Source organism: Podarcis cretensis, assembly GCF_951804945.1.
Source record: "Podarcis cretensis genome assembly, chromosome: 6".
NCBI lineage: Eukaryota > Metazoa > Chordata > Lepidosauria > Squamata > Lacertidae > Podarcis > Podarcis cretensis.
This window is the reverse complement of record NC_137175.1, coordinates 61,816,798-61,960,976: the sequence shown is the minus strand read 5'-3', so window position 1 is coordinate 61,960,976 and position 144,179 is coordinate 61,816,798. Positions and strand designations below refer to the sequence as shown.

The window sequence follows — 144,179 nt, the reverse complement described above, 5'->3', positions numbered from 1 at the left end:
CCAAATGAGCATAAATCTCAAATAAATGCAGTGTAAGACTTTGTCATATGACAAATGAGTCTGCAGCATTCAAGAATTGAAAATGGTAATCTGATGGAGGCACAGGTACAGTGGTACCTCGGGTTACAGACGTTTCAGGTTACAGACACTTCAGGTTACAGACTCCGCTAACCCAGAAATAGTACCTTGGGTTAAGAACTTTGCTTCAGGATGAGAACAGAAATCGTGCAGCGGCAACGGGAGGCCCCATTAGCTAAAGTGGTACCTCAGGTTAAGAACAGTTTCAGGTTAAGAACGGACCTCCAGAAGGAATGAAGTTCTTAACCCGAGGTACCACTGTATAATGTTCCAAATTAGTTATACAATTGGGAGCAGGCCACAAAACTGCACTAGCCTTCATCCCCCGCCCCACAAGTCCATTAGGAGGTGTTGTGGTTAATGTTGTTAGCTTGGATCCCGACAAAGTTAACTGAATCTTGGCCAATGGGATTGAAGTTGAACTAATTCTGTCGGGGTCCAACCCAAAATGAATAACCACAATTAAACTCAATGACATGGGAATTGGAAGGAATTGGAGAAGTGATGGGGGGGGGCAGCACCCACTCACAGTTGCTTACCCATGATTAAGCAATCAAGAATGTTTTATCTGCATCAGCCCTGTAGACACCACATTTCTTGAAATGCCTAATGGAATTCAAGGCTCATAAACAGGATGCATTTCAAACAATGCCACAGATTGTATCATGGTAGCTGTGGAAATCCCAGGATCTCAGTACCAAGTTAAAGGGTTCACTTTGAGGAAATAAAAGCTTAATTTCATTATCATAAGGATGATTATATGCAGCTTTGAACTGCACTGTTTCCTGTTTATCTTACTCACGGCCTTGATCTAAGCTGTGTTTACTATTTAGAGATAATTACTTATTTTTATTTTTATTTTTTTTCACAGTTAAGTGGAGCATTTTAGCACAGCTGAATTGCTGTGAGCCTTGGTGGAACAAATCTATTAGCGGTATGGCTTGAAACAATACACAAAAGAGCCCTGTGTGTGGTCTGCTCAACATGCTTTTCACTTCCTTATGTTAAACAATAAATCTCTGAGTCAGCTAGAAGTTGGGAGCCCAGCATCCAAGGAGAGCTGCATTTTATCTTTTATTCATTGGCAGGAGCATAGCTGTAGGAGGTATTCAAATCACACTTTTATTTAAACAAACACAGCTGGATCACATCCTCTTAATATAGCAATTCTCTAATGAAAAATAACAACATAGTAGTTATCTCCTTTCTTTTGTGCAGCTCTCAATTTGCTAAAATTAGGCAGGCTTCAATCCCATATAAAAATTGGCATGTTTTCATGACCAGAGCTCATAGCAACTAACTGCAAAATTAGAATGGGGATGCAATTATAATGAAGCATGTGCAATGCATGTCCTTGTGCTGCTGTATGCTATGCAAGGTTATATGATTATGTTGTAATAATAACCCTTCCTATAAGACTTCTTTGTCAGACAGCTCATTCCATTTACTTAATGCTGAGTTCTCCAGTTATATGCGAAATTGATTTAATATTAACTATGAGCATGATGTAATCCAGTGCTAGAAATCTGGAGCTGCCCTAGTTGAAACACTCCTATATGCTACGAAAGCTGTACACTCTGCTGGCTAAATCTTTGAGCAGCATTTGATTAGCACAGTTATTAAGTAATTGCAGATTACTGTGTGTAGTTGGAGACTTGGACTCAGTGAGCTCATTCAGTGCATCAACTCCCTGGAAGGCTGCCTTTCCCACACCAGGAATGAGGAATGTATGGCTTCCAGATGTTGTTAGACTCCAAGTCTCATCAGCCAATGTTCAGGGATTGTGGACATTGTAGTCCAGCTATATCAGCATGGCCACAGACTCCCCATCCCCGCTAAGAGGTTGACACTGGTTCTCTGCCTTCATGACAAAAATGGATTAGCTTGTGTGGTGTGCATTTTTCCCAGCAATCCAGTGTGTGGTGTATAGAAATTTAATAAATAATAATAATAACAACACAAAAATACATAACATAGTTAGAAACAAAAACAACACCCCCACAGTTCAAAAGACCATAGATTGTATTATTATAGAAGACATAGATATAGATATAGATATCTATGGTAAGATAAAGGACCCCTGGGCAGTTAAGTCCAGTCAAAGGTGACTATGGGGTTGTGGTGCTCATCTCACTTTCAGGCTGAAGGAGCCGGTGTTTGTCCACAGACAGCTTTCTGGGTCATGTGGCTAGCATGACTAAACTGCTTCTGGTGCAACAGAACGCCATGACAGAAGCCAGAGCACACGGAAACACAGTTTACCTTCCTCCCACAGCGATACCTATTTGTCTACTTGCACTGGTGTTTTTGAACTGCTAGGTTGGCAGGAGCTGGGGCAGAGCAACGGGAGTTCACTCCGCCATGGGGATTTGAACTGCGGACCTTCTGATGGGCAAGCCCAAGAGGCTCAGTGGTTTAGACCACAGAGCCACCAGCGTCCCTATTGTTATAGAAGATATATTGTTAGGTCAACCACACTTTCCTGAACTGTGAGAAGTCCATGGGAACAGCTTTAGGGTTCGTATGATAGAAGGAGAAACCAAGAGGCTTTATGTTAGAAGCAAAACATATTGGAAGCAAGGAAACTCCTAAAAACAAGTAGCAGATCTGCCAGTCCCACTTCACATTCCGAAAAAAGGAACTACGCCCAAGAATGCTTCAGGTTTTAGACAACTCCAGCTAAAAACTCTCAGTTCTGTCTCAATTTGTGTCCAAATCCAACTTGCTTTAGCTGCTTCTCTGTCTCTCCTGCTAGCTGAAGGGTGTCCTCTCCAAATAAGGGGAGAGAGTTTGCCATCCATCAATGAGCATTAATATTATTTTACTCAATCCATGACCATCAATTAGTTGTCCACTGATATGCATGTTCACAGTAATCAATACAGTCAAATTTATAGCAGCAATACCAAAACCTATCAAAGCGAGATGAATCATTGTGAGAACCATATTCAATCATTTTGTATCCTGTTCAATACCTTTAGTGCCCTGTGGAGATATAATGCCTATGTAAATGCAGAATTTGAATAACAGCAATCTAGGATAGCAAACACATATAAGGGTTACTTTGATTGGTTGTTTTAAACAATGTGCACACTATTTAACAATTTATATACCACTTAACTATATTAGTCTCTTGCAAGGATAGAACACAAAAATAAAAATCAATTAAGCCTTAAAAAAAACCACATCAGTTAAAATGTCTGCTAGAAGTTAAGTACTTTAGTAGGTATTGGAAGTTCAGTAGGAAGAAGGGCCTATCAGACCTCAAGTGGGCCTAGAATACTAAACACATGGCTCCTGGTGGATGCAAGCCACTGGAGAAACCTATTACTAAAAGATCTCAGTGATCAGGCAGGAATATAATACATTTGGGTTCAAGCTCAGTTTATTAGATCTCATTCAGTCTACCACTGCACCCAGACAACAGTCCAGCTCATGCACAGTCTTCCCTGACTCAGGTATTATGGGTAAGTAGAGCTGTGGTCAGACATGGTCTCAACCCCTAGGAACAGATGTCCTAGAATTACCACCTCCTCTGCAATCAGGTACAATTTGGAAAGTTTGCTTTTCTTTGGAAGCTATCTGTACCCCATGCATGCATTTTAGTCTAAAGAACCACAGTGTCCAGGACTGAGACACTGATGCAAATTGGCAAGACACAGCGAAGGGCATGGTGGAACTGATAAGAAAAAGAGTTAGAACTTAGCAAGGTTCTTTGAAAGAATGGACAGACTCCGTGTGGCTCAGAGGCCACCCATTGAAGAATAGGAATGTGCAGGATGGCACCATGCAGAAGATATTTGGCAAAGAAGACAAGTCTTCCAGCAATTGTCCACCCACGACTGATGGCGTAAAAACAAATAAGTAACCTTGGCATTGACCTTCAGGAATACAGCCCAGTCAAAATAATTTCCTTACAATGACAAGTAAAAAGTCTGGGCACAGTGACAACTTGTAGATTTTGCCTATTGATGTGCATCTTCTTTGGAGACAACACTCATGTCTGCCAGTATAGCCTGTCAGTAAGATCTGTGTCTAAAATTATCATGATTCTCGCCAGTGGTATGCAAACAAAGAGGAAGCGATTTAAACAAAGATTAGCACCCAACAATTGTCATCTTTAAGCTCAAAAATCTTTTAAATTAACAATTCCACCGTTTAATTTTTTTACAAAATTTTTGTCAGCTCTATATTCTTGCTTAACTTCACAAGAATTCTGTGATGTGGGTTAGTAAGATTTTTATTTTACAGGTAAGCATAAAAGCCAAGAAATAATGACCACCCCAAGTTTACACAATGAGGCTGCTACAGAGGTGTGACATCAATTCATCTTTTCAGCAGTTGAGCCACATTATTTACCGTAGTTAACCCCATAGCACTGGCCATGTTAACTTGATCCTTGGAAAATCCCCAAGATTCTCATAAACTCATGCGGTATTCCAACATAATCCAATGTTATAGGGCTTGATGGAGGGGCACCATAATTGGACTTTGTGCGTCCTATTGGTGGCCAAAATGCTGGTGTTCTCGATATGGAAGGAATATACTCCTTAGTACATACTCACAGTAGGCTCTGCTGGAGCCTATTCTTCTCCCTTCCTCTCTCCCTCCCTCACCAAATGCCTTCCCCACTTTAGTTTTGTTCTTTCATTGAACTGTATGAAACTGCTAATTTCCCCTTTTCCCTTTATTATTCTGATTCATTGATTGTATAGCTGAGGGAAAACCAAAAATAAAAAGCATGTCAAAAATGCATTGCAGGAACTGATTTTTCATGTAATCTAAATTCATGGTAATCTGTCGCTTTGAAATTCCCAAACAGGAACCTCGCAAGCAGGTCACTGATTTGCAAGCTGTGCAAGAGATCAGCCCTTTGAAAACCTTACATGTGAAAATGTGCAACTTTTGGCCAATAGATAGGACCAAGCAGTATATCTGGCATAAAAATGGTGTCCTTTAGATGGGGCTATGTAGCAAATACTTTGGGACCATTCCATTGGATCAGAATTATTTTTTAAAAGAAGAATGATATTATTAGGCAGGAAAGTGAAAATGTTGTAATGGACTCCCGAAGTGTGGATGACCACGGCAATTCTTGGGAAAGTCACCTAAGGTCTGTGTTTATGTGAGGGAGGCCAGACACCAGCGACACCAGCGACTTGTTAAACTCACTGGCAGGCCAATGTTGTCTTGGCTGATCTGCTTTCCAATGTCAGACAAAGAGGAAAAGCAATTGGCATTGCTTCTGCTGCAGTAAACACTCAGTGGAGCTTTGCCTGTAGATTTAGGTCATGCTTGGCCAGCTTCAAAACCGCTGGAAGAATTTCTGATGTTGTTTTGCTGCGTGGATCTGAGAAATTAGATGTAGGCAAAAAGCCCTGCCGTGTGTGTTCCCGGTTTTCAATGTTAACCTACCTTACTGCTAAGGCACAGAGGTGGATACAGTCATTCAGAAATGGTTCACTGACAGAAGAGTTTATTTTGTATGGATTGTTGAAACTCCACAAGAAAAAGAGCATAGAAGAACCCCTAGACAGAAACACAACAACCTTAAGAGTGTGTAAGTGAAAGTGTGCAGCTGAAACCGTCTTCCATTCCCCATTGACTCAGACAAAGCTGGCTTCACTTCATCCTCTTTGTATACAGAGCTCTCTGTTCTCGTGCACCTTTGGAAAAATATGTAGCTGTGTTACATTTTAAAATTATGAAGTCATCATGCACGTCCTCCTCTATGGTTTTGGCATGTTGACCAATTCTGCGCTAGCTTCAAATGCCCTAAAATCCACTGAAAAAAAATGCCCGTGGATACGAAGAGCGAATATGAAGCATTCTTAAGGCAAATTCAACACACCTAATCCCACAGCCTTGTGAATTTATGGCTGCTTAACAGATACTGCACCCAGTTGCATCTATTTTTTTCAGATTGCATGCCAAAAAGCAACGAGTACAAAGAATAAGAAAGAAATGCTTTTTTAAAATTGGGCTTCAGCAAGGCTAAGGGGGTCAGCTTTGACCAACTCACCATTATGTTTTATATTTCAAGGGCATACTTCAAAACATGGTGCCGTACATTAAAAAAAGAGCATCAAAATTTATTGCAGAGCCCAGTGTAAGAATAAGGTTCAGTTCTGACCTGGAGGGTTGTGCTCAAACTCTGGAATGGTATGGGAGGTGGTACTGGGGGCTGCAGGGGAAAGGAGAAATTGGCCAAAATCACATCCTTCCCTTTCTACTTCTGGCAGCATGCTGAGCTGAGCTGCATTCAGAGCATTCTACCACAGGCAGGAGCAAATTCTGGATCCAGTTCTATATAAGCTGATACTTTGGTTAGAAGTAGCTTAATTTTTGTCGCCAGCTCCTATCAAGACTGGGCATACATAGACCATTGAAATGAATATCCATGAATTCTGCATTATGCTCTGTAGGTGTTTCCAAAGACTTCTATAGGGCTACAACCCAAGTGATATCGAAATTCTTTTAAACAAAATTCTTTTAAACAAATCTTTATAGTAATAATAATAATAATAATAATAATAATAATAATAATAATAATTTATTATTTGTACCCTGCCCATCTGGCTGGATTTCCCCAGCCACTCTGGGCGGCTTCCAACAGAGATGAAAAATGTCACATATTAAAAACTTCCCTGAACAGGGCTGCCTTCAGATGTTTTCTGGATGTCAGGTAGTTATAGTAGGAGAAAGGGGCTCCAAATTTGATCAGACTGGTGATATTAGGGGAGGGGTGTTCAACCATTTCAGAGCTATGTGGATGGATTTTGATCAGTAAAATGGAAATGAAATGAACAGTCCCTCTGCTACCACTATTGCTCCAGTTAAATTCAGAGTCCCCTGTACTTGCTTAGCACTTAAAACACACACACACACACACACACACACACACACACACACACGTGTGCCTACCGAGAGATTTAATAATAGTTCTCTTGGATCTTATGTGGTTTGGCCCCCAGTCAGGCTTCCATTTTTGATCTACATCATTCAGGCATTCCCTTCTGCTTCAGGGTTGCATGTGGCACAGTGATATATCAGGTTTTTGAGGCTGCCAATCTAATATTTTGTCATAATTGAATAATACTTGCAATTTTGTTAAACACTCAGTTCATTCTGTTTTTGTTATGCTTTCAGAATTAATAGCCAATTCAGTTTGGGACATGATAAATGACCATGTCAAACACTAATCACTTCTAGTTTTTGTTCCAACATATTCTGGGGGCAGGTGGGCGAGCATTCTCACAGTCTACACATTTTTCAAAATTCAGGAATGAAAATGGCACTTACCCAGTCCGTAGAATGATATTCGTGGTTTTTTTTTTTTTTTTTATAATCACCAGTACTGTTGGTTCTCATATTACTCCACAGTTCCTACTGTTCCTTTTCATGATAAAAATGGAGACACTGGCCTTAGTTAATAAAAGTTAGTCATACTTAAGTCCCATTGAGAGGTGGTAAATAACTTGTTTTAGCTGGGTTGGTACATTAGAATGATTCCAGCCATTTCAATTTAGACATAATGGGCTGCATCCAAAGTTCTTTGCCCATCAACTCAAGAGCCTTTGGTGAGTTTTAATGTTGCACAGCAAAAGTGTTCCAATGTAACAGTTGTAATAGCAGAAACTTATAATATGCAACAGATTGCACAGACTAGAGTCTAGACTCTATTGTTTAACAAAGTTACCAGTAGAACAAGCATACCCTGAAGTTACTTTAACATAGTGTTACATTGAATACAGCCATATATCTCTATATACTGTATACACTTTCTTCCTAATTCAGGAATTTCATAAAATGTGGAACTGAATGCCTGTGTTATCTCTGGAGGATTAAAACTGTACATTTCACACCATGTTACACAAGCATGAATAGATCCTTTTAATTTCCCCTTCATGACTATGGCCTATAACTATTCAAATAATCAATTATCTACAAATTCTAGTGCAAAATAAACTGATCCACATTTTCTGGACTACTGGGTTAATGGGAACTTCATTAGCCACTAGCTCTCACATTTTCTGCATCTTCCAGTGCAGAACTTGGTAAAAAAAAAAAAAAAAGGTATCAAAAAGCATCTACTTCAAATGCATCCACTTCAAAGGACGGAATCGGGCGTGTGCTCCTGGTTCTTCCCTTTCTTCCTTTGCAGTTGTAGATTGGAATGAGCTGTGTCCTCAAAGGAAGAGTACAAGACCCGCGTATGGAAGGGATCAGCTCCACTTAGCAGCTCCAATTGGGAGCTCCCAAATGGAGTCAACCCCGTTTGGCTTGCAATCAATTCTGAATTTAAATCCCATGCTGAATGCAAGGCCCAGATGCAGCAGGGATTGGGAGTTATGGTTGAGAGCTCCCGAGTGGAGCTGAGCCAAGCTAAATTTAAAAGGTGCTTAATGCAAGCCCTGCTTGCAGAGGAACAATATTTTTGATCGCATTTTTGCAGCCATTACTTTACCTGTCCCACAGCTGAAATCAGTTGTGGGGCAGGTGAACATGGCTGAAGTAAAAGATCCCTGACCCAATTAGGACCCCTGGATGGCCTAATGTGGCCCATGAATCAGAGGTTCCCCATGTCTGATCTATTATGTGACTGCCAATTGATCCTAATTAATGGATCAACAAACTTCTACTATTGGGTGGCGGTGGGGCATCACAATGAGTGCCTGCGCTTCAAAATGTACTGCTGCACTGCTGACTACATGAAGAGTAGTTTATCAGTTTGTTTTCATGTATAGCCATGGATATAATTCAATGGAAGTCAACTAAGCATAATTCTCAGATAATGCAAAGATTAATTCAGTTAAAAACAGGTTGAAGAAGTTGCTTTACAACCTACCAGGTACTAACTGTTTGGGTTGGTGATGTTATATTTTCTGTACTTTGGTTATAGAAAATAGAACCAAACTCTATACTTATTTGGTCATTGAAACACTTATATAATGACAATATAGGTGTAACTTTTACAAACAACAACAGCCAGGTACTGGTATATTCTAGCATTCTAACTCTATACATCTCCAGCATTCTAACCCTATACTTTAGTTACTACTGACAGGTAGAGGGCAAATTTGCATAATGAACTGTTTAAATATTCAGTTTTATCAGGGCTTCAAGGCACTATTTGTCCTCAGCCTCTTCAATAGCTAGTGACCCTAATGAAATCAACATCATTGTCAAATCAAATTAGTCTTCTTGTTAATTTCAGACAGTGATGTTCATCTTTTTGATGCTTTCAAACAACTCTTTGGTAAATTCTTGTGACATCATGCTACTTAAATATGCTAAATGAGTCACTTGTTCAACGCTGCAATTGTCAGAAAAATATGAAACTTTGCTCTAAGGTAAATATTGTTGGGTCACTTGAAATATATGCAAATTTGACATTTCTTAACTGATTAGCATATCCACACATCAAAGATTCCTATATATCACATCAGATATGTTTGATTCAGGAGAGTTAAGGTCAGTGACACTTGGCATACTCTTTCTTTTCCATCAGGCAAGATAGAAGATGAAAGGCATTTTGAAGGAAATGTGAGGAATGAAATTGTTTTGCTTAGGAGGAGAACATTTTGTTGCAAGAGGATGAAAATATGGTACGTAGCAGAGGAAGGCTAAACCATGGTTTACAGTACTTAGTCATAAAGAAGGAAAAGGAACATTGTCCACTGGGCTTTGAAAATGTTCACACACATAAAGGGAGAAATTCCAAGTGAATGCAGGCAGAGCAATCCTTTGGTCCCGTTACGCTAGAGCAGTGTTTTCCAACCTTGGGTCCCCAGCTGGTTTTGGACTACAACTCCCATCATCCCTAGCTAGCAATACCATTGGTCAGGGATGATGGGAATTGTAGTCCAAAAACAGCTGGGGACCCAAGGTTGGGAAACACTGCGCTAGAGCAAATGGTGATGGAATCGAGTCACAATCTGATGAACGTCAGCATCGCAACAATAACTATAGAAACAAAATAGAACAAACACACCAACATCATCTTTAAAAACTGCCACACATACCAGTCTTGATAGCAAGGTGATGTTTCCATCTTGGCCACAAAGAGAAGGGACTAATCAGCATGCAGCACCATGAGGACCTCATTCCCCTACCCATTCTACACCTTCTCACACAATGCACACACAAGCAAAGACATGCAGAGCTCTTCATGCAAAGGAACACAGGAAGCTGCCTTCTACTAAGTAAGATCACTGGTCAGTTTCATCTGCTGTTGACTCTGGTTGCAAATGCTGGGCTCCACTCAGGTGGGATTCAGCTAGTGTGCAAGCCAACTCTTTCCTGCTCAGCCAGTGGTTTACTTCCAGTGTTTTCCTCTCTCTTCCTGAGCCATGACCTTCACAGAAAGGAGTGAAGAAAAAGCCACCTGTGCCCCAAGGCCCTTCAGCTTCCTATCCAGAGTATCATAGTCCCTCACTATATGTTGAAAGCTGTGTGTGGCAGTATTATTTGTACCCACATGCATAAGAAGGAAGGGGTTGTGGTCAGTGGGTTTTGGCAACTTCTCTGTCACATCTTGAATCTTTGCACCTGGAAGACAACAAACCTCCTGTTTTCTCTGCATACTACTGCGGGACAGAGTTCAAGCAGCTGTCCCTCTCCTGCTGGGATGTCCAGCACTGTTGGGGCAGGGCTGTTTTCTGTCAGATTACTCAACCCTTTCCTAATGTTCAACACTCTCATCCCCTCTCTCTGACCAACCCAGCCAAGAGGTCTCCATGTGCTCATGGTACCCATGGGTCATACTCATGACCCCTGGCTTGTCCTATCCCCATGCATGGGATAATTCAAGAACTGCAACATGGTCAAATATAAATTTTCTAAGAAATGCTTTAGATATTTAAGAGAGTAACTACAGTAACTTCAAATGTCTCCAATAGAGATTTTAAAAAAAGAATATGTCACATGACCAGTGGCTTGGGTTTATTTTAGTTTATGTCTTGCTAGATTGTCATTCTGTTCCAAAGTTGTGTCAATCTTTTTCTTCCTGAAACTAGGAGTGGGTGTACTGGGCGGTGGAACAAAACTTATATATATATATATATATAATTATTAGCTTGGGTGGGTGGGGGTATGCTGTATGCCTAAGACCCCTTCTAATGCCTGGATCCAGCAAGGTTAAAATCTAAGCCAGGATTCAAATTATTGAAATAGCCAGACAAGTTTATTGGTAATGGCCCTCTAAGTATGGTTCATTAACATAACAAAGGATGTGGCTCTGTGCCAGGCAGTCAGTGCATGGGTCCTCTCCCTCAACTTGCTGGTAGTTAGAAATGCAAAAGTCAGAGTTGAGGTGTGTGCAAAGCAGAAGCTAGAACAGGGGTCAGCAACCTTTTTCAGCCGTGGGCTGGTCCACCGTCCCTCAGATGATGCAGTGGGCCAGATGGAAATACCATATTTTTTGCTCTATAAGACTCACTTTTTCCCTCCTAAAAAGTAAGGGGAAATGTGTGTGCGTCTTATGGAGAGAATGCAGGATGCGCAGCTATCCCAGAAGCCAGAACAGCAAGAAGGATCACTGCTCTTGCTGCTCAGCGATCCCTCTTGTTGTTCTGGCTTCTGAGATTCAGAATATTTTTTTCCTTGTTTTCCTCCTCCAAAAACTAGGTGCGTCTTATGGTCTGGTGAGTCTTATAGAGTGAAAAATATGGTATTTTTTTTTTTGGGGGGGGAATGAATTCCTATGCCCCACAAATAACCCAAAGATGCATTTTAAATAAAAGGACACATTCTATTCATTGTAAAAACATGCTGATTCCCAGACAGTCCATGGGCCAGACTGAGAAGGCGATTGGGCCGCATCTGGCCCATGGACCTTAGGTTGCCTACCCCTGAGCTAGAAGCAAGGCTGGGGACCTCGGAGACAGAACCATGCCTGATTTTTGCTGGGATCCAAGGCTGTGGCTATGGAAGAAGCAAGACCTTCTTGGGGTGTTAATGCTGTGAGCCCCTCTATCATAGGCTCAGGTTGTATTTATATGCAAATAAACCATATATCATGAAGACACCACAGTCTCTGCTGCCCCTCATTCTGAGGAAACTGAACTGGAATCCATGGAATCTTGCATTGCTCAGAGGCTGAAGTGGTGGAAGTGGGGAAAGCAGGAGCAAACCATTGATTGTTTTGGAATTGATCTGATTGCTTGAAGCACAGTAGTTACACATACCCAACACTTCTGTACCCAAAAATGCTCCATTCGGTGGGGATGAATCCAATCAAAATGAAACTCAAAACAATGGATTTTAATCAGGTGTGAATATATTAAGGAAATTAAAGAATACAATAAATGATCTATTTAATTATCAATACTTTCAAATCCGAATTTTTATCATGGTGAAATAACTGCCACACTAGCCATTTTAGTTTGAAAGTCAGGGTGTGCATGGACTTTACAAGATGTTCCAAATGAAAATAACATTTTTTTTTGTTTAAATGAAAAACATACATTTTTAGAAATTATTGGAGCAGAAAGAGTGTCAGACACCACTAACATATGTTTATTTCCCCTCTTGTAACTGAAATATAGGCAAACATTTCTCTACACGCTCTGCTCTCTCCCTGCTCCCCACAATCTACATTTTGTATAGATATATTTACTCACACCCTGTGACCTCGCATACTAAGTTCTAAGGTGAATTGAATGGTTGACTTACTAGACCCCAGAAAATTAAGGACAAGAATGCTGATGGATCCATTTTTACTGCAGGGCAAACAGAACCACTATAATAAATTAGTTGTTGATGTTTGACAATAAATCAATAACCAGTTTTATCTTCCAAGTAAAATATATTTTATTTTTGCCTCCTCTCGCCCCAGACTTGGAGCACTGTATAAAATAAAGATATTGAATGCATATTCTTAAGGCAAGATTTCCAAATGGCATCGGTGCAAGATTCACATTTGCAAGCTGCCCATGCTTTCCCCATATTGGCAATGAGTTTGACAAATGAAAAAAGTCACTAATATTTTGACACCTTCACTGCCCAAGCATGATACCAGCTGGCTGTGAATTCGGGTGCTCATTGTTCTGCTGTATTTTAAAGACTGGTCTACAGCCAATGTACTGGACCAGCTCCATTCATTCATTTTGAAGAGTGGGGTTTCAGTAACGGCCATTAAAAAAAAAAAGGTTTGGAAACTGCTTCAAATTTAACAGCATCCTACAGATTACTGGAACTCAAGTGTGTTTTCCGACTCAAAGCCACTTCCTCCAACGCGAAATATTATTTTTCCATCCAATATATCACTAGCTGAAGGATTTATGAATTCAGAGTTATTTAGGTTGTTTTTTTGGTTGCTTTGAAACATTCTGCCCAATAAGCACAAGAAATAAATAGTTCTTTATGTTGATTAGTTGCCTGTCATGTGAATTCAGTCCGGGTTTTTTTGTTTTGTTTTGTTTTACTTTAAAGATGGTTGGGGTGGGTTATGCAAATAAACTAAACATATATTGCACATGTGGCTTCGGGAAAGAAACTGTAAGTTTGAATGGAAGAGTTGAATTACCATCAATCCATATTGCAGTTCAGTTGGAACAAATTCTTTTTCAGAACTGTGCTTTTCTGCTTACCATGTACTGGAGAAAGGTGAAAGCGCCTTACAGAAGGAACATTTTTTTCTTTTTTTGAATCACTTTCCAGAATTTAAAAGAAAATGATGCTTACCTTGCAAAGTCTTCCTTTACTGTGCCTGCAAAGAGTTTTATATAACCCCCCCCCCAAGTCAATAACCATATTTAAACCCTCTGGCTTGCAAACTCGCTGATTAAAAAACAGATTGCCAGCAGTCATCTGCTATTGTCTGTCTTCTTAAATTCTGTTTCTGGTTTAATTTACTTGATTGTCCCATACACTATTCATGAGTTCTATAATATTCCAAACTTTAATTTCAACAGATTAATTCTTGCTAATTATTCAACATATGAACCTGCACACGAGAATTCTACTGTATGTACCATCCTGAGGCTCAGGCTGCAATGTCGAATCGTTTTCTGATTTCAAGTGGAAAACAAACTAATTATGTGGAAATATGATAATATATTGTGCTGCAGGGACCAGCCCTTTGTCTGTTTAGAAATGTTTGCTTATGATCTGCTCCCTGTGTTATTTCTTCCAGGAGGAGATGCCCTTTCTTAATGCATAAACATTATTGACTGGTCCATGATTCTTTACTTCATGTAAAGCTGATTTACATAATTTTATATTACTTCCATCTGATGGAAGCAAGCAAGACATCTAAGAAATCTAATAGTTGAGCTAGCCCCAAGCACTGAAGTGCAGAGATAAGGGTGAAGCCAGTCCTCTTCTAAATCCGGTATATTTTCTCTCTTGTTTCATGTCTTTCCCCTCCTTTTATGTCAATTTGCTAAGTAGCAAATTCTAGCACCTCATCACAATACTCTGATAAATCAAAATCAGCTATCAAAAATGAAGTAATTTGTCCCACAATGATAGCAATCACTCTAGTGAAATAAAATGCTGAGTTTGAGTCAGAGGGCCAAGGATTCCAATGTCAATTAGACTAGAAAACTGATGTTAATTGAACTTTGATGGTTTATACCATCGGAAGGTCTGAGACATTATGAGTACTGTAGTTCACAGATATATAATGAACTAGTTTTAGAAAGGCAGTCAATTCAGAAAAAACCAACAATATTACAGTGGTACCTCGGGTTACATACGCTTCAGGTTACATACGCTTCAGGTTACTGACTCCGCTAACCCAGAAATAGTGCTTCAGGTTAAGAACTTTGCTTCAGGATAAGAACAGAAATAGTGCTCTGGCGGTGCGGTGGCAGCGGGAGGTCCCATTAGCTAAAGTGGTGCTTCAGGTTAAGAATAGTTTCAGGTTAAGAACGGACCTCCGGAACGAATTAAGTACTCAACCCAAGGTACCACTGTATATTGAAGTTCAGCAAAGCAGAAAAAAGCAGAATTCAGGATACGAATGTTTTAGACCATACATACCACAGGAAGAGCTAAATCTTAAAATGGAGAGAGTAAAGGGCTTCCTCATGCAAAAAAAGTTCTTTAAAATTGGTGATTAGATGATATAATAATTTTATTATTATTATTATCCTGCCTTTTTCTTAGACCCAGGACTCAAGTTGGCTCACAAAAATTAAAACACAAACAAAACACATATAACTAAAACCAATAGGTTATTGTTAAAAAGTAACTATCCATAAACAATGTAAAAAATGAATCTATTAAATTAGTACAGCACACTATTAAGAGCTCTTTCCCTAAAAGAAGTTTGTTCCCCAAAAACTACAGAAATTAAAAAAAGTCTTCAACTGCCAGCAGAAAGACAAGGAGGGAGACTTTAACCCACTGAAATTGCAGACATTTTTCTAATTAAAAATGAATTTCATTATGGATTAATTTCTCTCTTCTGTGCCTATGCAGTTTAAGCAGTTGGCATGATGAACTCAGACAACTCAGGGAAACTGGGGCAATGTTGCTGCTGCTACCAGCTCTGACTGGGTTCTTCATGCTGATCTACTCAGTTTGTAAATAAAGCCTATCTGATAACTACATGAAATGCAGGGATAGAAAAAGATCATCACACCAAGCACACCACATTCCCCATATGCATTTTGGTAATTTTATCTTCAAGGAACTGGCCTTACTCATTATATTTGAATGTTACAGATGTGTGCTTGTTTTTAGTTGTAAAAACACGTTTTAAGAATTGTATCAACCAATTACTGTGCCCTTTGCTTTAGAAAACTAGTGGTTTAATTTGGTGTTTTCCCTTGCTGATTTACAACAGTGATTTATATGGCCTTAATTTAAAACCAATCAAGCTTGCTGCGAGGAAAGAAAAATATGGTTGTGCTGCATTGAGGCCCACAAACAGCAAACCACCTCATTTAATGCTAAGGAATATTACCTCCTCTCTTGAGAAGAGAAAGCTTGGTCAACCATCTTCAATCCACATACTACTTTATTATTATTATTATTATTATTATTATTATTATTATTTTAAAGCTAGCAGAGGAAAATCACAGAAATAACTTGCTTTTCCTTACAGTCCTTGATTCACTATTGTAGATATAAAGGCCCAGGTCAGATGTAATAAAAAATGATGGTTCCTTGCTACAAGAGTGGACTGGCACACTCCCCCTCCCCTTCATGCATGAGGGAGATCTGATTGGGGTTCAATAACTTGGTTTGTTATCTTTGGTACAGACCAATGTTTCCTCAGCTTGGACAAAACTGGAAACTTTGATTTAAAACAAACAAGGTGTTTCCCTCAAGAGAGGGTGAAATGGGGTATAGCTTAATAAGGTGGCTTGGCCTGCTAAAAGACCTGGTGACCTGATAAATGTCTTGGAGGGCTACATTCAGCCTTCAGGCCTGATGTTCCTGACATGTTTTAGATGTGTGCGGTCTTTTTAAATGTAATTGTTCAGAAGCCAAACTCATAATGGCTGTTGCAGTGATGCTTTTCATAGCATTTAAATAATTGAAGTTTATATATCACTTCAACTTGAAAAAAACTGTGTTTTCCCCCCTCTCTCTGCATCGATGGTTAGCATGTTTAGAAATGCACTAAAAACGCAGGGAAAGGAAACCATGTTTGTGGTCCCAGGACACTCCACTGATTCTGCTATGGCCTAAAGCCATACAGTTCATGGCATACTGAGATGTCTGCTGATTTTAATCCACATGTTGCTAAATTAGAATCCGATCTGAATCCAAGATTTCCAAGGAAAATGTGGGTGTTGCTGAAAGCAGTATTGGAAAGTGTAAGCAATGCTGTCCACACATCTCTGGAAGAGCCCCAGATAACAGCCCTGGTGACCCCCTGCAGCTGCGTAACACTAGTGTCTATGATTTTGTTGTTCCAAGTCCCAGAAATAATCTCAAAGGCCCAGGTGTACTGGGGAAAGTTTTTACTCAAAGCCTTGTGAAGACTCCCATTAGATTGGCCAGATATCAGAACTTGACCCAGACAATTTAGACTCTTAACACATTGCCCAGGTCCCCAAGCCATGGTCCCCAAGCCATCCCCTAAATAAATTACAATTCACACAGAATTTTTGTTTAAGGTTTTTGGCATAATTTTGGCCACAACTTTATTAAAATACATAATGTGAGTGGTTGCTTAGGCAATGGTTACAACTATGTGTTCCCACCCCAGGACAGAACTGACTACCAGATTCCAGCGAAAGCCAGTAAGGGAAAACAATATTGGGGAGAGAATGGGGCTGGGCACCATACCCTCCCCCCTCCCCGAATGCTTGTGCGGCCAGGGATTCTGACAAAAGCATGGCAAACCCCTGGATTCCTTTAACGGAATTCCCTTGCAGCAGCAGCATTGGAGGGGCAGGCACAGCCAACCCTTACCCCTCCACCAACCAAATTTTAACCAGTGCCTAACCACAACCTTACAAGTTGTGACAGTTTGCTACACAGCAGGCAAAAACCAAATGGCACCAGCCAATCTGCCAAATGGACAAAATTCCTACCAGGCCCCTGCCCCAAAATGAGATGACCCCATGACAGGCATAGCAATATCAAACACAACAGCCGTAAAATTAGGGTGGGCGGGTGATCCAATGCATGCAGCAAAAGAGACTGCACCAAGCTGCATGCCAAGAATATATAACCTTCGGGCCAACCCTCTAAATGGTAACATCAAAATCTCCCCAACAACCCAAATTAACCCAATCACAGTCATGGCCATCCAAACGGTCCCGCCCAGCAACCAAGAGGGGGTGTCCTGCTGGACCCCACCGCAACACATGCGCTCCATGAAGGAGAACACGTTTTCCCAGATCATGTGAACTAAAAGCTACTGTCCTGGTTTGTGTCTAGTGACACCTAGTGAGTCTATTCTCCATTGTGATTTGCAACAAGCCATTTAGTTGTTGTTTGCACAGAACACAGCAAGGCAACGTCCAGTGTTGGGGTTTGGAAAGGGAGGGGGCATAGAGCGCAAATACATTATCCACATGCTGAAAGAATCTGAAATGAAAATACATTAAAAATTTAACAGGCTGCTGAAAATGGTCTCGTGGCAGGGGAAAGAGGTAAGGGGGGAAAGTGTATTATTTTAATATGCACCAGACAAAGGCAGCCCAATGTCACATCAGCAAAGTATGCTGCGATCTTGGCTCAGAACCATGTTTGGTTGTTGTTTTTCTCCCTCTGAACAAATATCATGGCTTTAAGTAGGCCAAGGAAGCCAAAGGAGATCTGCTTAGAGTCAGTGGGCACGTGTAATGCCAGCATACAGCGACTGTTCGTGACCTGAGTTTATGCAGCTGCTTGAAATAAGCAAGAATAACAAGTGAGAGACCACAAACATTGATGGAAAGGTTCATTCAAAATGCGGGCCTCTTCTCATTTCTTCCCACCTACAGATGCATGTGCTCCTGTAAGACTCTTCTACAGAATTAGAAGGCGCATAGGGGCTATCAGGGTGCGAAACGAAATTCGCTACAGTGAATACTGGGTGCAATTCAGGTATAACAACCAGTGTCCCCCAAGCATCTGGAATGCTATTGGAGATGATGCTGGAATGTGTACAAGGCAGGGGAACACCAAAAGTTGGAGCATCCCCTGATATAACCTATATATTTGCATGGTTCAAAAAGCTTTGAACTGTGCATTCATTTTGTATTTTCTTTAAAGGTTTTTCCTGTATTGTGTTGCCTTGCTTTTTCAATTCCCAGACCTCATACTCATCATATTCTCAGGAGCAATTTACAGAAGTCTCATCATCACAGTCTCTTAGCTCCTTCTACAACTGAGAATGGGTTCAGCCAGCTGACATTCTTAATATGGCTTTCCCTGCTAACACCTGTTATGCAATCAAGTGATGTGTAATGCTAATAGATAAAAGTTGCAAGTTGCTATAAATATGAAATACGTATTCCATGCTGGGATGAAAAAGCCTCTCTCACACGCACAACAAAGCCCAAGCTCATTTTCCTAATGGAAGGTATGCGAGGAAGAGAATCCCCAGTCCATCAAAGACATCTATTTGCACAGGGTTTCATGCACCTGTTTTTAAGGCAACAGCAAATGCTTCCCACAGTGGAAGCTGCATCACACAGTACATATGCTACTCCTGACATTCATAACACCTCTTTAAGGAAACACATGGCCCCATATGTCCCAGGAACTTGTTTGCATTTTGTAATGCTGGAAAAGGAAATATGTTCCATGATAAATGTTTTCCTCCTTTTTGTATGTGCAGAGAATTTGGTCTGCTTTATCCATACAGTGGCACCTCGGTTTAAGAACAGTCCGGTTTAAGAATGATTGTGTCAATTCTTGTATAAATGTTTGCTTATTCATTCATTTTCATTTGCTCCAGTGGCATCATTAATATGTGATGAACTATACTGAACACTGATGTCATCCTGTTCTCCAAAAGGAGAAAGAAACAACCAGCACAGGAGAATGGGATTGTTACTAAAGTAGTAGCAACCACCAGGGAACCAATGATGCCAAACAAGGCAAATATTACTGTTGTTATTATTCTATTCTGGCCTTCCCCCCAAAGGAACCCAGTGCGTGTTATGCATGTGTTGGTTCTCTAACTGAGTTCTGGTGTGAGAAGTTGGCTGTTGGCTTGTGAGATGTCAAAGGCAGAAAGGGAGGTGGGCTCAGGTACCCTAGCTGGATCCTGCCCAAAGATGGTGCAAAGAAAGAGGGAGGGAGCAGAGAGAAGGAAGGAGATGGGAGAGAAGCCAACCCTGTGGGGAATGTTTCCCATTCAGAGAAAATATGTCAAGTGGCAGAGGGAACTTGGTAGAGGGAAAAGGCATCTAGAAGACCCAGAGTCTGTTTTTTCAATAAATCATAGATGGAAGAGCCTAGAATCAGGAGAAGGACTGAACTAGGGAGCAAGAAAGAGAGAACATCTGGAGACTGAAGAACTGAGAAGCAGCTGTCAGGCACCTTCTTCCTTGGACTAATACTAGCATGCCCTGCCATAAGTTGGTCTCTGATCTCCAGAATTGTCATACACCCACCCACCCACTTATTTCTAGTTACAGGTAGGTAGCTGTGTTGGTCTGCCGTAGTTGAAACAAAATTTTAAAAATCCTTCTAGTAGCACCTTAGAGACCAACTAAGTTTGTTATTGCTATGAGCTTTTGTGTGCATGGTATCTGAAGAAGTGTGCATGCACATGAAAGCTCATACCAATAACAAACTTAGGTGGTCTCTAAGGTGCTACTGGAAGGATTTTTTTTATTTTGTTTCGACAGACTTATTTGTTACATTACAGTGGTACCTCGGGTTACAGATGCTTCAGGTTACATGCACTTCAGGTTACAGACTCCGCTAACCCAGAAATAGTGCCTCAAGTTAAGAAATTTGCTTCATGATGCGAACAGAAATCGTGCTCTGGCGGCGCGGCGGCAGCAGGAGGCCCCATTAGCTAAAGTGGTGCTTCAGGTTAAGAACAGTTTCAGGTTAAGAACGGACCTCCGGATCAAATTAAGTACTTAAGTACTTAACCCGAGGTACCACTGTACTATCTCATCTTTCCACCTAAGAGCTCAAGGTGGTTTACATGGTTCTCTGTGACCCTGGTTTATCTTCTCAAGAAGCATTCTGAGAGGCAGTGACTGGCCTAAGGTCACCCAGTGAGCTTCATGGCTGAGTGAGGATTTGGACCTGGGTCGCTCAGGTCCTAGTTCAGCGCTCTGACTATTGCACCACAGTATACTTCCCCCAAGAGAGGGAGAGGCCATCAATGAGATCCTCTAATCTTCCTGGAAATTGAGGCCAGACTAGGGGCATGCTTTCTTCCATCCTGAGATCCAGAAGGGGATTTCTGCCTTAATGCTCACTGAAAGGAGGATCTCTCCTTTATGTTAAATTCATTGGTGAGTAGAATTTTTAACTGGGACTTCCCACTCCTAACACAAATATGCAATCCACTAATGGGTCCAAATCGTGGGTGCATTTTCCCTAGAACCAATGCATCTAGTAAAACAGCTAGTATCTTTCCGAATGACCACTTCATAGATAAATGCAATTTATTTAACTTTCTTCATTTCAGTATTTTTGAGCACAATAAAGAAATGGACAAACCCAAAATGATGGGAACTAGTATTGATTGGGAAATCTCCAAAGCCATGCCTGAGAAATGTCTCACTAAGATTCTTTTTCATTGCCCAAAATGATACTCCAAGGAAGAGATTCAGTCTTAAAACATGCCAGAAATATGTTGTTGACGTTTAGTCGTTTAGTTGTGCCCGACTCTTCGTGACCCCATGGACCAGAGCACGCCAGGCACTTCTGTCTTCCACTGCCTCCCGCAGTTTGGTCAGACTCATGTTTGTAGCTTTGAGAACACTGTCTAACCATCTCATCCTCTGTCGTCCCCTTCTTTTGTGCCCTCAATCTTTCCCAACATCAGGGTCTTTTCCAGGGAGTCTTCTCTTCTCATGACGTGGCGAAAGTATTGGAGCCTCAGCTTCACAATCTGTCCTTCCAGTGAGCACTCAGGGCTGATTTCCTTAAGAATGGATAAGTTTGATCTTCTTGCAGTCCATGGGACTCTCAAGAGTCTTCTCCAGCACCATAATTCAAAAGCATCAATTCTTCGGCGATCAGCCTTCTTTATGGTCCAGCTCTCGCTTCCATACATCACTACTGGGAAAACCATGGCTTTTACAATATGGACCTTTGTTGGCAAGGTGATGTCTCTGCTTTTTAAGATGTTGTCTAGGTTTGCCATCGCCTTTCTCCCAAGGAGCAGGCGTCTTTTAATTTCGTGGCTGCTGTCACCATCTGCAGTGATCATGGAGCCCAAGAAAGTAAAATCTCTCACTGCCTCCATTTCTTCCCCTTCTATTTGCCAGGAGGTGATGGGCCCAGTGGCCATGATCTTCGTTTTTTTGATGTTGAGCTTCAGACCATATTTTGCGCTCTCCTCTTTCACCCTCATTAAAAGGTTCTTTAATTCCTCCTCACTTTCTGCCATCAAGGTTGTGTCATCTGCATATCTGAGGTTGTTGATATTTCTTCCAGCGATCTTAATTCTGGCTTGGGATTCATCCAGCCCAGCGTTTCGCATGATGAATTCTGCATATAAGTTAAATAAGCAGGGAGACAATATACAGCCTTGCCGTACTCCTTTCCCAATTTTGAACCAATCAGTTGTTCCATATCCAGTTCTAACTGTAGCTTCTTGTCCCACATAGAGATTTCTCAGGAGACTTCTCACAAGAGAAATATGTACATTTTCTAATAAATATTGGTTTGTAGAATTCTGGGATCCTCTCACCTTGGCAGTGTTGACATCATCCTCCCATGTTATCTAAACAATATCATTTTTAACACCATGAGATCATTTTCTTTGAGCAGAGAAAAACCATGAACATATTTCTTTTCATTAAATATCCTCTATGTTCATAAACTATCCTGATATAGGTTCTCCTTATCCCTGCCCCACCCCTATAATAGGTTTGCTTGTGTTGAAAAGACCTGGCCCTAGGGTACCATTTATTTTTAATTTAAAAAAAAAGTATGAGAAAAACACAGTTCCCACATTTCATTTGGGATTGTGATTCATGAGCAGACATCTTTTAGTTTAACCGCACACTTGACATGATTGTATTATTCATTAAGGGTCCTTGAATAGAGGCCTTTATGTCTTATTTTATTGTCAGTGGGACAAATATTTTATTACATAATAGGCTAGTGTATCTCATTTCCTTTGAAAACTGGGTGAAGTTTTCAGTGCCTTCAACTACAAAAGGAAAAGAAGGTGTGGGGGGTATTCCACCAGGTGCCATTTAAAATAGTATTTATCGTTACTACATCATGACTATTAAATGTGCTACTGAAAGTAAAATGAAGTCACATATTAATTTCTTCTACGAACTGTATAAACAGAACTAATGGCAAATTACTTAGTCTTTGCTTTGAACAGTGGGGTTTATGAGTGGGAGAATGGCATAATTTGAAAAGAAAAGAGCCCACCAAAACCAAGGTTTACTCTCTAAGGAAGAGGAACATTGCAACTTGGCCAGAGGAGCATACATTGTTCCTTCATTCTGAAGCCAACTTTGCTTGATTTATGCCTTTCCTAAAGGGAAAAATCAGGAACAATATGGTAAACACTTATGGAGACCTGGCACGGTATGAAGATAATCGTTTGTCCAGCAACATCTGAACAGGTCATATAACACAAATCAAATGAAAGGATTAAAAATAATAAGAAGAAAGACAGGAGTATTTTAGTTTTCCTTTTCAGGTGCTGGAAGGGATTTCTGGGAAATATTGTTTCTTCGCTGCCTTGAAGTTCTTAATACCAAAGCCAAGTAAAAATTTAAAAAATTGTTTTTGTAATGTTTACTCAGTGAGATCATTTTTTTTTGTCCTGATGAAATACAGGTGCAAAGACTAAACACAATGGTCCCAGTAGTCCTATTTCTCAACCATTTCCCTTCCCAGCAGATTTAGCAGCAATAGCAAACTCAGCCAGACAAGCATTTAAAAAAGAAAAAAGAAAAAAAGGAGGAGGGGAGAGCTGCAAAAATAGAGAAATCTTCCTGTTCTTTATAATTTAAAACAAAATAAAAACAAAACTGGTCATATTTTATTTTCAAAGTCCACTTTCAGCCACCATGCAGGCATCATCTGGGTCCTAAGTGAGGCAGCAGACTCGAAGAGCGATTGTCAGTGTATGTGCCTATGTCAGCTTGCAGACCAGATGGTAAAAATGCCTGATTTTCATAGGGCTAGGAGGAGCTTCTCTTGTGCTCAAAAGAAAGGAGGCAGCACCCTCTAGCACTGAGACTTTGCTACCACTCTGGTGTCAGCAACTGCCAAGCACAAATCAAGAGCGGCAAAAGCCCTTGCTGAGGATTTTCAGACCCTACTTCTTCCCCCACCCCTCCAGCCCTGAAAAGGAAATCTTTCCCAGTTTCTTAATTCAATCACACATCCAACTGGCAACCTGACGTATCAAAATAGGAATCCAGGGAAGCTGCTCAAGGATGCAGATCAACAGAAGCTAATTAGCATTTAGTCACAGCCATCCTTAACTGATTGGCAGAACAGCTGTGGGGACCAAACAAAACATGCTGAGTTGCATATTTCTGAGGCCACCTGCCACTTGGCAGAAGCCAAAATAGGGTAAACTACCATTTCATAGTAGCTCAGCGCCGACCTTAGTTTTGAAGCAATTCTGAACAGACGTATTTGGATAAGTGTATAATTAGTACTTGTTTCACCTGACACACAGTTCAACAATAGACCGTACAGCCTGCCGTACCTGTTAGTTTGACATGCTGATGTCTTAATTGAGATTGACAACTTGCTAAAGTGAGCATTTTTTTCTAGCCGTACAGGCAGGATCAGCCCCTTTTGAAATAAGGCACATTTATGCTGCATTCAAAATTAAGCAAGTATATGTTAACGGGTTCCTTTTGATGCAGAGTAAAAAAACTCGTTCTCAGAAAATACTGTTGGGGGCTCATGTGGATAAATTGGGTAGAAATCAAAAAAATTATCAAAAAGTGTGAAGAAGCAAGGACTGCAAATAAAGAACAGAGATATGGCGGGATGTATTTGGGAAAGCAGCTATAGGGGAAAAAATGCCACCATTTTAGATACTGTAGGGATATGGTGGCATAGCAAAATTTAATAATCATGATTTACAGTTCAAGAGAGAGAAAATATGTCTGCGTTCCAAATCTCTAAACCAGGGATCTGGTTCACACATGTGCATAAATTATCAGGGTGCACACCAGCCACAAGATTTGATTAATATTTGCATCTGTAGCTTTGGGATTCAATTCAGTCCGTTTTGGAACCACTCTGTATTGTTCCAATTCAGCTCATTATGTCAGACCAAATTAGCTCTGTTAAAAACTTAGCACTGTTTTCTCCCCATTAACTATGAAGAGGGAACTAAAATTGATGTATTTACCCCCCTTTTTTACAGAAGTGAATGGAATTTGCAGACATAAGAGCTTCTTCAGAATGGATTAATCCTAGAAAATTGTAGGCAGATACATTAAGGGATTTTCATAAAGGGCATATTTAAAATCTGATGTCTTCGTCACTCCATCTGAGGGTTTGAAGCCTGTTCAATTTCATAATGATAACTGTTGTGGCTCACCCACAAGGGCAGATGTTACTGTTTAGTGTGGGTAGGAATCATAAGGGGGCAGGAAGTGGAGGTTGATGGGAGAGACACATGGAAAGACTGGGGTAGGGAGAAATGTCAGCACCTAGCAACAATGCTGTTACACCAAGGGTCACTAATGGAGGGTGGGCTTCTTCTTCCCCCTTATATTTGGGGGGATATCATCTATACTCCCCAAGGAAGAAAGACTTGCATAGAGAAATGGTTGGTAGAGGAAAAATAGTTTAGATTCCAGGAAAGACTAGGGGTAGGAAATGGACTTCCACAGATCCATGTGAGAAACAATCATATTTCAACATTCCTCCCCCAGATCAGTGTGTTTGGAGTTCATTGTAATGCCTGAGTCAATTTGGAGTTACAGCTGATTGTCCATTAAACCTCTTTATTTATTCCAACATCTGTTTTGTTCCTATACCATGAAATCTGAAATGGTGCCCCTTGGACTGAGCTTTTGCATAAGTTTTATTTACTTTCTCACATTTATACCCCACTTTAATCCAATCTGGAACCCAAGGCAGTATGCATGTGGCTCCCATATAGGCACTGATGAAATCCAGACCTGCTTAGCTTCAGCAAGGCAATGGCTTCATATGCCATCAGATCATATAAAATCATAGAATCATAGAATCATAGAGTTGGAAGAGACCACAAGGGCCATCGAGTCCAACCCCCTGCCAAGCAGGAAACACCATCAGAGCACTCCTGACATATGGTTGTCAAGCCTCTGCTTAAAGACCTCTAAAGAAGGAGACTCCATCACACTCCTTGGCAGCAAATTCCACTGTCAAACAGCTCTTACTGTCAGGAAGTTCTTCCTAATGTTTAGGTAGAATCTTCTTTCTTGTAGTTTGGATCCATTGCTCCGTGTCCGCTTCTCTGGAGCAGCAGAAAACAACCTTTCTCCCTCCTCTATGTGACATCCTTTTATATATTTGAACATGGCTATCATATCACCCCTTAACCTCCTCTTCTCCAGGCTAAACATGCCCAGCTCCCTTAGCCGTTCCTCATAAGGCATCGTTTCCAGGCCTTTGACCATTTTGGTTGCCCTCCTCTGGACACGTTCCAGTTTGTCAGTGTCCTTCTTGAACTGTGGTGCCCAGAACTGGACACAGTACTCCAGGTGAGGTCTGACCAGAGCAGAATACAGTGGCACTGTTACTTCCCTTGATCTAGATGCTATACTCCTATTGATGCAGCCCAGAATTGCATTGGCTTTTTTAGCTGCCGCGTCACACTGTTGGCTCATGTCAAGTTTGTGGTCAACCAAGACTCCTAGATCCTTTTCACATGTACTGCTCTCAAGCCAGGTGTCACCCATCTTGTATTTGTGCCTCTCATTTTTTTTGCCCAAGTGCAATACTTTACATTTCTCCCTGTTAAAATTCATCTTGTTTTGGCCCAGTTCTCTAATCTGTCAAGGTCGTTTTGAAGTGTGATCCTGTCCTCTGGGGTGTTAGCCACCCCTCCCAGTTTGGTGTCATCTGCAAATTTGATCAGGATGCCCTTGAGTCCATCATCCAAGTCGTTGATAAAGATGTTGAATAAGACCGGGGCCAAGACAGAACCCTGTGGCACCCCACTAGTCACTCTTTTCCAGGATGAAGAGGAACCATTGATGAGCACCCTTTGGGTTCGGTCAGTCAGCCAGTTACAAATCCACTGAGTGGTAGCATAGTCAAGACCGCATTTTACCAGCTTCTTTACAAGAATATCATGGGGCACCTTGTCAAATGCCTTGCTGAAATCAAGGTAGGCTACATCCACTGCGTTCCCTTCATCTACCAGGCTTGTAATTCTGTCAAAAAACGAGATCAGGTTAGTCTGACATGACTTATTTTTCAGAAATCCATGCTGACTATTGGTGATCACAGCATTCCTTTCTAGGTGCTCACAGACTGTTTGCTTAATGATCTGCTCCAGAATCTTCCCTGGTATTGATGTCAGACTGACTGGGCGGTAATTATTTGGGTCCTCTCTTTCCCCCTTTTTGAAAATCCCATGAGAAAGTTTCGTTTTTCATTCAGAATGAATATAATGCATCATTTGGTTTTAAATATCATTGCATCGACACTCATGTTTGCTTCTGTCCATGTTACAAAGTATATGCAATTGTGAGATCACAAGATACTGAAATTTACAAAGGTATGGACTTTCAGGGTGGCATGCAATGTGCTTGTTCTGTTAGCGCAAGGATTTATGTTTGCTCAATGGAAGTTTTCCCCTCTCTCCTCCCCACTGGTGGAAGAAGAGAGGGGCGGGGGGAGCGCACCGCCCCTGGCAGCGTGATCCCGATGGGGTTCCATCAGAGCACCCCGCCCCCTCAGGTGGCATGCCCCACCCCCAGGATGTGACCACGCCCCTGCGGGCAGTGCACCCTGCACCCGGGATGCGCGCCAGCCCCGTCCTTGCCTGCTCTCTGCCCCCGGTGCCAGAGCACGAAGCTCCGCCACTGCTCCTCCCCGTGTGTGTGCCCCTTGCCTGCTCCCAATCTGCTCTGGAGGTGGTGGGAGCCCCCAGATCAAATGTAGTGGGCAAGTGAGGGAAGGGGAGGGGAAAGTCCCATTGCATAAGCAGAAATCCTTGCTCAGACAGAATGAGTCACTTAGCGCTACATTGGATGCAACCCATTTGGTTAACAATAACTGTGGGCTTCTCTGGCCTTAAAGATGCTTAGTTCACAAAACCAAAACAGCTCACACAGGCAGCGGATTTTCTGTTACTGGCACATATTTCCCTATTGTATAATACAGTTCAAATATGAATCCCATTATCAGCAGCTTCTTCATTATGATTCAGTCTGAGCTTTGTTGAGGCTGTGACTTGGCAGTGCAAGGGCTCCCTTGGAATGGATGGCACTCTAGCAATTAACCTAAGTGGGTCCACCATATAGAATTTTATTTAACCACTTAAAAAGCGTTGGTCTTATTATTGTAGCCTGCAAAATGAAAAGGCTAATCTTTGGAATGATCTTAATGAATGTAAACCTAGTTATTAGCAGCGGTAAACAAGAATCCATTTACTCATAACTTGTCATATCAGTGTAATAAATTAGCCAGGAACACATTACCATTTGACAGTTTAAACAATGCAGGAGAACAGAAAAATCCAACCCTCTCAGGGCCCAAGTGAAGCCTGCTGGCAGTTTAACAGACATTTGGAGATGGAAAGACATAGATCAACCTTCCTCAGTACAGTCTTGATAACTCTTTTTCCAGCATGCACCAAAACATGGCTTCCCGAAGGCTAATGAGTTCCAGATTTGTTTATCTTTGGTGGCTCAGGCAGATTCACAAGCCCCCTGACCCCACTTTGCAGAGGTCATGTGATACCATTGTAAAACAGCAGAGGCAGGAATTTATCTCTTAAGTTGATGAATAAATATATGAGGTTATTTTAGAAAGTAACTAAAGGGTCTTCAACCAATATTTGCTCCTGCAAATTCCCTTTCCCCAACTACTGAATAAGTGTACTACAGGAAAGAATTTCTCTCCTTCCATGTTTGAAGTAGACGTCACCCATCTCTTCTTCTCCATTCCAGTTGCCATGGCTGTCACTGAGGATGCTGTGGTCCTGCCTTCATTCTGCTTCTACTTTGGTTTTGGCGTGTTTGCTTTCATATTCTTCCTAAGTAAGTATTGGATTACTCCTCTCTGCCTCAGTCATAAGACCTGACGTAGCGGCGGCCATTTCACCCCAACCATAGAATCAGTCAATAGATTAGAATGTCCTTCTTTCCCACTTCAGTTTTGCCGGAAAAGAATAGACACGGGGCTGTGTTTCAAAGCTGTTTAATTTTGGTTATATCTCTTCCGTATTCCTGTCCCACACAGCACTTTTGCACAGCAGTAAAAACAACTGCCACCGCCATCTCCAATTACCACTACCCATAAACATTTAATTCCTAAACACGGCCTTGTGTTTCTTTAACAGCCCTCACTGCATCCTATGCATTTGAATGTCTTTCCTTTGCTGCCCTGACTCAATGGAGATTGATGATTTATATTCAGCGTTGCCCCAGTTCCACTACAGTGTGCCTTTCCCTCCTCATTGCTTCAACAAAGCCCCCTTTATAAAAGTTAATCACTTTCTGTATAAGCAATTCCATACTAGTTTATATTCTGTTGTTAATGGGGAGTGATGCTCTGAAAGTTGGTATCCATTGCAACAGCAGGTGTTAAGACAGAGGAGTAGGAAACAAAAGCATTTACTGCATGGAAAAGCCTAATAATAGACAATTTATTCACCTGGCTCAGGCTGCATTTGCATTTGAGATGAGTTCATTGTTATTTGGCAATCAGCTTATTGTGGGTCCCAGAGGAAGTACATGGAAAAATCCAAGTTGAGGCAATAAGGTTTTGCTGATATTAGAGTTACATTATACGGAATAGAAACGAAAAGCTCTGTTCTGGATTAAATACTTGATTTGCTGGTAAAACTTTCAATGGTTTTGAAAGAGGCTTTAGGACTCACCCATTGCCTTTTGAAAAAAGTAGAAATATTCCAAGGTGGTAGTTAGGGGAGTAATCAGGGAAGACTGAATCATATCATCATTTCTTGCAAGAGTGCGCACAAAGTACATCTGAGATCTCACTTTAGAGTTTGGGAAGCCCTCCAGTGCAGTTCTGCAGTGTGCAGCAAAATATGAGTTGGTTAAGTGTGTGGTGATTAGACAAGTAAACTCCATACAAAAAAGCAAAAGAAATCAATGAATTCTAAATGGAATCATTAAGCATGGTGGTCCACACTCTTCTAAGCATGAGAACTACCAGATGAATGCAGGCACCATATTTATTTCATTTCATATTTTTATCCTTTCTTTCCAAAAGGAGAGCCAGTCTAGCTGATAAAAGCCATGAAATCAGCATACAGCTGTTATCACAGATAACAATCAGCATACAGTTGGTTATCACAGATAACCAACATAAAGAGAGTCTGGATCAGGCCAATGACCCTCCCAAATCAGCATCCTGTTCTCACGGAGACCAACCAGATACCAGTGAGACACCCACAAGCGGGAGCCAAGCACAAGAGCACTTGTCAACCTCTCCTGCAGTTTACAGCAGCTGATATTCAGGAGCACTGTAGCCTCTGATCATGGAGACAGTGCAAAGCTAGGACCACGGATAGCCTTATCCTCCATGAATTTGTCCAATCCTCTTCCAAAGTTGGTGGCCATCACTGTCTCCAGTGGGAGGGAGTTCCATAGCTTAACTGTGCTAAGTGATACTAACCAGTATCAGAGCAACAAGTCATAGTCCTAGAACCATAAGTATCTGGGAATTTATTTATTTAATGTTTTTAATCAAGTAGGAGAGCCAACATTTAATGTTCATCATGTCTTCCATTCTTCTTTGACATCCGCACTTTGCTAACACCAACAGTGCTGCTGCCTGAATCATTGTGGTATTGAATTGAATTCAATATTTTAATACTGGAAGCTAGCTTTCTAGTCCTCTCCTGGCTATTTAATAGAGTCTCTAGCTGCATTATTCCTGCATGGCAGGGGGCTGGACTAGATGACCCTTGGGGTCACTTCCAGCTTCTACAATTCTATGTTTCTACCTCTAAACAAGTTCTAATATCAAAGAGTGCATTTTCTTTTTGCTTTTTTTGCATATTTGTACTTCTGTTATGTTTATTGTTCTGATTTGTTTGATTTCCTTTAATAAAAAAAACCACCCCTAGTGGATTAAATGTCTACCCTTCTCTTCATAGTTGCACAAAACGTGTTACATCTATGCAATTTGACCTGCTTTGGAAACACTAGTTTTATTAAACGATGCCTACCTACTTGAATACTGTCCTTATTCCATGGTTATTGCTATGATTTATGAGAGAAATTCAGCATTGCACTGTTATGATCCTTCTGTCAGTGCAAGCATTTCTGCCAGACAGAATAATCTCCCCTCCCCGCTGTGTTGTTCTGTTTCCCCCCCCCCCAACCCTCACCCCAAGCTGACTTGGGGGGGCATGGGGGGAGGAGAAAAGGGAAGGCCCTGTTGCACTAGCAGGACTTCTTGTGCTGGCTTCTGCTAGCACAACTGTTGGAGTTTAACCCAGCCCGGGAAGTATTGATCTGTCTTTCCTTTCCAAGAAGTTCCGTTTGCACCGCTTAAAGAAACTTTTACAAAAGTATTTTCCAGCGTATATATATATTCCTTCAATTCATTAAGGATCAGCCTCCAAACAATACATTCTTTAAGCCCTTTGGGTTCTTACCTTTGAAACTTGATATTGGAATCCCTAACGCTTACGGCTTTCTCGCCATGTACAGAAATGCATTCCCATTAATCAAAAGAAAAGCTGAGTAAAGCGGTACAAGCGGTAGTCTCATTCAAGCAAATTAAAAGGCAGAATCATTATTAAATGGCAGTTCTGCTAAACATCTTCTGATGGAAGGAGTAATGGGGCACACTACACAGCATTGGGTGACTTTGCCAAAAATGTGACACCGAGCGACACAGTAAATGAATGCATAAATAGTTATTGTTCAGAAGGGATAGTCATAAATCACCAAGCGAGCCACAGGACGTTTCCCCCCCACCCTTTTTTCAGTCAGGCTTCAAATGTGATCAACCTTCAGCTATAATATTAGTAAGAGCAACACCCGCCTTTCTTGTTGCATTAAAAATGAGGCAGCCATGGAGAACATGCCATCTTTCCACAGTAGTATATGATATGTGAAACCTGAAGCTCAGCAGTAAACTTTAGACCAGCCAACAGAATCTGCAGACAGGAGAGAATTTTTGAGGAATACAAGCAAGTATTTGGTTGTTCTAAGAGGCTATTAATCATAAAATATTTAACAACCCGTGAGATGGCAGTGTCACCATTGTGAAATTAGCTGAGCATTGTGATAAATAGGTATGTATGGACAAAATAAGTTGATCAATATAACTTTTCTGCAAACCCTTCATATCTTCAGTACATGAGCTCCTCGCAGTTGATCCTACTGATTTATATTGAAATCCTGTTCATGTATACTCAGAAATAAGCCCCACTGAGTACGACTTACTCCCCCCCCCCCCCAGTAATCATGTATAGGATTGTAGAATTAAAGAACATTCAGCCTGCATCCATTGTACTATACTTAGGCAAAGTGTTTGAGCATATTTTGGCAGCCCAACTCTAGGTATCTCTGGACAAACCTGATTGCTTGCATGCTTTCTACTTGGGTTTCTGTCCTGTTTTGGGGGCCAAGTGCCTCAGGTGTTGTGTTCATAGGTGCCAACTCTGAGGGGCCCTGGGTTCTTTGCCACCCACAAAATTTCCACTGTAGGTGCCTAAGCGCGTCCACAGCTGCAGTGGGCCCCAACAGAGGCCCCACCGGGGAGGGGGAGGCCCTGGCCCAGTTGCTGCTACCGGAGAGCCACCGGAGACAAGGTAGCGGGTGGGAGGCAGAACATGCATGCACATGATGGCGTGAGTGATGTCATGACATCACATCGTGCGCGTGCACCATTGGGCACCCACAATCTGGGGCCCAGGTCGGCGCCACTGGTCCTGTTGATGGCTACAAGGCTCCCACAATGTTCACGTAACCCCCTATCATGGTCTGTTTAGGTCATGCTGGCTGGAGCTGATAGGAGTTGGAGTCCAATAAGTCTTGAAGGCCACAGGTTCCCCACTTTTGCATAAGCAGTATAGTGGGAGACAAACATGATACATTCGAGGACTGTTTGGAGCTAAAGCCGAGAGGTATGGAGAGATCACTCAGCAAAGCACATTTCACAATGCACCCTAAGCTCCCACCAATACAAAAAGAAATACTTGTTTTGTAATGGTATTGCGTGTATATGATAGTGGCTGTGGGTCGTCCAGCTTGGCTTGCCTCAGTCTGACTCCTGAATTGTTCTTAACTAATAGGATTCAAACCAATTATTTTGGCAGCTGTTGCTTACTCAGAAAGCAGAGTCCCTCCTTTGTGTAGTTCTTTCGGAGAGAGGCTGTTTTTAATCCTCCAGACATGGATCCACTCCACTGCATCAACAGATGAAAGTAGCGATTCAGCTTTCACAAGAATGCCACTGCCTTGGAGTTCAAGGGACCAAAGGTGACTGGCGGTCTTTGTTTGAGAGCAATGACAGGAAGCCACCTGAAAAAATAATGGCATAGTGCTCTTTGTTCTAAGAGAGATTTTAAGGAAATGACTTTTTTCTCTCAGGATAGCGTTTATATTTTCCCCAAATGTATATTTCTTCCTCAGTTACTCTAAACTAAAATTTAGTCATGTAGAAATTATATATGTGCTCTGCTTCATAATTTAGAATAAAAAAAGGGTGGGGGAGAATGACCTATGGATTTTGTGCATTCAAAGTTGAGTACTTTATGTCCCCTTTGTTTTCAGTGGAAAGGTTAAGAGCATGCTTAACTTTGACTTCAAAAAAGTTTCACTTTAACTGTGATGTGCATTCTGTCTGTTTTAGGATTTGCTTTCTTGCTGCTGAAAATTTGGTATGATGATGAAAGATTCTCCTGCTTTCACTGCTGTTCTAAAGACTGCATAGCATGTTAAGGTACTCCCTGATGGAGGTTTTTCTTGTGGCACCCACTGCCTCAAATCTGCCTTTGAGATGCCCACCACTCCTAGTTCAAATGGTAAACTTGGGACAAGCAGGTCAGTGAAGATCAGCTGGCTCAGGCCCTTAAAGCAAGTGGTACAAAACCCCCAGATGCTTTATATCTTGCATGCAATTCTTTTTCTGGGAGAGCACTTGCGTTTTTAATAGCAGAACGACAAAAGACATTCTGCAAGTGACATTTCTATGCAATGTGGGTGCATTGATAGAAAAGCTGCCACCTGCCCGTACACATTAGAAATTGCCCAGGCTTGTGAAAGAGTGTTTTTTTTAAAAAGCATGCCCTGATAATTTCAAATGCATAAATTCATATTTAAATATGTATAGGCTAAAATTCAGAACTGGAAGGCTAGGGCAAAATGTCTTACTCATCTACTACATGAAACATTTGAAGCATGGAGTTTTAAAAAATTTGACTAAGAGTGCTTTGTTGTTTATTTCCATGTTTAATGGTTTTAAAAATGCACGTTAAGCTCAGTTACTAAGTTGCCGCTGCACTTCTTCAGGTAGTTAGCCTGAAACTAGGTAGTTTAGCTTGGATCATTCTCCGTGATACAGCTGGTCCCCCACCTCAGCTGCCTTGCGTGCTCCCTCAGGCAAAGTTAATTCTTTATCTGCCATGGGAATTGTCTGTGGTAGGGGGAGTGTCAGCCTTACTGAAGTTTTTTATGATGAGTCATGACATGCTGACACTCCAGTTCAGTACACAACAGTCAGAGAAGTGTATAAATTAGCTGTTGCCTTCTGGAGAGTAGCTTCTGGTACACAATTCTTTGAAGACTGTTCACTTCATCCTTTAATATTAACTCTCTCTATGTAAGTATCATGATTAGCTCGCTGGTGTATTATGTGTATCATGCCACCTACTTACACATTGGTTGATAACTATTGTACATGTTTTTGGAGCGTCATTCAGTCACGTGGGTTGTTCTGTTTTATCAAGTTCCACCACTTTGCTTCTGATAAGGTTTCTAATAAGGACTCATCCCATTAGTCCCTCTGTGTCTATGACCTAGAGGTAGCTCTTTTTGACAAACTGGTTTTTTTAAAAAATGGACCAAGAAATTAGCAGAATTGCACCTCGTCCAAGCTGGGTGCATTTTTAAAAACAGGTATAAAGTTCTAAAATAAACAATCCTAGCGAAAATCTACATGTGTGTTTAGAGAGACACTGCATTGTACTACTGCCTGTGAAAATACTGGTTGAGTGTGCAAAGCCGCTATGTGTGAACAGGCATTTCATAAGTCAGCAGACAAGAATATTATTGGATGCTTTGTATAACTTGTTCTGAGCTCTTTATTGCACTGCAATGTAACTTTCTGCACTCGTTATGAACTAATTATTAAACACATATCCAGTGTGTTCCTAGTGAACTTTTTTTTCCAAATGTGAAATCCTATGTGACCAAAATGGCTATATCTACACACAAGAGGGAGGGATCAACAGGCTTGGGAAAATCTCAAGTTTGATAAAGTAGGAAAAGTTTTTAGGGAGAGAAAACCACCACCACCACCAGAGGGGGGGAAAGTCATCTCTCCAAACATCCCAAGGAAGAGTGATCATACTCAAGAGTGTAAAGAATGTCAACTGACCATGGTGGAGGGGAGAACATAAAACGTGGGAGACAGTAGAATGGAATATTCTAAGAAAGGCTTTGGGTGGTTGGTTGGAGACCTGAACCAGAGCTCCTCACATTTTGTTGCAGAACTCCCTCCCTCCCTCTCATCTATAATAGCCTGGTGCTATTTGGACTGATAGTGACTAGTCCTCCTTGCAACAGTGGGGGATCAATTACAACGTTCAGCCCTTGAGGAAATGTGGAACCTGAATGAATTCTGACAGCTGTGATGGGGCAATCAGCCTGCTCAATTGTTTGGGCCACCAGAAGCAAAATGGCTAAGCTGTGCTAGGCAGGGAACAAAGAGAGGCAGGAGTGCAGTGATAGAAACCACCTACCAAAATGTCAGCACGCAAGCAAACAAGCACTTATGACTTGTAGTGATGGTTAGGTGTTTTTGAATGGATTTTCCAGAGTGAGGTGATTAAATGCTTTTAAAAGTACAGGATGGAATTCTGAAATCATCCTTGTCGAGTAGATGCTGTGAAAAACCTGTGTGTGAGAGCAGCACTGATTCCACAACAAGCTCCCACATGGAAGCAACCTTGCAGAATTAGGCTCAGATCCAGAGTGACTTCAGTGGACCCAGCAGTGCTTTCAGAAGTAGGCTCTCCTCTCATGGCTTGACATTCTGCTTCCAAAAGGAACTTCAGAACTGGCTTCTAATACAGCTAAACTTGCTGCCAAAAGGGTAAAAATAAAAATAAAAATACCATTTGTATTCTCAAACAGGGAGTGGACTTTGGATACATCAAGATTCCTTAAATTGGGTCTCAATAAACTATCCTGGTAAGTTTAAGATCTGCTACAAAATTACAATGGAGGCAGGGGAAAGAGAACATGAAGGCAATTTAATAATATCACACTGTTTCCCTTCATGTTGGCCTTGTTTTCTTAATGGTTCAAGCCCCATTAAGCCCTCAAAAATATTCTGAAATACTTCTAACACATTCTAGGACTGAAGTTAGAATTTGTGCTGTGTGGCTCTTAATCATGTTTACTCAGAAGTTGGCCCCCCTGAGGTTAAGGTGGCTTCATGACTAGTAGGCAGGTTTTGGATTTCAGCCTTCACTTCTTGTATCTTTTCTGCAAAAGAGGTCAGCTGAATCCCTATTTGTCACGATTCCTTAATTATCATGGAGCCTCTAATCCAGGCCACAAATTCCTCACTGCCCATTCTCCCTGAGTCTGTCTGTCTCTCTCTCTTTTCCCCCCTTCAGAATGCGTATCTAATAGCAACCAATGACTTTTCCTATTTTCTCACTTGGAATCTGTTTTGGAGCTTGGAATTGCTATCTCACTTGAATCAGTAACATCTGTGAGTAGTGGGCCAGCTTGACTTAGACAGATTTCCTGCATTTTAAGGTTTTGTTTTTTTCCTTCCCCCTCTGAGGAGATTGCTCTGGGACAATTACATTTAATGCCTCTTATTTCTTTCCCTTGCTCTGGATTAGCTTGACTTGAAGGATTTGAAAGTGACTTTGAGGAACATTACCACCATTTTGAAAAAAAGTTCCACTTTCAAAGCACTTGAAAAGAAAAAGTTTGAGGGGGATTCCTAAAGCTGTATTGCAGCTTGCAGGTATGGCTTTGATTTTTCCTTTTCTTGGCAGGCTTGCTAGCTTTCCATTCCCTTTCAGAAACATTATTGGGTGACTAGAGGACAGGCATTTAAAAAAGGAAGAAAGAAAAACTGTTATATTAGACAAGAGCAGACAGAAAAGGTGCTGCAATTTCACGCTAAGAATTAAGTAGGCACTTTGACTTAAAATGCCAGTTAGAAAATATGCTTTTCAGTACAAATAGCATGATTGTGTACTTTTAAAATATATACTGTATCTGGTGTTTACAAAAGACAGAAGAGCATTATTTTATTAAATCCAAAATATGTTGAGATGTCTCCTCTCTCTGCCATAGGAATATCCTCTAGCAACACCCCCCCCCCAATTAAATGATTGTGCATTGGCAGACTAAAGGATGTGTTTGCTGCTATCCAAACTGCAGCTTTTCTGTTTTGAAGACTTCTTTGTCGTGGCAAGTGATCTTCTTGTTGCTGGTTCAGCAGACAACAAAGGTGTCACTCTCCCTTTCTAGATGGCTGTTAATAAATTATTCATGCAACTAGCTAGGAATCTGGATTTTCATGTGAATTGCAGTGGCATTTTTTTCTTCTTCTCCTGTAGACTCCCACCATTTAAATAGACTTTTTTTTTTTACACACCTGCATGCTTCAGGCAATCAGGTGTTTAAAATCACAGATGGGCTGTTCTGCTCTGTCTCTCTCCCCCTCCCCTCCAGCGAGTTGCTTATCAAAGGAGTCCTGTGGATACTTTTGTCTTTTTATCCATTCTTGTGTGGGAATTCTACCCACCCCCTAAACTAATTAGCATGAGGGGAAAGGGGACTCTAACGGGACTCTGCTAATTAGCATTGGGGATCCCGTAACTTGGCTTATTAATTTTAAACTTAAAAGATGCAGGTGCATTTTCAGCCTTGCTCTGTAGGAGAGGGAAGCTTTAGAACTCCTGTATTGCCCCTTGCAATTGAGAATAACTGGTTTGTGTGTGTAAAGTCTGTCAGCAAATTGTCTAACTGCTACTGGAACTGAGAACTGTGTACAATGAAAGGACTGATTATGTTCATACTACTCTGTTTTCCCATGGCAAAAAAAGAGTGAGCCCTGCAGCTAACAACAAAAGGTGGGTTACTAGCAGCCTCAGTGTCTCGAGGAAACAGATATTTTGCATAAGAGGATTTTTTAAAATCCAGATTTGTGAAAGGCACATAACTGCTGTTTGAGTTGTTGTTGTTTTAAGTTGGAAGGTGAAAAGTGAACATTAGAAAGCATAACCAGTTTCCTAGATGTGGTAATGAAGTAAAATAACTGTATGATAAAGGTGGATAAGATGTTGTTTTACAGCAGCAACAATATACAGCAATTAGAGATGCCCATATCAGCAGGGAGCCGCAGTGCACCTCATAAATGAGCAAGGCTTCTCTGACCGCTTTTGTACTGTAACAGGAATCATCAGTGTGTTGTACTTCCTGTTTTGGTGCTTCATCTGTAACATTCAAAAATGGAAAGTTTCCATCTTGTTCCCCCATATGAAGATACATGTAATGACTTAATGGAGGAGACTCATTGACTCTGTTTTTGAACTTTACAGAAGCAGTGGTATGCTTCCTGTTTTTAGCACTTAATGGAATGTGTGCAATCATCAGCCACACTCAGTTGATTTCCTGAAGGCACAAAGGCTTAAAGAGGTGGTGGGAATACACATGCAACTATTACCCACAACCTTCCCTTGTCTTGTGGACTGCTTTTCACACCTTCACGTGTTCAGCATTAAGATCTGCAGTGGGTTTAAAAATATGTTCAGTTCAGAAGCATCCCTGCAATTGAGAACTTTGCCTTATCAGAGTTTCCAAATGTGGGGAGGTTTCTGCATGTGTTCTGCTGAACACATGTGGAAACTCCCTTTGGGTGTGTGGAGATCTGAACAGTCAGCTGTATGTGGGGATGTTGGAACGACTACAGTTTTACTTCAACTCAAACACAGCAGGGACCTACCCATTCCTGACATCAGGCTTGGGAAAACGTAGACTTGGTTTGCCAGAAATGGCCTGGGCAGGCAAATCTCCAAGCCCTCTTGGGCCTAATTTGGCTCCTCACTGCTGACTTAGGCAATCTATGATTGTCATAGATGACAACCTGTGTGTTCTTTGCCTTTAAATGAACTTATGTGTTTTATATTTGGTCACTTTAAAAAATTGTGATACTTGGAGTTTATGCATTTGTATGTACATAATTGTGTTTTGGAGTCAAGATGCATTCATGCCAAACTCGGAGACTTATCTTCTGAAAACTAGGGGGATGGCCTAAAGGCAAAGGCCTGAAGGAAACAGATACATATATATACCAAAATTGTTTTCTCAAAATGTATTCTCAAACTCTCCCTGAAAGCCGAACAATGGGGGAAATAATTGACAAGGGATAAGTGCAAGATAGTAGGAACTCCCCACACTTATTTCTTTTAAGAAAAGATTGGGATTGGGGAGGATTTCAATTTGCTCCATAATTTGGAGTGAACTCCACTGATATAAATCTGACAGGCCATTCTTGGATCATAATATAGACATGTGCAGTGCTTTTTTTTCTAAAAAAAATGTTTAGGGGTATTCTAATTTTGACTCAAGAAAGTCACCCTTTTATAGTTCAAATTGAGAAAAATAAATACAGTAAATGGACAAAAGTACAAAGATTCACAAAATGTTTAGGGGTATGCATACCTCTGCGTGTCCCCAGAAAAAGAGCACTGGACGTGTCTATTGGATCACACCTAGCATGTTCAGGTCCTAGACAGAATTAATTTTCTCAACACTCCTAGTCCATAAAGAATAGGAGAGCAATTAAATGGTTTTCATTTTGGGGGGTCTTGGTAGCATGTAAATTAGTTCTCAGAGTGGGAGGAAATGGGAGGATTCTACAAATTAATTATACTATAAAGTAGTTACAATTTAATACTCTCTTTTACCATTAAATCTTATGGAATTGTAACAACCTGTCTGCATATTATTTATTGTGGCAGTAAAATAAATGTTGGACAAAATAATCTCTTATATTGTCTCATAAATGGTAAAAGGAGGAAGTATTTTTAAATATTACACCAATGTGTCTTGTCATTTATTTATGATAGTCGGGGAAGAATGGCTTGAGGAGCACACTACAGTGAAAACACCTCAGAAGGAGAACGGCCTTCTGGGTTTGTCTTCATTCCTGCTCTTGTTATCAAATGGCGTGATAATGGAAAGAGGAAGAAATAAAGTCACCACCTATACAGGCACATCCTGGGCTTCCAGAAATAGTTGACAATATTTAAGCACAATCAAATAAAAATAGTCAATTGATGGGTCAGTTTAGTTCAGCCTCTCATTTTTCTCACCCTTTGTTAGGACCAGATAAGCACAAGCTATATCCTGGGTGGAATATAGCGAGGAACTGTGTCAGAGACAAACTGTGGTTCTAGTTGACTCCCAAGCAATGGACACCAGCAGACTGGGATGGTTGCCAGCCTTGCTGAATGTGGAATAATATTTGAAAGGCATTTAGCTGTTTGTTTTTTACCGATAAGCAAGTGTTAAAACAGATGCAATAATAAAGCTGAAGGACATAATGGAGTTCATGTTGTCAAATAGCTTTAAACATGTTTTGTTGGAGGGCCTTTTACAGTGGCCTAGGAAAATGCATGTTGCATCTGCCTTCCAAACCTATTTCCCTCAGTATGTTCTTTCATGAAAAGAGGCAATGACATTTCCCACTAGGTGGAGTGAGGGAAAACATTGCAAGTATAATGGAAACCAACTTTCTCTGCCTTCTTGAGTGTGATTGCATCCTCATTGTAACTGAGTATTCATTTCATTATTATTATTTAAACATCCTTAATAAGATTACCTTGCTATTCACCCCACCGCAAATGACATTGTGTGTCTGCTGCATTCTGTGAGTTTTAGGGCACAATCTCAACCCACAACCCAGCAGAGGCAGGCGGGTAGAGCTGCTGTGCCCCAGAGACTTGAAGCTTTCTTCTGTGCCTCCTCTGTCCAAAGTCTATGAGAAATAAAATCCTCATTCCCCAAGTCGATAGGGAACAACAGCACGGGCAGAAGTCTTAAAAAAGGAATGATGTTGGCAGAGTGGAAGCAGAGAAACGTTGCATGGAAATTGGACCCAACTCATAGTAAACTTTCTCGTCGCATGTCTTCTAAGCTACTGTTCTGCATTTGCGTTACCTCTTCTTGTTCAAGTAGAGTAACTCTGATTTCTTTGAATAACAGGGGAGCGTTTGCTGTCCGCTGAACACTGTCAATTGGCACATGTGAATCACTCCATTGTAACATCCTAGCTCCTGAACTGCCTTAGAGAAAAGCATTACTGCTAAGTAACTTCGTTTTATTTCTTGAAGATAAAATGAGCCAAAGCACATTTAATCCAAGGGATAGCGGAAGTTCTATTTCTTGAGCAAAAGAGAACAGTAGTCCCAAAATACTATTGTAGCAATTCTTGCTTTGAATGACTTAAAGGAAGCAGCAGCACCAAGAAGATGGAAATTATGAATGCTTTCGTAGCATTGACTATTTTTATTGTCCTTGAGAATCTTGAACCTCTAAGAGGAGCCAAGCTGGTCCTGGTGAATAAAGAAATCCATGTTGAAAGAGGACGTGCTGTGTACATAACTGAAAATGAACTACAGTTCAATATTTCTAATGAGAGAGATTCTTGCAAGGTAGAGGTGGTTTTAAATGAGCCTGTGACACAAAGAGTTGGGAAACTTACACCTCAGGTAAGTATCATTAGTCCAGTTTCTTATTGGCTTAATTTCTAATTAGATATGAAATGCAAGTCAGTTTGAATGGAACAGCCATGTTAGCTTAGCCGTTCTCATGTTTATGGCTCCATTGTCTCTGTTCGAATCAAGTCATGTCACCAATCTCAGTTTGAATCAAGTCACATCCTTGCCCAACATTCACACACCATAAAATTGCCTCCTGAATATGAGCAAATTGTGAATGCCAATGTGTGGGCATGGAAAAACAGCTTGCACATGAGTGGTCTCACCCTGTTCTCCTTGGGTTGGCTCAGAAACGAGCAGAAGTCCCCCCCCCAACATCATAAATAACCCATCTCCAGTTCACAAGCCAATTCAGCATTTGCAAATAACCTACACGTTCACCCAATCTCCTCCTCTCACAACCCGCCTATTCCTTTCAACACAACTTTCCCATCTTGGACAGCAGAAGTGGTGCTCCAGGAACAGCAGAAGGTATCTCTATACCCTCCCTTCCCCTCTTCTGCTCAGCATCTTGTTTATGACCTCGGAGGGGAGGGGAAACCCCAGTTGCACTTGGGAAACCTATTATTCAAGAGTAATAGGGTTTTGTAGGGTTTGAGGAATTGAGAAGCTGGAGCCTAGGGGCACTAAGAGTAAGGGGTTTAAGGGCTGCTGGAGGGTAAGTGAATAATTTTCTGCCTTGGCTTTTCATTTGTGGTCCTGTACAGCTTGCCTCACTTTTGAATTGGGCTTTTACAAGCTTCATTCACTAGGCCTGAGCACTGAATTTTTGTGGAACAAGTCCATTTTGCTCATTATTTGTTTCTGTTTCTCCTGTTAGGTATTTGATTGCCATTTCTTACCCAATGAAGTGAAATACATCCACAATGGTTGTCCACTGCTAAATGAAGACCGTGTGATGTTGAGAGTATACAGGTTTTGCCTCATTTTCCTTGAATGCAGTTCTGCATGTATAATTATTTTAGGAGGATACATATATTTGTTAGCATTCCAGGCTCTTAAACAAGGGGGTGCATATTGCCTTGCTATAGATAGCGCCCCCCTCAGAGGGCAAAAAGCAGCTTCAGGGGGCCATTCTAGTGGAATAATTGCATTAAAGCAAAGGGTTAAGGGCAGTCTCCTTTACTAGTTTTCTGCTTTAGATTGCAACCTCCAAAGCTGCATTCTGTCTAAGATACATTTTTGTTGTTGTAAATTTTTGTCTGCAGTTCTATGTCATTTATCCATCCATAGCTTTTTCTTCTGTCATTTCAGGAGTGGCTGCTGAGCCTATAAATAATTCTGTCAAAGGGGTGGGGAGTTATTCCCCATAACAGTAATGGAGCTTTGCTTTTCTGGATTGGAATTTTGACCCAAACCAAATAAGGCAACCTCCAAAGCCAGGCATCCCCAAACTTGGCCCTCCAGCTGTTTTGGGACTACAACTCCCATCATCCCTGACCACTGGTCTTGTTAGCTAGGGATGATGGGAATTGTAGTCCCAAAACAGCTGGAGGGCTGAGTTTGGGGGTGCCTGTCCAAAGCACTTCAAGATCAAATCAGACTTGTTTCCAATATGCTGAACTGGGATCCGGACTGCAGCTTGTGTCCAATGCACACCCCTACTATCAATGGCTACTAGCTATGTTGGCTATGTGCTGTCTCTAGTACCAGAGGCTGTTATGCCTCTGGTCTGATCCAGCAGAGCTCTTTCTATATCATTATGTTTGTAATTTATTAACTGGTATTCTGTTGGAAAAATCAAAGTATATATTCTCTGTGCAGAATAATAAAAACAGCAGTCAAAAAGCTGATTCCTAGAATCAAGCAACCCTTAAAACTTTGTATATGGTACCCCTAAAATGTTAGGAGGGAAAGTTTTGTACTTACAGTCTTCTAAATTTCCATGCAAAGATTGTCACTGCTCACCAGGAAGTATTTGCCGTCTCTCTTTTACAGGTTTACAGAACTGGAGACCGCTGTAGAGACGTTTACTCTTCATATAGTGATAAGAAGCCCAAAACCAAGTCTTGTTCAGTTTGGACAAGTGTCTCTAGAAGTTCCAGAATTCTTCGGGATTTCTCAGCCAATTGACAGAAACATTTTGACTTTCAAGTATAACGGTTTAGGTAAAGCCTGCACAGTGAGGATCTTGTCGTCTGAATTACTGTTTCCTGCTGTTGGGCAAGTAGTTGTTGAGGACTCTAAAATACAAAAAAGTGAAGATGTGTCAACATACACCAAACAAAAAAAAGGTGATTTTTAATCTTATTTAACTCTCTCTCCCCTCCCCAGCTGTAAGCTCTTTCCCCAGAATTGCCTCCCTCTTTCTCACACTCAAAAATGTATTTCATCTTGAAACAGCTTGGTGTTGGCTTAGATGGAAGGCTTATTTCAAGCATCTGAGGGGACAGGGTGGCAGGATGGGACTCTACAGACACCCTGTTGGGATATGTGAGCTTGTAGACACTGAACTGGCATTACATGGCCTGCACTATGTACAGCAGATCTGGGGGGGGGGGGGAATCCCTGATCCCTCACCATTGTCCAGCATGCACGATTCAATCCTTTAGACCAACTGTCTAGTTAAAAGGGGACAGTAAGATGCTGGGAGACAACATTAATTGGGTTCTTTTTCAGTTGGAAGGAGAATGAAGAAGAATGCATTCCCACTGTCCTGGTGGGAATATCTACCCATGAATTATGAAAGTTTTGATCCAGATTAAAGCAAGGATGTATTAAATAGATAGTGTTTTATTTTATCTAGAGATCTTCTGTTAACCCAGTCATTTAGATAAAAGAGGTTCTGCTGAATATGCAAATACTGTAGGTCATCACTACTGAGCTAGAAGTTAAGTCTTGTGGCACTTCAGGGCATCAGAATTGCCACTGGATTGGCCATGGTTCTCTGGCATGCAGATCTGTGTCTTTCTTGTGCACAACCCCCTGTTTCAAAGATTGTGTAGCTTAAATTAGAAGATTGTGTAGTTTAAATTACAAGGTCATCCAAAGTTTTCATTCAATATTCAGAATATGTAAATCCCTTAAAGGTTGCTTGTGTTATTAAATAAAAGAAAGATCATTTAGAAGGTCAGAAATAGTTTGTTCTAAAGTTGTGTTTCCGCCTTAGCTGGACAATCCAAACCACCTTGTCCCAGCAATGGTGCCTGCCATTCGGGATTGAAAGAAATACACCTTCTAAAGATGAGCTGTGAAGACTTTCTGGAGATGAGACTTAGGTACCAACACCTCAGTCCCCCATCACCTGATAAGGATTATATATCCATACAAGTAGAAATCAGAGACAAAAAGAGCAGATTTCAGCTACAGGTGAGGATAATGCAGCGAATCATATTTTCCACACAACTTTCTGTTGTTGTTCCATACTCCCAACCTCCCTCCAAAAAAACTCTAGGAAAAAATTACTTGCATGTTAATTTCCCTGGCTGTGTTTCAGATTCAGTACATGCTGATTGTGTGGCAAGATGGACACTTTATTGAACCCAGGAGGAGGAGGAACTAAATATAGCATCTCTCTCTCAGCGGAGCTGATGAAGTGACCCTGCTTCCCATTCTGCCCCCTACCTCACCCACTGCTGCACCTTAATGGGATGTAATATTACTATTACAATAGTATTTGGAAATTCAGTATAGTTCGCGGATTCATTGCATTAGTCATGTATCTGTCATGAAATTTGTACTGAGAAGTGCAAATTTCAAAGGATGTCTGTTTTTTTCAGTTTGCATATTGTGAATTGGGTGTTTTTGCCTTTTAATGCCAAGCTGAATTCAATTTCTCCCCAGTCCTACTTGGAGCACATTATTCCAGACAAATGACTACCAGATACCACAAAATATATGTCTTAGCATTTGCTCCAAATGTTCTAAAACGGACCCTATTGATCATTTCCTCCTCCTCTGAAAACCAGACTTTTGAATCTGATAACTAATAGTTGTTTTCAATAGTTATCTTTTTTTTTGTAATAATACCCAGTTGAACCCAAATAAAGTTCCTTGAACTACATTTAAAAGCAATATATTAATGCCCCTCTTCTGCACTGACTGTGAAGAGACATTTGGTTTCCTTGTTTGTAGGCAGAAAATGTGTGGATTCCTGTAAGGATAAAAGGGACCATTCCAAACAGACAACCTCAAGCTGCATTCATGTCCATGTTCATCTTGGAGATAGATGAGTTCATTCTTACTCCTCTCACGACAGTGACTTTGGATGCCGAAGATGAAGAAACCCCGAGGGAAAGATTGCTATTCAACATTACTAAACCTCCTCCTCAGGGATATGTTACCCACCTGGATGACCACTCCAAGGCCATTACGTCTTTCACTTGGCAGGATTTGTATGATATAAAAGTTGCTTTTCAGCCATCTAATATCTCTCATTCTGAGAGACAGAACTATGAGGTGAGAGATGGGATGTGGCTGCTCCCCTCCCCTGGTGCTCACAAGCTAGTCTATGCCTACAGCTCAACAGTCACAAAGGGACTGAATTAATCTTTTCTCTCTCGCTCGCTAGGTTGAGTTTCAAGCAATTGATAGCCTCTTCATGAACAGCTTCCCTATCATGGTCCATTTTTCAATTCGAAGTGCAGTAACAAATGCTCCTAGAGTTGCATGGAACACAGGTAAGGAAAATCCCCTTTCAGATTTTCTTCACAGATGGGATGGTACAAATAAATTTGATTTCAAAGAGAAAAGCATTCTACAGTGGTAACTGGACATATTTATCATCCATATGAAAGATGTGCTTTATACTTACAGTATAGTGGCCCCATCTGAACTATACATCTGAACTATACCACAACTTTAGTTCATTCGGGTTGCTGAGAGTTGTTTGGCCGTCCCCTATTCCCTTCTAACAGCTACAGTTCTGACAGTGAACAATCAATTCCCCTACCCAGGGAACTCTGGGAATCTTAGCTCTCGGGAGGGGAAAAAATGTGAGTTCCCAGGAATATTTGGGTGAAGCAATGACTGTTTTAAGTGGTATGATACTGCTTGAATTGTGATGGGGCCAGTGACAGGATTACAGTAACAACCCTATTATCCAAATATGACAAACCCATGTTACTATCAGTACTTCCAGATGGGTCTTAAGTGTGGAATTGGTGTTACTCATGCATGGAAGTTTTTCCAGTGCGGACACAAAATGCCAGCCCATATTTCCCTCCCAATTTAAGCTGGATTTACCTTTTCCAGGGAATGTCTGACATGTAAAAAAAGAGAACCTACAAACCTATTGGCAGTGACCCATTTGCAATATCTCAATGACCTGCTTGCTAATTAAACATCCCTGAATAGGATCCTGCCTCTTGCTTTTGTCTCGCCATGTTTTTTAAACTGTACTCCTAAGTATCAAACCAGTTAACTTTTCTGAATTTCCCCCACAATTGCATCACTTTTCCACCTAGTGCAATTGCTTACGCTGAAAGCAAAGCTCATGGTGCCTTTAATGCTGAATTGCTCTATGAGCTCATTCAGAGCCACATGACTTCATTGTGTTTGAAATACCTGCTTATATAGGGCTTGACTTGTTGGAAGGACAGTCTCGTCCAATTACCTGGGAGTCTCTTCAGATTGTAGATAATGATAACCTTGATGCTGTTCAGCTGCTTGTGGTGGAAGGCTTATATCATGGCTGGCTCACAATCAGAGGTATGTAGCTTCTTAGTCTCAAATTTGTGGAATTTAAAATTGAAAGTTCCCATGTGTCTCTCCCCCCCCCCCCCCCCCCCCGGAATTAGAGTACAAAATAAAAATTAGAACTTTTCAACCAGACCTTTGCTTGAAGCAAAATAGATGGTTTCATTGTGGTGGAAAGTGCATCCTTTTTTTGGATGTGGAGGAAAACATTATGAAGATACTGCTAGAAACCGAGTTGAGCTTTAACTTGCCTAAGTGGCAAGACAGATGACAATATTTTCATCTGTAATAATGTTCAGTTATTGATCTATTTCCTTCATTTGTAAAGGCACTCAACGGTGTCAGTATTTTGCAGAAGGCATTTAAGAACATACCGGGAAATTTAGGTTTGTGCAATTAAAGTACTTTGTTATTCTAGCACAAAAATACCCCACTTTAAAAAGGGAACAGACTTTTTGAGTTTAGGAAAGTGACAGAGAAATGCATTGAAAAGTGTGGAGTGAGTTAATGATTCATGCAAAGATGTATAGACATCCTGCAAACAAACCAGAACAAATGCTCAATAAAGACAAGATACAAACTAACCTCTGTGTAACCTTTGTGCAAGTAAGTCAGGGCTCCTACATGTAAGTAAATGTGACCTGGATTCAATGGGTTGTCAAATCAAATTATCCCACTACTTTTTCAGCATGGATATTAATATTATGTCAGCTAATATATCCATGCTACAAGCATGTTATCCTAGGGTTATCAGATGTCCCCGTCCCCGGATTTGCAAATCTGTCCCTGGACAAACTCCATCCCTGGAATGTCCCCAGATTTGAAAATCTGTCCTTGGGAAATGAGGCAGCCTCAGCAGCCCGGTGCCAGCTCTGGCTGGCTTCAGGAGTTGCTCACTGCCTGCTGCCGTGGCGCCCGCCATTTTTTCTTGCTGGAACTTCCGGTGAGGAAAAATGGCTGGTGTCATGGCAGTGAGCAGCTCCTGAAGCCAGCCAGAGCCAACTGTGCTACCAGGTTGACTCCGGGCTGCTGACTGCCGCTGCTGCCGCCACTGCTGAAGGGGAACCGGGGACGTCTGGTGGTACAGATATCCTGTCCCCTTCCCCCTTTGTTTTGACTGATCAGGGGAAGCTCGGGAGTTGCAGGTGGGCGGCTGTTGCCCAGTTTTTTAAAAACTCTGTGCATTTATGTTTCACAGGGTGCAAAAGAAGGGCTTTGCACCTTTATATAACATGCACGTGTGCTTGGGCCCAGGGTCTTTGGCCTCACCATCCCCACTTCTGACTCCCTGTTGCTACTCAGCTTAAAAAAAAATAATTAAAAAAATGTGTCCCCGGATTCATTGAAAAAAATCTGGTAACCATATGCTATCCAATCCATCCAGTTTTGCTACATAACGACAGCATAGTACCAGGCTCCCATTCACTGGAGAATATGTGCATAGGCATCAAATTATATGTATCCAATCTATTAAATTGACTAGTCTTTAGGGAAAGAAACTATATCTAAACATAGGTAACTACAGCCATGCTGCTCCACTGTATTAAATAGATGCATGTTAACCAGTAGCGAGAAGAACTGCTGTTTTTCTTCTTTCGTCTTGTGTAGGTAACAAAGGCTTCAGGTTTGCAGTGAAAGATCTCAGGGATGGAGTTGTCCGTTACCATCATGATGACAGTGATACAACCAAGGATGACATAGTCTTCAGAATTTTTGATGAAAAGCACAGTGCTAGACACAGATTTCCTATTAACATTCTTCCAAAAGACGACACCCCACCATTCCTAGTGAACAATCTTGTCTTTGAGTTGGAAGAAGGCAGCACAGTTCTTATTGAAAACCATATGCTTATGGCTACTGATTTTGATTCGAGTGATGATTATATCCTCTACAAAATATCCAAGCCACCCAGTGCTGGAGAACTTATTAAGCAACACTTCCCAGATGGACCAGGTAGTGCTGGGGTTGGGAACCTCAGACCTGGGATCAAATGTTTCTCTTTTCAGCCCTTGAGCCCCTGACCAGGCCATATCCTCTCCCAAGACCACACCCCTCACTAGTCTTGCTCTATGCTCTCCTTGATTGCTTTTGTCTGGCTGAAAATGCACTTGGACTGTAATAAGACCTTTTCCTTATATGGATGGAGGATGAGAATATGTGGGTGGGAATCTGTAGAAATCTGTCTTTTGATTGGCTGGAATACACCCTAATATATATAGGTAAGAGTCTCATCCATTGCTCTGCCTTGAAAGTTACTGGGAATGTGACCCTCATTCTGAAAAAAGGTAGAGTAACTATGTCTATTAAAATGAACATGCCATTATTAATCAGAACAATAGCTGTTAATATATTAATCCAGATAGCTGGTTGTTGAACCAGTCATGCAATATTTCTAGGGTGAGATTAGAAGGCATGGAAGGAGGAGACCCAGCTGTTTATATTCAAAAGATGATTTTAAAAGGACAGAACATGCTTCAAACATAGAAGAGCTGCTGATAATCAGTGTAGATGGCATTAGGGATACAAGAGCCAATGGTCTGGTTCCAATATGAAACCTTAATGTGAAGGAGAAAAATGAAATGCAGTATTTTCTGAAATTGGTTTTTGTGCTTTGTTGGATTCTCAAGGTATCCCTGTGTTTAGCTTTTACCAAAGAGATCTCTTCCACGGGCTTATTTACTACCATCATTTTGGAGGGGAAATTTTTCAAGACTCGTTTGAGTTTAACTTAGCTGACAGCCAGGAACCACCGAATCTCTCAGATCCTCAGGTAATTTGTTTTACAATTTCTTGTGAAAAACCAAGTAGCAGCAGAGGAGAATCCTAGAGGAAAGATCTAAATAACTTGATTTGAGCTCCATGGGAATATCTCCATGGATGTTTCTTCTAATTCTCATCTTATTCCTTAACTTAGATGAGAAGTCAGCTCCCCACCCTGGCTCCAATTAAAAATATGGATGATACTCTCATATTATAGTGCATACATGACTATGCATAAAGTATCAATATGCATACTATTTATTTTATTTTAAAAAGAAATTTATATACTGTCCTTTGTCAAGCAAGATAATGTAAATACATATACAAAAATTAAGAAGCAGTGCTGTATAAGGTCAGAACCCAAAAAATCTCCATCCTTAGCATTGGACAAAAGTTTAGGGTTCTATGATAAATGTGTGCATCCTTTCACTACAAGAAGAGGTCCAGCCTGAAACATACACGAACTTGTGATCTTTACACCTCTAGCAGGAATAATGATTGCCTACCTTTTTAGATATTTGACATTTCTTCCATTCAGCTATTTACCTGCTGGAAAACAGAAGGAACTGTATCTTTCTCTCCTTCCCTCTCCAAAATCTCCAGAGCTCTGCAGGCAATGTGGCCAACAGCAAAAGCTCTGGTTCTGTTGCCTCTGCTTAATTCAGATACCATCTATGTCAGGGGTCAGCAATCTTTTTCAGCCGTAGGCCGGTCTACCATCCCTCAGACCATGTGGGCGGCCAGACTATATTTTTTTGGGGAAATGAACGAATTCCTATGCCCCACAAATAACTCAGAGATGCATTTTAAATAAAAGCACGCATTCTACTCATGTAAAAACACGCTGATTCCCAGACCATCTGCGGGCTGGATTGAGAAGGCGATTGGGCTGCATCTGGCCCCCGGGCCTTAGGTTGCCTACCCCTGATCTATGTTATGCACAGTCTTCCTGGTACTCCTCAGCTTGTATATCTGACACTACCCTAGAAGAAGGTTTGAACAAAGATGTTGCCTCTTTACAGGGCCGTGTGTGTGTGTGTGTGTGTGTGTCTTAGGGTGCAAACACTGTGAAGCTTATGACACACAAAGTGAAGCTTGCAGAGAAGATGATTTCTATGAGAACCATCTTTGCTCGAAGAAATGTTATAATTCATACCCTTTCTTCTCTTTTTATATTACTAACTGCAGTAGCACTGTTGGCTTCCTGAATTATTAATCAAAACAATTTGGAACTGACACTAAAGACTAAAGGTTATTTGGTTATTCTTCACGTTGGAAAAACCACAAAAACAAACTATATGAGTACCTGATGCTACACTTAGGCAATCTTTGTGATTTATATGGTGGTGCAAGATGTTCTCAAGCAGTAAATGCTGTTTTTAAGGCATATATCCATGTTCTCCCAAGCCATTTAATTACAGTCTAAGTGCTTCAGGTTTTTGCACTAAGCTCCCCTTGCTGGGTTTCATGCTGCTTTTGTTTTAATTATGTTTTTGTGCTTTTTTTCCTGACTGAGCTTTCTGCTTTGAGACATTTGTTTGTTTTACGGGTTTTTATTGCAAATTATATTTTCCATTACATTGTCTACACAAACATCCCATTACTGAATGGGTGGTATACAAGTGAAACAGATCAATAAACAGGGTTTTGCGACTGTCTTATAGATTGTGATGATTCACATCATGCCAGTGAAAGACCATTTGCCAGAAGAAGTCCCTGGGACAATAAGGCACCTTGTGGTCAAAGAAACAGAGATAGTACACATCACAAAGGACCACCTCCATTTTACAGATGCTGAATCCCCAGACAGCCAACTTATGTATACAGTTACAAAGCCATGTTTCTCTCCCGCTTCCCCTGGGTATGTAAGTCTCTATGCATCAACGAAGGAAGAAACTCTCAAAGGATGTATCTAAGCGAAAAGGCATTTGTGTGTACATTAACACTATACAGGTGTTGCTATCCTCAGGTGAATGCTAATTGTAAAACAAGTAGTCTCAGTCTCCTTCAGGACGGATACCTACGCTGGGTAAATTTCACCTCTCCTTTCGCTTAACTAACCCATTTTGTAGTAAAAGCTCACCCACTCCCAGGGAGTGGAAATAATTCTTCTGTGGAGCTGCTCCTGCCTGCAGCCACTGTTGAGGGAACTCTTGAGTACTCTGCTCTGTAAAGGAAGAATGACAAATATAGTCAATTTCGCTTCCTTTCTTCTCTCTCCCACCCCCCGCCCCCTGGGCCTCACCCCTAAATCATAGCAGAACTGATTTCAGAAGTGAATTGGGGGTGGGGGCAATATCAACTTTTCCCATCGAAAGCAGTGTCTCTCTGTGTGACATGGTGTATACTAAATGTTTTTTCTTTAGGAGAGATTTATGAACTTCCCACTTCTTAATCTCTGGAGGCTAGTTCAAGGCAAGTGACACTGGCAAAATGTGTTGTCAATGTCACTTCAGTTTGGCCTGAAGCTGTAGCAAGACTCGCTATCCTTTGTACTTAGTGCAGGGCTAGCTTTTTAGGTAAGGTAATAGGAGAGGGTCCTCAGGAAAGGGAAACTGTATTCCACCAGGCTACACCTCCAAACCAACTGGGACAGGAGGACTACATCAAGCACCTGGAAAGGCTGGCTGAACTAAAATGAGGATAGAAGCTTCAAAAATCACTACATACATATTCTTCTTTTAAAAAAAAGAAAAAAAGAGGAGACCTGGAAGATAAAAAATGCAATGGTTTAGGAGGAACAAAATTTGGATTCTGAGAAGTGAATGGGTGTCATAGGGGTTCCCATACTAGAGAAAAAGTCTAGTGTGCAAATGTCCAAGAAGTCTTGCAACATGAACTTCCATGAGATGTGAAGCCCACTTTATTAGTTACATGGTAGAATTTTAACACTTTCTGGCCCATATATTATATCTCTAGCAATTCATTTCAATTTGCTCTGAAAAACTGCTTTTCCTCTCTTGTATTTAATATACTTGCCCCAACTGTTGAGACTAATTGATACAGATGCGTCAATTGTCTTAGCCTAAAAGCTCATGTGCCAATAAGTGTGTTTTAAGATGCTGTTGCAGTCCGTGTCAATTTTAGACATGTCTACTCTTTTAAATATATATTAAAAATTGTAATTCTCCCCCTTACCTCCTGTTCTATAGAGTGTATGATGCAGGAAAGCTTATTTTCACAGACAGCATGAAAAATTTTGTGAAAAATTCTTCCATTCCTTTCCTGTCATCTTTCACACAGGTAAGTGGACCTAACAATAACTGTTGTCTTGCTTCAAGTCCCTTGCGATCTGTCATTCTCAGAGACCCCAATAGCCACAGTTATACAGAGCGTGCTTGACGAAGTGTCCTGGGTGCAATGATTCTTCAGAATTGTAATGAGGATCGAGACTTTCTTGGGAACTACGATGCAGCTGTAGGTTACAGAAGCCCCCTCACCTTTTAGGAAGCAGGGCAGGATAGCTATGAAAGGGCTGAGCCCAAGGCCAAACCAATGAGCTAAGTCCAAACTTCAGAGAGGTTTAGCCTAGAAGTTTCAGGTTGGACTTTGAACTCATCATGTCCCAACTTTGCTTAGATCATTGATCATCACCACTAGGGAAAATTAAAGAATTCTACTTCCCAAACCTAGAACATGATAAGACTACTCACCTCACAGTGGGTCTGTGTAATTAAGTAGAAGGGGAGTATCTGGAGGTGTTGCTGGACTCCAAATCCTATCAGCCCCGGAAAACAACTGAAAATCACCAGGGCAATCTGGTTTTGATACGCTATGGAACCTAATTTACTGCTGCATTGTTTAACATGCTGTTGATGACATCTCTCAGCTTATGCACTAAGGGAGTGATATATGATTAAATGACAAAATGAATTGGGTGGTTGCAGTAGCTGCAAAGTGGAGATTTAAATTTATGAGACTCACGCAATGCAATCACTTCCATTTCCTACAACCAGCATGCCATAACGCATATGAAAGTGGCATACATGCCCCCATTGATGGAGATGGGCCCTGACCCATTGTTTGTACAGTTTGAATTCTCTGTCAGTGACCAGCAGGAAGGAGTGATGACTGGTCTCCTCTTTAACATCACAGTGATGCCTGTGGATGATGAAGCACCTGAGGTATTTATCAAGAATCTTAATTAACTGCTTGCCTGTGATGCCGTCTTAATGATCATTAAGCTTGTAAAGCAGAGGTGGGGAACCTGTGACTCTCCTCAGTTTGTTATACTCCAACTGCCATCAGCCAGCAGGACTAATGGTCAGGGATAATGGGAGTTGTAATCCCATGAATATCTTGAGGAACACAGATTCCCCATCCATGCTGTAGAGCAGGGATGTCCAATAGGTCGATCACGATCTACTGGTCGATCCCTGTGAGGTTTTGGTCAATTGCGGTTGATCGCTGGCCCCCTTGCGGCCCCGGCCCCTCGCCCTGCCTTCCATTGTTGGAGAATGGAAGACAGAGTTTACAAACCGAGGCTGTCCCGCCTGCCCCCCAGCGATCCTTCGGTGAGTTGCTGTTTCTCTTTGACCCCAAAATAATGCAAAAATGGGGTTTCCCCCCTCCCTAAAAAAAGCTGAACAACTTTGACCTGAACCCTAATAAAATGGGGCCTTTCCCCTCCCTTTAAAAAACTCCTTTCATAGAACTACTAAAATGGTGTTAAAAGAATAAACACTTGAATAGACAAGAGGCTTCTCTGTTCTTGATCCTTCAGATTATTTTGAGCTAAAACCCTGTTTGGATGGCAGATTTCAAATTTCCTAATGATCGTGGTATTAGAAACTTTGCAGATCTGCTACAAGGGTACACTTAAACTATTTTAAAAAGCAACAACAATCTATTATTTCTGATAACTGGGAGACCAAAGATTGCCATCCATGCAGAAGCCAATGTAATTCCAAGTTCAAATTGTTAAAAACAACAACAACAACAACAACAACAACAACAAACAATCATACACAGATTGTGCAGAGTACTTGCCCCACGCTCATTCCTTGGTCACCCTGCTCTCCTGGTACTATCACTGCATTGTTTGCTTTCCCTATTCACAAATATTTCATTTGGAAATACATAAACAGAGCAAGAGGCTGAGTTCATTGGGTTATGTGTTGTGATTTCTTCAGGCAGCTGTAGGAAGTGGAAAGATTTATAGTGTTAAATTATTTACTCTATTCCCTGAATAATACTTAAGGGTTCGTTCAAATGGAAAACGGTGTGTTCAGCTTTCCTCCTTTTCTCCTTCCCCTTCCCCCTGCTCCTTTTTATATATATATAAAAACCCCACCACCACAACAAACCCTATAAAATGCTTTAAGTACCTCTGAAGCCATCCTGTGAGCTGGTTTTCTCAAAGTCATCCTTCTAACTGTGCCCTTTTTGGCTTCAGTCACAATAATTGCTCGTTATGTAGGTTAGCTTATTTCCACAAATCCATAAGCTTCTAGACTTTAAAAACCACCACACGGGAAGAGAGCATTTCATATGAAATAGAAAAGCTTCTTTGCTGTAGTTTTAGGACAGAGCTTAAAGCAGCTTCAGTTCTGAATTCAAGATAACTGGACCTGCGTATCTAGTGTCTCTGCTTATTTTCTTTTTTTTTCTTAATTCCTGGGAGGTAGCAATCTTTCCGTTTTTTAAAGAGAAAGCACCTTTCCACACAGTCTCCCTTGAGCATCACTGGGTAGCCCATGGCCTCTAGTTGCCTCAGTACCTGTTAGGAGACAATAATATAAAGACTGAAAGATACCAAATCTTCTGTAATGAGTAAAACAAACTAGGAAAGTGTTCTATCCTTCTGAGTTGGAGGCCAAGAGGAAGACAGGCAGCTCTGTATTTTAAATTATCAGTATATGAGATTGCTCTGTAAGAACAGCATTTCCATGAGCAGCACGACAAAAACAAGTGCATCTTAAATGGTTTTCTTCTACCTGCTGTTTGATTAATGACTCAAGGTCAGACATATTATGGCTCACCTGCCAGTGTTAAATGCCTTTCCTAAAAGGATTGTCCTCCTGAGAGAGCTAGCATCCTTTTTAGCACAGGTTTTCCAGCTACATGCTGAAGGTAATGGTTAGGCTTGCCAGCTGGCTTTTGGGAAATGCTGTAAAGTTCCAAGAAATGGACTCACAGCTTTTTGGACACAAACTATAAGCCAGCTCGAAGAATACCCCAGTTACTCAATCCTTCCTAAGTTTTCTAGAAGCCTGAGAAGTGGGTTTGGCGTAAGGTAAGGATTATGGAGGGGAGAGAAATTCACGTTGGTTCACATTTTAATGTCAACCTAGCTAATTTCCACTTCCTAAGGCAATACATGAACCCAAACACAGCTATCTTTTGAAATGTACACATTTCTGAATTTTGCAGTCCAGTTCTTCAACGGAAAAATGTGTAGAAAACGTGTAGAAAGTGCCCTTAAAAATACATATCAGTTGATATAACATGCAAAAATGTAGTATATTAGGAAAATTGCCTGCAATGTGTATATTAGGCAAAAGAGCATACAAGGCTTGCTATTCACTCACAATGTGTTCTTAAGAAATCATCTGTCAGGCAAGTGTTCACATAACGAATCAACACTTTCTATTGATTCCTATGGGAGAATTTATAATGCATTCCCAAACATGGAATTTTGACCCCAAACGATGATAAAACAAGGGGAAACCCAGTAAAACTCTCTGAAACCTCGCAAAAGGCAAACAAAGGAGGAGATAATGCTATATTTGTCCAATCTTTGTGCCTCCCTCCATGGTTTCTGGCAAAATGGCTGCTATGGACCAGTAACACTGAAACAAGTAAGACTTGTTTAAGACTGCTTATTTACAGTACTACATGCAGGTCTGGCTGAATCTGAATCTGTGATGTGTATAGCAAGGTTTGGGTACTACTTCCTCTTGTTTGGATAAAAGGATTTATAATATAACGGCTAGAAATAACTCAGAAGTCCTTGCAGTCTCTGGAGAGACTGCCAGCTATAGTAGGCTGTAGCAGCACCAGGTTAGATGGTCCAATAGTCTGACTTAATATTACAACTCCAGATTCTCATTGTTCTATAGTTGTATTGTGGTTTTATCCCATGTATATTGGCATGCTGTGTCTTGAAGTACTTGAGTGCATTTTGTGAACTTATGACTGTTTTAGATTTTCACCAATCATCTGAAAATAGAGGAAGGTACAAGCACATTCATCACTGAAGAACATCTAATGGTAACGGATGTGGACACTAAGAACAGTGATATCCAAATTGAATTGAAGAAATTGCCTTTACATGGACACATTGAACTACATGGACTTGTTATGTCAGAAGGGGATAAATTTACCCTTTGGGATTTACACTCTTCCAAAGTTCGGTAATTTTAATCTTTTTATGTATTGTATATAATGGCTCGAGCCAGTAACATGATCCACTCTTCTTTTAGCTGTTGTTTTTTTAAGGATTACAACAAAGATGGGGAAATTATGGTCCATGGGCTTCCCCATTTGATCTACAAGGCCATTTTGGGCAAGCCACACACACCAACCTACATGTGATGTCATACATGATGTCATCTGTGAGGCTGGTAAGGGTGTAGCTTCAGAGGAACAATTGGGAGATTAAAGTGAGCTCACGATGGCTCCTTTGCTCCTGGAGGGAAGAGTATTTTCAATAGAAATCTTTTTTAAATGAAGGAAAATCTCCATTCTAGCAGCAATTTCAGTGGAAACCTCTCCTCCCTCCCAGTGCTGCTCCTTGAAGCTCTGAAGTTTATAGTGCAGGGCAGCTTTCAAACTGCCCCACATTGCTTACAAAAAAGGCTTTCGAATAGTGCAGTGGTGCTCTTTGACGTTCTATCAGTCGGGGCTTCAAAGCACAGCATCACCTAGCATTGTGGTGATGTCAGGTGATTGGCAGGTAGGTGGTGCTGCTCACCTGTGAAATTTGCCCCAGCATGGGTGAAGAGATAAGGATCTAGCCCAGAGCTGGCCCACCAATGTGGCGGGGTGAAGCAGCTGCCTTGGGTGGCGGAAGCCCATGAGTCTGCATCTCCTTGGGCACCCCACCCACCACATCACCCCACCCACCACATCACCACATCACCGGCAGCATTGGTACCAATTTCCAGTGAGATCTCAATGGAATCTGCTGCCGTCCTTGCCAAGTCATGCTACCACAGTGCAAACTAGGTAAGGGATGCTTCAGCAGGGGCAGGGCAGGAATGCAGCATTTTGGTTTTAGAACTTAGCTTAAATGTAGAGGGTTTTTAAAGGGATGCTTACCTGCCACGACTGATCTTCCCACTGAGGAAGGAATCTCAAGGCTGCCCAGAATATAGTTTGAACACTGCCACTCTGGTCCTCAGTAATCAAATTAAAGAAGGCAAAGTCCTCTAACTCAGTGGCAGAACATCTGCTTAGCATGCCAAAAGTCCAAAATTCAATCCCCAGAATCTCCAGGTAAGGCTAGAAATGTCTGAAATCCTGGAAAGCCCATGTCAGCCAGAGCATACCAGGTATAAGAAACCTTTTCAAGAAAAGGTTTTCTTTTCTAGCCCCATTCTCCTCTGGGCAACCTCTGGGGTGGGGTGGTGATGGTCACATGCCAGGGGAGGGGGACAGATGCAAAACTTAATAGAGTAATGTCAACTCTGTGCAGTAGGTTGGCTTCTGCACACTCTTGTGATCTGAGTTGAAAGGCAAATGCCAGCCAGGTGCAAAAGCAGAGCTGGGGGGAGATGTGGCCTGGGGGTGGGGGTGGGATATCTGTGGGGGTAATCTGGGGAGAAATTCACACCCCTGTTGTAGACAATGGACCAATGGTCTGGCTCAGCATAGAGCAGATTCCTATGTCCCAAATCTTTCCTGTTACCTGGGTTTGTTTATATAGCTCCCATGTAGATGCATGTCAGAGTAAGCCAACAGCTGTTCCTTATCTCTGACTTCTCTCCAAGAAAAAAAAATGCACTGTGGTCATTGCCATATTCCCATATCGCCAGCTGATGTAACTCATTTAGCATCACTGAATCCTGCTAGAGCCGAGCAGATTCTCTCAAGTGGAGATGTGGCCAAGACCCAAGAGTGTCAAGGCTATGAGCTGTAAATATGGAAGTTGATGGCCCTTGTTCTTTCCCAGCTTGCTTGTTCCAGCCTTTAATGAATGAATGCCCAACTCCTCTGTAATTGTGTTTAAAAGGTATCAGCATGACAGTTCGGAAACCCTTGAAGACAGAATAATATTTTCAGCAACAGATGGATTTAACACTGCAGATGGAACACTGAGAGTACAGGTAATAACCAACTCAGCAATGAACTTTACCAGCGTATAATTGAAAGGTATTAATCACGTACTGGCTTATTCAGCTTCACCAAGTAGGTTTTTAACTTTCATTAATCTTCCCTTTAGATTCACACCAAGTTCTCCATTTAGATTAGGTTTTATGCCTGGATTAAATAGGTTCATGATGCCTACAGATTACCAAGTCAAGGCCAATTTAGTTGCGGTTGCAGTAGACCTACATATTTAAAACCAGGACTGTTGCCAGATATATAAAGGGGGGAGAAAGGAGAGGACAGGGAATGACTGAAGTTGCATTGCAATGGGGAGTCATGAGCTGAACACTTCTCTAATGCATGCTACCCCACCCTATGCTGAATCCCAGATGTTTGGGGTTTTTTGTCTCAGTGGGGCTCCATATCATGCACAATGCGGATGCATTTTCTTGAAATTGGCACCCATACTTTCAGACATAAGTACACTTATGTGTGTAGGGAGGCAATTTTAATGCAATTTGGGTCAATAGTTTGTGGAATTCTGGCCCCTAAAAATCACACACATGTTTACATGGTAGATAGACAGTTCCAGGGCCAGCATGAGCTATGCTATGCGTTAACCATGTTGCTTTATTTATTTAACAAATTTGTATACTGTTCAATTGAAGAAGAAGAAGAAGAAGAAGAACCAGAACCGCCTTTACATCCTTATAAATAAAACATGTTGTCAGGGACTGGACTGAACAGGAGGAATGGGAAATGTGTCCTCAGTCTGATTGGCTCCTCTCAGAAGAAGAGGGGGGTGGGAAGTTTCTCCCTGCTTGCCTTCAGCAGTTTCAGGAGGAGAGGGAGACAGGGATGATGCACAGCTGAATGAGGAAATGCCTAGTTACGAAATAGTTGAGGAAGAGAGAGAAGTGAGAGAGCAGCCAGCAGAGACCTCCCTGGAGAGTATGGGAGACCCTCCTAGTTCAAGGGTTTGCGGGTCCCTCTGCATTCAAGAACGGAGAATGCGGAGGGATGTGCCTCCTGTCACTTTCCGTAGGGTTTCAGGATGTTGCTGGGGATGGAAGAAGTAGCCAGCGTAGCCAACGTCTCGTATGCGTGGAGACATGGATCTTTTGTCTTGGAACCAGATGACTGAATAAAAAACCATGAAATACAAACTGTTTGTTCTTCTTGCCTCTGAGGCTACGGGGGAGGAGAGGATACTCAACGCCTGACACATGTACACTGACAGTTGAAAACCGTTAAAAAGATGGATAAACAGTAGCACTGAAGCGTACGCTGAAGGTGTCAGTAGGCAGGGAGTTCCAAAGTGTAGGTGCTGCCACAGTAAAAGATGGATTTCTTAAATGTGTGGAATGAGTATTAGGTGGCACCTGTAGCAGTGCCAGTTCCGCAGATCAAAGAGTCCAGGTCTCTGAGGAGGGCTGTTATATGCTGACAGGGTCTCATTCCTGTCAGTGGCTGTGCTGCAGCATTTTGCACCAATTCCATCTTCTGGATCAAGTGCAAGGGAAGCCCTGTATCGAGTGCATTGCAGTAATCCCTTCTTGAAGTCAACCATGCCTAAACTATGATGGTCAAATTCTCCTGATTGCAGCTGGCCAAAGGTGTTTCTAGCCATTGAGGTGACCTGGACCTCCAGTGACAGGGCTGGATCCAGAAGCACTTCTAAGCTACATACCTGCAACCTCATCCAGCCGGCAAGAGGCCAGTTTCTTAGGCACGAGAACCACTCGCCCAGAGTGCCTGTATCTAGTCAGGATTCAAGCTCAGTTTATTTTCCTTCTTCCTCAACTTTTGGTTTAAGACAAACTTCAGTTCCCTGCTAGGTACAAATATGGGGAATTGTGCCCCCTGCCTGTGACTACTGTGACAAACAGCGGCCAATAAAATGCTTGTTGGGGATCCATGCTACTACTGACCTGGAAGAGACTTGACTCTTCAGAATAGAATATTGATGTTGATCAAAGAACTAGTGCAGTTGTAGATCAGCTGGCCAACATGAATGATGTACCAATCTAGCAAAAGCAAGCACCTGACAGATTGCAGTTTTTGCAAAACACAACTATGGAATTTTTGGATATGCCATCCTAATTGAGGGCACTGGTTTAAGACATTCAGACAGTCTATTGGCCTTCCTTCCAGCCATGTGTTATGTCTCTTCTTTCTCCCTCATTCAAGATCATACCAGTAAATGATGAGCCACCAGAGCTGCAACCTGGTTTAAGATCAAGTCTGGAGTGCCTGGAAGGAGAGCAAGTCTTCATCACGGCTGAATACCTCTATGCAACAGATGCTGACAGTGAAGACTCCAGACTCATCTATATGATTGCCAGGGCTCCAAAGCATGGGGTTATTCAAAAGGATGGCTTTGTGGTGGAGAAGTTCTCTCAACATGACATCATTCAAGGATCCATCTCCTATGTGCACACAGGTAATTAGCAGCAGCAGCTGTGTTTACTTTCAACAGTCTCTTCCAGGTGTCCATGCACTTTACTAGGTATACCCTCTTATATTCCTTAATGAGTGCCTTTTGCAGACTAATCTTTGCTTTAAGCTTTATTATTTTGTACAGAGAGGTTTTCCATGTTGTGTTTTCATTCATGATCAATAATTTTGTTTCCCACGAGAACATGCCATACTAGAAAACTCGGGCTGCTGCTTCTGCTCCCAAGTCTCTCATACGGCTCAGCCTTCCGCTTAATCACAGTGGTATTCAGAAGACAAAGACTAAAAATGAGCTAAAACTATAAAATCAGAATTCATTGAGAAAGTCTGCTGGAATAATAAAAAAAATGTATTCAGTAGGCTCTGGAAGTTCAACAGGGTGGAGGCTTGTCTGACTTCAACTCGAAGGCAGTTTCATAAAATTGGGCCCACAATACTGAATGAAGGGGTCCTTGTGATATCATTCCATAAAACCAGTCATTGTGGATAGAAGCTGGGCATCTGAGTCACTAACAGTTATTCCCCTGAAGGTATCAGTGTTTGTGCAGGAATATAAGGGATCCCTGAGGTATCCTTGACCCAAGCTGTTAAGCGACCTGCAAATTAATGCCAGAACCTTGAACCTGGCCTACTACGCAGCTTCCCAAACACTAGCCTTATGTTTAGTGTGATGAATTTACTTATCTCTCAACTCTTTTATTCACTCTTCTATTTTGAGATTTTACATATTTGAGCATTTCCCCCCTAGTAGCGACAAGGTCTTTTTTTTTTTTAATAGATGCAAACCACAAGCAACTTTAAAGGAACCTGCCTATGAAAATGCCACCTTGGTTTTTTAAAATATCTTTTTCTTGAAAATCATCTGGTCAGCATATTTAGTTACTGATTAACTTTTTATTAAAATATTATGTGAGCAATTTAGCCAGAGGTAAGCATTTTAAATCTCATTACTTTTAGTTTCAGGAATTAAGTATGCCTTTAAATCTTTCTCAGGAAAATTAGTGGGCCATTGGAGCTCCTTCAGAATGGTTGGGATTCCTTCTTAAGTCTGCCAGCACTCCGTAATGTATGGAGTGTATTGTGACTATAAAGATGGGTTGTAGCTGAGTGTCTCAGTCTCCTTTCTTTGTTGTCTTTACCCCACCTTTCTGCCTCCTCCTCTCTTGACCTCCTTCCCCTCTTCTGCCTAGTCCTGTTGAATTTGTAGCTTGTCCCTCGGGCAAGTAGCAAGATAATCGCCACATGGTGGTTTCATATATGGAAATGCAGGCTTGAGGTGGGATATCCATGCATAATGTGCACAATTTGTTTTTGTTTTTCATTTGTCTCTCTGCAGTCAGCACAGATGTTGTGTGTGTGCTACCCTGCATTTCTATTTACAGATGCTGCATTTGTATATCATGCTGAGCCAGACCATGGCTTACAGTTGCCACACAAATGGGCTGACTCCCAGGGTGGAGCTTTCACCTTCTTAGCTCCTCCCTGATCCTTGTAGCTCAATGTGGTGCAGGTATTGCTAAACCAGGTATTGACTTAACCAAGATCCCAGCTTCAGCTGATATGCTGATTTCTGCTGCCACGCTGTGCTGAGCTAAAAGGGCCAGGGAAGAGGAATGTGAGTGCAAGGTCCTCTCTAGAAGCCAGCCAGTCATTGTTAACCATAGTTTGGCTTAATGTGATGTGCAAAGCAGGTCAGAGAATAGTTGTGCTGAAAATACATGGATTTGTCCCTCTCCCCTCAAGCCGGGATAGCCAGCAGGACTGGGATTTCTCTGCCCCCTTGCTTACTCATCTATACTTTTGATTTTTACATAAATAACTTTTGCTTTTTACATAAATATTCAGCCTGGTGATTTCTTTCTTTTCTTTTCAAGCTGCTGTAAAATAACGTATGTCTATCCTAAAAGCCACAGCCTACTGCTACAGACAACTACAAGGTCCTTAGTCTGCTCTTATGCTTTCTGAAACTGTACTGTACAAGATGCCTAGTGGTGGAGTCATTTCCTAGACTTGTTTTGTTTTTCTTAAGCAGCAACCTGTGTGAGAAGGTGGGGCATGTCTGACCACTGCTGGTTTTTTTCTTTTTTCTTTTTTTAGAAATGAGAGAAAAAATTAAATTATAAAATCTAGCACTCTGTGGAACATAATTTATAGTGAATTAGATTTTGGTTTTCTGCTTGTATTATAATGTATGCGCTATGCATGTTAAACAAAGTGATAATTCTCATTGTTCGTCTCCTGATGCGCTGTCTGCCATAAATATGATTTATTTAAAATTGTGCATTACAAGAGAAAGCTTGCTAAGTGCAACTAGGCTTTATTTACTTTGTGCTGTGTGCTGTGTGCTGTTCAGACTGTCCACCTATTTTTATAGGGTAACCTTCTGACAAGATGGGCATCTGTGTGATGTTAACCAGTGGCTGTTTTAACATAAATGGTGGCAACACATTTTATTACATATGTGAACCACTAGTTGAGGCTGCTTAAGACAATGACTCCATTTCCTGTGTGCAAATGTCTTAAACCCAAACCCATCCCCTTACTGCTCTCTTTCTGTCCGCCATGGGGTGGGGTGGGGGAAAGTTACTACCTCATGTTTATTTTAAAGCCTGGTAGCTTATTTAAAGTGCCTTAATTTGTGTCTATGTGTTTTCCAGGAGGAGAAATAGGTCATAGTTACCTGACGGACAGCGTAACTTTGATAATCTCAGATGGAGAAGCTGGAACAGTGGATGGTTGTTGTGCTGACGCAAATTTCCCGCCACCTGTACCACTTCATCCCAGTTTACCAGTGTATGATCTAAACATCTCTGTGGTGCCCATTAACAACCAGAGGCCAACCATTCAAACTGGTATGTATTTACTAAACCGCTTCTTCTCTTCAGAGCACTGAGGTTAAAATCTTGACTTTATCCTTTAGGGGTTCAGATTGCACAGTTTGCTCTTCACTGAGTAATCTAGAACTGTTGAAATCAGCGGGAAGGTTGTGGTTCGAGGACCCGACCCCGCGAAGTGAAATGAAGACACAAGGACACGTGATATAAGGTTAATGGGCTAGAAAAGGCCACAACTTTATTGATTACAGCAATGAAAAGGTATTGGCTTAGGCATTGGATCGAAACAAGTGGGTTTATTCACCAGTAGGTGGAGCCTGTTGATGCTGATCCAACTATAGGCTCACCTCCTGCTGTCACCGAGGGTCGTGCCATGGCCTCCCGCCAAGCAGGCATCGGACAGAATACACGCCCGCCAGATTCCTTTAACAGAATACCCCTAAACATTGAAGGCATAGGCGTGACTCGCAACGGGACAACAAGGAATGAGGCCAGGGAAAGGCTGGCGCTGCAGCAAAAGGCTGCTGAACACGCCCCCTCCGTGGCACCTGGTTGGATGGCCACAGGGGGGGGCGTGAGCGCCAGCCAGGTGAGCTGGGCGGTGCTCGGGCTCCCGCCCACAACCACTCCCCTCTCTTTCAGGGAGGAGAGTCTTTGCTTTACGAGTTCTGTGGAATGTGGATTGCAAGCTGAGCCTTTCCTGCGCACAGCTGCATAAGTTAAACAGAACTAGTAGCTATCTGCTATGTGTGACCTGAACCTAGGTTCAAGCATGAGATTTTACAAACCTCCTCAACTTGTAGAATCAGTTTCCAATAGGTTTATTTTTTAATAGAAAAGCAGACACAGAGACAGACAGAAATGTCAGGTATTGCTTGCCATCACCTCAAACAGAACCTGAAGGGAACAGCATTCCTTCATTCCATGCACCTAAAATCTGGTATTTAGGGAGACACTGGCTCCAAGCAGTGGTTCCTTATTCTATCATCGTTACAGCTATTGACAGATTAATCTTTGGATCTGACTTAATCTTATGGCATTAAATTGAATAAACTAATTTTAATGTCCATGTGTTGCTCACTTGTAGGGTATTATTCATGTAAGGTGTTAATCTGGTGGTGCAGGTATAGCCCCTATGTGTGAGTAGGAGCTCGTGTGTTGGACTTCTACTTCAGACAAATGCGGGAGATGCATGGTTCTTTGAGGAAGTAGATGTGGCATTGAGGATGGGGCTAAGGGCATGTGACCATGTTGATATAAATTTTTGGAGGGCCTCCCCGAATGCACAATATTCCCCATACACAATATTCCAACTTCATCTTCATCACAGATTAATGTCATTCCTGCTACACACTAAGCCAGTGATTTCAGCTTGCTGGTGTAGATTCGCCCCCCCCCCGAGTAGTTTCAATAAATTCTGAGTCATTGTAAGTATTTACAAAGTTAGAATTTTTGCCTTACTTTGCATTTAACACTTGTTCTGATTTGCTTCTTTTTATTCTCTCTCTGCTCATTCACTCAATTTGCAGTTTGGTTATTTGTTTTAGATATTTCTAGGCTACCTTTCAAGTCGATGGCCTTCCCAATGCGGCTTACATTAATAACAAATACACAGTTCCAATAAAAACAGACAGTAAAACATGCAATTTAATTTGCAATAAAACAGTCAGTTAATAAAATTAAAGGCCCACAGAAACCTCACAGCAGTTTACACAATCAAACCTTTCAATTAAAAGCCAAGGAAAACAGTTTGAGGTGTGTGTGTAACTGACTCTCAAAACCTAAACTGAAGAAATCAGCTGTACCTCTCAGCTGTACCTCTCTTAAAGGTAAATGTATAGGGAAGAAGCCACTGAGGACGCTGTTTGGAAATTAACCAGCCAAAAGAAAGAACACAAAAGAGGTATTGGGTACACCTATCTAAAAGTAAAATAAAAATTGAAACCCTTCAGGATTTCCCACCCACTCCTCGTGATGTGGACCAATCAATAATGTACAAGAGCAAGAGGCAGGCCTTGTGTAAAAGCCAGTCAGGAAGTATAAGAGGTTCCATTCCTCATGCTATGCTAATGAAGGGTTATTGGTTTCTATACAGTAACAAACTTTTAAGCAGCCCCCACAACATTCCCCATGAAGGGGCTGGGCACCCACAGTTTTTTGCTCTGGGGCCGTGCATACCCCCGCAGGGGCATGTCAGCACACCCGCCAGCATGCATGGCCCTGGGCACCCATGGTCCCAGGACCAAGCTGACGGGCCTAAGGAGCACTTTCCAAAACAATACTCAAACTGAAACACACACAAATTTCAAAATTCAGGCTTCTCCAAATTTTGCAATGCAGCTCTGCAGTCAAGTAATGTGTACACATATATGTTTATTGGACAAAATGTTATTAGTGAAAATAACATACAAAAATACATATATATATATTTACTTTGCAAGACTTGTATATTGAGCAAAACCGCATACAAAATTGCATATTGGGAGAAATTCACTATACAATGCTGGTGAATTTCCTGGATGACATCTTTTCCCCCGATGCAAATGGATATGGAATTGTGGATAATGGAAGATTAGGAAAAAGGGACATTAAGAGTAACTAAAAATGACAGATTTACCTATCTCTGTTCCCTGGTGTGTAGAACACATCATTGGGGGCTGACTAGTTTTTCTGGTTTTTGTTTCGGTGGCAATGGAATCCACAAAACTCTTGGGACTGGATTCAATGCTGCCTGCCAAAGTGAGGTTTTGCCACGTTGGGTTAACCTTAGAAAATCAGGGTAAATGCAGCCCAAGATCATCATAGTGAGAATGACTCTGAGATGGTCTCACTGCAGTCTGACTATAATACTAAGTGAAATTAATTTTCACAATTAATTTATGCCCCATGTAATATGAATGCACATTTTCCCCCCAGTGCAGGCTGGTGTGGGATTTTTGTACTTTGAATCCTAATCCATAACTAGATCTCCATCTGGATCCATTGCTAAACACAGATGTACAAAAACAAATGTTTGGCATGGGGTTTGCCTCTGAAAATCCAAGTACAAAATATTAGGGTCAGCATTTTACTGCCAAAGATGGATTTGGAGCACCCGAGTCTCTTTTGGACTACCAAAATGAAGTGTCACTGAAATTTCAGTATTTTAACCATCCATTTGAAGCTTCAGAAATCGAAACATGAAGCTGGCTAATAAATTAGCAGAAAAAGATTCTTGTTTGCAGACAGTGCTGTTTTGCTATGACTTCATTTGTTGTTCAACATCTTGGATGGTTTAGTTCCTAGTATTTGAAAACAGACAGCATCTAAACCAAGTTTTTCCAGTTAGTAGTGGATGTATTATTCACAGATAAAAAACAATATTTCATTCAACTAAGTATTTTGGCTTGCATTAAATTTAGCTTGATGTCTAGAATATCTAACTTCTTTGGGGTTGGGGAGGGAAGGGAAGGAAGGAGCAGTCTATTTCTGCTCCATTTCCCTTCTACATGTGCTCTCACATCACATTTCTGCATTATTCTGTGAATTTTTAGAAATCTGGGAAAATGCAGTTAAATGCATTTAGCTGTGCTATGATTGTGGCAGGCCTCTGGTGATGGTGATTCTGAGAAAAGTCAGTGTCTTCAGCTCTGAACTAACTCATGATTTTATGTTGCTTTGCCCACCTATATCAAATGGACAATGATCGTTAGCACAGTATCCTGGGAAACGGGTCTCAAACTCAGCTCACAAGAATCTTGGTCAGAAGCTTTCCCACCTGAGATCTCTAACTAGATCAAGCTAGGATCTTGCATGTTTGTACACTCGTACCTACACAGTATGATATCTAGGAGTAAAAAGAAAAGAAAAGAGGCATTTCTAGGTTAAGATATAGCAATGTTGTTTTTTCCTGAGCTTCACACTGGTAAGGCACAATACAACTGAGATTGGAAATTCCATAGTTCCAATAGAAGGCTAGAACTTGGAAAAATTCAACTGGTGCGGAAGAGTGAGCAAGGTCACTGGTGACACAGCTCCATTCCATCTGTGCAGGCTCCCTCTTAGCAGAAGGAATTCAGAAACATGATATTTGTAGCTTTATTCATTGGCTTATTGCTTCCCAATTTTGTAGTTCTGGGTTGTTACTAGCATTATTTTAAAAAGCAGGTTATTTACACATGCTTAGCAATGAAATAAAGCTGTTCTTTCTTAACTAATTAAGTGCAACAGTCGTTTAATAGAGAAATTAAATGCGATCCTGCCTCTATGACAGCAAGGCACGTAACTATCATGCCTGTCTCCAGGGCAAGGTATTGTTTATTGTTTATAGCAGAAGCTACTAGTGCTTGGCATGTGTCAAAAAATTAGGTATCCCAAAAGTGGGCATGCAACTATAACTATTTATTTATTTATTAGTAAATGAGCAAACTGAGGTGAGGTTGGTGTTAGTTGACAGCACTGAGGTCACATTGGTTTGTTGAATGAAATCTAGAAATGAAACCTTGCTACAATATATATAGGCAAATCCAGAGTTATGGTGTATATGGTTCACTGTGTGTATGTTGCTGCTAGGGCAGGAGGCTGGTGCAGATAAAGGCATCAAAAGGCATCAATGAACTTAACTCCTTATTCAAAGGAATAAAAGCAGATCATGCGCAATAAGCACAGCAACTCTGTTCCCAGGAGGTCTTGCCCCAATGAGGAAGTTGCAAGAACTGAAGGTTCTTGCCTTCCCACAGTTCCCAAAGTCTCCTCCTCTCCTGGGTCCTTCCCAAGCAACCTGAGGCTTCTTTGCATGGTCTGTCTTTGCTCTATCCTCTTCATACCTCTGCAAGTTCTGGGAGACCAGGGCGGAGGGGAGCTGGTCAAAGCAGGAGGGGGAGACTCCCTGGCTTCTTCAGCAGTGTGCCTCATCTCTGCCTCTTGGCCCCACTCCAGCCTCTGCTTCCGCCTCTGCCACAGCCTCTTCCTGCTTACTAAACCATGTTATCTCTTCAGCTTCCCACACCTCTTCCTCCCAGTCTGCTCCCTCTTCTCTCTGACCATGCACCATCATCCCACCACCAATCCCCTGGATTTGAGCCTTCTTCTCTTGGGGGTTCCCTTGTTTTCTGCAAGCAACTAACTTGCCTGTAGACAGTGTTGGACTCAAGAGAATTTGGTTCACTAGACCTAGAATATACATACAAGCTGCCGTCTTTAAATGTCAGTTCAATGTCTGTTAAATAGGTTTGATGCTTCCCTTTCTGACAGGGTGGTTGAGAGGGTGAATGATCTAAGAAAGTGTTATTCATCCCGAGTCTATCAGGGATTGGACAGAGGAGGAATGGTGGAGGCCGCCTCTCCAGCCTGACCCTTCCAGAGAAGAGGAAGACAGTATAGATTTACAACAGTGTTTTGTGGGAGGTCACAGTTCAGAGGCAGAAGAGGGGGGAAGCTGGGAAATGATGGGAGAGGAGCAAGAAGAAGAAGAAGCACCAGGGGAGAGACAGCTGACAGACTCCGTGTCTTTAGAAAGCCTTCTCCCAGAACCTGGCGGGCATTGAAAGTAGGAGAGCAGAGAGCTCAGAGGCAGAAGGCACAGATCAGCCACTGTAGGAATAACGTATAATGGGAGAGACGGAGGGGGTGGGGTTTCACTTGGAGCAACATCATTACTCTAGCCCCTCTCTGTGAATATTGTATAAACAATATTGGTAAGAACTTCCTTGTCTTATCCATTCCTGGCAACCTGCTGTGGGTGGGTGGGGTGGATCCTTTGAAGCCTGACAGAGTCTTACAAATACTTTGCACATTACTATACACTTAATTATTAAAGCAATATGAATTTGTAAGAAATATTCTGCTTCAAAAGGATTTATTTTGCATATCATGAATGCTTAAATTACAAAATGCTGCTAACCTCCAACTTGACATTCCCCATTCCTGGCTCTTCACAACATCTTGACCCCTCACTGCATTCCAGTATTCTATTTGTGGTTGTTCATTTTGTGCAAATTGTTTCTGTGACTTGTCCAAGACTTTTACCACTGTCTTTCTGAACTCCTTATGAGAAGCATTGTGTCTTCCTTGTGCAGAAACCCTGGACAGATGACTTGTCAGATTCTGTTCTGCCTGTGGAGCTGTGTGTGGGGTGAAGTCATGGAAATTATAACATTGCCCCATACCTCCAACCCTGTGGGATAGCCAAATTTTACAAAGGGGAGTTTAAAGCAATTTAGTTACATCATTGATTGCATCTATTTTGAACACCAAGCTATATAAACACCATAGAAATTGATTAGAGGAGAATAGTTTGGATTATGCAAATATCAATTGAACCCATGCTTTATAGCTTTCCACACCTGTCAGGCACTGTGAGAAGAATGACTGCTTAATGTTTGCTACCATCTAGAGATACACAGCAGCCCAGTACTGCTGAGTAAGTTATCTTGAGCTGAAACTAGTGCTTTTCTCAGCAGCTACTGACCGGATCAATAGCCGATTATGTTGAGGTGCTAGACAGGCAGGCTATGATGACTTAGCAGCCTCTTAGTTATGAACAAAGTAGAGTTGGGATTAGCAACATTCTTCTTCTGCCCTTTTTTAAAGGGGAGATGTTTGTGGTGGAAGAGGGGTCGTCAGCATGCATCAGTTTAAAATATCTGGATGCCTCAGATGAAGACACAACTCCAGAGAAGCTAACTTTCTTCTTGGAAACCAGTCCTCAGTATGGATACTTGGAGAACATTCTTCCTACACCTGGACATGAGAAGAGCAATGCTGGAGTTAATATAAGTGAGTTACAGACTTGTTGCTCTACTTCTGCCCCCCCCCACTGGCCTCAAAACTCACGGGCAACAATTATGAAGGAGAAACTGATAAGCAGAAGGTTAGACTCTCTCCCCAGGCCCAAACACTAATATTGGGCCAAAATATGGTTTTGGTATTTTTCATCAACCCTGTAGATACATTCCAAAGAACTAAGGTTGCTTTGAAATGATTTCTAGGCTGTCATCGCCTTTCTCTACATTTTCTTAAGCTTTTTTGGGGTGTGTGGGGTATATATTTTAAGTGACTCTGAAACTAAGGAAGGAAAAAGCTTACGTGACTCTGGATCTGGAGCCTTTCAAGAAACACACCCCACTCCCTCCCACAAAAGATTTATATTCAAATGCTTCCCACCCCCATCTGTACTACACTGATTCAGAAAGTAGACCCATGCTTAACCTCTTTGCACAAAATGCTCATATACAGGGTTAGGTAATGTATCAGAGAAGAACTTGGCACTTCCTTAGAATCTCCTATGTTTCCACAGAAAGTCGGACAAGGGATTTCCCCTGCAGTTCCCCACTTCCATGTATACGTTCCAAGTGTAAGCAGAGCAAGACACTGTAGTTGGTTCCACCTTCCCCTCTCCTCTCCCTATACTTTAGGGAAGAGGGAGATGGTAGTAGGTGGCAGAAGACTGCTACAGTGGCAGACTTGGGTGCTATGGTGCCCTGTGCAAAGCCAAAGTTTGGTGCCTTCCCAAAGGATGGGTAAGGAGGGAGCCTGCTTTGGGAAGGAGGTGTGAGGGCTCTGGCAGGGTCCTAGAGCCCCACTCACCTCCTTCCCAAAGCTGGTAAAGCTCTAACTAGGCTAACCTGGGCTTTCAGAAAACACCCCCTCAGCTCATTGCCCAATGCACAGCCCTAAATTTGCCCCTCACTGCTATCACACAGTGGAACCTTTCTGCAGGGACATTTCCTGCCCAAGATTTTGGGTTTTGATTAGCAGAAGGAAATTATGCTCTGTGCACCGTTTTCAGTTTTCACAAAACCCTTTGCTGCCTGTTTCTCATTTCTGCAAAGTAAGGCTTTTTTTTAGTTACTTATTTATAAATGCATTTATATACTGTTAAATCACAACACATTTCAAAGCAGTTTGCAACATTAAGAAGATAAAAATCATACAATAAAAGCACAAGAAGTTAGAAACAATTTTTAAAACTAATTTTAAAAATAAGCATCAATATTCTATTGTGGAGGGTGGACTCTTAATTACCTGCATAGGCCTGGCAAAATAAAAAAACCTTTCGGCAGGCTTTTAAAAACTGGAATGGAAGGAGCCTGCTGGGAAAGGCAAGGAACTGGCAAGAACAGCTGATGTGTGAGCCCCAATTTGAGTTGGGCTCTGCCTGAAGGAGATTTGTATCCAAATCAAATTTGGCATATTGTATTATTTGTTTGTTACATTTATACCCAGCTTGTCTCCAAGGACCTGAAGTTGATATGCATAGTTTTCTGCCTCCTCTCCATATTTTCCTCATAACAACCCTGTGTGGTAGGTTAGGCTAAGAGGGAAGTGAGTGGCCCAAGGCCAAGCTTCATGAGCTAGTGGGTATTTGAACACTGGTCTCCCAGGTCCTAGAGGGACACGGGTGGCGCTGTGGGTTAAACCACAGAGCTTAGGACTCGCCGATCAGAAGGTCGGCAGTTCGAATCCAAGCGACAGGGTGAGGTCCCGTTGCTTGGTCCCAGCTCCTGCCAACCAAGCAGTTCGGAAGCATGTCAAAGTGCAAGTAGATAAATTGGTACCGCTCTGGCGGGAAGGTAAACGGCGTTTCCGTGCGCTGCTCTGGTTTGCCAGAAGCGGCTTAGTCATGCTAGCCACATGACCTGGAAGCTGTACACCGGCTCCCTCGGCCAATAAAGCGAGATGAGCACCGCAACCCCAGAGTCAGCCATGACTGGACCTAACGGTCAGGGGTCCCTTTACCTTTACCTCCCACGTCCTGGTCTGACACTCTCACCACCACACTGCAGAAGAAACTTGAGAAGCCCGTTTCAAAATCCACTCCATCTGCGCATGTCTCTTCAGATGCTCCTGGGCTGTTAATATTTTGTGGGAGCAATTCAGTTGCATACCAAAATGTTAGCTTTGTGTGCGTTTGAAGTAGATTGAAGTGCTCTTTTACCCAACAAATCCACTTAGAAAACAAAAACAAAACTGGACTGAATAATCAGGTTGTCCAACGGAGCCCTCCCTTCCTCCCAGTCTTAATGGTCAGGAAGATTAGATATGGCAAAAGCTGTTTTCTTATGGACACTGGCTATATTCAGTAGAGTTCTTCGCTGTATATGCAAGATGATTTACGTGTATACTTAAAATATGAAATACAAGTTTGACAAGAAATCAAGACTGGCCTTCACTTCTGTTGCATACACTCTCAGCAGTAAATGTGAAAAATAATAGAATGGATTTAATTCTCTGCTTTTAACACTTTGACTCTCTCCAAAGGTGTGTTCACTTTTCAGAGTCTCCAGGCTGGTTACATCAATTACGTTCAGTCAAAGCACAAGCATTTAGAACCCTCCTCTGATCACTTCATGGTGTCTGTTAGTGATGGCTTTCATAAATCTTTGGCAATGCCTTTCTACATCATCATTGATCCGGTAAATGATGAAATCCCAAGCCTGCAACTTAGGAACTTAACAGTAAGTCTGAGAACTTCTGCCACGGCAATTCTTTGCTTTCTGTAATCTATTTGCACAAAATGAAAGCCAGGTATAAAAACATGAGAGATATCGGACAATGTTATAATAGGCGGACCATGGTAGACAGCAATTCATTGGATGTGCCAGGTATATCACCTCTGTGCAGATGTACTCTGCCATCTGTCTTAAATGTATGTTTCATGAAAGCTATTGGAAGAAATGTAGAAAATACCATAGAATATGCCAAAAGGTTTCCAATGTATTTGTCATTTACTGGGGAACCCCTCCACAATACACTTTATTTGCTGAATTGTGTGTCTAGTCAAGAAAACTCCCAGTTTCTCCCATTTGTTTTGTAGCCTCGTTTTGCATCTGTTTTCACATTCACTCCCATGTCTGTGCCTTCTTCCTCCCTCCTTTTCTGCAACCCTCCTTTTGCACAGACCATCTCCTGTATCCTCCTCTTCTGATACATTGTAACTGCTAAGCACTCTTTTTACCTTCCACCCAATTATGTGTGGAATGTAATCCACTGAGAGCAGTTAAGTACAACATTCCTTGTTTTCCTAGAGTGGACATGCAAGGGAATGTTTGGTTCACCAGTCGAAACTTCCTGTTCCTCCTGGCCTGGAGCATCCTTCCTTGCATGTTACTAGTGGGTGGGTGTGACCTTTCCAGACCTGGTAAAAGGACAAGGCATGTTGCTACTCTCTCCTTTTCCACCACCTTTTCGTTCTGCAAACTTCCTGGAATGAACTGCTGGCTGCCAGCTAAGCAGTCCCTCAGGTCATCTCCCTTATGGGGTAAACCTGTTTTGTAACTTTAAGCCTAAAGCCTGCCTTCTGGGATCACACTGTGCTCTGCCTGATCGTGTGTAAACTTTCTTTTTATTGCTTATGAATAAGACTGTGGTGTCCTTATTCTTTTAGGAGGGATTCAAGGGGTCTTACCAGGAAAATATTAGAACACATTTCAATCTGGACAAGCCAGATTGAATTGCGTATTGTCTTAAGAAACTCACACAAGTTTGCAACTAGTTTTCTGCTGTGTAAAGGGGAATGTAAACTCTGCTAAGTAAATGAACTAGTGCAAGTTAGGAAGGATATTAATAAACAATATATCCTCTCTTGCCACCCTGAAGATTCCCAGATTATGAAGCCTCCATCCCCTCCTATTCTGCAACCCCTTCCATACCCTTGCTTTCATCTTCACCCCACTCCTTCCTGGTTTACAACCCCCCTTTGCATTCCCCCATTTTCACCTTCACCTTCACCTTTTCCCTTCTTCCTTTCCCCAACTACTCCTTGCATACAGGCCACACTCTCCACTCCGTTTCCTTCACTCTCCTATTCTCAGCCTGCTTTGCATACTCCCTACCTTTTCCTTTCGTCCATCCATACACCCATCCTCCATCTTTAAGAAGAATAGGATCTTGAGAGTAATCCTGTACATATATTGGTGTTTGCTTTTTTAATAAAAAAACTTCTTGAAATTACTACATTGGGAAGAATTCTGCACCATGCAATGGTGAAGGTGGGTGAATCTACACGCGGGGGGGGGGGGGGATGCTATAAATAAATCAGAAATTACATTGTTACAACAAAAGAAAGAAAAAACGCTATGTAAAAATTGCAAAGAAATTTCTTTTGCTCTCTGGCCCCATCTGGTGTTGCATATTTACAATGCATTCAAACATGTTTTTTGACTAATGTAGCTGAGTCCGGTCTCATCAGCTTGCCAGACAGAGTGACCCACTGCTCTTGCCCCTGGGGCATGCTGTTTCTCACCTGGTCATCATGGTTTTTTAAATGAGGCGGCGGCCATGGGAGGGGTGGGAGGGAGGGAATTATTGCACTCAGACTGGTAACTTGTTTAACTACCAGTGTCCAATAGGGGTACATGCAACTCAGACTTGAATAGGAAACGGAAAGGAAAGGAAGAATTAAATGATTAATGCCAAATTAGACAGGAAACATGCGGGGTGAGGGGAAGAATTAGGATAATGAAATCCTTGAAACGAAGCAGATTTATTTTTGATAGTGCAGTTGCAGATGCGATTTCTTAATCCTCTGTCTCCAGTAGGCATGGACACCACCATAAACACTCCATATTTGCAGTGTGTGTGTGTTTCTTGTCGACTTCCATGGCACAAAATAAAAGCTCAGTAAATATGGGCCTCCATATGTGGTTCTCAGCTGGTGTAAGTCCCTGAATGAGAAACATGTGAAGGGAGGAATTAATGCTGCACACATGGTGGCTGAACTTGAAAGCAATAGAAATTGCACCTGAGAATATTTTACACTGCGTTATGGAACGTTTGAAGATGAATGGGAGCTTGAACCCTCCTTAATGTATTGCATCATTGGTGTTTCCAGGGGGGCAAGGGATTATAAATGTGTGAGCTTGACACATGAGAGAGATAGCACTTCCTTCAAGTGAACAGCAAACTGCATCAGGCTTAAATAAAACCACTCACAGGAAGATGAAAAGAATTTGTAGAGAACGTATCTGGACAAACTCCTCCTGTAACAGTGGTTGGACTGTTGTTTGGCTTTGACCTGGATCCAAAAAGAGCTTAGTAAATGCTACCTTGCAGCCTTTGTAAAACTCAAAAGAGACCTACCTCACAGTTTATTGTAAGGATGATTGGGGACAGAATTATTTAAAAAACACAAGTTAATTTATTGTAATTGAAAATTGATTTTTGTATAGCATAAACATTACAGTATATCATATTGTAATAATGGAAAAAAATGACCCTAAGTATCATTCTAAAATTGTTCGAAACATCTCATTTATCCGCAAACCTTTGTTGGTTTTTTTTTTTTTTGGGGGGGGGGTTAATTTTAGTATTAGTATTTCATTTTATAATGTATATAAAACAGAGAGAACAATTATAACAACGGACAAACATTAAAAGATGAAAAGCAAAACTATGAAATAGGCATGTAGAATGAGTAGTTGCTCATGAGCTAAAATAAAACGCAAAGGCTATCAGCTTGAGGGTCTGATAAAGATAGTTCCAGATTCTCCAGGCTTTTTATGAGGGTTGTCTTGGAAAAGAGGGTTCTACAGTGGTACCTCAGGTTAAGAACTTAATTCATTCTGGAGGTCTGTTCTTAACCTGAAACTGTTCTTAACTTGAAGCACCACTTTAGCTAATGGGGCCTCCTGCTGCTGCCGCGCCGCTGGAGCATGATTTCTGTTCTTAACCTGAGGTACTATTTCTGGGTTAGCGGAGTCTGTAACCTGAAGCGTATGTAACCTGAGCCGTCTGTAACCCTGTAACCCCGTCTGTATCATTGTACTATATATGTCATAATGGAATGCCAAATCATATAAAAAGTATATGGAGGCTCTAGTCATTATTAGGTGTGGTTTTCTTCATTCTACTCCACAAACCTTAGTTGCATTCGTAATTCATGGTTGGCTCAAACAACCAACATCGTTTTTTTTTCCTTCAGAAAAGCAAGTGTGTCCCAGAGCTTAATCATCCCTCATATTTTGGATTTGTTTAAACTTCCAGTATTTATTGTATACAATTGTAGGTTCAATCTTCAAGTGGAAAAATAACACTCTTTAGCCTTCTTCATGTTCTAAACCAATTTTCTTTCCTGGAATATTTATTTATCGCTTTCAGGATCTTTATTTCAAGAAAGGGGAATTTGTAGCCATCCATATTTTGAGGAGCTCCAACTCCCATCACCCTCAGCCAGCTTGGCCAATGGTCGGGGTGATTGAAGCCCTATCGCTTCGGGTGGCCCACAGATTTCCCAGCCTGTTTTTCTTCTTCACAATCCTAGAAACAAAGGGAAAAGACTCCCCCTTGCCTTAGAACATTTCCAAATCTGGGATCAATCTAGTTGGCTCATTATAGACAACTTCACTGGGGTCCTATACCAATGAGCCGTCATTTTAACATAATTTAACATCATTTTAACAGAGTGATAGCAGTATGAGTCTGTTGCAACAAAACCAGCGAAGCGTCCAGTAGCATCTTAAAGATTAAGGCAGCAGCATCCAGTCATGTTCTCTCTGCCAATGGAAGGCATCTGCCAATGCAGCAGTGAGATAGGAAAAAAATGTGACTCATCCTCCTTTCTGCAGTTGTCTATACACCCCAAATTTATCCCAGAGGGACCTAAAACCCTCCCGATCAGTTTTAGTGGTGAGAGGACTGTGGGGAGGTTTGATAAAAATGGCCTCCCTACCCACTTTCCTAAGGCTAATAATAATAATAATAATAATAATAATAATAATAATAATAATAATAATAATTTATTCTTTGTACCCTGTCCATCTGGCTGGGTTTCCCCAGCCAGTCTGGGTGGCTTCCAAGAAAGATTAAAAATACTTCAAAATGTCACACATTAAAAACTTCCCTGAACAGAGCTGCTTTCAGATGTTTTCTAAATAGTTGTCTTCCAGGGAACAGAACTGAACACAGCCTAATGGACATATTATGGCATAAACCTTTGATCCAGTTATTATTATTTAAATCAACGCAGACATGAATTCTGAGCACAATTCAAAGTGTTGGTGCTGACCTTTAAAGCCCTAAACGGCCTCGGTCCAGTATACCTGAAGGAGTGTCTCCACCTCCATTGTTCTGCCCAGACACTGAGGTCCAGCGCCGAGGGCCTTCTGGCGGTTCCCTTGCTGCGAAGCCAAGTTACAGAGAACCAGGCAGAGGGCCTTCTTGGTAGTGGCACCCACCCTGTGGAACGCCCTCCCACCAGATGTCAAAGAGAAAAAACTTTTCTCTCCCCTCCCCCAAGACTTTTAGAAGACGTCTGTTTATGGAAGCTTTTAATGTTTAATAGATTATTGTATTTTAATATTCTGTTGAAAGCCACCCAGAGTGGCTGGGGAAACCCAGCCAGATGGGCAGGGTATAAATAATAAATTATTATTGGTATTATTATTATAAATTGTTCCACATATAATGCCATGCATGTACATTGAACTGTAAACCTGAGCTCCATGTTCAGGCATACTTCAGAAAAGCCTTCAGCTGTGTGTGCACATGTAGATTTCTAGGATTGTAACCCCAATGAGCACTGGGCCAGTGCTTGCAATGTATAGCGTACATTAAAGTCCTAGTAAAAGACTTCGTTTCCTTTGGCTAGGTTTTTAGAAAAGCAAACTAGTTTGGGATCACCCGTACGTGCTGCTCTTCCCAATTAGAGTTGCTGAAAGAAAGAAGGAAAAGCTCTACTTTCTAATGGAATTGAACCAACATACCAGATGAGCCATGTAACTAGGTATCTGAATTGTTTAGACACATTGGTTTGCTTCTTCATGACATGAAAGTAAACAATCTACAAATAGAGAAAAGAGACAGCTCCACACTCTGTATTATATGTTAGTTGAAGTGCAAAAAAACTGTGGTGGGACATATGCAGTATGGCTTCTTTTTAAACAAATATGTGTGCATATGTTGGGGAGCAGGCAAGGAAGTTTATGCCAGAAGTTTTCTTGTTTATCCTACAACTCTTAGGCGAAAGCAGAACTGGTGCAAACTAATAGGGGACATTCCTATGGAACCGTCCATTTGCAGAGTGAAAACATTAGAACTGAAATGAATGTGGGGTGGCGATGATGAGATTCTAAGTAATTTCCCCTAACTTGAATTTCCTTGGGTATATTCAAAACTGATAACTGTTATGCATGCACTGTAGTGTTGTTTTTGAGGCAGGTGGAACTACAGTGCCCTAGTATTGCACTTTGATAGCTGATACCTTAGCATCCATCAAGAGAACTTCATTTAAGCAAATTCAAGATAAATCTCAAATGTGGACATTCAGTTGACAATTCATTTTCACATGGAACTGGAATGTTGATTGTCCGTTCAGTTTCAGGTGTTGTATGATACTTTCCTTTCATCTTTAAAACAGAGCCTCCTTATTTGTGATGCAAGCAATCTGCCAATGGGCAGGACTGCCAGTTAGCAAGTCTGGATGAAACAGTTCCTCTTCGGGTCCTCCTGTCTGCATGCAGACATTCACTAAAGCCACTATATTAACAGGGTTATTGCAGGGCAATAAGCCTAAAAGATATATGTCCAGATAAAAGAAATAACCAGTCTAGAAGCTAACTTCTTTTGGGGCACATTGACTGTTCTACATCTGAAGACTAGTTGCTGCTTGCTCCCCGTGATACATGTGGTGTTGTATTAGAACTGAAATGCTTTAAAAAGTAGGTTCGCTTAGCAAAGATTTTCTTGTTTCTTAATTCTGTAATTTCCAATTCTTTTTTCTTTTTTGAAATTCATGTTTTCCTCTAGGTAATGGAAGGTGACATTAAGGCAATGGGTCCAGGCACCATCAATGTTGAAGATTTTGATGTCCCTCAAGATGTGCTGAGATTCTACATTGCTACTCCACCTCGCCATGGTGTGATACTAAATGGAATTTACGGCAGAGATACTGGACGTTACAAACAACTAAGCCCAGCGGTACTCCATAAAGATTTAGAAATCCACAGCTTTACACTGGAAGAACTTAAACAAGGTTGGGGCATCATTTTATTGCCTGTCTTTGGAGAATATGAAATGCACTTTCATAGTTTATACAGGGATGTGTGTGTGTGTGTGTGTGTGTTGTACAGCTTGAAACTGACCTTGAGAGGGACAATGTATCTTTGTGAACTGTGAACAAGAGAACAAATGATATTCACATATGGAAACAGCCTGTAGAAATATGTTATAGGTCTACGGTTATAGGACAGTATCTGAGCAAGGTAATATCTAAACATAGTTTGCTCCATCATAAGGCAAAGTCCGTGATTGCCTGCCCCTGCCCCTCTCCACTCCCAGCTTAAAAAGCACTTACAGTCCTCCTCAAACAGAACCCAAATGTAGCCTTTTTATTGGGTAATAAAAATAGCACATGATATTGTGTGTCAAATGGTCACTTTTTTCTTTTTTGCAGTCCACGCCACAGGGCTCACTCCTAACTGACACTGGTCAACTCCAACTGTCCATCAACCAGCAGGCGGGCTGATTGAATTTTGGGTACATGCCCAATGCCTATGCCAAACCTGCTTCATCTGTAATCATTATAGTTGCGGCCTAGCTTGATCCCCAATACTTGTCTCCTATATTGTATGTACTATTTTGCACACACATCCCACAACCTTCGCTGTGCCTATGGTTCGCAACCGTGAGATGAAGATGATGGGTGCTCCAAACGTAGCAATGGGGTGCTCTGAGCACAGCAGCAGGCAGAACAGTTCTTCCAGGATAAAGAACTGTTTCAGTGATAAATTTTCACCAGCAAATTAATAGTCCTAAAGGTACATCAAATGGCCATGGATCAGCTATCACTCTAAAGTGTAGTAAGAGAAAGGGCTTTACAACGCAGCATCTTTGTCTCCTGGCTTATTGTTGCTTCCTATTCTTTTCCTTGGGGCATAGGGTCATAGCTTGGCAGCAGAGGATCTGCTTTGCTTGCAGAAGACCCCATGTTCAGTCCCCAGCATGTCTAGGCAGGGCTGGAGAGTCCCCTGTCTGAAATCCTTCATAATCAATTCCAGTCAGAGCAAATCATGCTAAGCTAGAATAAACCAATGGTCTGACTCAGTATAAGACAGCTTCCCATGTATTGCAGGGATAACTGGAACTTTCTCAGTGGGTAAGTCCAACTAAAATTGGAAGAACTCTAATAGAACTGTGGTTGCAGATAATACAAGTAGATGCAAAATTAAAAGTAAATTTCTTGTAAGTGAATATGGAACAGATGCAGTTGCGAAAACATCAGTATGACATATTCCGGTATGCTACTTCTCACATGATGAATGGGGGCTCACATGGTTATTTGCCGAGAACAGCAAAAAAATAAAATCTTGAGTGGGAACAAGGACAAATAATTTATCAGGTGTTATGTAAGCATGGATGAAACTTGTAAATCTTTGAAGGAGAAAGAAATGAAATTATTTGTTTTGAATGTTTCACAATGATCAATTATAAGCTTCTTAGTTTGCTTTAGCAAGAAACTAGATTTATGTTGTATGAGCAACGGATGGCCTCTACTGGAAACCACAGTTCATTGCAGCACGTTGCTTTGAAAGAAAGAGATATAAAAATACTTGCACCCTCTAGTCCTCTGTGATACTTAAAAAACGAAAACAAAATGCAAAGGCTCCTCCAGATGACCTGTTCAATGAGCATACATCCTCATTTGCTTATGGGTTTAGACTATGCCCAGTCTGCATTGATCATTTTTTCTGATTTATTTACAATGAGCATACATCCTGATTTGCTCGTGGGGTCTTTATAAATATGCAGGTTAATCATTTGTTCATTCCACACTTTTCAATGCATTTGCCTGTCACTTCCCTAACTGCAAAAGGCTTTAAAAAAGAAGAAGTGGATTTGTTTTAGGGCAACAGAATGCTTCAATCCTCTTTCATTATGCAAACCTAAATTTCTGGTACATGCTTGAAACACTCCAGCAAAACCCCGACAGTCTAGAGGTGACCACAGAGAGATGTTTGTCCTTTACCAAGAGTAACACTGACCTAAATTCTTGCCATGGCAAAAATTATATAAGACTTGAACCTTGATTTCCTCAGCACTAATATTCTATTTTCCTCCTTGCTTACTTTAAGTTCTACAAACATTTCTGTGCAGATTGCACAGTATAACAATAACAATAACAATAACAATACCCTGCCTTTTTCCCTAGCAGGGAGTCAGCTTACAGATAAAAATAATGACGGCTAAAAACATGGGGGGGGGGGAGAATAATTAAACATAAAAACTCAATCAAAGATAAATAGAATAACTTACCACAACTCTTAAAATGTAATGTTTTATGCAACATATTGTTTAATATGAAAACAAATGTGAAATCCCAACACGTTGTGTGTTCCCATAATATTTCATCTTGAGCTGCGTCACACTGGCCAGTGACCAAAGCAAGTTGTGGCTCAAGTTTTCCCTGGCCAAGAGAGCTTTCTGAATAAAAGATCGTTCATAGTATATTTGCTTGTACTTTTGTGGTTAAAGATATCATCCTTTCTCTTGAAAAACAACAACAGAAAAGCACCTGTGAGCAAGAGACCCTGGCAGAGAGCTGGCAGTTGAATGTTGCACTCAGTGGCACCTCTGCTGCTAACACAACTGCTCACAGAATCAGCTTAGGAACTAGAAACAGCAGATCACATATCTCCTCAAGGTTGGCATCTGTGCCATGAGCTTACCAAGTATAGCAATGAAGCAATGCAGAGTGGATGGGCAGAAAAGAGCTAGAGGCAATCTGGCATTCCAGAAAATCCAGCATTATTGTGGTTTTACATTGCTATCATGTAGAAGGCCTAGACTAGGCTTTAAAGAAGTTCAGCTAAGCATTAGCATTTGAACCAATGGTTATATAGAGATGGCACCTGAAATGGTATGCAGCATGGTAAAAACAATATTGAAAACATCTCTTCTAACAATATAAAAAATTAAAGCCTCAGCTTTAACACGTGCTCTGTCTGAGAACATCATTAAAAATAAATCCAGGTCCAGTTGTCTTCAGCCAGCCTCAAAGACCTTCTGATAAAGCCAAGTTCTAGGCAGCTAACAGAATCCCTATCAATACCATGATAGCTAAGTACGGTATGTGCCTGCAGTTAGAGTGCATTCAACAGTTATGGGGTCACCAAACCCTGCCCTGAACTGTGTTTTCATGAGCCCAGAAAACCCATCTCATCCCAGAATCCTGAGTGTCTCACTGCTACCTGCTCTATGTGCTTGTCAAAAGAAGAGGGGAAAGTTTTAAAGTGATCTATGGTGGATAAAAGCTACCATGTCAAGTGAGTGTCTCTTCAAAAGCTAAGAAAACATCACTCAGAATCTTGAAAAAACAGGCTGTCCCCCAATGATCTATATACCACAGCTTCTATTTCTTAGTGTACAAAAACATACAAACTTACAAGTGGAGATCCAGAGTGCATGGGGAGTACAGTCTAGAAATAAAAACCATTAAAACAAAAATACAACATGGAAGTCTTCACAAGTGCAGGAAACAATCGTGCAAGCTCTCCCCACCTCATGGGTTTACTTTAGCCCTATTCAGAATACTTGTATAGGGCTTACACACACACCCTCTTCCCCACTATATCACACTGGCTCCAATATTGAGCCATAGGAATAAGCAGGATATGAATTGTCCCAGGCACTCATAGTATGGCTTCATGGTATCTGTATTTCAAATGCCCATGCATTTGATAAATGACAGCATTTAAACCAACATTTTCCCTTTCTTTCTTGGCAGTGCTTTGACAGTCTTCTGTGATGGAAGGAATGAAAGCACTTAAAACATTTTAGTTCTGCATCAAGGAAAAACATTAGTTATTCAGCTGACCTGATTGCTCCTAAAATATCTATATTTTAATACTCTTCCTTCAAATTCCACCGTATTTGCATTTTCTAAACATCTGTTCATACATTCAAGCTGCTTTGAAGTCATCCAGGATGCTCTGCAATTCTGTGACTCTCTTAATCGAAATGATGTCCTTTTCCATAAAAAGTCTGGTTTTGTTTTCTGTATGAGCCCAAGTGGGAAAGTTGAGTTGAATAGACCTTTTCAAAGAAACAAATGAGCCTCAAATGTTCATTTCACTTCCCACTGGTTGAGAACCTTGACCAACTCTGAGTGATTCACGGCTTTGCATTCATCCATTCATAACTTGGCTTTGCATTCATCCATTCATAACTTGGCAATTCATTATATTGATGTTTACACAACTAACTAGCTATGTAAACAGTGCCCAGTACCTTAGATACTTAAATATTCAATTAAAATAAAATAAAAATTGCAAACTACAAATTTTGAATTAAGTGACCATATGTAAGCAGACTGATAGCTGAATGCTGGAAATTTGGCAGACAGGACAGGCTCATAAATGCATCCTAGCAGCATTCTAAATAATTTAATACAAGAAATATTTTGACATATTCATAACTGTATGGCATTTATTAAAAATAGGCCAACTTCTCTTTTGTGTGATGTACTAATATTGCTAAGAGGATATAGTGAGTGTCCTGAAATAACAATTAGAACTGTTACAGATAGGTAGCCGTGTTGGTCTGCCATAGTCAAAACAAAAAAAATTCCTTCCAGTAGCACCTTAAAGACCAACTAAGTTAGTTCTTGGTATGAGCTTTCGTGTGCATGCACACTTCTTCAGATACACTGAAACAGAAGTTTCCAGACCCTTCTATATAGTGAGAAGGTGGGGAGGGGTATTACTCAGAAGGGTGGTGGGAATGGGTGATTGGCAGATAGCTGTGATGAGCCTGTTGACGACTCTTAACGACTGCAATAGGTCTTACAGGAAAAAGCAAGGGGTGAGAAGGTGAAAAATGGCTTTGTCATGTATAATGAGATAAGAATCCAAGGTCTTTGTTCAGACCAGACAAGGTCTTTGCAACTTATCACCAAACTTAAAACCATGGAGAGTCCTGGTCTGAACAAAGACCTTGGATTCTTATCTCATTATACATGACAAAGCCATTTTTCACCTTCTCACCCCTTGCTTTTTCCTGTAAGACCTATTGCAGTCGTTAAGAGTCGTCAACAGGCTCATCACAGCTATCTGCCAATCACCCATTCCCACCACCCTTCTGAGTAATACCCCTCCCCACCTTCTCACTATATAGAAGGGTCTGGAAACTTCTGTTTCAGTGTATCTGAAGAAGTGTGCATGCACACGAAAGCTCATACCAAGAACTAACTTAGTTGGTCTTTAAGGTGCTACTGGAAGGAATTTTTTTTAATTAGAACTGTGTGTGGCTAAGCCTGGTCTAGACGTGCATCAGAATGAGATGGTAGAATACTGAAAGTAGTAGAACGGGCTATTGGCTGCAGGTGGGGAGTGCTGTTTCCCCCTCTAATATAGTAAGTTCTTTTTGTTTTGGACTAGCCCCTAGAGTTAAGCAAGAGGGAGACTTTTTATTTAATTTTTTTTAAAAAAATACAACTGTGTTTTATACTCTGCATTTTCACCCCCCCCCCCAAAAAAAATGCAGTTGTATCTCCTGATGTTGGAATAGAGTAACATATTGTTTTAACTCTATTAAACACAAATAACTTTTCACATTTAGGACTGTAGCCCAAGCACATTTTCCAGATATGTTCTGTTATTGTTTTTGGACTCAGTAGGCTTTCATTGTTCATCTGTAAAATCATTCATGCTACATACTCTGTACAAGGGGCCGAATTTAACCAAGTTGTTGCACTAGCAGATGCCAGCACAACTCATCCCACTAGTGCAATGGGGCATCCCCTCCTCCTAACCCCCATGAGCCCTCCTTGCCCTCCCCGGTCTTCTTTGGGAGGGTCAGGAGAACCCCTAGAATAGGTGGAGGAGGTAGATGATGGTTCCACCTGGCAAGCAGAAATCCTTGGGCTGATGGAATGATCTCCTTACTGCAACATTGAATTCCACCCAAGAACTGTACAAGAAAATGTTAAAACTTGGTTAAAGGAGGGATCTGGGAAGCTGTTATAGCTTGCTGTAAGTATTTAGCTGAAAGAACTTTGTATCCAAACTTGCACTAAAATGTAGACACTTGCGTCCATCAGAGTTTTCCTAAACCAGTCCCTAACTAAAAATTTAAAAGCCATGTGAGTTAGTTTTTGCATTTTCAAGAACTCTTCGCTCAATGACCTCAGTGTTTAAAAGGACAGGAGGGAGCAGGATTTGTTATCAATAGAGGGCATGAGGTAACATAAACTCATGAAATCCCATCTTCAAGTGGTGATTAAGGGTCACTTTACAGACTTATGGGGGGGGGGCGGAAATGCACCCCATAGTTTACATACATCTAAATGTATTGGTCAACTGCCCGATTAATTCTGGGTTCTGTCCACTTCAAATTCTGATAATCCCAGCTGGCTAGCAATTCAGGGATTAAATGGGAAATAAATGATCTTAATGCCTCAAAAAGGCCATTTGGTGATATCAAGTTGTTCTTGGCAGTTCTGAAGTACCTTAATGGTATCCTGCTATAATTGTTTCGTTTGAAAGGAAAGAACACGTGCAAGCTGCAGGATAACTTAATCAGTTCCTTCGAGTTTATGTAGCTTTGATACCCTAAATTCCATTTGGATGTTGCTTGTCTTTAGAATGTGGCACTTGACTGCTGTGTTCAAAATACTCCGTTGTCTCTGGTACTTTCTCCGATAGGACTGATGCTTATGTACATGCATGATGACACAGAAAGCCTAGAGGATAGTTTCACCATTCAGCTGACAGATGGCAAGCACACAGTCCAAGGGACACTTTACATCTTCATCCTGCCAGTCAACGATGAAATCCCTCATCTTTCCAGGTTAGCTGTTGAAGTGACATTCTATGCAAAGTGACTTTAGGAGAGACAGGGGGGAAACATTTTATTTCTCTTTAATTGTTAACATGTTTGATGAATTGTTTATTGGCAAGAAGATGGATGCGTTGCTTGTCTCTTGGCAATTGTTAATTCTTTTCATTCTCGTTTCTTATGAAATTATGATCTTTTAATATAAATATTAAGGTCAGGATGCTGACATTAATTAATCCTCAACAAGTAGAACGAATAGGAAATATCAAAGCTGTGTTTCATGGATAGTAGGCTGGCTAGACACAACTACAGAGGGGAATTATGATGTCAGAATGGTTTGGAAGGAAGAGGCCCATTACGATTTCTAAAAATCACTTTATGCTATGGCAGGTGAATCTCTGTGATGTAATGTGTAAGGGCAATGCGTGTACAAAACAGATATGGACCCATAGGGAGGACATTGAGTGTTGTGGCTAGAGTGTCACACTAGGACCTGGGAGACCAGGGTTCAAATCGCACTTGGCCATGAAGCTCACTAGGTAACTCTCAGCCTAAGTTACCTCACAGGGTTGTTGTAGGGATTAAATGAGCAAAGAAAGAACCATGTATGCCACCTTGAGCTGCTCGGAGAAAAAGGTGGGATATAAATGCAATAAAATATATTTAAGTAAATTAATAAATCAAACATTTCAAAGAAAGCTGCCTTTACATCAGATCCAGCATATTATTTGTAGTGAATTAGTACTGGCACATTTCGTTCATTTAAAAATGGCTAGGTATTTCAATGTCAGTTCTGTAACAAAAGTGTGTTGTTGTAAAAGTAAGTCTGGGGTGTTTTTTTTTTTTTTGTTATCCAGAGTGAATTAACCACACCTGCCAACCCTATGGAGTAGGTGAAAAGGACCAAAGGCTGATTAAGTTGTCCTTCAGGAATGACTAATTAAACCCCAAACTGACAGTAGGAACAGGTGGGGTGGGGATGGGGTTGCAGTGCCAAAGTGAGGAAGCAGTGGGTGCCGCTGCCACCACCTTTCTCACTTGAAGAGAGCATGTTGTCACCTAACCAATGAGACACTCACCCAGTGGAGGAGGCAGCAGCTCTGCTATATTAGGTGGGGCCTTATTTTTGGCTTTACAAATGCCTCTACGCTGCTGAATGAGGTGGAGAGGACTTCCTGTTTTTAATAGTAGGGGACATCTGAAATGGAGTGTACCAGGGATCTGCCAGACTTCCATTTGTCTCAAGTAAGGGCAGTGTTATACGTGAGGCAGAAATTACATTTGTACTTCGTTTGAAAGATGATGTTGGATTCTGAATCTGTGTGTCTCCTCTCCCACCCCATGCAATATTTATTTCTCGCCCCTCAGGAACACAGGCTTGGAAGTTGAAGTTCACGAGACCAAAGTTATTTCCAGTGTGTCATTAGAAGTTGAAGACAAAGATTCTTTGAGGAATCAGCTGCATTATGTCATAAACAACAAGCCAAGATATGGACACCTGAAATTAAAGGTAATAATGATTCTCAGCGTTTTCTTCACACACAGCCCTGTCAACATGTGGTTGCAAAGCATAGGCACAGCGAAGGTTGTGGGATGTGTGTGCAAAATAGTACATACAATATAGGAGACAAGTATTGGGATCAAGCTAGGCCGCAACTATAATGATTACAGATGAAGCAGGTTTGGCATAGGCATTGGGCATGTACCCAAAATTCAATCAGCCCGCCTGCTGGTTGATGGACAGTTGGAGTTGACCAGTGTCAGTTAGGAGTGAGCCCTGTGGCGTGGACTGCAAAAAAGAAAAAAGTGACCATTTGACACACAATATCATGTGCTATTTTTATGAATTTTATTTCCACGCAAAACATCTTATATGTACTCATATGTGACACATGTGCATTTCTCTGTGCTGAGGAGCCAAACTTGTCAGTGCTTCTGTGTCAAATATACATTTGGGTGATAAATATTCTTGCTGCTATGTTGAAGATGCTTAAACTAAAGATAGACATGGCAGAACAGGATGGAAGTGTAGAAGTGTGAGACTTCCTCTCCTCTCCCCTTCTTAGTATGAAAGGCAAAAAGAAACTGTACGCACATGGCGTCTTTTAAGTTAACATATAATAATAGTGTCTGATAGCATAAAAGCAGTTAGCCTTGTCTCTTTCTCTCCTTTGCATTTGTTTTCTGTCCTCAAAAAGGTCCTATATATTAATAATGTCCTGTTCCGTTGCTCTTTGAGCCAACGCTCTGGAGCTATAGCAAAACGTTTTAACTGGCTTGTATATTGGCGTGCTAAACCACTAGGCTATAGTCTTCCTTTTATAATTAAGTAACTTGAGAAATCTGTTGGGATCAATAAATTTTGAGAACGCTTACATAAAACAGAATATAAAGTGGATAGTCTTGCCATCAGAAGCCCATAAAAGTCAGTCCCTTTATGTGACACCTCTACAAATGGCATTATGTCATTGCATAATATTAGTAGGAAACTAAGATTTTTGTGCAAAACCATAAAATGTAATGAGTTTCACATAATCTACTCATATAAACGGAAAAAAGAGTGAGAGCGGGGCTTTTTTGAAAGTGGACTTGCAGCTTTTTGGCATCCTGAAAACATAAGGAAATTTGGAAACTAGCTCAAAATAGAGATATGTTTCAGTAGTGGGCGGTTGATGTGATCTTTTTGCTTGGTGGGAACATGCACCTTGGCTGTTTTAACTGTTCAACTAGTGGTCTTAACTGGGGAAAGGGAATACCAAAAAGATCTGAAAATGGAAAATGGAAATAGTGCCAAAAGGGTTTTATTCCTAACTGAGCTAAAGTACTGTGTGTTGGTTTTTTGTGATCTCTAATAATGGAAGCTAGAGAATCCTTGCAGATTCCTGCCCCCACCCCTACTTTGGCATGAAGACTTGCAACCAGGAATGGGAGATAAATTCAATTTGGCTCCTTTCGTAATGCAAACCTGCGTAATTTGCAGTCCCCGAATCACACATACATCATTTTATTTGTAAGCTGCCTTTCCACAGCCAAAACCATGCTCGAGGTAGCTTACAACATCAAGAATTACATTATTACAAACATAGAAAGTAGTATAAACCACAAATAAAACAAAAAGTGCATGGCTGAATTGAACTATTTCCACATAAATCATAAGATACAAAACAAAGATACAAGAAATTAACATCTTAACAGCAAAAACCCACCACCACCAAAACCCCCTAAACAATACCCCAACCTAAGATTCTGCTCAGCAGCCTCAGCTTTTGTAGCTGGAGTCAGTCAGAGTCCCACTCTCCCAGGTCAGGTGGGAAAAGGCCTGCAAGGCAGGGAGCACGTCTTCCGGGACTCAAAGCAATACATAAACCGAAAGGTAGCTAACTTTTGAAATATACATTTCTCCAAATTTAGCGATGCAGTTCTCCAGCCAACTATTGCGTACAAAAATTGCACATATTAGGAGAAAACGTGCTTAAAACGCATGTATTAGTGAAAATAACATTTTTTAAAATGAAAACTTTATTTTTAAAAAATTCCAAACTGATGCAGGAATGTGGAGAACTAGACTTAAAACTAGAAAAAATGAAAGAAATGTAAATTGGCATTTTTGTCTATCCCAACTCAGGTTATGTCACATGCATTTAGTGTAAAGGTAAGAACTTTGCTAAAGATGCTTAAAGATTTGTAGGAAGGCATAGTCATTAACTGTGGGCTTGGAATGTGCTTAGAGCATAAAGTTCATGCAAATGCACTTATGTCTGGTCTTGGACAACAGCACTCAGCTTGAACTCTACACTTGTAGAGAGCCCCCTGTTGTTGTTTCTTCTTCTTCTTCTTCTTCTTCTTCTTCTTCTTCTTCTTCTTCTTCTTCTTCTTCTTCATCATTTTTACCCTACCCATCTGGCGGGGTTTTCCCAGCCACTCTGGGCGGCTCCCAACAGATTAAAAACAGAATAAAGCATCAAACATTAAAAACTTCCCTAAACAGGGCTGCCTTCAGATGTTTTCTAAAAGTCAGATAGTTGTTTATTTCCTTGACATCTGATGGGAGGGTGTTTCCACCGGGCAGGCGCCACCACCAAGAAGGCCCTCTGCCTGGTTCCCTGCAACCTCACATCTTTCAGTGAGGGAACCGGCAGAAGGCCCTCAGAGCTGGACCTCAGTGCCCGGGCAGAACAATGGGGGTGGAGACGTTCCTTCACCCACTGCCCAGTGTTTAGAAGGGTGGTTCCTTCAGGTCCCAAGAACATCTGACTAGGCAGCTCCTCAATCTGGACAGCAATGTTAGGTAGTTAGTCAGATACCATTCACTCAAGGGTGACTCAGGGAGCATAAAAAAGGTGCCCAGTACAATGAGCCACCTTGAGCTTGGCTAGGTGGCCTCCTATCATCTCCCAGTCACAAGGTCAAATAAACCTTACTGCCGATCCTACAACAAAATGTCTGACCTCTCAGTAGACCAACTGGACACCATCATCCCTAAACAGATACAGGAAAGAAATACAGATAAGACAAAGAAGCCACACCAGAAGCCATCTCTTGACCTCATGGCCAATGCACCATCTGGTCCTGTCAATCCAGCGTCTCTGATCACATCAAGACATCCATTCCACCATCTTCTCCAGGTCCTGCCCAATGGGCATGAATCAAAGAGGATGAATACATAGGATGCAGGGGATGGGGGATAGTGGACACAAGGTGACATAGGGTGCACAGCAATTTACCCCCATACCATTCCCCCTTTCTCCACCCAGCAGACAGAAGCCCATCTGTTCAATTGAAGCTGGGTTTCAGACCTGCCGAAGAAGAAGAAAATAATTAAACACTAAACTTAGCAACAGCTAACCTCAAAGAAGTGAGAAATTATCAATGCCCACCGGGGCTGCAGCTGTTGCTGTTCCAATGTAGAATGAATCTATGCCATTCCCAGAAGGATCGTGCTTAGAGTCCAAGGCACTGTGAACAATAACCCCAAATTGGAATTCTGTAAAAGGAGCACCATTAGCATAACAAAATAAACGTCTCAGATTTTTAGAGCACATTGCACAGTCAGTTTTAGACCTCCTGGTGCCCCTATCAAAGAACACTACATCCTCAATGGCGAGGGCCTAACCTGATGTATTATTTGTTGGATGTGCCAGGGACTCAGTAGTGTTCAGGGCTCTGGAAAATGCCACCCAGGCAACTGCTGCAAATAAAGAAACCTCAAAAGGTGAGAAATGCCACCAAAAGGACCTGAAAATGGAAAAGAGTAATAGTGCCAAAGGAGGTTTATGCTTGACTGAGCTAAAGTACTGCATGCTGCTTGTTATATTTTTGTTGATCCCAAATAAAGGAAGCTAGAATATCCTTGTAAATTCTTTAGCAATGATGAACGTGTTTTGCAGTACTTGTTTTTTTGCTTCTTTTAAACATATAAACTTTTAATGTGTCCGATCGGAAGAAATCCTGTTGGGTTTAGTGTTGAAATGTCACTAATTTAGCAAGAGGAAGGAAATGGTCATCACAGTTAGGTGTGTTTACACTTCTGAATACCTTGGATAGGTGTCAGAATTAAATATGGTCTGTGAAGTGGAGGGAAATGAGTTCACAGCTTCTCCATCATTTCAGTTCACCTACATAAACTTGTTTAATTCATGCAGTCAGTGAAAGGGTAATCCAAGTAAACATTTCCATGAGCTGGGACTGCATCACAAGAGCACTTGGTGAGTGGCTGCATGTGTCTGTTCACACTAGCACAGTTCTGCAGTAATAGAAAGCTGTGTGTTGCCCCTCTGTCAAGTAGCCTGGAGGAGCCGAAGGTTCCCGAGGTTCCTCCCCCTGCTTAAGTAATTGGGCTCTTCTGCAGCTCTCCCCACACCTCATTCCTCCACTGGCAGTGATACTCAGCTTCGAGACTGTAAACGAGCACAAATGACAGTCCCCACCAATCATTATTGGACTGGCAGCTTATATAAGAGCTAGAGGTTCCATCCTCTGCTCTCAACCAGGTCCTGATCCTGGCAGGTTCCTAGTTTCTTCCCTTCCCAGCTAACCTCACACACAGCTAGCTAGAGGGTAGCTCTTGAGCTTGTTTCTGGCTCACCAGCTCCTCTCCTGTGGCCTTTGGGGACAGGTGAGGGTGGGGCAGTCTGAGAGCCAGCCAGGATCCCTGGCTTCTGGTGTGATGACCTGCAGACCTGGGGCAGGAATGTCTGGACAATACTCCTTTCATGGTGGGGAGACACCATTTTGTGGTTCACCTCAGGTGCCAAAATGTGCTGGCCTGGCCCTAGCATAGACTGAAGAAGATCTCTTTGTTTTTGTATGAAAAAGGCCTTCAGTTCTCCACAGGGATTATATTTAGTCATAAACCTTAAATCTGTCTGATATTGCAAGACTGATTCATCTTTCTGGGTCTATAATGAATCCCACTTGGAAGAGATGGAGACACTATATGAATATAGGGCCACTACATTAGAGTGAAGAAAATGAATGTATATGCTTTCTGAAAGTCTTTCAAAAATTGCTTGCTTTTGGATAGAGAAACTAACAGCCATTAGAAAACAACAACTGAGCTAGTGACATAGCTTCAAGGGATAGACTTACTGTGGGACAACCATATTGGGTTGCTTTGTTGCATGTATTATTTCCATGTTTTGTTGCTTTCAGTTTTGGAATACAGTAATTGCAATGATGCACAACTCTAGTCCTGATTCATATGATTAGTCAGATCATAGATGCTGCGTTGAAATGAAATATTTGTGATATACTTAACCACTTGGAAATCAACCTTGCCCAGCTTGTTATATATGAAGTTGTGTTTTCTTTTTTTACATAAATGTATTATTAAGTAACAAACTCTATATAAAAATGAACCTAAACGAACAGGGAGGTAGAAGTCCTGAGTGTTCTATTTTCAAGTGGCAACCACACTACAGTGGTGCCCCACAAGACGAACGCCTCGCAAGACGGAAAACCCACTAGACGAAAGGGTTTTCCGTTTTGGAGGCGCTTCGCAAAACGAATTTCCCTATGGGCTTGCTTCGCAAGACGAAAATGTGTTGTGAGTTCCTGTGGGTTTTTTTCCCCTCCCCCCCTTTTCCTAAGCCGCTAAGCCGCTTATCAGCTGATCCGCTGATAAGCCACTTAACAGCTGATCGCTAAAAGCCGCTAAACCCCTAATAGCGCTAAGCCGCTAAGCTGTCAATGGGCTTGCTTCGTAAGACGAAAAAAACGCTATACGAAGAGCCTCACGGAACGGATTAATTTTGTCTTGCGAGGCACCACTGTACTACTAAATGTGTGAATTGGACCTTTGTTTTGTATTCATTGAATGGGCAGCAGATTAGGTGGCCTTGATACAAAGTGAGCAGGTTTTTACATCACACCTACTCTGCTCAGAAATGACTGAGGCATAAAGCTTTTTAGCCTTATGGTACCTGGCTCATGCTTCATGTAGGTGGTTGATTGCAATGTGAGACAGCATCAAACCCTGGCCTGGACAACATGCAATGTGTATGCAGATTGCATGTAGAACCCCTATATCAATGCCTGTTGTTGGAGAGAGTCTTTTATCTTCTTTCTAAGTGCTGCATTAATAGAAACCCTCTGGCTTATATTATGATGGCATCTAATTGTCTTGAACCTTCTCTTGGAATAAAACCAGCTTCTAGCTAGGTAAGCAAGCACAAGTTGAAACACCTGGGCATCAGCTATGGACATCAGGGTGTGCTACAATGGATCCATCTGCATCTCTTGGCATGCACCAGGGCTCCCCCCCCCCCCCGTGTGACAGGTTGGAAAGCAGGATCCAAGAAGAGACAGGTTGATGATGCTTGTCTAAAAGGCACACAGAAAAACACTGTTTTTTGGTGCACATGCTAATGGATTAGGCAGGTCTGTGTGTATTTTTAGAAATGTTAATGGTCAATAAATAACTAACTAATGGCTAATTACCCAAATAATTTTGAGCAAAAGGGGTATAATGAAGTGTCCATTTTATAGTAGTGTGGCAAGTCTTCAAAAGACTCAGTGAGCCAATACACAGCAATGACCTTGGAGAGGGAAGTCCTGGGTTCAAATCCCTACTCAACCATGACACTTCTTAGGCTACCATGGTTTTATGAGGATAAAAACTGGAAACAAACCCACACAAACCACCAAATGTTAAGTACTGGATACAAATGTGGTGGAGAAACTAATGTTATTTCTTTCAAATAAAGTCAATCTGAAACGACTTGTAACACTTGTAGATGGTTTAAGGATATGCAACAGGGTCAGTCACAAGTAACTAAATGCCATGCTAAAGGGTGGCTTCCTTTAGAAGGGTCAAAAAGTAGCTCAACACCCTTTTCTACCAGTGAAAGGCCATAGCTCAGTGGTAGAGCATTGCCTTTGTACACAGAAGGTTCTGGGTTCAATCTCTGGTATATTCACATAGGACTGGGAATGTCCCCTGTCTGAAGTCCAGGAGAGCTCCTGCCAGCCAGAACTAGATTGACCAATGGTCCAATGCTGTGTAAAGCAGCTTCTACACTGTATTCCTCACACTGACTCATGCCACAGCCTTCAGACTTGTCTAGGCCCATATTGTGGTAGCTAATGATGGACCTGCAGCTCCATCCCATTGGCTTTGGGCCTTGCTGTCGGTGAGTGAGACCTTAGACGGTACCACCTGCTGCTGCTTTTTCTGTCTTTTACCATTCTAGGTTCCAAGTGTATGTCGGGGCATTAAACCTTGGTCAGCCCCAGCTGTTCAGTAGCTCTTAAAAGTTAGCCATCTTCACAGCTGTTCAATATGTATATCTCTATAGCATGTGCAGCTTATGTGTGTGTGCATGCATTTGTTTCACCCACCCATTCCATGATGTTTTTCAGACTGCATCAGCTTGGAGCACTCTGCATCCTGGAATGAATTTCACTCAAGATGACGTGGACATGAACCGCCTCTGGTATTTCCATACGAACGTACTGAGTCCAGAAAGTCACGACAGCTTCCGATTTTTTGTGACAGATGGGAAGAACAGATCTCCACCAGAAAGCTTCTATATTTTCATAAAAAGTGTGGCTAAAGGTAGGAAATGAGGGTTGGAGAGTTTGGGGTTTTTACTTTCAGTGTATTATTAGTTCTTTTGGGGGACCAAGCTGTGTTGCATAACTACAGGGGAGCGGTAACTACAGAGGGGAGCGGTAGAAGGCCCTGTGTCTCCTTATGTGACACTGATGTGCTTTTAAATGCATGGGTGAAGTTTGTACGCCAGCAATCTCTAAAGGATGCCATCTCTTTCCAGGATTCTGATGAACCAGCTAATTAGAATCCAATCCATTATGCGCATAACTAATGGCACAAGTTTACAGATCTGTCGACTATTATGACTGCATTCCCCGGTGTCTGTTCGTGACTAGTGACCAAAAGGAAGAGTTCAGTTCTGAAACCTCTGAATGTGCAGAGAGCCAGGATTATATCCCAGTTGAATTTCAAAGCTATCAGGAGTCTAGGCAGTTCAAGGCTCAACGTTCTGAGGAGGTGTCCTTAGGAGATCTTGGAATCTTTTGCAGATGGGAGGAGGGGTATGTTACAAGCCAAGCTGACTCCTCTCACTATTCTGTCTTGAGGTGGGAGGGTGAAAGCCCACAGAATCGCATGAGGCCTGTTCCAACTATTGTTGCCGAGGCTTTTGGAAGTGAATAGAAATCACGTGGAGACACACAGGAGTCCTCTGAGTGTTAAATATTTCTAAATTTGTGCCAGGTGGCTTTAATTTATTGAACATAGGTTTTTGTGAAGTAGTGCTCCTGTCAGGAAGAAGATTGGCATAAGAGAAATGGAAGCAGCAAAATCTCAGGGGGTCTTCTTTGGCGAAAAACCTCTATTGAGTCCTCCTGTGACTTGTGCTCATAACTGCTGAGGAAAACAGGGATGCCATCTGTAAACTGTGATTCATAAACACTCTGTCAATCTGCCACGTTACCCTGACATCATGAAATAACAAGGAGCAGTATTGTAATAAAGAGGGGAGGTTTGCAATCAACCAATTAAATACATCTAATTTATTTTGGTTACAGCTGAGGCTTTATTTATTAGTAAACAGCTGCATTTATTATAGAGATTTTTATTTTTATTTAATCCGGACAAGTCAGTGCCAACTGGCACTTTTGATAATCTATTAATCCTAAATAATCTTCTGGGCTTTTCATGTATTTTTTAGGGGGTAGGCGGAAATAAAAATAATTCAAAATTAGACTACAGTATTTTAGCATTTCTTTTCAAGTGTTTCTATCAAAGCTGCTAGAATCAGTCAATGAGTTGTTGACATTTTATTAATTCATATTTACAAGAAAAGTGGGGTTTGAATCTATAAATGCTGTTCCTCCTTCCAACCTATGCCAATAGGAGCCTTAATCGAGCTCCACTTTTGTTTTTGTTGATGTGAGATCTATATGTGGGCTTAACAGAGCAATCCTGTAGTCACATTATACCTGGCCAGCAGATCCAGTCCTTCTGCACTAGTGGAATGGCCACTATATCCAGTTCAAGGAACAAAGAAAATGCACAACCCAAAGAAAATACAAAAATGGCATAAAAAACAACAGGACATCCAAGCTTCCCTGGAAGCACCGTGAAAGCCTACCATCCAGGGATTGTGCCACAAACATTAAGCTGCAACACTGCAAGAGATGGTGTCTGTGTTTTCTTTCAATGATGTGAATCTCTGATGACTTCTCACTCCTATGAAAGCTTCCCCAAGGGGCATTTTGAACAGTACTTTAAAGCTATACAGTCATACCTCGGGTTGAATACACTTCGAGTTGAGTGCATTCAAGTTGTGCTCTGCGGCAACCCGGAAGTAACGGAGCGCGTTACTTCTGGGTTGCACCGCTTGTGCATGCGCAGACGCTCAAAATGACATCATGCGCATGCGCAGAAGCGGTGAAAAGCGACGCGTGCATGCGCAGACATGCCGTCGCTGGTTATGTTTACCTCTAGATGCGAACGGGTCTCCAGAACGGATCATGTTTGTATCTAGAGGTACCACTGTAGTTTATAAGCACTTGACAGCAGCCCAGGTGCTCTCTGGGCAAACTCACACACAAAACGGTGCATCACTCCCAAGAAGACCTCATTTCCCAGAGTGAAGCTGGAAGCACCTGCCCCACAGCCACTGAAAGTGGGTGCGCGGGCAGGCAGGCAGGCAGGCAAGGAAGGAGGTATGGCAGCCTTGGGAGGGGCAGGAAGGAGCAGAATGGCAGGCAGTGGGATCACTGTAAAATTAAATCTGGATCTCACATGCCAATCAAGTTTGAAATATAAAGTTATAAATATGACAAGCCCAGCTCTACCTAGCACAGAGTCAAATAAAGGAAATGCAAACTTAAATCTAGGAATCTTCCTGCAAATAGGGGATTTAAGATTGCAAACATTTGCATTTCACTATTAATCTAATTTTTCTTGCCGTTAGGTCTTTTTTATGGTGCTTTGTGTCAAATGTAATGGGAATCAAGGAGTGCAATTCATTCTGAAGTTCTCCCACTGAATTCTCATTAAGCATTGCAAGCCAGAGCTAACCGTACCCTATTGATAGCACAGGGAGTCAAGACAACTGCAGTGATGCAGTTGCAGAGATGGCTGCTAGTATGTTTCTTTCTCATTATCTTTGGCACACTATGTAATGTAAAGCTTCAGAGATGTATATCTCTCTCCCCTCACCCCACAAGAGCCTTTCACATTGGCCCTAGCTAGAACCATGGGACAAGTCTGTTAGGAAACTGACCTGATACTGAGGTTATAGATGGAGCACTCTATCATCAGGCTTACACTGTTTACCAAGATGGTGCAGAAGGTTTGATCTTTTCACCACCACAGTTTTGGGGAAACTGTTGGAGACTGCAACAAAAGGTTGCGGAAGAACAAAAGTGAAAAAGAAAAAAGTTGTTTTGTTTTGGTTTGGTTTTGCCAGGGTCAGAGCATTCTAAAGCCAGTTGCTTTATGCTGAAAAAAGTAATGCAAACTAATTAAATGGTGAAAAATACATAGATGACTGACTGACTTTAGGCTCATCAGCTCCAAATCAGCCTCAAAGATACCAATATAGTTTTAAAAAAATGAAAATTTCAGAATGTTTTTCTTCGTATACTTTTGTAAGTTGATGTACAAATGGTTTTTTCTGATCTGTAAGCTGTTGGCCATCATCCATTTTTGCTACTGTGCTTTCTCGCCCAGCCTTTTGTGTTCTCATTTTTTTTAAAAAAAACCACTTTCATTAAAAAAAATAAATACTCTTGTTTGCCATCCTAGGTACACTTATTCGTAGTTGGAAATGGTGTTTCAATGCAAACCATTTCAACTCCTGATCCTAGTGGGCCAGCGATCCAAACGTGGACTGCTTAGACTTGTTTGGCTGCCCTTTGGCATATAACATAAGCACAGAGGGAGATCATAAGCAAGAAACGCGGACTGGGCTCTGCACTCATGCAGAAGTGCCTCCTCTCCCCTCCTCTCTGGTAGTAATTCTCCCTTCTCTTAAGTTATCATGGCATAGTGTTGCTTATGCAGCAGTGCTAATTGAGCCTAGATTACCTATTAGGGCCAAACTAGGGAAGACAGTATTCGTGAAATCCATAAAGAACTGTCCAGATTGAGATGCTGGTGGGCATGGAAGAGTGTTTTAACCCCTTTCCCCCTTCAATCTGGGTCTCCGCAAGCACAAATAGCAGGTGCAATGGGGTCTGATCCTGATTGGGAACACAGCAAGGGGCAAAGGGGTTAAAGGCTTCCTACTTTCCTATCAGGAGCCTATACAGCTTGGGGTCAGGATACCAAAAAGATTGTATCAACCATTATATAGCCAACCAATCACTGAAGGAAGAGGGTCTTCTGCAGATACCATCTCATTTGGATCAGTTCCATAGGATGTAGGAGTTGGACTTTTACTGTGGTTGCACCTACCCTCTGAAACTCCTTCCTGTTAAATCTTACTTATTTTTTGATTCATTAAATTAATATTCTGCCTTTCCTTCCAAAAGAATCTATTGTCTTTTGGTCACCTATTGAAGAACTTCCTTTTTCAGCAAGCCTTTAACCTGGGTATCTTATCTCTGTCTATATCTATATTAGATTTTAAATTGCTTTATATTGATGGGGTTTCTTTGCTAATTGCTTTGGAGTGTTTCATGCGATGCAATTTATAAATCACATAAATACATACATTAAATCTGGATTTGGCCCTCCTGCTATTTACTTTAAAGTCTAGTTTGGATCTTAGCCAGGATTTGCAAACCACTTTAAAACTAATTTATTTCAGATCCAAACTTGACAGGGGCATATTTCATGTGTCCTTGTCTTTCACCTATAAAGTGGGAGGCTGGACAAGTCTTTCTTTTAGAATAAAACGAGCATGTGAGAAAGGGATGCTGAAGTTTTCCCTTCCAGTCCCCTCCCAACCTCCTAAGCCTTTCCTCTTCAGGCCACTGCCTTGAGCACTGGTCTCTTCTTTACCTGGCTCTGAGACAAGTGGTTGCTGCAACCACCTGAGAGGACCGAAGGTGTGAGAGAAGGAGGTTCAATGCTATTCGGGTGATCTCAATACATTTTGCTGCCTGAGGCAAAAGGACAAGATGGCATCTTCCCCCCATGCCACATACAGAATCTGAAAGTACTGGCAGTTGAATTTTATTTTAACATTGGCAACAGAGCAACATTTCCCACTGTACCCACTGCAGCAAGCTAGTTTAAGAGGTGCAGAGCAAGTAAGCTTAAAGAACTCAAGGGATATGGCAAGGGGACTGCTGCTGCCCCTTGGCTTCCCTTTCCCAAGGCAGCTCCCTCATTCTGTCTAATGGTAGGGACAGCCCTGAGTGCCATTCTCCATATTTATTGTAAAAGTATGACACCCACCCACACCAATCTCCACTTTATCTGTGAATGCAGTAGACATGTAAAACAAAAATCCTGCCTACCACTGTCCAGCCAAGTTGATAAGATGAGAGCCCTTCTGAGGATTTGCTAGGCCCAATTGCCACCTCTGGTGCATCAATAATGTTAAACCCTGGTTGAGAGGAGGCAGAAATTGGTGCCAGAGAAAAGGGTGGTGGAGGAGAATGAAGTACATGTGTCTATGGTCCCCTTTGAATCTCTTAACCAGTGTTATGTCTGCCAATTTTTCATGCACTTTGGGGACTTTAAGGACTGCAACAAATCCAGTAGCAGGAGAATCACCCTTGGCAAGGTTACAGCATCACATAACCCCATCAGCTTAAAGTGTCATGCTGTGCTTAGCACATTAGGGTATTTTGTCCATCAGCCCATGTGGGCCTATTAACTTAATTGTTCTTTGTTGAAAGTGACCCATTTGTGTGTGAAGAGACAGTTTGTAATAATAATTATTCATGAAGGGGAGAATGTGTGGCCAAATTGTGCCTGTACCTGCATGTTAACCTCCCCCCCCACCTTTATGTACTCATGTGCATTGCTGAGCGTGCCCCCATGAGTGCTTATATACATTCTTCCCTAAACACAGAATTCCTAAGGAGGAAGGTACGTTCTGAAATCCCTTCCTTTACTCATGCAAGTCTCATGCCACACAAATGAAGATAAAGGTTTTCTTCAATAGCTTTTAGTTCTTATTTGGCACAGAGATCTTTACAGACACCAAAGGAATCCTTTCCTAGCCTGGTTTGGCCAAAGTCTCTTTTGTTAATCCCCGCAAAATGCTTCATCGCTGTGTTGCTCTTAACCACTTCTTAATGTCTGTTTCTCTGTGAGCTGATTTCACTGCCTCCCCCCCTCCAATCCAGTTCCCCCTATGGAATATTGAAGGACTGAGCCACCCCTCCCTCCGCAAACACCCACCCACATCCTTTAATTTCTCTTCCCCCCCCCATGCCTGATGCTTTTCTCTTTCTCTCCCTGCTCCCTCTCCCCCCTCCCTTTTATTTTAGGTGACATTGTTCTATTCACCAAACCTGTAACTTTAACAGAGGGTGACAGGGTGACCTTGACGACAGATGTTCTTATGGCAACAGATGGCACTGGCAAACCCGGGAAGCTGCTGTATGCCATTTCTGTGCCACCTGTGCATGGTCAGATTGAGTACATCAATTATCCCGGCGTGCCCATTTCCCGCTATAGCCAGTTGGATGTCGTGGCCCAGAAGGTTTGCTACGTTCACGACAATAGCCACGAGGCTAGTAAGGACTCATTCAGGTAAGAAGGCCTCCCCAATTATCTTCTCTTCTCCCTGCGCTCTCCGCTCACAAAACCTGGTTTTAAAACATGGGGAAACATATTTCAGGGGGCTAAATGTTAACATAACTTCTGCACGGCTCTCGGTGACCGTATTACAATGCTGAAATGCCTGGCATGAAAATGCAGAAAGTGTAATAAGTCCTCTCCTAAGTTCAGCAGCACATTTATTAACTGTAATGTTTTAAGGCCCCTAGTCAAGGGTAGTGGAAGATGCGCACGCATGGCATTGCAAGATTTTTGTACTGACTTTTTAATGAATTAGCATATGAATTCAGATCCATACATTTCAGTGCTCCTCCCAGCCACGCAGCCGCCACAGGTATCGGGGGGGGGGGGGCAGCAAAGAGAGACTGCTAATTCTGTTACTGTTATGCTCCATCTGAAACTGTAGTTGCTATCTGGGGTAGAGTTTTTCTTTTTTTCCAGTCGGGGGGGGGGGGGGAATCCACAATATTGTCTGAAATCATTGGTAGAAGTTAATCCAGATGGTGGTGTCGTTACTAAAGAAAAGCATATGTTGGCTATTATGGTACTTAAATGTAATGGTTTTATATACCTCGAGTGGGCAGAAGATTGGGGGGGGGGGGAAATACAGCAGAATCTCTCTCTCTCTCTCTCTCTCTCTCTCTCTCTCTCTTTCTATCTCTCTTTATACCAAGTACAGCAGAAAATAGATTTCATCTTCCCTTTCTGCTGAATTTCCCAACAGATGTGGCAAGTTTAATGGATTAGAAGCTCATTAATACCATCCTCCTGTAGGAAAGAAGCACCCATATTGCTTAAATCAGGAACAGGATAAGGACTTAATTTATAGCTCACTTGGGTATCGTCCTCTTCTAGGTACTTTGCTCTTTTTCACGTACATAGTCGCTAAGCATAAATTATATGCAAACATGAATATTAGGGTCCCGACACCATTTTTTTTGTTAGAAAAGCAGTTTTGGAAGATGATGACAGAGAGCAGGGAAGCGGGGGTGGGGTGAAGAGTTGGGGTGCTTAACTCTTTCCCTGCCTTGCTGAAAGCTTGCAGCTGAAACCCTGTGGATGTGGAAAGCTGCCTGGGACAATTTAGGAAACAAGAGGCAGGAAAGGTGTTTTACTCTCTCCCCATCGCATCCTCCCCCTCCTTTTCAATCACTGTCTCCTCTTGCTGCTTTTCTCAAAATAAAAATGGTGCTGGTCCCCTTAACTTGTTTCTTCTTCCCAGTTTAAAATTGAAAATTATTTATACTCCCTTTGCTACTAAATGGGCACTCTAACTAATTTTATTCTTGCAGTGATTAAGTGTGTATAATTTCCTAAGAAATGAGTTAAATTAACAAGGGGAAGAAGCAATCTGTAAATCATGTAAACGGTCTTTTTCTAAGTGAGGTTAAGACCATCATTAAATAAATCACAGGCCCTAAAGCATGGCCATTTTTTTCTTTTGCGTTTTTGGTATGTGGAAAATATTTTCTTCTTTTCTCCCTTCCTCATTAAACCTTCTCTCTCTCTGCTATGTGTGTGTGGGGTGGGGTGGGTCAGCTTCATTAGTGTGCTGGCTAATCCTGGTTTGTGGATTAAAAGGGTGCAGGTACTCTTCCTAAACTCTTAGGGAAGTTCTCCTCTGATATCTCTCTCTCTCTCTCTCTCTCTCTTTCCCCTCCCTCTCTCTCTCTCTCTCTCCCTCCCTCCCTCAGCTCTTCACCCCATTTCTTTCCTGCTTACCAACTTATCTTTCCACTCTTTCCCTGTCCCTAAACTTGCCACTATCATCAAGGTTGCCTTGTGGGGCAGGTGTGAGCATTGTGCAATCATAATGATTTTGTGCTCATGATGGTATCAGGGTGATTACAGTGGTACCTCGGGTTACATACGCTTCAGGTTACATACGCTTCAGGTTACAGACCCCGCTAACCCAGAAATAGTGCTTCAGGTTAAGAACTTTGCTTCAAGTTGAGAACAGAAATCGTGCTCCGGCGGCACGGCGGCAGTGGGAGGCCCCATTAGCTAAAGTGGTGCTTCAGGTTAAGAACAATTTCAGATTAAGAACAGACCCCCGGAACGAATTAAGTACTTAACCCGAGGTACCACTGTATATGCAATCCTGTTTTCAGTGCTCCCCCCCCCCATCTGCAAAAGCTGTGCTTGTTTTCCAGTCAGTGCATGCCCTGTAACTTTCTACTGAGATCCTGTAACTTTTTAGACCACAAATGTTCTGGGCTGGGTTGTCCCTCTTTGGTGTGTGAGTGCTTCAGGTGGCAGTAATGTGGTATCCTTGAGGAACCATCACAAAACAGCTGTTGTTGCTGTTTAGTCATTTAGTCGTGTCTGACTCTTCGTGACCCCATGGACCAGAGCACACCAGGCACTCCTGTCTTCCACTGCCTCCCACAGTTTGGTCAAACTCATGCTGGTAACTTCGAGAACACTGTCCAACCATCTTGTCTTCTGTCGTCCCCTTCTCCTTGTGCCCTCAATCTTTCCCAACATCAGGGTCTTTTCCAGGGAGCCTTCTCTTCCCACAAGGTGGCCAAAGTATTGGAGACTCAGCTTCACGATCTGTCCTTCCAGTGAGCACTCAGGGCTGATTTCCTTCAGAATGGATATGTTTGATGTTCTTACAGTCCATGGGACTCTCAAGAGTCTCCTCCAGCACCATAATTCAGAAGCATCAATTCTTTGGCGATCAGCCTTCTTTATGGTCCAGCTCTCACTTCCATACATCACTACTGGGAAAACCATAGCTTTAACTATACGGACCTTTGTTGGCAAGGTGATGTCTCTGCTTTTTAAGATGCTGTCTAAACAGCTAATAAAGCAGATTTTTTTTGTACACTGTCCACCCGAGCAGCTAGTTATGCTGCTGCACTAATGCACAAATATTGTGTCACTGGCATATTGCAGAATACACTAGCAACCCACTCACCACAACCAATCTGGAGGGGCCTATGGTTACTTATTGCCCTGTTCCATACAGGACTATGTCTCCCCACTCACTGAAATTAGACTTCAAAGAAAATTTAGATTGTAGTTGACATCTGAATTCATGCTGGCACTGAGTTAATCTCAACTCCTGCTTTAACTTTTGCTCTCTAACATGTGTTTGAGAAACCTGTAGGCAAAGAGGCCTGGGTGAGTGACTGTTGAGGTGGAAAACAATTCAAGTCTAATTTCAGTGAGTGGGGAGAGATGGGAGGAGACCATTGTGGGCAACAGGTGTGCCTACAGGTGCTTTCTTGGCATTTTCAGCCTTATAGGTGATCAGTAATGTGACTTGATTGAGACTGAGCTCGACCACCATCATGTTTAGATATGGCCCGCTGAGGTCAACTCTGGATCCAATGGAGAAATAGCGGCTGATATTTTATTTTGTCTGAGATTCAATAGAATTCATTTTTAATCTTCCGGGAGCTTCCAAAGCAATTGGGCAAGGAAACCCCTGTATTTTAGGATACAGTGCAATTTCATTTACTTGGATATAATACTGATGGCCTACACAGATATGAAGTGTGAGTTTCTGAATGGAGCTGTGACACTGAGGATGAGGGTGTTGAACTAGGGTTCATTCATGGGACTTTTGCCTTTGCACAAATTTGGAACGTATTAGAATTGCCCGTTTCCAGAGACAGACAGATCCAAATGCTCCTCTGATGACTCTTGGGGATTTCCCTCTCATATCTACAATGAAAGCCTTGGTTGACCTTTGGAATGCAGAAATGGTGTGAGTGATGGACACTATCCCTCTTCTGCTTAGTAGACCCAATCTACTCTCCACATCACATCTGATTTTGGCTCTTGGTATTTCAAAAGAGAGGTGTCCATATTCGCATCACCCCACTTGCACTGGGAATTTTACATCTTAATGTTAACTGGATGGGGGGGGGGTGCAGTGGGAAAAGAAAAGGATTCTGAAGACAATCTCAGCCAGTCTTCTTATTGTATATTCCAAGACTCATTCCTTCTGCTGAAAACCATTCCTGAGGCTGAGCTCCACCTCTGACACAAAACAAGCCCTATCCTGATGGCCTCTTTTATTCAGATGTCCTTCTGCCTGTTCAGAAAGTGTGGGTTTTATTGACATTGGATGATGTGGAAGGACACCCATGGAATTCAGACAGTTGTGAGATTTGGATAATTGAGGTTCAGATAATGGGAGATTTCATTTTGTCTACACATCTGTTCAGCATAAAACTTACGCTCTCTCCCATTTTAAGATTAAAAAATAAATGAATTCCCAATTGCTCTCACTTGGTAGCTTGGAAGCAAGCTGCTGCCATAATGTTGTCAGCTCTCAACCATGTAACTGGATCCAATATCCTCTCCTGAAATGGAGGTTGAGCACATGAAAGAGATTACGTGCTAAGTATTTGTAGGAGAGGACACCATCTGTATGGTCCTTCCAGTGCTCTGCATTGGATGATTTAACCAGGTACACAGGGAGGTCACTGTGGGGGTGGATATAGAAACATCTTTCCAGTGCCTACAAAGGGTTAAAAGGAGAGGGATTAAAATATCCTTTTATTTTTAATTTTTTTATATATATAAAAAAATGTGCACTCTAAATTAATTTCTGCTGGTAATCCTGATCAGGTTAAATAACTCCTCATTATTCTGCTACGCAGCTGAGGCTTCTCAAAATGTTTATCTTGTTTTGTAACTGGTACCTTCTGGCATATTCCAGTGCCAACTCTCGTAGCTCCTGCTATATTTCATTCTCACTATTTTTGGAATGGAGCTGCTGGTTCCAGGTGATTTAATAAATTGCTTTTGTGTGTGTGTGTGTGTGTGTGTGTGTTCCTTTTAACTTACCCATCTGCGCAACACATGCGTAACTTGCAATCTGTTGGCAGTTTGCAGAAAGACAAACTGTCAGAGCTGCGTGCATTTGACAACTTTGTTCCCAATTAGATTAGTGGTAATTTTAACAGATTTCAGGCCAGTCGGGAGAGTAGAGAGGGGGAGGGGAAAAAGAGAGAGAGAGAGAGGGAATGACATGTTATTAAAGCATCAATTTTGACAGACCTTGAGCACATAGAGCATCAGTGTAAATTATATTAAATGCTTTAATTAAAGCTATGAAAGATTTACCCTTTTAAGCAGTAAGTGATTGCACGGCAAATATAAAGGGAAAGTGGATAACAGTTTCCTAAATGGCTTATGCTGTTCGAGACGGTGCACCAGTCGCTTCCTCCACCGTAATCTATGAGTGTAATGTTGGAGGCATCGTTAATTATTCATAGCCACATCTATGTAGCAGATGTGATTAAAAACATGAAGAGTAGCAGTTGGAGACTGGAGCACTGCCTATTTCTTTCTTTCTTTTTTATAAAAAAAGGAAAAGAAAACGCCGTGGTTCAAGCTCCCTTTCAATACAAAGCTGCTTAAAAATTTCCAGAGAATATTTAGTGCTGCGGTTAGATATCTCTGGTTTTGTGTGCACGCACATGCGCACCCCATAATAAAGAAACTCTTATTGCTGCAGTACAGTGAATTCTTACTGATGCTGTATGAGCTCCAGGGCTCACTTGAAGTTGCCCTATTCATTTCAGCATAGGTAGCAGATCTTACTTACAAGTCTGTCCCTGTCCCTGTGATAAATGGATTGGCTCCTCTGTTGAAAGGAAGGTATCATTCCCCACACCCAAGAGCATAGACCAGGGCATATTGGGCTTGCAGAACTGAACCCTGGACTGCTCTGAATGTTTGTTTGTTTAAGGTATTCATATACAGTGGTACCTCGGGTTAAGTACTTAATTCGTTCCGGGGGTCTGTTCTTAACCTGAAACTGTGCTTAACCTGAAGCACCACTTTAGCTAATGAGGCCTCCTGCTGCCGCCGCGCCGCCGGAGCACGATTTCTGTTCTCATCCTGAAGCAAAGTTCTTAACCTGAAGCACTATTTCCAGGTTAGCGGAGTCTGTAACCTGAAGTGTATGTAACCTGAAGCGTATGTAACCCGAGGTACCACGGTACTGCGGAATTGTCAGAATTTGTTGCTTAGACTGAAGAGCAGAAGAGAAACTGGGTATCTAGATGTGTGCATCTTTGGGCACAGGGGTGAGCCGGGGCAGGACACTCCGCGGGGCCTCCAAGGAGTCTGCCTGCCTCCTCCCACTCAGCCACCCTACAGCTGAGGAGGAGGCGGTAGGCGGACTGTTTGGGGCAGCACGGAGCCTGCAGGTGCCCAAGCCACCACATCACTCCCAGGAGAGACATGTGGCTCAGTGCACTGCAGGCCCTGCGGTGAGTACCACCCGGCATTTTGTCACCCCCTCAGTGGTGACACCCGGGGTGGCCCACCTCCACCACACACCGCCTTCCTCCGCCCCTTTTTGGGCACTGGCTTTTAATCTATATCAGTATTCCATTACCTTCTGTTTCGTTCAGTATAATAGTCACAAACATTCTGTGACTGTATAAGAGCTCAGCCTATTGGCAGGAGTGGGATAGGGACTTGACAGACAGACAACAGACAGACAGACAACAAATGACCGAAAGATTATGGGATATGTACATGATGTATACGGCGTACCATAATGATGTATGGGAGCAAAGAAGGGGCAAGTAGAATTAGTTGGATATAATATGGGGGTACTGGGATGAGTGATTTATTTTGAGAGCATAATTTGGATTTCTACAGTTATAGACTAGGGGTGGGGTGCAGCTCTCAAATCAGTTGCCTGAGAACCAATACACATAAAAGTGCATCAAAGCATAATGACAATGTGTCAACTCCACTCAAGGATGTTCCTTGATTTTACAAACATGGATATTTGTGCGCAACAACTTTTGGTTTAGAAAAAGTTCTATTTTTATTTCTTTGTTTAAATATACCGCTTATTTATTGAAGTTGCTAAGCTGTCTTATTGCGAGAAGGTACAGTAGCCAGAAGTCTAAGCCTTCTGGTCTTTTTTAAAATAGTGAGCCCCTCATATCTCGAAGCAGGTCATGGATATAGTCAGCCCTGCATCCTGGGCGCGGTGAATGGGTGCACTGCCATGCTTCACACACACCCTGGAATATTTTTTTTCGGGTGGGGGGTTGTCTTTTTAATTGGTGGCATGACAGACAGTGACAGCCTGCATTTTAAAAATGACAGCTTGTTTGAAGAAGAGGAACAATATAAGAATAGGACCCAGTTATTATGAAGAGTAGAGCAGGATTGGGAGTCTATTTGGCTAAAGGGTGAAAGAAAGAGATAACTTAAAGTGAACTGAAAAATATGTACCCTAGATTACTAGGGATTTTTTTTTCTTCAGGTAAAAGCTACAGGCAGTCAAGCTTTTGAGTCTGGTATTCGTGTGAACCTCTACTTACTTGGGAGAAAGCCCCATTGAATTCAGTAGGTATACCTTTTGAGTAGGCATGGTTAGGATTGTGCTGTTTGTTAGCCTTTTTTTTGCTAACAGTAATAGAACCGGAGGAAACTCCAGGTTCTTCACTGGGTCAGGTGAATATTTATTTGCACCATACAGCAGTCAGAAGCTGTAATTGTAGAACACTACACTACACTATCAGCTCACTTTATTTTCTTACAGTAGCCCCTGGAAATGATGGTGTGTGTGTGTGTGTGTGTGTGTGTGTACTAAAGTAGCACTGATAGCAGACAACATTTCTCTTAATTAGCGCTAATGTGTGAGAAGTATCCAGAGAAGCAGCAGATAGTGACATACAGAGAAACCTGAAAGCAACTATAAGGAAATTAACCAGTGTGCCTGAAGATATGACATCTCCCAAGCTTTGTGTCTGAATAAATTCTTGGTTATTTGTTGAAAAGAACATAGTGAGAAAACTTAAATGGTGTTTCTGAAGACTAGGCAAGTGAAACGTATACTGAGGGCAACAGAACAAAATGAGAATATCTACTGACTAAATACCAAGAACCTATATTAAATCATCGTCCTGTGGGGCACAGTTCTGTGTTTGGGTGCTGTATATAAATAATGGATAACAAGTAGCATTTAGAGTTTGACAGTAACATCCTGTCTGCTCAGGGGAAAAGCTCTATTGAGGTCAATGGGATTTACTCCCAAATAGGCAGGTATAGGATTACAGCCTTAGAAGATTCAAATCATTCCTTGCTTATTGCCAGAACAATAATTGCAACAACCCTGTTAGGTAGATCACAATTCCCTTCTTGCTGATGGTGAGTTGTGGCTGAGAGATTGTGGTTCCCAGCTATGGCTGCCTAATGAGTTTATGGTAGAAGGAAGACTTGAACTGGGAACATCCTGAACTACAGTTCAGTGGAAAGGGGTGTGACTTGCAACCAGAACACATGATCTGCATGCAGAAGAACTGAGGTTGGATCCTGGTCATCTCCAGGTAGAGGATCCTGAGAGGATCCTGTCTGAAACCTTGTAGAGCCTGTGCCAGTCAGAAAGGACTGCACTGAGGTAGACAGAATAGTGAACCTGACCCTTGGAATAATGTTGCTTCCTACATTGTGTTTCACAAACTTATTGATCAGTTTCCAAAGCTGTTTGAAGGATGCAAAAATAGAAACTATTTAATAGAAACTATTAACTGCAAATTCTGTAGCTTTCCTGTAGTTATATAAAGAGCAGTATTGAAACTTATAGGCACTAAGGGATTTGTTGGTGGTGAATCCATTGACACTGAACATTTACTGTGCTGTTGTGGAGCGTTCATAAACATTCAATCTATTGCAAGAATGGAGCTCTACGCAGCAGGTTGCTTGAAACAGTCCCATGGCACACACCAGTCTTTACTTTTGTTGCCTTCCTCCTTCCATCCATAATAGCAGCATTGCTCTGCCTTTTAGACACTGCTGCCAACACCAAGAGAGGCAAGTGAACTGAAGAGCTCCAAGCCACTTTGGTTAGGCCTAACCCCCCTCAAGCCTACAGGCCATGGATGAGAGACAATGGTTCTCTTAGGCCTTTGGTTTCAGTTGAAAGAAGTAAACATGCAACTTCATTCATTCATAGCTTTGCTGCCTCCCCTCCCCTGGCTTCTGACTCAATCTATTTATTTATCTGACAGATCTATATGCTGACCTTCTGTCAAGGGACCACAGGCAGTTTACAATTTTAAAATATTAAACACAAATTTCAAAATATAGAACAGCAGAGATCTCACAGGCTGACTGATTGTCCCTTCAGGAGCCGACAACATGAGCAATTTGGCTGGGCTGTTTTTACTTCCTCTTCTTTTCATTCAGTTCTAGACTGCAAGCTTCTCAAAGTCCATTCACAGGACTGACATTGGAAGTTGGCATAACTGGGCACCTGCCAAGGTCCATTCACCAAGAATCCTCAGAGTCACCTGACCTTCCTCTTCCCTACCACCAGTCCCCAAGACCCCTTGACCTTAATTCTTTGTTGTTACTGACCGTTCCCCTACCTGCTACAAGGAGTAACTACTGTATTGGGAGGAGAAAAGGAAAGGACAAGTAACGTTTTGTCCTCCCCTTCTATGAAGTGGTACAAGTTGGCCCAGAGAGCAAAGCAAATGAATGAGCACACAGATAGCTGAGTCAACTGAGAGCATCATGACCAAGGGTGTCCTGAAACCAGGAACAGGGCACTGCCATTCAACTCTGTCTAATGCCATGTGTAACAACGGAACCATCTTTTAATAAATAAATAATCTTCCTCTCTTCTCTTTTTTTCTGAAATAGTTTTACCATCAGTAATGGTCATATGGAGAAAAAAGGCCTCCTAGAATTGAATATTGAGCACAACGACCAGATTCCGCCTACACTGCTCACAAACAAAGGACTCCATATTGTGGAAGGGAGTATAGGTTTTTTAACTTCCGATATTCTTCAGCTTACAGATGTAGACAGTCCAGTGAAAAACCTCACCTATATCATCACACAGTATCCACAATACGGACATTTATACATGGGGGAAACTGTCATCTACCCTGGCCAGTTTACACAGCTGGATGTGGATAATGCAAAGGTGTACTACAAGCACAATAGAGGAGGTGGGCACATTGATAAATTCTCATTTATAGCTACGGACAAAGTCAACCATGGATTTTTGGTTAATGGACAGCTGACAGACGCCTCCACAGAATTTACAATACAGGTGTGTATGGAAATTAAATATACTTCTTCTTTTTTCTAAACATGGTAAATACACTCACATGAGGCAAGACAGTATTTTACCACCTGAGAGGGGAAAGTTCATGAATTTATCATATCAAACATTATGGTGGGAATTGTGCCCAAACCGTTGACTTGGGTCCAGAATGTATCTTCTATCCATAAACATAATAAAAGTCTTCGGAATCAGGCCAACAACCCTTCTTGTTCAGCATCTGTTCTCACAGTGGCCAACAAAATAAATGCCAATAGTAAGTCCAAAAGAAGGACCTGAGCACCTGGGAGTCAAAGGCATACAGCCTCCAACAGTGGAGATAGAAACTAGCCATTGTTCATGGAAGGTTTGAGAGTCAACAAAAGCTCCCACTGGAGGAAGAGGGAGAGAGCCAATTTTCACAATTTATTTTTTTACTCTAGCAAACACAAGCATTGCCTCCCACACTGTTATGTAGGCTCCCCCAACCCTCCAGAACAAATTTTCAGGGGCGCAGGGAAGGAGAAATCAGCTATCGTAACCTCCCTTTTCTTCCTTCAGTTGGAGTGTCCTGTGATTCGAGTTCATCTCATGGGAAGTCTCAATCTGAGCCATTCTATTCTAACTGTGCCTATAGCTAGGAGGGCATGACCTTGGATGGAAATGGCCATGTAAGCTCAACAATGTGAGCCAAAGTACAAAGGAGAAAGGGTTCATAATAATTGCACAGAATGGGGGAAGAGAGAGCAGGTTTGGTTTCCTCTTCCTCATAAAATATGTGCCAAAATTCCATCTCCCGTGCAGCTGTTAAAGGTATAGGAGCTGTCTTTTGTGTCTGGTTAATCAAACCACAAATAACATTTTGGGAGTATTACTGTTATAATCATCAAAATCCAGATCCATGGGGTGGTCAGAGATGGACAGGAACATTCAAAACAACCTCTAAACTGGTTGCATGAATTGGTCCCAAGACCCACTGATTTCCATGGATTAAACATCAAAGTGTTGCTGTTTACCTGTGAAATTTAGCTCTGTGCCTTTAAACCTGCTGCTTGACATTGGGTACCCATTTAACTGCTTATTCAAGACTGAGAAGCTTAACATGTCTGGTAAATCAGCCTCAGTGGCCACCAGAGAGAGACACCTGGCAAAAGTTCAGAAATCAGTGTTTCGGAAAGATTGGTTTGACCAGCTCTCATGTGAGAACATGTTCCTGACCAAATGCAGTGAAATTCTAAATGACATTTAACTGATCCCTTGCTGCTCTTAACTATGGTCAAACCCTCCAAAACCTCACAGGGTGATCAGGTTCAGTCTATTTAGGTCTTTGCTTTTTGTGGCTTGCTGTTCCTGTTTTAAGGGTGCATTTTTGAGTAACCCAGTTTTGTCATGGTTTATTGAACAGTCTTGGGAGACACTTGCATTTTAAAATATGCTTTTATATGTTAAAACATGGAGTGGGGGGGTTTCTCTTTACTGTGAACAGCTGCAATGTGTACACCCCGATCCTGTGCTTTTTCTTTTATTACTTTGTAGTAAACACCACTGAGTTCAATGGAACTTACTCCAAAGTAAGTGTGTAGCCTTCAAGTTATAGGTTACCTTATAAATTCAAAACCTACCTTAATCTCTTATTGTTATAACTCATGGTGCAGTTTTAGGGAGAATTGCAGGTTTCGGAACACAAGGAGTTAATGGGAAGTAGCTCCTAAATAGCATGTTTCTTAAATCTCATGGCCTAGTTTACTAATCAGTTGTCATAAGATGTCAGATAGGGAACCATCACTTAAGGACTGCAGAATGCAGTCAGTCAAGCAACTAATTGGTTGGACAGTGGCATGAAGGTGTATCTCCCAGAGGATGGCGAATTATCAGAACAGGTGAAAAAAGTTTGGATAGATGAGCATCTCAGTGGTATAAAACTCAACACTTGGCCGAATTACAATAATGTCAACAGGGAAAGTAGGGTTGTTCCTTCTTTGGGGACCACACATCACCACAGTGGACTGAAATGCCGTCATTCCCCTTCTCTGGTCTAATTTCAGGTTGAAACTGCCAGTCAGCTGAATGCTTGAAGGAGCATGACCCAAGCTGTAGGGGGATGGCATACTTGGAGGGGTTTTTTTTTAAGCTGAAAAAGCTTGTGCTTTCTATTTCATGTCCCTTTTGCAACTTATCCCAGCCCTTGCATCCTTTCCCCCAGTCAACAAATCTAGCGATCCATCTTAATTCAGCCTCTGGCTGTAACCCACTTCCCTTTTTCTGGTTTCCCCCAAAACATCACCACCAGGAGTTACAGTACTATGCCCTGTGAAATCTTTCTGTAATTTCTCCTGCTTTCCAGTCATTCCCAAATATTAATCCCTCCTTTTCTCTTTTAGCACCTGTCCACCATTTTTAAGATGCTGTTCCTTCTTTTCAGAATAACCACATCAAATCTATACAATCTGTACTTAATTTTTGCATTTTATCACTAGATGATTTATTTTGCCAATGCATCAAAATCCAGATGCCCTTTGAAGCCATTCCCCAGTGTCCTGGTACATAAATAATAGCTCATTTGAAATCCCAGAATTCTTACAGCTATTAAAAATAAAAGTGGGAAATGGAGGGAGTACTGGGAACCTACTGCTGTGTGGTATGTCATGCTGGTTTTTGTGTTTTTCCAACTGTAGTAATACTACTAATAATATATTTATTTATACCCTGCCCATCTGGCTGGGTTTCCCCAGCCACTCTGGGCGGCTTCCAACAAAATATTAAAATACAGTAGTCTGTCGAACATTAAAAGCTTCACTAAACAGGGCTGCCTTCAGATGTCTTCTAAAAGTCTGGTAGTTGTTGTTCTCTTTGACATCTGGTGGGAGGGTGTTCCACAGGGCAGGTGCCACTACCGAGAAGGCCCTCTGCCTGGTTCCCTGTAACTTGGCTTCTCACAGTGAGGGAACCACCAGAAGGCCCTCGGCGCTGGACCTCAGTGTCCGGGCAGAACAATGGGGATGGAGACGCTCCTTCAGGTATACAGGACCGAGGCTGTTTAGGGCTTTAGAGGTCAGCACCAACACTTTGAATTGTGCTCGGAAACGTAGCAGACAATGTACTGTAGCAGACAACTGCAAGGGTGTCTGTATTTTCATGCAACTAACTTAATTATTAAGTGGAGCAAAATGCAATTTCATGTTTCATGTATAATATTCAAGTTGAATATATTGTATAGATCAGAAGGTGGGAATCCTCTGGCTCTCCAGATTCTCCCTAGGCCATTGGCCACAGCTTTAGAATTAACAAACAATACAAATTCTCCTTTTCACGTTAATTTTATTCCAAATGTGTTCTCTTAACAGGTAGAATGTCAAGATAAAATGGTTCCAAAACTCATTGTAAAGGCAAGCCCAACCACTATACAAAACCTGAAAGACGGGAGGTTTGCAGTACCGATCACTGTTCACAACTTGAAAGTCACAGATGCCAATAGCAGAGATGAGGAACTCGTCTTCAGTGTTCGGAGACATCCTTTCTTTGGACATCTTGAAAATTCTGGAACAGGTATTTTATTTCTTTAAACTCTGATTTAGGGGCTGGACCTATGAAGGTGAACAAAAAGGACAGGACAGCGTTCTGGGATTAGGCCACAACTTTGTTTCCAGATGTAGGTTGATTTTGGCTTAGGCCAGGCATAGGCAAACTTGGTCCTCCAGGTGTTTTGGGACTACAACTCCCATCATCCCTGACCACTGGTCTGAGTTTGCCTATGCCTGGCTTAGGCATTGGGTATATATCCCTCTCAGCCCTGTGGTGGAAGGCTGACATGTGACAGGGTCAAGCCTAGGTTCAGAGGGACCTCAGTAAGACTCAGGTCTACACGGATGGCCCTCCCAAGGTGCTGCCACACGCCATGGCTTTGGGATAGAGACCTCCAACTAGATCCCTCTAATAGGGTGCCATATTATCACACACTTCTGTGGGGGAGGTGATGTACCACATCACACCCACCCACCTGATGTTAGACTTAAAGGATTCCATCCAATGCCTTATCTGCTACCCAAGAGAGCCACTTGCTCCTCACACTGTTATATAGATCAATTTTAGTAGGAGAAAGAAATAGTAAACTATGCCAATTCTTTCATGACCCAAGGCTATTTCTTGACTACTGGTTTTGTGTGCTTCTCTTTCCATTTGTGCACATGGAGAACGGATTCTGTGACTCTTTCATTATGAGCACAAATCACCAGTATTAATGCCATAGATGTGGAAAGGACCACATGATGTATGGATTGCATGCTTGCCCTTCATGTGTTTTAATCATGTACATAATCAGCCTTTGCAGAGGCGGAAAGGTTGCACATATTAAAATAAGCAAAATTGTTACCATGTCAAGGATATGGGGGGACTTGTAGCCCTCCACATATTGTTGGACTCCAAATCCAGCCAGCATAGTTAGTGATGATAAGAGCTGTAATCCCAACACCTTTTGAAGGGTCACAGATTGTCCATCTCCCTCTTCAGTGGCATCTGTTTCCTGCCAGATCTGGTGAGGCAAGTTCAGGCACAATGAGAATTTAAAGAAAGAAAGAAATTATTTTACTCTATTTCTCTTCTGTACTGGATTAGTAAAGATTTGTGTGCACTCTTTACATGTGTTCAGGCTTTATTATGTGAGGAAAAATGGTTTGAATTGACAATTTTACGGACCTCACCTGTGAAATTCAACCTATTATTGTTGTATAAAAACATAATTCACATATGAATTAGAGGGCCATTTACATTTAAGTTAAATGCATAAGAGTCTATTTTGTTTCCAACAAGCATGGCAATTATGTGACTCACTGGTTATCTAATAAAGTAATTAACATTTGCCAGCCTCTGAAGCCTCTGAAACACTGTCTTAAAACATTTGTTTGAAAAGTTGCCTTGTCTCAGCTGTCATTTTTAACATGATGGAAATAATTATCTGGAATAAGGTTAGACAGCTTTAAAATAATTTGAGTTTCAAAGGGTTTGGAGCTATAACTGAATATCGTAATGTGAAGGCAAAAAATTGAAGTTACTGTTGAACATCCTGTATAGAAAAATATAAATTTATTTTATGCTGTTGCACACACTCTCTCTTTTACTCTACAACAGGCCATCTTCTGCAAAACTCTTTTACACAACATGACTTAAACCAGCATAATATTCGGTACATCTTAAATCCTGCCACTGAGGTAACTTCAGATACCTTTGAATTTGAAGCTTCAGACAGAGCAGGGAACACAATAGTTCCAGAAATGTAAGTATGAATGTGCTTAATAAGAAAATGTTTACTTCCTTACTTACTCCTTTTATAACCCATCTTTCCTACAAGCAGCTCATGTGGTGTACTCTGTTCTTTCTCCTTCCCCACAAGTTATGAAAAGATGGACACTTCATAGCTTGCATGGAAAAATGGTTCAAGGTACATACAACTCTGAATATTAGCATTGTACTAAAAGGAACTGGTTGATTCTGTGGTCTGCTCCATTGAGAAGGTTTAGTGCCTTTGGTTTGTGGTCCCCCCATAGGATTCAGATCATATTTCAATATAAATCTAGGGAAGTGACATGAAAAGTGCTATAAAGTGTTTTGTGCCCTTTTGTTCCTTATTCCAGCAAGAGGCCAGACTGTAGTAAAGTACTGCTCATATTTATTTACCTGGGCTGGTGTGTGTGTGTGACATGGAGTAGTGTGAGAAACTACAGATATGAAGCGACAACAAAGTTCAATCCTAAACGTAGTAGAACTGGTGAAGGAAAGAACTTCAAAAAGAAAGAAAGAAAGAAAGAAAGAAAGAAAGAAAGAAAGAAAGAAAGAAAGAAAGAAACACCACCCAGCCTGTTTCCCATTCCACCATCATTTTGGGTACTTCCAGGCAGGGGCTTAATATCGTAAATGCATCATTTGAATACTGCAAACAGGGCATTGGCAAAGTCCCTCCCTCCTACCCAAATATTGGAATTTCCTTGGAAAAGCTAAATCTGGATTAAGTGGTTGGAGAGGAAATATAGCCTGGCATATCAGGTCTCAACAATGGAATGAGAGGCACCTATCTGAAGTACCCAGAACTGGAGGAAGGGGTCTGAGAATCCTAACTATAGTAAGGAATAGCAGAGTGGGAAAGTGGAACAAGTCTGAGCTTCCTCTACCTGCTCATATGATACTATTTGCTTACAATGCTCTGCTGGAGGCTGTGCTAGGTGGGAGCATATGCAAGTCTCCTTGACAATCATACCTCTTATTAGGGGGAGCATAATGTGTGAGCTGTCTCTATCAGAATATCTAGATGAATTAATTTTAATTAATTGCAAATTTCGGATGTATTTTTTTGCTGTAGTACAGATGTAGCACAATAAGTGCTACAGTTCAGGACAGGCCTTTTTTTTTGCCTACAGTGGTACCTCTGGTTACGTACTTGATTCGTTCCAGAGGTCCGTTCTTAACCTGAAACTGTTCTTACCCTGAAGCACCAGTTTAGCTAATGGGGCCTCCTGCTACTGCCGCGCCATCAGAGCACAATTTCTATTCTCATCCTGAAGCAAAGTTCTTAACCTGAGGTATTATTTCTGGGTTAGCTGAGTCTGTAACCTGAAGCGTATGTAACCTGAAGCGTCTGTAACCCGAGGTACCACTGTAATCAGTTGGTAAGGAGTGGCCAGCAGAGGATATGTAGTCTGTGTCACAGCGGTTCTCCCTGCAGTGAGGGCAAAACAATCTTTACCAGGGACATTTCAAAAACTCACAATTCTGCAGTACAATATGCAACCAGGAGCCTTAGAAAATACTGTCTGGGCACGCTCTTTATCCCAGTCTCCTCCCATTTGCAACCCAATACATTTTAACTTCTCTGTTGCTCAAAAAATCATTGCTTCAGAACAATGATTTTAAATCCTTGCAAGGTACAGTTTTACTGCTTCTAAAGCAACTCAGAAATGACTATGAAGCTGTATATCATGTGGACAGAACACACTTTGCATTATGAAATGAAGCCTGGAAGCCAAACTTTTCAGGCTGTTTGTTGCTTGCCTCTGTTGTTATTTATTAAAGTCTCAAAGAATAAGTAAACCATTACCATGGCGTCTTAAATCTGCACTTATTCATATATCAGTGGGTGAATATATGATGGGAAGAAATTCAGATAGAGGAATGCATAAATACTGAAAATAAATAAAGAGCTCCACAGTCCTAGGAGGAAGGAAATAGCTCACGCACCTAAAAAGATGTTTTAGGTCCTTAAAATACAATCCCACTTCTTATATCCCCAATGGATCACTCTGTTCTGCAGGAGAAGGCATTCTTCATATACCAAAATGTCAAGAACTCTGTCTTTAATGTCGCCATCTCTGTTGTCTTTTCGGCAGCTATTGAAGACCTTCCTATTCCCACCAGGCTTTTGAGCAGAGATTTATATATATATATATATAAAAAAACTCAGTCTATATCTGAAATTGATTTGATGGTTTTTTATAGGCGAAATTGTTTTATTATTTAAATATTTACAGGTCACACTTTCCCTAAAATATATAGCAAGGCAGCATACAACATGCAAAATTACAGTAACTTTGAGAAAATGTCAATAAAAGTTTGTTGAGGGGGCGGGGAGGAAGGAATACATATTTCAAAGGCCTATCTGGATCACACTTCAGTATGTTTTTGTTGGTGGTGATGTTTTTATGATAGCCTATGATATTTCATAGGAAGCCATTCATGAATTGGAGTGAAATGAAATGAATGAAATGCACCATTTTGGCAGAATCACACTGGAACAGAGCAGCACTGGCTTTTTCTCCTGATACATTAGAACTGATCTGCAGTCTCAGGGGGGCAGGGACTTTCAAGCTGCTGCCAAGGGGTGACATCATGTGGGACTTTGTTTTCAAACAGTAGTTCAAAGCCCAAAAGTAAAGGTGTTTGCCTTATTTTAATTATTGTTTGTTATAAGAGGAAAACCGTATTTTCCCATGTATAAGACTAGGTTTCCTCCCGAAGAAAAAATGTCAAAAATTTGGGGGTGTCTTATACACAAATACATCTCCCCCCATTTTCTTAAATTGGAGTCCCCCAAAATAGGGGCATCTTATACATGGGGCATCTTATAGATGGAAAAATACGGTATGTTGTATTTTAACAGGGTGGAATGAGCTGCTGAGAATCATGCTCCACAGCAAAGGCTAAGGAATCAGGGGGAAGGGTGTAAGATGAAGCAAAATTTATAAACAGCTTTGAGGAGCCAATGAGTAGGATATAAATCTCATTTTAAAATTCGCAATTGTTTAAAAAGCAACCATTAAAAAGTAAACATTATTAAAATTATAATATATATATGCATATAAGAGATCACACACTGATTGTTGCAAGGAAAACACCGCAGCACCAGCCGTTTTTGTAAAACCAGCCAGTTCCTGTTGGAACAAGAAAGTCTTCTGCTGAAAGGAGGACAACCAGGAGGGAGCCAGTCTAGGCGGGGAGTTCCAAATTCTGAGAGAAGCCACCAATAAGACCCTTTCCCATGTTGTGAGGGCTGCAGAACCAAAAGAAGGGCCTCCCTGGAAGATCTCAGAGCCTGGGCAAATTCATGAGGGAATATGGTCTTTGAAGTTTGTACTTCTCTGAATTTTGCAATATAAGTTAAAATGCATATATTAGTTAAAATAGCATGAAAAATTCATTATATAAGGGCAAATTTGCTTTGCAAAAATATGTATACTAGATGGCATTATATACAAAGATGTATATATTAAAAGAAATGCAAACTGAAACGCTGCTGAATTTTCACAAGGACTTTTTTTTTGAGGTTGTATATGCTTCATATCTTTGCAGGAAGGTCTTGAGTTTGGAAAGAAGTGTCCATCTTTTCATAGCTTGTGGGGCTGGGAAAGAGCTGCTTGTAGGAAAGATGGGAACTATTGACAATCCTTAGCAATCCTCAGCACAAACTAGAATACATTTTAAGAAATATGATTGCTATAGAGAAAATGTCCATGGCTTTTCCCTTGAGAATGCACTATGTTCTAGCAATTTAGAGCCGCAGGTATATTCTTCAAATCACTTTAAGTCGATAAGTTATCCCATAACACACTTTTGACTATCCATTTATACACATGTTTAATGCAGTAAAGGAGTAGTAAGAGTATGAATGTTTGTTTTTCTAATTGCTTACTCTATGGGTGACAGAGAGATTCAAATCTATTTTATGTTGAATCTATAAGTTCAAGCTCTGGAGTCTAGACTAATTTTGAAGTAATACATTTTGAGGGCCATGCTCCCCCAAAATGTTTAAGGAAACAGTATAATGCAGGTAAGTGTTACGGGCACGACTACATGCATGCTGGCTTCAGTAATTCCATGTCTCTGGGAAGATAGCTTTATGAGGCGGCAAAGCTTTTTTATTCTTCCAACATTCAGTGCTAACGTCAGTTCCTACACACATTTCTACAAGTAGTAAATGGGATTCATTATTCTTTACCGTGCCTTTAATTACAGCAACAGAGATCATTGTGGCTCCAATATAATGTTTTCCTTTTAATACTGTTTCACCATCAGTCTTGAAATAAAATGGTCCCGTATAGAACTGGCAGAAACATGCTATCGAGTCTGTGAAAACATTGGGTCTCTTCCTATTAAGCTTCAACGAACAGGAGAGAGTGCAGAGCCCTCATTTGTTGGAATAAAGGTAAGAAAAGAGTCCCTAAACCTTTTTTAAAAAATGTTCTATTAAGAACATTTCATCTGTTTGGTAAGAAGGCTGCTTAATTGTGTGTTGTTATTTTTAAGGTCCAAGAAGTATCAGCAAGAGTTGGCTTGGACTTCAAACACAGTACAGCGAGATTAGTGCAGTTTGATCCTGGTAAGGCAATAATTTTAAACTTGTCTATTATGGCTTTTTACATTGAGAACTGCATCCAACATTGTGAGTGGTAGGTAGTTTGTACAACAGATCTTTCCCATTACCTCTTCTTTTCTGCATTCCCTTCAGAGGGTCTGGGAAGAAAAGCCAGGTGGTCTTGGGAACCTACTAAGCTTTGTGGCTGTGTTATAAAATCCTGAAGTGTGTTAGGGAACCATTCCAAAACAGGTGGAGAAATATTGTGCCAGTGGAGACGAACCCTGCCAGGTAACAGCAAGAAAAATTATGATGTCTAGTTCGCTGTCAACCATGTTCAGTTAAGGATTGGCTGCTGAAATCAAAGTTTGCTCATATTCTTCAGCAACCCATCCTCCCCAAAGTCTCACAACTACTGGTGTATCTGAGAAAAATATGTGTGAAATGAAAGATGGTCTGGTGGGCATGAGTGGAACCATCTTTGTTCCCTTCTATGAGCAATGGAAAGTTATATTCATTTAGCCTTCTAACTTCCATTTGTTTGAAACCCCAGGTTAGAAGAAAGTCACCAATGCTATTCTTTTTGTTCTTCTGATGTGGGTCATTTCTGCTGCCTTTTGTGGTTTGCTCACAGTGCAACCCAATGCATGTCTACCGAGAATTAATTCTTGTTGAATTCAGTGGGGTTTACTGCTAGGTAAGTGGGTATAGGACTGCAACCTTAGTTGATATGATCAACTCCAGATCATGCAGAATTAGGTGATGAGGCTGATGGTTTGCTAAGGCTCTTGAAAGGCATTGATAGTTGGATAGTTGAATTAGCACTGGAAATTTCACTTTCAGTTGTGGTCCACTTGATTTATTGTGAATAAAGGCATGAAAGCAGCCGAAAGATTTAGGGTAATTCTGTAGTGACCAATGAGACATTTGTAAGCTTCTATCAGGAGAACAGGCAATCCTTCTTAGCACTGGACTCAGGAAAACAATTGGGTGAGTCAACAAGCTCTCTGTAGGGAGCTCTCATGTGTGCCCAAACTCAGCACTGAAAAAGGAAGTGGGGGAATGTCTTCTGTTCCATTTTAAAACTAGCTTAAATGTTGCACATGCCAACATATTCTAAATTGGTTGCATTGTTGCGCTGTTACATTGATCACAATAAATGTTGCATGTAAAACACATTTTAGTTAATATCTCACCACATTTTCTTAATTCTAAGAACCTCAAAGAAGAGAATATTGTTAAAACATAAAGACTTTTCATTTCATTTTGTTGAGGGGAGGAGTTTTGTGACTAATGTAGCATGCTCTACCAGTGTAAGTTTTTTTTTGTCCTAAGCTCACCCAATTTTGTTCCTAACATAAAATTTCTTGTTATTTCACCAAATGAGAAAGCAAAACTATCACTACAATAAAGAGTTATTAACCTCTTCTCTATTTTCTTAGAGAGGTCTTAACTTTAGGAAAAATGGGAAATTCTGAGCCACCTTTCGTGTCACGCTTCTGGCTGTTTTACTCATGTGTAAAACGCCCTTTTGAAAACCTGCTGCCAGATAATGAAACTTTGGGAAATTATCTTCAACATGATATAGAACATGGTAACTATATATGAAGATGAAAAATGAGTCTGTAGGTTGACATTTTCATAGTGCTGCTGGAAGCCACGCTTCTAAGTGTTCTACAGCTGATACGCAAATCATCCCATGTGCCAGAATCCAATTTTATTGGCTTCGTATAATAGTTACCACACTAGCTTAACTTTATTGCTTATTTACAGAAAAACCATTGTTTTTCCATGGAATCTCTTGGCTAATTGCTATGTTACTTCACAGGAAAGGGTGTAATTAGACACTTACTAGTGTTACTGTTACCAAGTTAGCACTTGACAACTGTGTAATTTCTTGACACCACCATTTTATAGATTGTTAGGTGGGCCTCACTGCCTCCACCATTAGCTGATTTTTAACTTTTCACCTTCCTGGCACAGGCTGCTCAGAAGACAGGTGTGTGTTTCTGTCTATTTCATCAGTGATACTTTTGGCCTAGAGCAGGCTTTAGCACTATTAATTAAATTGGCATTTGAATGAGGAAGATTTTTCCTCTAGTGTCATTAACACCTCAATCTAAAATTATTTGGCCATGATCCACAAATACTCAAGCACAAGAACTTGTGTGAACATCCAGGTTTGTCTTTCCTTTTATTACCTCAGAAATTTTTTTTAAGGGGGGCTGACACGTGGAAGTGCTATGGGGGAGCTATGGGGAGAAGCCTGGATATTTCCATGTGCCTTATTAATCTCTGTGGGTCAGAGCCATGAGATGGACATAAGATGGCTGCAGTGAAATATATTTATCTATTCCAGTCCTAGGAGCCAACTCCTAGGGGCTGAGGTCCCTTTGGCCCTCCAATAAAATATTTGAGGGGGCTGGACCCCCCCCCAAAGTTGATGGACATTGCCATTCAAATGGTGTGCATGTGAATGATTATGTGGGGGACCTTACTTGCCCCGCATATTTTATTCAAGTTGGCACCCCCTGATTCCACTTATTTATAAGACTGTGGACATGCGTCTCTGACACAAGTATCACTGTATGCCTGTATGCTGATGAGGAGAGCAGGGGAGCAGCCGAGGCAGGGCTGTGTGAATGCGCAAAGGGAGCCAATCCGGTGCTCCTGCTTGTGTATGCATTCAGTCTCACACCCACATAAGCCAGTGTCACTGGTATAGGGAGCCTGGTTTTGCAGATCTGCACCTCCACACCAGTCACTACTGTTGTAGTCTGAAAGTGAGAACATAGTACAGGAGTAGCTAACATCATGCCTTCCATAATTTATTGAATTACAGACACCATCATTCTTGACCATTGGCCATGCTGGTGGGATTTGTAGTCTAGCAACATTTGAAGGGCTACCCCTGGTTTAGCAATACACCCCTTTTTCTTGCCAGATATGGGTGTGCAGGAGAGAGACTTCCTCCTTAGAGTTCTCTTTCTTTCAGATGTTTGTCTCTGCCCATAACAATGCCGAAAACCTTTCTTAATGAGTTTGCTTTCAAATATAATTTCATCATTGTTAGAGGATTCAGGTTACTCTTCTCTATTTACTGTAAGGAACGGAATATATATTCTGCAGTGCTTGGTGCTACAAAATCCTGATAGGTCTTAAGCATGTGGTTAAGTACTTTGTTGAACGGGAGCCCAAGATAGGAATAAAACTTCATCTGGATCCTGAAATCCTAAAATTGCTCCCGCTGTACTTGCCTGATTCTATTCAGTGGGACTGGTGCCAGCATTGTGCTTTGAAAATTAGGCTATAAGGCTCCTTTGTGGCACTAGCATATTAGAACTTGGGTTTAAGGATATATCACAAAATCATCTGCTGGGTTTGCATGCTGTTTCCCATAACGTGGTCGGCTCCTGCTCTGAAAATCCTGGAGCTCCAGGTGTAGAAATGTGTTTGTGGGACAGGATAAAGGAACAAGGATGGGCTGGCAGGGGTGGAATGTAAAAATCTGGGCACCCTTGATGTTCAGAAGTCTTCTTGCTCTCTTCTGCCAAGTTACTGCCAATAAGAATTGAGTTAGATGCTCCTTTGTGGCTTCTTCATTCATAAGTCCATGCTCAACACTTTTACCCAAAATACAGGATTATATGAAAATGATCTGATTGGGAAAATGTCTGCTTAACCTTAGTAAATGTAAGAAAAATAAACAAATCACTGTTAGCACTGTAGATTTTGAAGGTTGCTGAAACCGTTAATATTCATTGAGATAATAGTCCATAATTGCTTCATGAGAAAGTAAGCTGTGACTTTTGGCTTCTAATTGTGTAAAGCTGGGGTTGATGTGGCAGGAAGCAGGTGCCTTGTGGATGTGAAAGGAGGAAGAACTAGGCCTTGTACTGTTAATGAGCCAGCATATGCTACTCCTTGTTTGAAGACCTGCAAAAGAAGACACCAGAGAGATAGCTCTTTGGTAGAAACTTCCTAGACTTGATGCATTCTTCTGTTGAGGATTTACAGTGGTAACCCTGCAATTTTTGGTGGTGGAAACAGTTCATGTACGGAGCAAGTGTCTACAGCCACAACCTATAGTTGGCTCGGAAGTGTTGCTGCAGACTCTGACAGTTCTTATGTGCCTATGGTAAAACAATACAAAAGCTACTTTCAAATGTAACATAGGACTTGTAGATTTAGATCTTATGCTTTTGACAGGTGTTTCCTTCAAGATCTGGAATATCCTCCTTCAGGATGATGGCCTTGAAGAGAACAATGAAGTGTTTAAAATAACACTGAACAAGCCTAAAAATGCAATACTGGGACGCAAGAGGGAACTGACTGTTGAAATTCTCGATCCAAAGGATGGTAAGACAGGTTGTTGAATACATCTTCAGGAAGAACCAACCAAGTCCTTGCCTTTCTGGTCCATCAAATTTCCAAGCGCCACTTTAGTGTGCTGAGGGTTTCTTCTCATTTCAGTCCTCTGATCAGCATCTTTCAGGATAGCCAGTGAGATTATTATAAATTGAGGTGGGAAACATTCACCCTGAGGGCCACATTTCCTTCTAAGGCAGAGACTCTCAACCTGCTTGGGTCCACAGCTCCCTTGACCAACTCCATTCTTTCTGCAGCACCCCTGTGGGGCTCAGGAGCCCAGTTATGTCACCCCTTGCCTGCAGAGCTGGCAGGCCCTAAGCCCTTTTCGAACAGCCTCCCTTGTGGAATGTTCCCTCAGCCTCCTCTCCTCTCCCCTCTCCTTGGGAGTCCTCTGGGCAGCCATTGCTGTTGCCCCTGGTCTCTGAGCTGCTCCCTCTGCCCCCCAAATAAGTGCCTCCTCACACTGTCCCACAGGGGCCTGGGAAGCACCCCCAGCCTCAGATGCACCATTCACCTGCTGAACCTGTAGCCAGGGGTGCTGCAACAAACAGCTGTACTAGCTTTTGCATGAGTTTTCACTGCCAGTTTTTCTTCTTCACTCGGGCTTTGGACTGAATGTTCCTACTTGTATCTTGCATTTTGTACTTGTTTGGTTTGAAACCATTTCACTGCTTTGAATTTTAATTTGTGTAGTGTGTTTTTTTTTTAACCTGTTTTGCTTTGGTAGGCATATTGCCTCAGAAGTGGCATATAAACCAAAGAAACAGATAAAATAAACAAATAGGGGAGAGAGAAAAGAAAGTTTGTAACTGAATTTTTAAAAAAGCTTTCCATCCAAAGTTTGCACATTCCTGTCTCAACTCACTTCTTTTATACAGCTGTGATAGAATTTTGAAACCTTAAACTTCATTTAGAGTTTCCCCTTCTTCATGCAGCTGCTCTTCTGCTGAATCAACTTTTACTTAAACAATCCTTGACATTTTCCAATTTCTTTAAAAAAAATAAAAAAAGTCTTCCTGCTAGAGGCACTCTGCACCTTCAATTACAGCCCGGGTAACAATTATTCTCCTTTGGCTTCAAACCACCTGAGTTCCCTCCTTAAAGTCACTTCCCTTCCTCTTCTCTCTCCTCCTCCTTCTGGCCCCATATGTTTGTTTTCAGCTGAAATTTCTTGAAGGCTGCTGATCCAGGTGTTTCTGTTAATACAGATCACTTATAATTGAATCAAGAAGAAAGAGCAACACAGCACCAGGCCTCCAACTCTCAAGACGCCTGAGGTCAAAACATGTTCTGGGACAGCGCTACCTTTCTTTAAAATGTCTGTCTTCCTTTTTATACTTTCAGCTGCTGGTCACCATTATCTTTAGCTGAATTGCAATGCCTTAAGAGTTTGCCACGCAGGCTAACAAGAAGCGGGCAGTATATTTCATGTTTGGATATATAAATTCTCATGCTGAGATGAACTACCCACTGTTTTACTCTAGGAGACCCAGAGCGCCTGGTAATTCTGATGCTAAACCAAATTTCCAGCTGCCAGAAACAAAGGCATGGATGGACCCAATTTTGAGTCAAGAGTGACACCTTGTGGCCAACAGATTCCCTTCCCTATTCCTTTCTTGCGTGCACACTGGAACCACTTTCTTCAGTTGTCTTCCAGATTTTATATTTATGCATTTCTTTCACGTTGCTTGATTTAAAAAAGAGAAAAGAAAAGAAAAGAAAAGAAAAGAAAGAAACTCTTGACAGTGTAGATTTTTTGCATGACCCCTTCTATCCTAATCTTCGGCAACCTTCTCGGTCTGTCCTTGAAGGTTCCTAAAGTGACAATTGTAACCCGAGCTGACGTTGCAGTGGTGAATTTGAAAGCAAGACATTGTCCTGGCACAAAAAGCAGCACTGTTGTTTTGGGCTTTTGTCTGCAGCATCTGGCTTTGGGCCCTCTCAGAAATGAGTTCTCTGAAGATTAAGCTGAGATTGCAAAATTAATCTCATTTGTGGTTTATTTTAGATTTTGACCTTGAATTGCAAAGATTCAAAGACCACCATGTAGCAGCCTCTCAAGGGGTGCTGTTGTGGGGTCTCAACTCCTAGGTTTTCCACTCTTAAAATTTATTATCCAAAGAAAAGAAATCACTTGCAGAGGCTTCATGGCCTTTCATTTTCTTCACAGTTCAGCTCTCCTGTAACACAAAACCCCAAACCCTTCAGTCATTAATTTTGCTCGCTTGTGCTTCTAAACTCTGCTTTCCTCCTTGTTCATAATTAATTATTAGGCGACTGTGATTCTTCCACAACATTCCAAGATGGAGGCACTCAAAAGATGTTGGAAAGGACTAGTAGCAATTCAGGAAGTCTGCTGTCTGCTGGCCGTTCCCATAAAGCAAGCGAAAGAGCAGATGTCCTTCGTGAAGAACATCTGAACAATAAGAATCTTCCCCATAATCATCATGGTTCTTTGACCAGAGGATATATTCCACAGACAGGACACCTGCCTGATCATGTAATGATGGATTTCCAAGTTCTTGCTGATTCTAAGCATCAAGCAGTTCAACACAATCCTCCAGTGGTATGTACAGCTAATATCTAAATATATACAAAGTGTAGCAATGACTTATGTAAGCTGGAAGCAAGTAAGCTGTAGGATAGTTATAGGTGTCTGTATTCTTGAATTTTAATAGCTGAAGGGGAGGAGTTATTTACAGTCCAGTCCTATACCTGCTGACTCAAATGGAAGCTCCATTCAGTTCAGTGGGACTTACTTCTAGGTAACTGAGAATAGGATTTCAGCCACAGTCTACTTTAGTAAATGTACAAATCTGGAAACCTGATTTTAGGCTCTTGCTAGATCCAAAGTGATATAGCCCCATTGATTTAAGTGGGCCTCTTTTAATTTACACCAGCGAACAATGGAGCCAAATACATTTCCTCTACATTTTTCTTTTTCAGAAGCAAAACGGCCAGGATAATGATCCTTCAGTAGGAACAAATGTTATTACATAGCCTTCTCTACTACACGAGGGCAAAGAACGAAAAGATATCCTATTAATAACACTCCGTTTTCCTGCTGATGTTGCAAAATAGGCCGCCATAAAATTATGAATATCATTGCCTTTCTGGGCGAATTAACTACTTAGGAAAGTTGTAATGGGGGAACATGGAAGGATCTGCTAATGAAAGAGTGGAATGAAAAGGATGTACTCGGTGTTGTCCGTTGCACGTACCTGTCAAATTGGAGCTATTCCCTCCAGTATATATGATTAGTAATTACATTTTATGACTAAAAATTTACCAATGCTCTTAATGCCATTCTAAAAAATGTCATTAAGAGCTATGCCAACCCAAGAAAATATTTGTAGCCCAAGAGGCTGCTTCACATTTATCTGAGATGTCACTAAACCAAAGATCACAATAGGCAGGGCTGCAGGTTCGCAAATCATCCGTTTATCTCTGCACAGGGAAAGTGAGGCGGCAGGGAGGAGAGGAGGTACCATAAAGCACTATTTTGTTCCCCTTTTTCTGCTGCTTTTCACTGCTTGTTTCCCTCCTCTATTACGTCACTGACGCCTTCTTCCATGTGACACAATCCTAGCCAATCAGAGCCCAGACATTATGTAGTTAGCATGATGACACCATGAATCAAATTATCCATCCAACGCAGCTATGTGACCAGTTTATGAAGCTAATTCAATTTTACCAGAATGCTTTCCTCCCTGTGAACAGACTTTGTGATAATGTCATGACCAGAGCAGGGCTGCAGCTGCCTTGTTATGAATACAGCCTATGGCCTGGAAGATTGACAAAATGGGGCAGCACTTTTCAGAGGTGCTGAAAATGTTTGAGCTCCTCCTCTAGCTCAGCCTAAAGCACAATGTTTGTATGTTTTTCACCTGCAAGGTCTTCTCAAAGCTAGCAAAAAGCTGAAATGTTGAAGCAATACCAGTCTTCAGGGCCCATGTTTCACAGTCATTACGTTCCCTCCAAACCTACTCATTAGGTAACAGTTTTGCACTTGACACTTACAAGCTCTGGCAGTCCTATATTGAACTGGACAAGGATTAAGCGCAACCCTCAATCGTGTGTAAGGGGGGATGTAAATTGAGTGGTCAATATGCACCATAATTGGCCATTGTGCACATTCACCATTCGCCTCATGGAGAATGTACATGCAGTTTATCCATGTGCACATTTCGTCATCAGTATATATGTAATCTCAACAGGCCTTGGAGAATGTGCACATATGGACTGAATTTTTTACATTCTCTGGCTATTATGCATAATCTCCAACAGGCCTTTGTGGCATGTGATTAACTTACATTTCCCATAGCATATATACTGAAGCACAGATTTTATGAAATATCCCTGCAAAAATAAGCAGCACAATGCCACAGAAAAGTGAAGCTACTTAGCCGAAACATATTAACTTGTTGGGTCAAAAACTGAACCCAGGTCCAGAATTTCAGGCCATGCTGAAACTTTTACAATAATTGTTCAGCAGCAGTTCTTAGTGTTGGTGAAGTAGAATCCAGAGTTCCCAGTTGCCATATACGTAGAGTTGTCCTTGGGGGCAGCGGGGGGGGGGGGGGGGATTGGAAGGGAGATGCACTTGCTCTTTATTTTTTCTTGATCATTTCCAGTACCAAGGAATTACACCAACAGGAGCTGGTGGACAATTCATCTTGCCATCTGCCGTCAGGGCAGCTGCTAGAGAGCCTGTGCCTGTTTTACCTTTTCACCTACGACACCAAAGTGACCTTCCTCAGAGAGATTTGGGCATGAAGAATGAACCTGTCCCATTACAGTCGAGTACAAAGCAGGTAGAATTAGCTTCCCAGGTTGTACGGCAGCAGACGGGGATGGAATCCTGGGTGACAAGGGAAGGAGAGGGATATATTCTCTAGAGTGCAGTGCATATTATAAATCATTATATTCCTTGCTATATTTGAAATTATATAAAGGCTATAAATCCACAGCAGAATGTTTTCAGGGCAATCTGATGGTAGTGCCTCAGAGTCTCCTAACTAATTTTATTGCCTCTGCTAGAGACAAAGGATGGATTATCAATTAATCAGAACCCACATTTTAATCCGCAATCAAGGTTTTCTTTTAACTACGGTGCAGTATCGATTCAATGCTTCAAGAACTGATTTCATGTCCTGTTCCTCCTGCCCTGAACTTTAATAACACCCATAGAAATACTTGTGTGAGCATGCAACAGGAATAAGGAACTTCCCTTCTGCTTCAGATGTTTGTATTATTGCAAACTGAAACGATTCCTTATTGCCATTTAGTTGGATAGTGTATCGGCTTGAATTAAAATAGGTCCTTGCAAAAGTAGATTTAAAATCCTGTGACATGCCCGAGGCTACATTTGAGCTTTGTGGCTGGCCAGAAATTTAGCCTTGCAGGTCCCCACATTTGAACATGACTGCATCATGTTGACTTTCAATTGTAGCCTACTTAACTGCTAGATTTTGCTAGAGTTGCTTGCGACTTGTTAGCAACTTCGTTGTTCTGCTTCAAAGACCAACTAAGAGCACATTTGTATGAGTCTTTTGTAGGTCACATTAGGGATGAGTGGTACACAGTTGGACTTGACATTTCTGTGGACATCTGTGGTATCTGCAAATCCAGGTCTGGTGTCTTGGGGTCAGGGTAGCCAACAAGTCCTATTAGACTCCAAATCCCATCATCTCTAATCATAATCCATTCTGGCTGGGGTTCATGAAAATTGTAGCCCATCAACATCTGAGGGGCACCACAATGGCTACCCCTGCTATAGGTCATTGAGCAATATTTTTCCTCTTTTGCTGGGGAGGCAGCTTCTGGGCAGACCTCTTTTCCACCCTCAATTCCCTAAATGAAAACTTGTCCTCTCAAATGCTATTATGGGACAATTGCATACTCAGCTCCCTACCAATCAGATCAAAATGTAGCTTGATTATTATAACAGAGATGGGATATTAATTAGGATTTCTAGTCCTGGTATCCTGACTATAAAAATTTAACAAGCTGTCAGAACGAAGTGCAGCTTTTATCCACACCATTTCACAACTTTAAAAGCTTGTTTAAGGTTTAAAAGAATCTTAACCCTCCAGTTCACTCATTCCTACTTATAAATGGCTCTATTAAATCAAAATCTCATGAGGAAGAGAGCAGCACTGAATCAAATTAAAGCCAAAAGTTCCCATATCTTTATCGCCAAATGCTTATGAACAATTGCAATCCAAAAGCTAAGAAAGATCACATCACTACATCTGCATTTCTGCTCAGTGTTAGGCTCCTTATTCAATAAGATTTAGGCAATCTTTAAGCCCAAATGAGAATTTGAACTGTGCCGCCCAATCCTACACATGTTCACTTGGAAGCAAGTACAACTGAGTTTAATGGGTCTGCTTTCAAATAAATCCACAAAGGATGCTGCAACTATGGACCAAACTAGACAATGCATGGGAGACCTGCGACTCAGCCATACTGTTTTTAATTTACCGTAAATATAGCCCGAAAATGTGATCACGGCAATGTTAGGGCATGAGGTGCTTGAGCCTTTCCCTGTTAACGCCCCCCCAAATCACCCCCTTGTTTGCTTTTCTCCCTTTAGGGAAAAAATGCAGGGGCTCACAGGAAAAGTAGCTTGGGAGATGTTGCTGAACTGATCAAGTCTGTCCCCTATACAGCTGAGGTCAGTGAAACTGACTGGGTAAAGAGTGGGGTAGATCTCACTCTGGAGCTGACTGAGCATGTGTTCAGGCCCATAATCAGGCCTAACACACAGCTGTGAGGGAAATAAAGAGAGCCTACTTCACTGCCTCAGTTGCATCCTTGAGGAACTGCCCAGCAAAGTTGTTCCCTACAGTCCAGAGATTGGTTATTCCTGACCTCTGGAGTACATGGTAACCAAATGGCTAAATGCTTTGAGAATGAGGTTAGTTGGTTCCACAGTGACTTAGACACTGCTACTGCAGCAGTGCCAGTTGAGGTATCCAATGCAATGTTAAGCCCAGTGTTGTGGGACCAGCTCCAGTTAATGTGACCTGATGATAAGGACAGGTTACTTGCAGTGATGCACCCAGCCAACACCTCAGTAGATGTTTGCCTATCCTGTCGTATCTATCTACTCAGCTACCCACCCATATGTTTTTTATTGTTATTATTCTTTGTATGATTCTTGTAAACCACTCTGCTATTTTTATTTTATGAAAAGTGGTTTATAAATACGTTTATAAATGAATGAAAATAAAACATTTCAATGTGCTGTCTCTCCTTATGCACATGCACATCTAAATGTTGCATCTTTATTTCTCACTTAGACATGCCAGCCAACTTGTACTTTTCACACGTCTGTAAACTGCTTCCATACCTATCTTAAGAGGCATGAAATGGGAAGCATAATCTGAGAAGCCATATGTGCCCATTTATGCTCCTCAAAAGAGCAAGGGTATTTTTTTTGTGGGAAAGAGATCAGGCATGAAGTTCATCAGTGATGTATAATCATACTGTTTTGGGTCTATTTTCCCCCTTCTTAGAGAACTAAATCCAGGAAGTGCCCTTCCAGTTGGACGCTCAGAGACAAGCACTGCTACATTTTGAGCTCCATTAGAAATGCATCCTGGGACAGTGCTGAAAAAGCCTGCAGGAAATGGTATGGGAATCTTCAAAAGAAAAGGGTTGTCACTGATCACTCATTTGTTGAGGTTTGGCCATCTGTGAAGCGATTGGAGCACCAATGGTGACAGATCTTTTTTGGACTCAGGGCTGCAATGAGGGCTGCAATAGTTGGCATCCCTCACAAAAAAAAAAAAAATCTGTTTAAAGAACATGTTTGGGAGTCTTGAATGGGAGTGGTTACAAAAACATTTGGCCTCAGAGAATTATATACAGTGGTACCTCCATTTTCGAACGTAATCCATTCCAGAAGACCATTCGAGTTCTGAAACGTTTGAAAACCAAAAACTCAATATGGAAGCCTCAAAAGGGAAAACTCAATACAGAGGCCATGTGGCATGTTCGACTTGTTTGAAAACCAAGCATTTCGTCAACGGAGAAGTTCGAAAACTGAGGTACCACTGTATGAGCGGAGTAGAGCTTTTGCATCATATTATTATAGCAGTGAACCTATGGAGAAAGTCAATAATAAGTCATCATTAGTTTTTTTAACAAATATGAATACTTGAAGAAAACTTAGGAGGAACAAAATAATTGTGGGGCATCATAACATGGGACCCATGTGAGTACAAAACAAAAATGTGGGCTCAAAACCCTATTGAAGAGGTAGATACTATTTTAGAGTATGTTTGCTGATATCTATTTTTTTTTTTGCATATAATTTTTATTAATCAACATCAGCAAACAAAACAAAACAAAATACATTAATTTCACATCATTTTCATAACTTATTTCTCTTTTGGACTTCCCTCAGCTGTTCCGTAAATCATCCATAGTCATAATTTTAATTACACATTTCTCAAATTTATATTGACATTATTTATCTCTTTTTTCCTATTCCCTTTAGACAATATTTCTTGCTTTTTTACAGTGCTTCTTTAAATCCCTTAAGCGTCATCTGTCCTTCACTTAAATATTCCAGATATTCCACAAATTTTCCCCAGTCCTCGATGAACTTTTGGTCTCTTAAGTATCTAATCTTCCCTGTCAATTTATCTAACTCTGCGTAATCTAACAATTTCATTCTCCACTCTTCCACGGTCGGTATTTCTTGCTGTTTCCATTTCTGGGCCAGTAACACTCTTGCGGCTGTGATTGCATATCGAAAAAATTTGCAGTCTTTCCTTTTTATCTCATTTCCTACTATTCCCAACAGAAAGACTTCTGGCTTCTTTATAAATGTGTATTTTAAGATCTTCTTTAACTCATTATATATTTTCTCCCAGAAGTCTTTCACTTTCCTACATTCCCACCACATGTGGTAGAAAGTACCCTCTTTATCCCTACATTTCCAACACCTATTGCATGTCTTGTACATTTTTGCCAGTTTTACCGGTGTCATATACCATCTATAGAACATCTTCATCATATTTTCTTTTAACGTCATACAAGCAGTGAATTTTAGACCCTCCTTCCATAGTTTCTCCCAGTCCTCAAATTGTATATTATGACCCACATCCCTGGCCCAGCTAATCATCACCGACTTAATTTCTTCATCTTCCAAATTCCAGTCTAACAACAGCCTATACATTTTAGATAAATTTTTACCATCATTATCTATAACCTCACTTTGAAATTTCGATTCCTTATCCGTAAAACCTCGTTCTTTGCCATCTTTCTTAAACATCTCATTTATTTGGAAGTAGTGCATCCAATCATAAACATGTTCTTTTACCTGCTCATACGGTTTTATTTTCCATTTTCCTCCTTCTTTAAATAACAATTGACCATATGTTATCCATTTACTTCTCATATTAGTTCTCCTTACACTCATGACTTCTAGAGGTGATAACCAACGTGGTGTTCTAGGTTCTAATAGGTTTTTATACCTGTCCCATACCTCAATTAAAGGACCCCGGAAGATGTGGTTCTCAAAGCCTTTATGGACTCTCCTTTTCTCATGCCATAAATAGGCATGCCATCCAAATCTATTGTCGAACCCCTCTAGATCCAACAATTCGTTATTCTCTAGTTTAATCCACTCTTTCACCCAGCAAAGACATGATGCCTCATAATACAGTTTCAAATCTGGCAGGGCAAAGCCTCCTCTTTCCTTTATATCTGTTAGCAATTTATATCTGTTAGCAATTTAAATTGAATTCTCGGCTTTTTGCCCTGCCAGATGTATCTTGAAATCGCTCTTTGCCACTCTTTAAAAATCTTACTCCCCTTAATTATAGGGATAGTCTGGAATAAAAATAATATCTTTGGAAGCACATTCATTTTAATTGTAGAGATCCTTCCTCAGAGTGATAATTTCAGTTTTCCCCACACCTCTGTTTGCTGATATCTAACAGAGGGACAGAATGGGTCGGAATGTTGGGATTTCCAAAGGAATCAATCAAATACAACAGGACCACCAAAGGTACTGCTTTCTTTCACCACATAAGTCTATAGTGGAATACATGCTTTCAAAGCAGGAAGATTATGGCTTCATTCATATTCCTGAGACCCTGGAGAGAATAGGCAAAAGTGGTCTAGTTGGACAATTAGTATGGCCTACTGTTAAGCAGTGTTTCTGTGTTGCTGCTGAAAGGAAACAAAGAAATCTGATTGAAAATCGTATTGGTATATCTCCCTAGGAACAGTAACACCATTTGATTAAAATTCAGGTTTAACACATTCTTATTTTATTTATTGAATTTATATGTCGCCCTATCCCAGCACCCCCAAACTTGGCCCTCCAGTTGTTTTGGGACTACAGTTCCCATCATCCCTGACCACTGGTCCTGTTAGCTAGGGATGATGGGAGTTGTAGTCCCAAAACAGCTAGAGAGCCTAGTTTGGGAATGCCTGCCCTATACCCTATAAGGGCCCCTCCAGATGTCGTTTTGTGTGTGTGCATGATTATTTGTGCTTATGATGGTATTGCGGCAGTTATAGGTGATTCCCCTTTCATAACTGTTTGTGCCCATTCAGGACACAACTTCATTTGTAATCAGTGTGTGTCCTGTAACTTCTTGCTGAAATCCTGTAAAATTTTATACTGCAAATGTTCTGGTAGAGTTTTTATGTTCCACTTTCTTGTGCCACTCCAGAACAAAATAATGCAGTAACATTGCACAGGAACCACAGAACAGCTTTAAAAAGCAGAGTGATGTGCAGTTTAAAAACATACCCAGCAAACCATTTCCAATGCAATGAAAATAATAACACAAAGTAATTTTGTTTTCCCATATGTGATGAGTTCCCCTCCCCAAAGGCAGCCCACTATTTAATTGACTTTGTTTTAATCCACTTTCCTGAAGGTGTTGAGCTTTTTGCCCTATAACAGGCATCATAATATTCCGTGTAACTGGTTAAAAACCCCATGAGCATTTATGGTCTGTAGTTTTCATGCTTGCTGACAAACTGGAAACTGAAGTGGACAACAAGGGAATGGTTTAGTCACACTTGTTAATAAACTCCCCACTCCAGCATGAGGCTGGTCTGACCTTGCATTGAAAGCCTTTGAGGATAGTTATGAAAATAGTTCCACTAAACTGAAACAAAATATGTTGGCAAATCTGTTGCCCGGAAAGAACTGGAAGCAAATGAAGGCCTGAAATTGTATATTTCCGTAGTTAGAATGTTGTGCTGTTTACAGTACCTCATAAGAACTGAAGAACATTTTTCTTGTTTTGTTTCCTTCAAATGTTTTCCATAAAGAGAAATATCTGTGAAGCTTTAACTTTTTTATTAGATTCAAGCAGGAAAGGGAGAGGATGTGAGGTTTAAAACAACAACAACTGGATACTGCTTTATTCCATCTCTTAAGAAAAAAATGCCTTAAAAAAAAAATATTTAAGTGAAGTAAATTGGGGACTTCTAAAGAGGAGAGAAGGACTAATCATAATTGCTTGATGGATAAATTACAGCAATGTGGTCTACATTAAATTGAAAAGTAAACAGCAAGAGCAAGCTGTTTGGGTTTCTTTTTTTGCTGGGAAATGCATTCACAGGAACAGTGCAACCCTAAGCAGGTCTATTCAGAAGTAAGTCTCGTTGAAATTCAATGGTGCTTAATCCCAGGTAAGCGGGGTAATGATTGCTGTCATGATATACTGGTATATAAACAATGTAAAATACCTTTTTCCAATGACTATTTAAAACAGGGGGGGGGGGAAACCTGTTTGGAAGGTTCAGGGTCCCTTTTTAAATTTCTCTTACACTTTCTCCACTAGAATAGCAACAGTACAGTGTAGTAGCTTAAAGTTGAACAATGTTATAGTTTGTAATTCTATGTGCATCAGGAATTATCATGCTACATTAGAGGGTTGGGAAAGTTAATTTTTTTGTACTATGAAGCATTGCCCATAAAGTCGAGATGATTCAGCAATGCCAGATATATTTCTTATGAATTGGAATAATGTGGTCAGATCTGTCTGTCTGTCTACTGGAGATGACTAGAAAATCAACAGCAATTCTAAATTATGAAAGTGTATCACATTATCTTCCTTAGAATTCCAGTGAGAAAAATGCATTTTCAAATTAAAGTTAAAAGACTGGGCAAAAAACTTATACAATGTGTAGTATACCTTTTATGGAATAAGTTTTACAATCTGTGACCTTCAGAATTACACAATATGTTGTCCTTCTGATGATTCCCACAGAAGTAAGGCCTATTTGAATGATATGTTATGCAAATAAGATTCATTATTAAAAAGCCATACTAACAAATGTTCTGCTCTCCAAAGGTCAAACAGGCAAGGCACAAGATGAATGTATTTCCTTTCCTGTGACATGAGTGAAGATGGGATTGGAAATGTTATTCTCTACAATCAGCCACTTAAAACACATTACAGTACCTTTTGATTGCATAAATAATCACACTGAAAGTTAGTATCCCACACCTATCTCACTCTGGCGATTTTGCTCTAAAGTACCTAAGGTTATTTAATCTTATACAGTTTCAGAACATTGAATGACTGCTATAAAAGACAATACACATTCCTTGAATGAACTGAAGTGCCAGCCCGAGCCTATATTTTCTATTGTTTTCTCTTTTGTTTAAAGCTATGACATGATAGCTCCCATTTGTCAGCGCCCATGTAACATTGTTATCAGATTTCCCCACCCACCCTCAAACAAACCCAGTAGTGACTGGGTATCATTGTTATGCTTTGTTGTCTCATATACAGGTCCCAGGGCCATTTAGCCAGTGTTCATTCCTCAAGGGAGATGGCATGGCTTTGGAAATTTGCCAATAAGCAGCCATTTTGGATTGGTAAGTAAAAAAAAAACTATTCAGGATACTGTGGCATATGCCTTTGCTGTACTTCATTCAATAAATCTAAAAACTTGAGACATGGGAAACTTGTGGTTTCATTCTATAAAGACGGTAGTGCTACAGATCTAGCAGACCATCATATTTGGTCACAAAATAACTTTATATATCTTTATTGAATCTTTGTACAGAAGCAGGGTGCTTTGATTTCACAACTAATCAAAAGGGGGGGGGGAATCTCCCCGGCTAAACCTGCCACTTCATTCCCTTTCAGATTTGGCAGCTGTTCAACTTCTCTTAAGGCTTATCCTATTGATGTTTACTTAGAATTAAATCCCATGGTATCAGCAGGACTTGTTCCCAAATGTATATGCCCAAGATTTCCCCAAAGATTCCAGCTGTAATCCTATATGCACTTACCCATTGATTTTAATTGGACTTCCATCTGGGTGGATATGTATACCATTGATCTGTCGGTATTGCAGCAAACTGAGGTGATTTGGAATGCCATGCAAATACACTTTACTATATTGAATCTGACCAGTGCTCAATTCCATATAGCCCAGAGACCTTCCTTTTCTGACTGGCAACAGTTCCATCATTTCAGGCAGAGAATCTTTGACAGTCCTGTTATCTGAGATCGTTTTAACTGGAAGGGCCAGGTATTGACCTTTGACCTTATACATGTAAAGCTTGAGCTCTGTTTCTGAGCTAGTTTTCATTTCTTTTCCTAACTAAAGTTGATCTATTTTTTAGGAAGCATGAATCTGCCACCAGCAGGTCATTTGCATCTGCTGTTGGGTAAAATAATGCTGAAATCAAAGAGTCTGTCCTATGAATAATTGTATTGATGGGGCTTAATACAATTCCTGTAGCATTGCTTTATAGGCAGTGAATTTCACAATTGCCGGGTCTCCAATTTCAGGATTAAACGAAGGTAAAACGGGCAGCTGGATGTGGAGTAATGGCCGACCAGTGACTTTCCATAACGTCAAAAGCGGGCCGGAGCTAAGCAAGACTGCTGAACAGAAATGTGCTTTTGTGAAAAAGCAGAAGAAATGGGTTGCAAGGCTATGCAGACAAAGGCTGAAAGGAAGATATATTTGTTCCCTTCCTTCATTAACTGACACTTCTCTCGAAAATACAAAAACGGTTTAGCTCTTTTGTAAAGTTGGCAAGAAAATTGCACAAGATTATTACCAGGAGATGAGGAGAAACAAGGCTACAACAAATTCTAGCCATGAAGTCATGCAAGACACTCATTGTAAAACTGCTTTGGAAAACATCTCAAAGGAGAAATGTAAAGATTCTCAGTACATCAGTACTCATTTCTTGCCAGATTCTGCATATTCAAAGATTTACAAGTTGCTGAAGACATCTTTGCAATGAGCAGTATTGGAAAGGGTTGTTTTGTGTTTCTTTGTTTTTGAGAACATCCATTTATATCTGTGTAGATCCAGATAGCAGTGGGCCAGAAATTGGGCTTAGTGTTAGTCTTGCTGGTGGCCGTATCTCATAAAAAAATGAAAGTTATGCTGATATTCATGCTTCAGTGAAACAGAAGAGCATGAAGCCACAGGACAGAAAAAATAATGCTATTCAAATATAAAAGAAAAAAAATGTTCATAAGATAAGAGTGAGAAATACTGAAACTAATATTTTAGTTAATTATTAGCCTCGAGGTTTACCTGCTATTTTGGATAACTGTTAGCTTGGTGGTTTATATTTCCATGAAACATGCATAGAAGGGGGAATAAGATCTTGCCCAGCCATGTCTTCTGACCACACCTCCAATCCCTTGCTTTTATCATAACCTGTGAAACAGTCTACAGCCACAAACACTGTGAATGTGTTCTGGGACCATAGCTATTCAAGAGTCTCATAGTATGTATAACCCCCCCCCCCATTTTTTACAAACCTAATATGTGCATAGGCTGTCTTTTTTTATACTTATTTGAAATAGAAATGCCAACTAAAGTAAAAGGGATATCTAGAATGGAACATTGCAGAACAAATTTCCATACCAAATAAAGCATAACAGATCAACATCACAAGGTCCCAAGCACCACAAATGGGTTTATATTATCCTGCACCTTGTTGCTCCAGAAATGGCTTGGTTTCTCTCTAAAAACATTACCTTCCTGTCTACCTTCTCTGGTTCTAACCATGGATTATTGCAGGAAGGCAAGATCTCCCTTTACATAATTTATTTTTCTTTCTCGTTGGAAGTCAGCATTGTACACAAGCAGTTTGGCTTCTGGTTAATCATAAGAGTGGTGGGGCTCTGCATTTTAATCCTAAACCAATTATCAGGATTTGCTAGTGCACCATTAGATTCCAAGGAATAAAACTCAAGGGCAGCACAAAGGTCTCAGACAGGAGCTCAAAGCTCAGTCTGTGTCTTGCTGAAGGTGAAATCCCAGACTTTGCAATTTGGTAATTTAAAAATTAAACACAAGACTGCCTGCCGCATCCCAAACACACAAGTATCAGAGGCAAGGATCTCAGTTTAATTTCAATTTCAATTGGTCGTATGGCATTCTTTCCTTTTAATAAATAGGCATATTTAGTGAGATTTTAGGGCTTCAAAATACCATAAGAACATAAGAGCCGTGCTGGATCAGACCAAAGACCAAAGTCCAGCATCCTGTTCTCACAGTGACCGATCAGATGCCTAGGGGAAGCCTATAGGCAGGACCTGAGTGCAATTTGATCATAGTGTCAGCTTCCATATTATTGGCTAAAACTGCTAAAATTTAAGACACCTGAAATTTAAGTGCAAATCAACTTTGAAATAGGCTGAGGATCAAAATTGAAACAGCACCCAATAATGCTTTATAAAGGTAAAGGGACCCCTGACCATTAGGTCCAGTCATGGCCGACTCTGGGGTTGCGGCACTCATCTCGCATTATTGGCCGAGGGAGCTGGCATACAGCTTCCGGGTCATGTGGCCAGCATGACTAAGCCACTTCTGGCGAACCAGAGGAGCGCATGGAAACGCCAGAGCGGTACCTCTTTATCTACTTGCACTTTGAGGTGCTTTCGAACTGCTAGGTTGGCAGGAGCAGGGACTGAGCAACGGGAGCTCACCCCGTTGCGGGGATTCGAACCGCCGACCTTCTGATCGGCAAGTCCTAGGCTCTGTGGTTTAACTCACAGTGCCACCCATGTCCCTGGAATAATGCTTTATAGCTGACTATTATATACATAACTGTTGTGCTTTTATCCTGGGGTACTCAATGGTACCCAGTACTAGCACCCTTTCCCTGCATATCTGCATATACTGAGGTAGTGGATTGTTCTGCCCTTTATCATCAATAAGAAATGAAACTCAGGGCAGGTCATGAGATAAAAGGAATTAGGCTATGATGTTATGAAAACATGTTTTGCTCTTAGTGGGCTTCCAATCAGTTCAGTGGGACAAAGTAAATAACCTTTAATCTATCACACATTGTATTGCATTGGTGGGGGGAACCTGCCTTTGGCACTGGGGTCACAAGGGGGAGTTTGCAAGTTCAGCTCCAACCCCCATGGTGTCCCAAATTAATCTCTCTGGGGTTTTTCCTATTTAAAGGAGGAGCTACAATTTATCTTATACGGGCTGTAGTGAACAGAGGGCCCTGGATTTGCCTTCAAGGGCAGCCATCTCTGTAGTAGGGTTCAGTCCCTCTGGCCTACCTGCAAAAATTAGAGCAACATTCAAACTGAATGAACGATTTATGGCAGTCCTTTTAATGGGTTCTGTGATACCAATTATATGGCTGAAAGGGACTTGCAACATATGAAACAGGCAAAGCTACTTGATCTCAGATTCAGTTATTAGTGAGGTAGGTGATAGTAACTTTAGCAAACTACAATGATAAAATAATGGAAATTTGAAAATCAGTAATGAATTCACCACATATATTTGGCCAATGCACCATACATTTAAATTCAATTTCATAGTTATGGACTGTGAAGACAATTTAATTCTATTCAGTATGTTATACAATTCTATTCAACATGTTATACACTTACCAGTAGACAGATGTGGTGTCAATTTTATACTTACCAGCAGATGTGCTGTTAACTGCCTATTCTGGTAATACAATATGCAATGTAAAGCCCCTCAGATGGAAATTTATATAAGAGTTGAAATTGCCCCCCCCCCCTTAAAGCTGCAAATCACCAGAAGATACAGTAAAATTAACATATCATCTCTATTATTACTTTGTGGGACTTTTCATCTTGTTGAATTGCAGTTTTGAAGCTGAAAAAAAGTCCAATCCTGCAACTATTAAATAACTGCATCAAATTACTTGTGTCTACTCATGCTAGGAAGACGACTCCACTTTCTATAACATAATTTGGAGGGGAGGAACTGCCAAGGTGGTCTTT

The 144,179-nt window shown here is 41.3% G+C and overlaps 1 protein-coding gene across 3 annotated transcripts; it reads left to right on the top strand.

Moving 5' to 3' along the window:
• The first annotated feature begins 36,717 nt into the window (after positions 1-36,717).
• Positions 36,718-142,430, top strand: LOC307219124 (FRAS1-related extracellular matrix protein 1-like). Of its 3 annotated transcripts, none has more exons than XM_079982070.1 (35): positions 36,718-36,750; positions 41,268-41,773; positions 42,603-42,697; positions 43,721-44,016; positions 44,892-45,091; positions 45,857-46,180; positions 46,293-46,401; positions 47,300-47,431; positions 49,028-49,372; positions 50,047-50,189; positions 51,844-52,040; positions 53,332-53,422; positions 54,136-54,303; positions 57,326-57,534; positions 59,355-59,448; positions 61,622-61,874; positions 64,546-64,740; positions 71,293-71,478; positions 73,963-74,159; positions 80,446-80,671; positions 87,339-87,483; positions 88,840-88,981; positions 96,331-96,526; positions 102,391-102,655; positions 112,322-112,736; positions 116,072-116,273; positions 117,852-117,996; positions 122,283-122,412; positions 122,514-122,586; positions 126,772-126,921; positions 129,207-129,499; positions 131,568-131,747; positions 134,457-134,572; positions 139,716-139,801; positions 140,727-142,430. In XM_079982070.1, exons 2-35 carry the CDS (start codon positions 41,534-41,536, stop codon positions 140,957-140,959), a joined length of 6,471 nt encoding a protein of 2,156 aa, XP_079838196.1. In that variant the 5' UTR covers positions 36,718-36,750; positions 41,268-41,533; the 3' UTR covers positions 140,960-142,430. The 3 variants fall into 3 exon arrangements, with proteins under 3 accessions (XP_079838196.1, XP_079838195.1, XP_079838197.1); XM_079982069.1 differs by having other exon boundaries at positions 36,723-37,014; XM_079982071.1 differs by lacking the exons at positions 131,568-131,747; positions 134,457-134,572; positions 139,716-139,801; positions 140,727-142,430 and adding an exon at positions 130,828-131,130 and having other exon boundaries at positions 36,723-37,014.
• The last annotated feature ends 1,749 nt before the right edge of the window (positions 142,431-144,179 follow it).

Coding starts and splice junctions, on each gene's coding strand:
- LOC307219124 (XM_079982070.1), top strand. CDS start 41,534: ATGGAAATTATGAATGCTTTCGTAGCATTGACTATTTTTATTGTCCTT. Junction 116,274..117,851: donor TCTTGAAAATTCTGGAACAG/GTATTTTATTTC, acceptor ACTCTACAACAG/GCCATCTTCTGCAAAACTCT. Junction 122,413..122,513: donor CCTCATTTGTTGGAATAAAG/GTAAGAAAAGAG, acceptor GTTATTTTTAAG/GTCCAAGAAGTATCAGCAAG.